Source organism: Perognathus longimembris, chromosome 10 (genome assembly GCF_023159225.1).
Source record: "Perognathus longimembris pacificus isolate PPM17 chromosome 10, ASM2315922v1, whole genome shotgun sequence".
Lineage (NCBI taxonomy): Eukaryota > Metazoa > Chordata > Mammalia > Rodentia > Heteromyidae > Perognathus > Perognathus longimembris.
The window spans coordinates 46,460,562-46,604,740 of NC_063170.1; the positions used below are offsets into that span (position 1 = coordinate 46,460,562).

General features: G+C 38.7%; 2 protein-coding genes and 1 pseudogene across 8 annotated transcripts; 1 reads left to right on the forward strand and 2 right to left on the reverse strand.

The window, feature by feature from the left end:
- Positions 1-1,169: 1,169 nt before the first annotated feature.
- Ngly1 (N-glycanase 1) lies at positions 1,170-46,849 on the reverse strand. 2 transcript variants are annotated; one of them, XM_048355969.1, is made up of 12 exons: positions 46,675-46,845; positions 42,254-42,368; positions 37,765-37,998; positions 26,518-26,683; positions 21,705-21,924; positions 18,721-18,842; positions 17,309-17,454; positions 15,285-15,395; positions 14,223-14,387; positions 9,523-9,708; positions 2,855-3,032; positions 1,170-2,047 (listed from the first exon to the last, which is right to left on the reverse strand). In XM_048355969.1, exons 1-12 carry the CDS (start codon positions 46,791-46,793, stop codon positions 1,872-1,874), a joined length of 1,938 nt encoding a protein of 645 aa, XP_048211926.1. In that variant the 5' UTR covers positions 46,794-46,845; the 3' UTR covers positions 1,170-1,871. The 2 variants fall into 2 exon arrangements, with proteins under 2 accessions (XP_048211926.1, XP_048211927.1); XM_048355970.1 differs by lacking the exon at positions 2,855-3,032 and having other exon boundaries at positions 1,982-2,047; positions 46,675-46,849.
- A 5,513-nt stretch (positions 46,850-52,362) lies between these two features.
- Positions 52,363-56,599, forward strand: Oxsm (3-oxoacyl-ACP synthase, mitochondrial). Of its 6 annotated transcripts, none has more exons than XM_048355971.1 (3): positions 52,363-52,538; positions 53,438-54,445; positions 56,152-56,599. In XM_048355971.1, the coding sequence occupies exons 2-3, from the start codon at positions 53,469-53,471 to the stop codon at positions 56,552-56,554; spliced, it is 1,380 nt and encodes a 459-aa protein (XP_048211928.1). In that variant the 5' UTR covers positions 52,363-52,538; positions 53,438-53,468; the 3' UTR covers positions 56,555-56,599. The 6 variants fall into 6 exon arrangements, with proteins under 6 accessions (XP_048211928.1, XP_048211930.1, XP_048211929.1 ...); XM_048355973.1 differs by having other exon boundaries at positions 52,364-52,606; XM_048355972.1 differs by having other exon boundaries at positions 52,364-52,542.
- Positions 56,600-67,520: 10,921 nt separating this feature from the next.
- Positions 67,521-68,632, reverse strand: LOC125358024 (annotated as a pseudogene).
- Positions 68,633-144,179: the final 75,547 nt, after the last annotated feature.

Sequence of the window (144,179 nt, forward strand, 5' to 3'; positions counted from 1 at the left end):
TAAAAGGATTAAGAGAGCTAGTAGTCCACATAATTATAAAAATACTAGCTGTACCAAACAAGACACCGTAAGACAGCTAAGTGTCAAGTTTCTTCAGTTTTATTACAAACCTCTATGATTATTTCAGTCTGAGAATTCCAGAAAAGCTTCAAGACATTTTTAATAACTTCAGATGCACAATACTTTTGGATGCTAGATGTAGTAGCATATGCCTGTAATCTTCTTGCTAGGGAGCCTAAGGCAGGAGGACTTCTGAGTTCCAGGCCAACCTGAGCTACATATATAAGATCTTGTCTCAAAAAAAAAATAAAAAAAAAAAAAGAAAAAGAAAAAGGAAAAAGGGAAGGAAATGTAAGTCTATAGTTTGGCAGCAATATTATTGTGCCAGTCTTGGGGCTTGAATTCAGGGCCTGGGTGCTGCCTCCAACTAGTTTTGCTCAAGGACAGCACTGCCACTTGAACCACAGCTCCACTTTCAGCATTTTGCTGGTTGATTAGCACTTTGCCACTTGAACCAAAGCTCCACTTCAGCTTTTTTGCTGGTAAATTGGAGATAATCTCATGGACTTTTCTGTCCCAACTGGCTTTGAATTGTGATCCTCAGATCTCAGCCTTTTTTTTTTTTTTTGGCCAGTCCTGGGCCTTGGACTCAGGGCCTGAGCACTGTCCCTGGCTTCTTCCCGCTCAAGGCTAGCACTCTGCCACTTGAGCCACAGCGCCGCTTCTGGCCATTTTCTGTATATGTGGTGCTGGGGAATCGAACCTAGGGCCTTGTGTATCTGAGGCAGGCACTCTTGCCACTAGGCTATATCCCCAGCCCTCAGCCTCTTGATTATAGGGATTATGGGGTTGAGCCATCAGTGCCTGGTGGTAGCTACAATTATAGAAAAGGAAATAATGTCTGTTTCAGGATCTTACTACATGATTTGTAACATCCACCATGCTCTACAGAGTTGCACAGGAAGACAATACTCTTTCCTTAGAAAGAGTTGGGAATGTCTAGAGGCTGGCAGTGTCTTCTTTACTACTTTTCCACAGTGCCGTCACATGCTTTGCACACACATACTGCCTAATAAATGCTCATTAAAGTTGCTGGAGGTAATTTGGAAGCTGGAAAAAAAAATCCCCTCTTGGTATTGTTGATAAAATACTGTGTAACAGAGTGAACATAGGTTCAAAATCATAAATATTTTATTCAATGAGGTAGTTTACAACTTAAATGTAAAGCATTTCAAGTGTTCACAACTATGGAACTTACAATGTATCTTTGAATTAATACTGCCAATATTAAATGTTTTCATAACTTGTTTATTAAATGCTTAGGACATATAACATAGGTTTGTATTTATCCAAAGTAACCACTAAAAAGGTGTAAGGCAAAATAAGTTTTTATTTCTTTAATAACTATATTTACAATCATAAAAATTTTCATGCATTATATAACTTATAAGATACTGCACTAAGCACATTTATTAAAACTTAAAAACCTTAAGAAAATCTAATTCAACTACTTATAAAGACAATGTCTGACAGAAAATGTTAATTTACTGTTAGCCCAAGATTTTACCATAATTATGAACAGCATAGTCATGAACACCATCATTTTCTCAAAAACTATTTGAATTAGAATCATATGGGAACAAGAGACTTTATACTGAATTACAGTCATACATGGCAGGGAGTTTTCAATCCAAGATTCATTATGGTTCACAGTATAGAGATATATTTTAATGAGGGATACATGATGGATAGCTAGCAAAAGAAATACGCGGCACAGGGTGGTAACTTGCCAAATGAGCATGCACTGAATTCAGACAAGTTTGCATGATAAGTCCTTGATTAACGCCTGCTTTTCTAGAATGGTCAGGCTATCAGAGTTCACTGAACTTTATGATTATCTCCAAACCATTCTCTTCTTGTTCATTTAAGCTCTGTCGAAACAGCTGGGTATGTTGCCAAGCAGCACCACCATCTCCTTTGCTCAGCTCTGCTTCCAAAATAACTTCAGTGGCACCAGAAAAATCCTCATAGGAGCGAAGACTTTTATCTGTCGAAAAGAACAGTTTGCACACTGTTTGTGGCAACTTAAAAAGCATAAAGAGATAGTTTGGGAACACATTTGCTATAGACTGACTTGTAAATAAAAACCACTCTGTTAAAAACATATGCATATGGAAGAGATACATCTTTTGAAATAAAAAAATAGCCAAGTGCTGGTAGCTCAAGCCTGAATCCTAACTACTCAGGGGACTGAGATCTGAAAATTGTGGTTTGAAGCCAGCCTGGATAGGAAAGCCTGAAAAATTCCTATCTCCAATTAACTACCAAAAAAAGCCAGAAGTGGAGCTGTGGTTCAAGTGGCAGAATGCTAGCCTTGAGCAAAAAAAACAAAACAAAGCAAACAAAAAAATAACTCAGGGACAGCACTTGGCCCTGAGTTCAAGCCCTAGGACTGGCACAAATAATAATTAATAATAATAAATCATAAGGTTAAGTAGTTAATTATTTAAAAATATTTTTGCCAAATTTACTGGAGTAGTACATTTTCATGAATGATAATAAAACAATAAGCCTGTTAAAATTGTTTTAAGAAGTGGGGGTTAAGAGAGAATGATGGGGACAGTGAGTTTGACTGGGAAACCTTGCATTCATGTTTGGATATATAACAATGAAACTCCTCTCATGCAACTCATGTATGCTAATAAAACAGAGACAGACAGATATTTTTTTAACCAAAATGGTATGAATAACTCTCTGGTATGAAAATGTCAAGAGTTGCATCTCAAATAAGTACAAGCAGTCTCCAGAGTGGTAAATAAATGCTTTAGGATGAATTCTCCAGTCAAATGCTTACCTCCTGTCAGGTCTATTTGTGTAGTGTCAGCTCGCAGCTTCCACCTTATTGCTCCACTCTCAAATGTTTGACTACTTGCTCTGATGGAAATGCTATCTATTTTTAGACCAACTGAGCCACACTCAAACTTCCAGGAAATATAAGCAGAAGGTGATCCTTCCTTCCGAGCCAAATATACCTATAAAATAGGGGGAAGAATTGTCAGAACCATTAAGTAGTGTAGAGAACAGTGAAAAGTTGGTCAGAGGGCACTAGGCAAGGTTAGTAAAGAATAAGTTTCTCTATTAACAATAAGATTACTAACATTAAACATTTCTTTGGCAACTTTTCCTGTAGTATCTTTTTGTCTGGAAAAAAGTTACTAAAATGCAAGTACTCCATTGGTGCAGTCCTAACTTTTAGAATTCCATGCTAATCAAATACTGGTAAATCACAATCTTTTAAATTAAGAAATACAACTACTTAAAATGAGTGTTAAGAGGAATCGTGCTGGAAATGAAGGATCCTTTTGCATCTCTTAAGTTACCTCCTAAGTCTAGATTTTCATATGAGCTTTCCTAGAGTGAGGCAAGCTATAGACTACATCAGAAGACACTCAGCCACCGCTTTATTTAAAAGACAACATCTGTGCCCCTCTCGCTAGTATAGTGCTGGTTTCTTCCTTAACAGCTCTTTCCACTTAAAAAATATATGATTAGAAGGAACCTAAGTATTCTGGCTGCTTCCAGCTTGTCCCCTTCTCCTCCATGTGTTGACATGAAAAGCTCTCTTCAATTACCATCCTAAAAATCTCCAATTTACCATCTTAAAAATCTATGGATATCTTTGAAACATCTTGGCAGAGATTCCTTTCCTCACTTATGCTGTACTTACACCTAGTTAAGATTAACTGCCTAACATTGATCAATTCTAATTTGACCATTTTAACATTTTAAAAATTCTATGTCCTTTAAGATATCTGCCTGTGTAGGATGTCATTCAAGTACCTGGCTCCTGCCTTATGTCTCAACCACTGGTTTTCAAGGTCCTCTATAATTTCATCCTATCCCAACCTGTCAACACTTCCTCATCTAAATGTAACTGTCTCATTTGGGTTATCTAACTTTAACCAAATCATAAGCTCTCTGGGGGGCACAATTTCTGGATTCATAAAGAAGGCTTCAAGAAATAGTAAGTTTTAAAATGTGCCTATTCCAGACTCAATTTTTCAAGGAACTTATTTAACTTCACTCTTAATTCTAGTGCACATCTTTGAAAAGTACCATAATAACACACTTGCTATGAAAATAAGTATTCTATGTTCCAGTCTTTACTCAACAGGTGAGAAACTCAGCAACTGCTATACTTGTTTTCCTCCAAGTTAAATAAATATAAAATATCAAACATTCCTAATTTCCTAACATATGTGGGTTTTTGTTTTTGCCTAGTGGCTTTTAAAACTCCTAAATTTAATGTGTGCATTTTTTTTGATTGGTCATAGAGTGTGAACTCTGGGCCTGGGTGCTATCCCTGAGCTCTTTTGCTTAAAGCTAGGGTTCTATCCCCTTTGAGCCACAGAGCCACTTCTGGTTTTCTGGTGGTTAATTGGAGATAAGAATCGCACGTTCCTGCTTGGGCTGGCTCTGAACTATGATTTTCAGATCTCAGCCTCCTAGGTAGCTAGGATTATAGGCATGAACCAAGCAGCTATTGTGCGCATTTTTATATGCTTAATTTTCCAATCTGTGGGTCTATGTTATAAGTGGGAGTTTCTCTCTTACCTTAGCAAGAAAGCTAGTAAAATCAGAAATCGTGGAGAAGGAAGGAAAAACTACCACCCCTATCACTGGTTCTCACCTCTTGGTGAGAATGAGATTAATGTGTTTCTAACGAAAGGTCTAAACTATTTATAATACATACAGATAAAACTTGCCCTCTGGGTTTTGTCTGTAACTATTCATTTCAAGACAGAACTATTTGCATGTCAGCTTCTTTATTTTACAGAGAAAGTCTTTGAATAGAGTTTTGATTACTACATGTCAGGTAACTAATTTCCTGAAGGTTTGGTTTTTAGTGCTTGTTTGAAGTGCTTCTTTAAATTTAAAGTGGTTCTCTTAAAATTACTCTTCTGCTAAGATTCATTTTAATTAAGTTCACCACATAGAAGGCATCCTGCAGTCACTCATTTCTAGATACCAGGAGAGTGAGGGATTTTAATTCAATACTGGTAAATTGATATTGCTCATGAATATGATTACTTTTGGTTATTTCATTTTATCACTGAAATTCAACATAAATCCATTTTCATTCCTACTGTATTCAGATCGTTCTATGCTTCAATTCTGAGTTACTCCATTATTGTCTTTGGAAGAACTCTCTCTTCAGAGAATCTGTTCCACTATGTCTTTCTGCCGCACAGTCCTGACAATTGTATTTCATTTCCTGTTACCCTTGTCCATATCTCCTCTACTGCTCATTCTTCCATGAAGATACTAGATATTTCTAACCTCAGTGCTTTTGCACACGCTGTTTCTCATGCCTCCATTCTCTCTTCTTCCACATCTGTCTTCAGCTGAGCTGAGGGGAGCGCTCCTCTTATAAAAGCTGAGATACTTTTTCTTCTGCAAGGACTACTGACTCAGGATGGCAGAGGCTCTTCCTTTTCCTCCCTCTTTCTGCATCATATTCATATACGTCATATTGTTTAAAAATGACTCTACTAATCTAAACTTGAACCACAAGTATTTTTCTTATACTCATCATGAGTACTTTGAGGCTTGCCCCTTAGGTCACTCCATCTTGACTGCCAAGCACAATGTTTATAATGTGTGCCTGCTGAATGGTTAAATTACTGACATAATATCATGCATCACAAAGTGCAACAATGGCTCTAAGTGACAAATGCAGCAATAAAACTGAAATCAAAAGATCCAAAGAGTATCCAGGGAATACTGTGGACAAAACAAGGTATCTATAATATTCTCCAAAGCCCTAGGGTGGCACAGAATGATGTCACATACATTCAATTATTGTTTTTACATTTTTACTAAGGATTATACTGTAATACATAATCACTTCTACAGTACTGATTATATATTAGACACTACTAGACACATGAGAAATGAGTGGAGAATGATAAAGTAGGTTTCTGCTTGAGGAGTGTATGCACTCTAGAAGGGAAGAGAGAATCTATTCATACATGTCCATTGAATGTATATCACAAAGCAGAGGAACCTGGGCAATGAAATCTATAGAGGGAGATGGATTCAGTTAGATAGGACTGGAGGGAGAGCAGCTTAAGTTCAGTCTGAGGATAAGTGAGTCTAAGGAAAAGAAAATAGAGGACGCTCTGTGGAAAGGCAGGGGGCAGAGCAACTGCAATGCAGGAAACAAGACAAGCCCAGAGATGACAAGGTCCCTCTGTAAAGACTTAGAGGTGTATTCACAGTAACAAATGAGGTTTTGAAACCATTTCTCTAGCCACAGAATGGAGAATGCCTTTGAAAAGCCCCAGGCAGGGGCAGACAGAGGGAGAAAACAAGTCATGAACCACTTTTATTACGATTTTCACTACACCCCCCAAATGCACAGGTCATCCTGACTTGGCTAGTTGGTTCAAGTAACAATGTATTTGCTGAGCAATATAACAGTAATATAACTCTTTGAGAAGAATCTGTTTTAAGAATCCAAGATCAGGCTGTGCCAGGGGCTCATACCTGTAGTCTTAGCTACTAGAAGGCTGAGACTGAAGGACGGTGGTTCAAAACCAGCTGGGCAGGAAAGTCTGAGACAATCCATGTCCAACTGGCAAAAAGCCAGATTGGAGAGGTATGGCTCAAGTGATAGGGCAGCAGCCTTAAGCAAGAAAACTGAGCAAGAGCCTGAGGCCCTCAGTTAAAGCTCCCAGTTCTAGTACTAAAATGAAAAAAAGAAATTGCTGGCACTGTGGCTCCTGCCTGTAATCCTAGCTACTCAGGAGAGTAAGATATGAGGATCATGGTTTGAAGCCAGCCTGGGCAGGAAAGTTAGTGAGACTTATTTCTTTTTTTTTTTTTTTTGGCCAGTCCTGGGCCTTGGACTCAGGGCCTGAGCACTGTCCTGGCTTCTTCCCGCTCAAGGCTAGCACTCTGCCACTTGAGCCACAGCGCCGCTTCTGGCCGTTTTCTGTATATGTGGTGCTGGGGAATCGAACCTAGGGCCTCGTGTATCCGAGGCAGGCACTCTTGCCACTAGGCTATATCCCCAGCCCGAAGTGAGACTTATTTCTAACCAATAGAAAACTGGAAGTGGAGCTGTGGTTCAAAGAAGGTGAGCGTTAGACTTGAGAGAAAAAGCTCAGGGACAGTGCTCAGGTCCAGAGTTCAAGCCCATGAGGGACCAAAAAATAAAAATAAATTTGAGAGCAGGCTGTATGTGCTCTGTCATGACATAAAGTTGGAGATCACTAAAGAAATAGGAGGTCTACTATTCAACAGAGCTAAAGAATTCTTAATTGGGCTATGCAATAAAGAACTACTAGAAGTAGGGTTTAAATGGAATATACAAGCAAACTGAAACAATTATTACTTTTGGGATATTGCTTTCTACAAGTGCTAAATATTGTAGCTAGAAACAGATACATTCAACTTTTAAAAAATAGTACCTCTCAAAAAGGAGTATCAAGTCACAAGCTTTTCTTGAATAGTGGTTTGTTTTCTATTTAATGGCCTTTGCATCTTATTTACATATTTAACTCCTGCTCATAAAACCACCCTTTGGGCAACAATGTTCTATTTAGAAATATCAAAATATGCCATATACTTCATGCTTTTTTTCCTGCCGCTTCCTTGCCTGGCAAACACCTACTCATACTTCAGTGTCCAGCTCAAATGCTGCCTGCTTTGTGGAGGTTTGCCCAAGTCACACAGCCAAAGCTAATGCCTCCCACTTGAGTGTTGCCATAGCAATGTGGTGATATCTGTATTACAGCACTGTGCATGGCCGCTAATATGGCTGTTTATGTAGCTGTTACATGGTGAGGGCAGGAACCACATCTTCTATCGTTTTATTCAAGCAGCTGAGAATACAACAGGCACTCAGAAAATGTCTGCTTATGAACAAATGACAAAGAAGAAATACACCACAATGTAGCCTTGCTTCTCAGCATGTCACATAATCTGCAACACATCATTATTTCTTCCGCTACTACTGGCTAGGAATATATGCATTTTCTTCAATTCACCAAGTACAGACTAGTTACTGAGTAAATAGTATGTCTAATTCATCCTGCTTTCTTTTAGAGGAATTTTTAGGTTAAGGATAGTTTCTAGAAGATGTTCATGCTTGCTCATGAACTGTAGATTACAGAATCAATTACAGATATATGAACACTAAAATTTAAAATTTTATATTTATGCATTTCTGTAGTTAAATACCCAAACTTACAATTTTAATAATCTTAAAATAATTTTTGGTTTAACATAAGAAGTTTTAAGAGTTATTAATTTTTTTAGATTTAATTTTATTGTTAACGTGATTTAGACTATTAAATTTAATTTAGACATTTATATGGCTCAGTAGAAATATCTAGTTTAAATAATGTCTAATATATGAATTTAATATATTAAGAGCAGAGACATTTTTATGTCTTTTGTAGTGGCAGCATTCAGAAAATGCTCATACACACAGCTGTAAACTAACTGACTCACTTTTCTAATGTGTCCAGTAGTCTTACAAGAACAACCTGACTTACTCCTCAAATAATTATCAAGTTAATTTAAAAGGTCCCTATACATTAATCAACTTCTATGACAAGTGTCTATCATCAATACAGTCCAATTTACTGTGTTCATGAGAAGAGCTCTGAATTTATAATGTTTTTAGGAGTAGGGAAGTTTAAAAGTAACAAGTTATCACTTGTTCTGATAATGTGAACACAACATGCAACTTGGTACTGGTAAAAGTGAACTACTATGGTCTATGGTCCTGGCTTCCATTCACTCATCCATTCATTTCGTTTCTTAGGGCAAAGAGGATTGATTGCTGCTCACTCCTATTAATTAATTAAATTTTTTAGGGCAAAGAGGAGTGATTGCTACTCCTGTCCTTATCATATAAAACTTTTATATGGCTAGTTTTCTAAACCTGGTATACTGAGTCTATTATTTTCCTTAACAGATTACATTTAGTAGTCATTTATCAGTATGTAACTAAATATCAATATATTTTAAAATTAATTACCAAAAAAATCACAGGGATTGGTTATTTGATGTTTGTTCCCAAGAAAGACTTGAATTCTGGCTCTATGATTACAACAGATGTTTCCTTGATATACATGCAACATTTTCTGGTATGCTTTTTTGTATGCTGTTATTGGGCCTAGATGTTGTTCCTTAGTTTTTTCATTTAGAGCTCTCCCACCTGAGCCACAGCTTCACTTCTGGCTTTTTTGGTGTTAACTGAAATAGAGTCTCATGGACTTTTCTGCCTGGGCAGGGTTTGAACCTTCATCCTCAGATTTAGCCTCCTGTGCCTGACTCTAGAGTAGTTTGATTATATATCCTAGGACAGGAGTTTCTTCACCAAGTTGAAGGATAACTAAAACCAGTTTGAATTTATGCTTTCATACTATATACAACTGGCAAATGGAGCCAATCTATGTTTGTTTAAACAAGGACAGAAGTTTTAAACAGTTTCATGAATTAAGTTACCATGTTCCAGTCTGTTTCAACTTTCCTGAATACGGATTCCATTTTCCACAGACCATTCTCCCATCCAGAAATAGTTTGATTATTATTTGAAACTCGGACATAATGGTTTTTCACAATATTGTAGCAAAGATGGAAATGTTTAGATATCTTCTCATTTTCAGAGGGAATGAACAGGATTTCCTTTCTCTTAAAAAGAAAGAAGGATTAGTTTTAGAACATTGTAAATAACACTAGACACAGAGGAACAGCTATAGTTGTAAAAGACACTTTCAATTTGAAACGAAAAACAATTGTGCTAGTGGAAACTCCAGAAAACATTTTGTTTAAGTAAGCTATGATGCCAATATAATGCCAGGCATTACTGGAGAAAAGGTATCAGCACTGACTTAATTTTTATGATTGGGTGATCCTTTTGAATCTGTTCATTTTTCTTTATTTCCACTACTACAACATCCATTTATTTGCACTGCAACAGCCTCTCTTTTGAAAGTTGACTCTCATCTTTTAATTCTTAACTTCTTGTGCCTGTACTCTACTACTCCAGAGATATGGAAATCAACGTCTAAAACAATAAACGAGGATATGTCTTTTTCTTGCTTAACTCAACTGACTTTTATTACCAAAGCTCACAGTCCCTAAATGATCTGGCCCCTGTCTATTTCCAACTAAATGCCATGTCACTCCTCCTTTTCATTTTTATGTTTCCACTATATCACTCTTTCTTTGCTTTCTCAAAAAAGTTCAGCTAGTTCCTGATTCAAGGCCCTGGGCTGCTTTCCTGTCTCGAATGGTATTCTTTTTTATTCCCCCTAGTCCTGGGACTTGAACTCCAGGCCTGAGCATTGTCCCTGGCTTCCTTTTGCTCAAGGCTAGCACTCTGCCACTTGAGCCAAAGTGCCACTTCTGGCCATTTTCTATATATGTGGTGCCGAGGAATTGAACCTAGGGCTTCATGTATACGAGGCAAGCACTCTTGCCACTAGGCCATATTCCCAGCCCTTGAATGGTATTCTTCCTAATGTACATAAACTTCATTCATTCTCATTTCTAATCTACAGCTTTTGCACCAGATTGTACTTTCCTGAATACTCTGAGGTAAGAGAATACCTTAGAGCTTAGGCTTAAAACAGACTTCTCTGTGTGAAAATTACTATGAAAGATCATATTTTACCTTAAAATTCTAGGCAGTTTTTGTATTCTAGTCCAAAATAAATTCATGCTAGATAGATTCATATCTCCCAACTAGAATACCTCCAAACACTGCCAGAGAACCCCTGAAAGGCAAAATCATCTACTTCCAGGAACCATTTATCTGTGTCAGCATCTTGATGTGTAGTATTTACTTACTAATCAGGGTAGAAGGCAAAGTTGTTTTGTTAAATTTTGGGTTGTAGGTATTAAAAATATATAAAAACTTCAAATGTACAAGAACCAATGAAAATAAAAGATCTTAAACACAAGAAAAATTAACGTATATGTCTCTTGACTGTCAGCATTTTCAAATAGTAGCACAAAATATATGAAAGAGAAGGTAATTCTTTAGTAGAATGTGTGAATATTCCTGTCAAAAATGGTAAAAACTTTATTTATTTTATTTTTCTATTTTATTTATTTTAAATATATTAACACATCCTAAGCCCTCCCTCCCCCCTCACTCCCTGCCTGTTTTCCCCTCCCCGTCCCCCCCCCAACCCCTCCTTGTGGTGTTGGATTAAATCCACAGCGTCTGTCTTCCCCCTCCTTAAGTTTTTAATCAATGATATTTCACAAAACAATGCAAAACATAAGGAAACAATACTTAAAGAATTAGCTACCACTTTATAACAGGTAACTATAAAGGGAAAAGCAGTACATTTTAAAGACACTATGTAGCTCAAGCTAGCTTTGAACTCTCAATCTTCCTCTGCTTTAAGGCTCCCAAGTATGGCAGTAGAAGGGTAGGCAATTCTAGGCCTACAAAAAATATTTTTAAACTAAGATTAAGACTAAATTGTTGCTGGAGATAGTATTAACACTTTTTTCTTCTTTTCCCAAATGAGTACAAGATTTAATTTCCACCTTTTTTTTAAAAAGATGAACATTTTTCTATTTACTTTAAAAACATCAATTTCTAAAGGGGGAAAACAATTTCTAAATTCATGGTTCTAAGATGTCCCCAGCAATTGAGAATTTTTAAGCATTTTCAAAAGGGGAAAACAATCTGGGTATATGACCCAATTCATATTTTTAAAGTTTAATCAATTTACATGCCATTTAAAAGGAAGTACAACCACCCATAAAAAGAAAATGAAGACCTAAAAAAATATCCATGCTTTAAATTGAACACAGCTGTGGATTAAATTAGTTCCTTCTAACTGCTTCATTTAGATTTATACTTGTAACTTGTATTGCATCAGCAGTGATTTGAATTATTTGTTGAGTTTAGATTTTTCAATTCTATGGCTGAACCAACACTTCTGCCTGCCTGCTAGAGATGATGGAATCAATTTAAAAAATGTAAAACTTATTGAGGACAATTCAGTCCTTTTGAACATATTTCTTCAGTAGAGAAAAGAGTTGCAACAATAGCAGATTTAGGAAAAGTAGAGGCACAACTTTAATTTGCTTATAAGTGCTTGATACAAATACAAGATGGGTTATTTTCCTTTCACACATTTTTTTATTACCTACTTCAGTAGATATCTACAGTGCTCTCCAGCAATTCACCTTCATGCTCCCTAAGGCAGGAGGTAGGCTTGTATTACATTATAATAAGCCTGGCTTAATAGCACGCTGGCTTTCACCTGTACCCTAACTACAGGGGTAACTACAGAAATTACATTTCTAGTGTTGTAAAGATATACAAACTTTCACAATCTGAATTACTCAAATTCTCTATTATTTCCACAGTACTTCATAAACTATGCAAAGTTCTTATACATTAAAATCTTGTCCAAAAGACCAGAGTGGGTACTTCCCAAAAATAGGATATCCAAAAGTTTAAAGAGGTCCTTATGTTCATTAACCACTACAAAAATGCAGGTCAAAATTGCAACAGCACTGCATACCACCAGAACTGCTAAAAATAAAAAAAGCAAATAATGCCAAGTGTTGGTGGAAAATCATCTTTTCCATAAGCTAGCAGTTTACACTGCTAGTCAGAGTGTGAACTTGACACAATTATTCAGGAAAACCGCTTGACAATACCTACTAAGTCTAAATATACTGGTATTCTATTAAACCTAGAAATTCCAATTCTAGATATTTACTCAACAGAAACATATAATATAGTCAAATATTTACTCAACAGAAATATGTAAGATATTCAGCAGCAAAATTTTAAACAGCTGAAACCTAGAAATAATGCAAATGTCCATTAATGCAAATTGTATAAACTATAATACATTCCACAATGGATTATTACACAACAATAAGGATAAATACATTGTAAATATTAAAACATGTATGAGTCTCACTAATATAACGTGAAAAAAGCAATACACAAAATATAAGCTATGTGGTTTAATTTATAAAAAACTCAGAAATAGGCAAAATTACTGAGATATGATATTAGAAGCCAGCAGGAGATAATGACTGGAAAGGAACTTGTGCTTGTTTCTGGGGTTCTGGTGTTCCATTTCTTATTCTGGTTACTGACTGTATGGTTATTAAAATTTAAAAATTCACTAAAAAGCATGCTAACAAATGTGTGCATTTTCCCATAAATTCTTAAGTAAAAAAATTCCTGTGCTAGAAAGGGCAAATAGAAAAATCCCACAAATGGTGTGGTAAGGCCATGGTCAAAAGAGAGCTCTAATATACTGTTGGTTGTGAATGTAAACTTGTTTAAACACTGAAAAGTAATATGAAAGCTCCCCTAAAAACTAAGCATAGAACTATCCCATGACCCAGCAATCCCACTCACACAGTTACAGTAAAGCCAGCAGTACAACCATGTTCACTACAGCAATAGTTACCATAGTCAAGATATGGAATCAGCCCAGAAGCCCCTGGGAATGGATGAATGGATCAAGAAAATGTATATATGGGGGGGGGGTAGAGAGAGAGAGAGAGAGAGAAAGAGAGAGAGAGAAAATATGGAATTTTATTCATTTATTAAAAATTGTATTGTACCCTTCATAAGGAAATGGAAAGGCTTGGCAAAAATGATATTAAGTGAAGTAAGCCAGACCCAGAGAAACTGGTTGCATGGTTTCCCTCATTTGTGGTACATAGAGTGTATCCATAAGTCTGTAAGTAAACAAGTTGGGTGATATGCAAGTGGTTACAAATGAATTATGAATGAATGGGAGAAAGGGAAAGAATACAGTGAAGACTTCACTGTACATAGTGTAAAATTAAGGAAAGGGAAAGGCGTAGGTGGAAAGAGGGTGCGGAATGTTGGAGGGGTGACACTGATCAATATGCATTGCATTCATAAACTGCTTTGTTAAATGGCACGTCCTTTGTAGAGAACTTTTTTTAAAAAAAGAATAAAAGCAAATGAAATAAAATTACCCTACAAATTAAAAAAATACTTGGCCAAGACTTTTATGTGACTTCAATTTGTCAATCATTTACTGGTACATTCTTCCTGATATCTGTATTTTTAAACAATTGCTCTGTAAAGTTAACTATATTTTCTGTGAGCAATGAGTACAGCATAGGAAGGAGCAAGATAGTAAGAAAAACTACAAGGGTTAGTAAAATAAACCAAATACCTCTAGACCCATTTCTCCTCGAGCTACTCTCCAAGCCACTGATCCAGATACTCTTCCACCAAGCTCTCCAGGCTTAGGGGTTTTGGGGGATATAAATTCAACAAGCTCTACAATTATCCTGTGGAGAAGTTCTTTTCTTCTATTTTCTGACAAAGATAGCTGTCTCTGCAATTAGATAAAGAATATAGAAATGTATAAGTATATGCCTAAGCAAAATATACTTAAAGCATTTGCATTTTAAGAGGTCTTGAAAGAAGCAATTTTACTTCAACAGCATTTAAAAAATAAAAACATTAATTTTATACATTTTATGTTGAGAAATCAATTTATCTATTCTTAATGCTCCAAGCCATTTAGTTCTCTAATTTTAAAGTGAAAGTAGCATCTACACACACACACATGCACGTGCACACACATGTGCGCACACACACACACACACACACACACTCTGCATCTTTTCTCCCCTCTAGACATTGGCCAATTGGAATTAAGTGGTATGAGAATGAAGGCTGAAAGGCAAACCACAAAATGGCAACTGAAGTGCTGAATGAAACAGAGCTAAGTTTTAGGTACCTTGGCTCATGACTTTAGTACTAAATTACACAGAATATTATTGTTTCAAGTCAGTCTGGGCAGAAAAGTCTAAGAGGCTCCATCTCCAATAGCCAGTAAAAAGTCAGACTGAAGGTGTGGCTAAGGTGGTAGACTATCAGCTATGAGCAAGAAAGCTAGCAAGAGTTCAGGTCTTGAGTTCAAGCCTGGCACTACTGGGGGAAAAATAACTAAATGAACAAACAAACAAAACTCTACACGCACAGACTCTTATCATATCAAACAGTAGAGAAGAAAATAAGCTGGAATCTAGAATCTTCTAAGGCAGGGAGATCTAGCAAGTATTCCAGGTTGGGATCTCCAAAGGACAACTTAGAAATAAGGTATGTGCCATCTTACTTAGGTCAAGTACTATAAATATTTGATTTTTATTTCACCCAACTTTAAGAAATATGACATTTCATACTTAAAAAATAAATATTATTTAAATGACAACTAGGCATTTCATACCTGCTTATTAATCCCATTAATAGTTTCTCGAAGCAAGTCTTCTTTGACCTCAGTTCTCCTAGAGATCACCTCTTCGTGTTTACAAGAATATCGCCAAGTGACATCAACTACCTGAAACCAATTACAGAATACAAAATTTAACAAGATTATAACCCTCAACCTTTATATGATAAATATCTACAACATATGCAGTTCTTTAAATGAAATTTTTAAAAGTCTAGATTTTTCTGGTTGTTGTTTTGTGGGATTGTGTGTGTGTGTGTATGTGTGTGTGTGTGTGTGTGCGCGCCAGGGCTGGACCTTGAACTCAGGGCCTCAGATTCTTAGTTTTTTTCTTATAGTTGGTACTCTACCCCTGGAAGCATACTTCTAGTTAGCATTTTTGCTGGTTATTTGAAGATGTAGTTTTAAGTGGATTTTTCTATACAGGCTGGCTTTGAACTGTGATCTTCAGATTTTCAATCTATTAAGTAGCCAGGCTTATAGGCAAGTGTCATAGTGCCCAGCAGAAAAATTATTATTTGAAATTTAATAACTAGGGCAGATGATATAACTCAGTGATACAAGACTTCTTTAGCATGTGGCTTCCATTTGTGGAACTACACAAACACACAAAATGAATAAAAACAAAAATTAGGTATATGTAGTATATGCCAATAATCCTAGCTAGCACTTCAGAGCCTAAGATAGGCCAGTACAGACTATATAGTGGGACTCTTTTAGAAAAAATTTAAAAAAGAAAGTCTTCTGAAAGAAATGAGATTATTTTTCTCATTTTTGAATAGACTTCCAAGAAATGCCATAATAAAGAAATGTAAGAATATTGACTATCTGATTTATCTACAAATCTGATTCCACAAAATTAAAGAATTTCATAGAAAAAGGATTTTTCCAACAAATGATGTTAGAATGCATTATTCATGTTAAAATTAAAATTTTTACAAAATTAACTCAAAATAGACCATAGAATAAATGTAAAACCAAAAACAATATTAGAAGGTACAATCTATAAAGTAGCAAACTAGACTTCAAAGATTTTTTTTCCCCTCTTCAGGTCATTAACAACATGGAAAGTTGCTAGGCTCATTCCTATAAACCTAGCTACTCAGGAAGCTGAGATCTGAGGATCATAGTTCAAAGTCAGACCAGGCAGAGAAATCCAAGATAGTCTCATCTGTATCCAACAAGAAACACAGAAATAGAGGTGTGGCTGAAGTGGTAAAGTGCCAGTCTTGAGTGAAAACTAAGCAAGAGCTTGAGGCCCCAAATTCAAGTCCCAGTATGGCACATGCACACATGTACATGCGTGTGCATGTGCACACACACATATACATAAAAAATATGAAAAGCTACAGATAGAAAAACAATCTTTGCAAAGCAAGTATTTGCTAATTGGCTTATACAGTAACAGTAAAAAACAAAATAAAACACACCATGGGAAAAACGAAAGTCAAAGGGATTATATGGATAGCAAATAAGTACTAAAGAAATGCTTGATATAATTTGTCACTTGGGAAATACAAGTGAAAAAATATGGTATCACTTTACATCTATTAAAAGGGCTAAATTAAAGTTAAACCTTGCTTAATGTTAGCCAGGATGTGGAGAAGCTCACACTCTCAATTACTGCTGGTGACAATGTAAAATAGCACTGTCATTTGGAAAACAGTTTCTTAAAATTTTTGTTGTATGTACACTTACCATATGATCCAGCCATTCCATTCCTAGGTATTAAGCAAAGAAAAGCAAGTATATGCCATATAAAGACTTTGCACCAATGCTCACAGCAGCTTAAATTATTAAAAACTGAAAATAACTTAAATGCTTTTAACAGGTAAAACAGGTAAGCAAAGAGGAATACTGAAGACAATAATGATCTCATAGGTTTATACTCATGGCAAGCTTACTAACCTTTGAATTGAAAATATGTACAGCTTACTTAGTATATGGCAGTTATACTCTCATAACACTGCCAAGACAAATTTCTATTTTATTTTCAGAAAATTATTTCTCTTATGCCCTACCTCGTCTTTAGAAAATGCTATGATATAAGAAAGCTTCTTGCCCCATCCGATTTCATAAAGGAGTGGTTTGTCACAGACATCTTCACATGGATCACAGTGCAGCCACCGCTGCTGAGAAGGAGAATAGACTTCTGTCCAAACATGGTCTACTCACATAAGATGAGAAGGAAAAGGAGGAAATAAAAGTTAAGTCTATAATACTAGACTTCCAGTGACTATATACAAATTCCTAAGAATCATATAAAGTAATTTGTAATGTTTAAATTTTAGTTAACAAGACTAAATACTTAGTGGCATTTACACAACTCTAAAAGATTTGCATTCATTTTTGTCTCTTGGTAACTCTTGAAAATGTAGGTAGTTTTAGTCTTAGTTAAAAACAATGTGTAGGGGCTGGGGATATGGCCTAGTGGCAAGAGTGCTTGCCTCATATACATGAAGCCCTGGGTTCAATTCCCCAGCACCACATATACAGAAAACGGCCAGAAGTGGTGCTGTGGCTCAAGTGGCAGAGTGCTAACCTTGAGCAAAAAGAAGGCAGGGACAGTGCTCAGGCCCTGAGTCCAAGCCCCAGGACTGGCAAAAAAGAAAAACAAACAAACAAACACAAAAATCAATGTGTAAATAACAGCATAAAATATCAGGCTTTGTCTATGTGAAGGAATTAATGCTATTTTTGGAAGCTGAAATATCTCTGTGGACCCTAAGCCCCAGAAACAGCCGGTCTAACAGGATGGTCTAGACTTGAATGCAGGAGACTATTAACTGAGGTTTTACCTGATTCTAACAAGACAATAGGATCACAAATAAAACAACTCTAACAAGGAAAATGACTTTTTAACATATAGATATGCGTTATTTCTTTTTTCTTTCATTTTTTGGAAGGGAGAGAGTCTCTTTCTGTGTAGCTCAGGATGGCCTTGAACACTTGATTCTCCTGCCTCAGCCTCAGAAGTGATGCAATTATAGATATATTAGTCACCATGCCCTGGCATGTCATTCTTAAATAAAGACAACACAGATAGGGCTTTTTAAAAAAAGTTTTTGTATACTGCAATTTAAGTTTACTATATTATAGTAACCCCTCTAGAAATAAGGATATGTATAGCACATTATTATGTATGTTCTTAACTATACAGAAACAACATTATTATAAGTTCTATGGTAAATTGCTAGTAAAACTAAGAAACTAGAGCGCAAAGAACTAGACACAGTGCTTGAGTATATAATAAAAATCTTGCAGTTTCTTTGAAAAAAATCTGTGAAGTTGGTATTACTGACATTTTATAGAAAGCAAATGGGAGCTCAGACTGATAAGGTCAGAATGTAAGGAAAAATGATGGGCTTATAGACTGTAAACCCAAATTGGAATATAAAGCCTTACTCTTCTCTGCTCACACTGCATTATATACCTGTGTAATCCCAAACGTAGCGAGCTTCAAACCCTAAAGCTCGGCAGCACAGTGTAAAGCAATTGGCCCACTCGCCACATCGTCCACATCTTGTTTCCAAAAGTTTCTCAGGGTTGTTATATCTATTTTAAAAAACAAAGACAACACTGATTCATGATCAAAATCCAAGTTTACCTTTATGCTAAACTTCCATCATAATTCATAGCTATTTGTTGTGATGTACCATTTTTGCCACCCATTTTTATTAATTTAGGTCATCTCCCTCCTCCTCTTGGTGAGATGTGCAAGGGGATTATTGATGTTTTTTCAAAGAACCAGGTTTTGTTGTATTGATTCTTTGTATAGTTTTATTTTAGTTTCAATTTTATAAACTGCTGCACTAATCTTAATTCCTTCCTTCTGTTTGCTAATTTTGAGTGTCTTGTTCTTGTTTTGCTGTGATCCAGTGGTGCATCATTAGGATGAGATCTCTCTTTTTTTATGTTAGGCACTCATAGCTGTAACTTTTTCCCTTAGTACACTACCTTCGATATATATGTTCCAAAGGTTCTAGTAGTAGGTTGTATTTCCTTTCCACTAGCTTGTAGGAACTTTTTGATTTTACCCTTATTTCTTCAATGACAAATTGATCATTCAACAGTCTCCATTTTCCACAGGTTTCATTGTTGTTGAGTTCTAACTTTATTCTATTGTGGCCTGATAGAATACAGAAGGTTATTTCAATTTGTTTATATTCACTAAGACTTGCCTGCTTTGTGATTTTAAATATGATCTCTTTTGGGGAATGTTCCCTGGGCTTTGAATGAGAAGAATGTGTATTATGAATCTGCTGGATGAAATACTCTAGGTATCTATGAAGTCATTTGATTTGTACTATCATTTAGTTCTGAAGTTTCTTTGTGGATTTTTGGTTTGAATAATGAACTGCTCTGGGATCTATCATAATTCACCTATCATACTTTAATCATATTTCTTAACTATTTTAAAATATTTTGATGAGAGAACCTAGACTGTAACAAGACATCCTACTAGAATCTTTGATAACAGTGGTACTGCCTTCAATGTGTTTACACAATAATTTTACTATATGGCAGAATGTGATGCAAACCAGATGACAGGTTGGATTTAGTGAGATGAGAGTAAGAAGGCAGCTTATATTTAAACTGGTATTTGTAAAAAAAAAAAAAAAAATCTTGGGAGAGGCAGATTCTCTAGGAAAGGTACTTAAGAAAATAGTATTACTTTAATAAGTGGTAAATTAGTGTGTTTAAATAGTAAACAATTAAAAAAAAAACTACCAGGTAAAGATGTTACCTTAGTTGATTTTAATTCAACATCTATTTGCAATGACCATTCTGAAGCAAGCACTCTTGGCACTAGGCAATATTCCCAGCCCATAATGACCATTTTGATTATAATTTTATTCTGAAGTTAAATTCACTTAACTTGCCAGACAAGTTTAAATAAATTTAGAACTTCAAAAGAGAAGTAATTAAAGAAAGGTATAAATTTACAACATTAATGCATAATAGCTGAGCCCAGGGGGATGATGCCTGTAATTCTGGATACTCAAGAGATGAAGATATGAGAAATAAGTTCAAAGCCAGCCCAAAGCAGAAGAGTCCATTGGAATCTCATTTCTATTTAACTAGGAAAAAGCTGCTGGAAGTATGGGGTTGAGGAGCAAGGAAGACATGAGTTCAAGCCCTAGTACCCCTACTCAAAAAAGCATAAATTATAGCATCCCTTGCCTCTACTTCTTATAAATACTATAGATATCAATTAAAGTGAAATCTATCAGATGAGAGGTTGTGGTTTAGCATGCTCAGACTCTAGCTAGGTTGAACCTCTAGCACCAAGTAACAATTTAAAAAATGAACCACTTTTTGGCTACTAATAAATAGTATCTAGGGCTGGAGGTATTATAGCTCATTGGCTACTATGCATAAGTCCAGCACCACGATAACAAACACAAAAACATCCCCAAATATCTGCATACAGAGAACAGGTAACAGTAAAACAAGAAAATGACAAAAAATAACATTTTATGTTAAGTATCTATGTTAGCCTGTGTCACTTCACGTTGCATTGCCAGTCTAAATCCTACTGCCTAGAAAAACTTTGAATAGGACTAAATTGCATATATACACAATGTTAAAGAAACGCTTCAACTAGTTTTAGATAATTAGTGCATATTATATTCTGCTTGGACTATATTCTGCATAGCATAGGGATAGTTGTAAATCAGGGACAGAACTGAGTCCTTAAACTCAACAAATTAGGGTTTTCAGAAACATTGTATTTCTTTGCTTGATAATATAACCAAATTTTTCTAAGCATTGCCAATTAAGCAACTCTACAGAGGCCTATATAAAAGTAAATTGAAACTGCCTTAGTTTAAAATGCAGAGATGCTAAGTGATGAGAAAATCCTAATTAAAGAAAACTTCTTTTTATAAGAAAACAATATGGCCACATTGCACTGTATTTTTATCTTCCATATTACTTGATAATTACTTTAAATACAGTACGTTATTTACTATCAAAATGATCAGCATTATATACCAGTACTCATTACCATAACATTTAAATAATATGTTTAAACATATTTGCAGAATTTAAAAATTCTATGATTTCACTTAAAATGTACATTTTAGAACAAGAGTGAATACACTTCCTGTAAAAGGATAGACAGTAAATATTTTAGGCTTTACAGATAATATGATCTGCCACCAATATTCACCTCCATTACAACAAACTGAAAACAGATCCTAAATAAACAAACCTACACGGGTGTGTTATAATAAAACATTATTTACAAAACTAGAATGTAGCTGGATTAAGCCTACCAGGCATAGGTTACATACTTCCGTTCTAGAGAAATTGATTTCTAAGAATTAAAATGAAACTAGAAGTTAATTTAATAAAAATTAATTTCCAACCATTCAATTCAGAGATTGCTTTGATTCCTTTCCAGGAACCCACCTTGGAAACCGATTGCTGAACTGGCATGTGTCACAGTAATGATCTTCTACGCTGGTTGCACCCCACTTCAGTTCATCATCATTGGGCAATAATTTCTCTCTAGACCTAGTTTCTCCACCACATTTGCTGCATAAGACGTTATTCACCCAGTGAAAAAATTCCTCTTTAAACCAGTGTAGAAGCTCCAGCAAAAGGAAATCCTCATCACTGATATTAGAACCTGAGGAAGTTAAAAGAGAACCAAAGTGAGACTTAAAGCTAACCAAATCTAAAATTATCTACACATATTTTGTTCTCAAAGTAGGAGCTGATATATCAAAACATAAGGTAGAGAAGTTTTCCCAAACAAAGTTCAACAAAGAACTGCTAATTACTAGATTGTGAACTAGATTGAAACAAATGATCCAAGTATGAACTTGGGGGCACCTATTTCCTGTAAGTGGAAAATCTGCATAATTTATTTAAAATCACCTAGGATTTTTACTTGCAGTCTACTGACTTAAAAAAATTCAATTCTAAACTTGTATTACAAAATGAAGTTCTTAAGAATCACAACTTGACCAAACCGAAAACAATTAAAATTTTTTTAAATGTATACAGAGAAAGAGCTGGCTGACACACACACACACACACACACACACACACACACACACACACACACACACACACACACACACACACACACACACACACACACACACACACACCATTACCAAAAAAAGATGCCTTTAAGTAAAACAAAATTCCTATGCTGCTGATATAACGCAGACAGCTCTAGTTATCTGGTTCATGAGTTAAAAAACAAAACAAAACAAAACCAAGCATTCTAAATCTTCAGCTCCAATCTTTTCTTGATTTGTTGCTGGAGTTCCTTTCTTCCTGTTGGATGATGACTAGAAGATTGGAGAGATGGTAAACTGACATTTACTCAGCCTCAACTGGCTTAGCCCCAATTGGCTTGGTCATCTTGTGGTTTAGCATTTGTTGGGTACTGGGTAGATAAAGCTGCAGCACTACTTCTGCTGAGGTGTCTGCTGACAGTCTCATCTCCTTGACTTTTTTCATCACCTTTAATGCCACCCTCTCTAAGCTGTCTTTGGCAAGATGAGCCCTACAGAACTGTGGTCTATAATCCCAGACATACACTGTCTTATGGGTCCATCCTGTCCTGTACCCTCAGTGTCAGCACCTCCTTCACCTCTTCATGCACAAGAGGATTGAGTTTGTCTGCACTGGCCCAGAAGCTGTCGGGCTTTAATGATATAGCATATTCTAGAGTTGATTTTAGGCAGTTATAATTTAATATTATACCCATGTTTATATGTTTACAGGAGAGTTCGGTTCGTGTGCCAGCAGTTGCTGGACTTGGCTTAAGTATAAAGTATGTTCTACAGTAGATTTTAGGCACTTATAATTTAATAGTACATGTTTATATTTATGTACATTTACATTTTTCTTAACTTAATGGAGTCAATATATGGTTTGTGTTTGTGTGCTGAAGTTCTGAAATTTTTAACTTTAGAAAATGTATTCCTGTATATTTATGGCAGCATGATAATTATCTCATAAGTATATGCATTTAATGTATCCATGAAATATCTTTGCTTGGGCTGGGGATCTAGCCTAGTGGCAAGAGTGCTTGCCTTGTATACATGAGGCCGTGGGTTCAATTCCCCAGCACCACATATACAGAAAACGGCCAGAAGTGGCGCTGTGGCTCAAAAAGAAGCCAGGGACAGTGCTCAGGCCCTGAGTCCGAGCCCCAGGACTGGCCTAAATAAATAAAGAAATAAACAAAAATTTAAAAACCTAAAAAAAAAAAGAAATATCTTTGCTTGCTTGTTTATTTACTGATTTTATGTCAGTCCTGAGGCTTGAACTCAGAGCCTGATGAGCTTGCAGAGCTTTTGTGTGCAAAGCTAGTGCTCTACTACTTGAGCTACAGCTCCCACTTCTAGCTTTTTGGTAGTTAATTGGAGATAATTGGAGATAACTAGAGTTAATTTGGACTTTCCTGCCCAGGATGGATTTGAACCATGATTTTCAGGTCTCAAGACTCCTGAGTAGCTAGTATTATAGGTGTGAATCACTAATGTCCAGCTTTGCTTATTTGATGATATTTTTAAGCCACACAGTTCATCTGAAGAGTTTTTTAAATTGTTACATATCTGTCTAAAAACTTTCCTCTAAGTGGACACATGTAGTTCGAATTCATGTTGTTCAAGAGTCAATTGTACTTTATTTTTATTTTCCTGTATTATATTTCAAAAAATTTTAAATGTAGCCAGGTGCTGGTGGCTTATACCTGTAATACTAGCCACTCAGGAGGCTGAGATATGAGTATCACAGTTAGAAGCCAGCCTGGGCAGGAAAGTCTGAGACTGTTATCACCTATTAACCACCAGAAAACCAGAAGTGGTTTTATGGCTCAAAGTGGCAGAGTGCTAGCCTTGAGTACAAAAGCTCAGGGACAGCACCCAGGCCTTGAGTTCAAGCCCCATGACCAATTAAAAAAATATATATATAACAATAACAAAGAACCAAGGAGGAAGGTCAGAGACATATTAATGACTCTGGATTGAGAAATAGTATTTCTAAAACTGCTGTCTCAAAAAAATTAGTCTGAAATTTAATATAATTCTAATTAAAATTATAAGATAGTTTTAAAATAATATTGACAATCTACCTCCAGAATCTATGTAGTGGAAGTAATTCATAAAATAGTCACTGCACCTTTGAATAAAAACAATGAAGATCTAAAATGGTTGTTTTTTACTCACTGGCCAGATAACTAGAGCAATCTACCTTATTTATACAGCAGTCTAAATTTTATCTAAAGATCACTCTCTTTTTTTTTGGTAATAAAAAGCCTGATTTTTTAAATACAATTTTAAATGGTTTTAAAAGGAAATATGCTTATTGCAAATTGCAAAACATGATCAAATTCATTAAAATACTGTGGTATTGATGAAGAATATACAGATCAATGAAACAAAAAGAGACTATCCTGAAAGATTTCTAAATGAGTATACAGTACATAATAAAATGAACAAACAAAACTTGAAACAAAGGTAGCATTTCAAAGTTGTTCTAAGGTGGTGAACTAAGTTACCTAATAAGACACAAGTAGTTTCCTAGATACGAAATACCTACTGTACCTTATTTTAAAAATCTGTAGAATACTACAAAAGTAGAGAAGATGTTTATGACTGGCTTTCTTAAAAATAGGACACAGACTTTAAAGTCAATAAAAAATCTTAGCAAATTAAAGGTACCTAGAATATGCAGAGCTTCTAGAAATCAGAGTATTAACCTCACTAGAAAAATCCATAAAGTCCATCAACAACTTTAATAATTTCACTAAGTAGAAATACTTCTTTCATAAGTGGATAATGTCAAGACCCACTATGGCCTAATATTGTCACATCACCTTGAAACTAGGTATCTGTCTCAAAGTAGTCCTTGATACACAATCAGTATCCATCCATATAGAACTGTACAAAAAATATGCATATACCATACACCTCAGTTGAGACTTAAAAACATTTCCAAGATATATTGTAAATGAACACTATTAAAGAACTGAATATAAATGAAATTACAGATTGTATGTAAAATGGTACATGTATCATTGGAAAAAGTATAGTAGTTCCTCAAAAATATTAAAAATAGAATTAGTGTAAGATTTAGCAATTCCACTTCTGGATATATAGATATAAACTTCAAATAACTAAAACCAGGATCTCAAAAGCATATCTGTATACCCATAGGCTTTTTTGTTTTTCTGGCAGTAGCAGTGTATGAACTTAAGAGCTCTAATACTTATAGCCATGGCCTAGCCCTTTTTATTTTTAGTTATGAACATGTGTTTTTGCCCTGGGGCCTGTGATCCTTCTACCTCTGTTTCCTTCTCATAACTGGAAACATATCCTCCAGCTTATTTTACTGAAACAAGATCTCAGTAACTTTTTACCCAGGTTGGCTTTTAATTTCAATTCTTCTAATCTTTTTTTTTTGTTGTTTGTTTGTTTTGCCAATCCTGGGCCTTGGACTCAGGGCCCGAGCACTGTCCTTGGCTTCTTTTTGCTCAAGGCTAGCATTCTGCCACTTGAGCCACAGTGCCACTTCTGGCCATCTTCCATCTATGTGGTGCTGGGGAATTGAACCTAGGGTTTTATGTATATGAGGTAAGCACTTTTGCCACTAGGCCATATTCCCAGCCTCAGTTCTTCTAATCTTCACCTATGGAACAGCTGGCATTACAGGAATATATTACTATGCTTAGCTGTTGCATATATGTCCACAGTAGCATATTCTCAACAACTAAAACATGAAAGCAACCGAAGGATACATCAATAGATGACTACAGAAGCAAAATATGGTTTAAACACAAAATGGATTATTCTGCAATCTGGTACAAGGTGAAGAAATCTGAGGAAATCACACTAAAAGTAAAGCTGCGCTTATATTTGCAGTAAGCAAAGTCAGACACAGAAAGAATAGTGAGTTAGTAGATGATTTCATAGAGAGTGGTTGAGTGGGTACAGAGTTTCAGTTTTAGAAGACAAGGGTTATATAACATTAGCAATGCACTAAACTGTACACTTAAAATAGCTAGCACGGTAATTTTTCTGTTATTTATATTTTACTACACTATACCATTTTTGTAAAAAGCCGAGTGTTTGATATATTATACTTCATAAAAATCAATATGTAAATAAATGATTTACAGTATACACAGTAAAAGGCACTATTTTCATATTTGTTTACTAATGGTGCACAGTTAGCAATAAAAATTATGGAAAGCTACTACCTTTATCTAATTTTCTAGCTCTGGATAGCTTTTCTTGTGATTTTCTTTTTAGTTCTTTGACTGGAATACAAGTCAATGCTTTCTCCTGGAGGATAGGATTTTCATAGAGCAGCACATGCTCAATGTTGGACTGCAGAATTTTTAGAATGGCTGAAGCAGCAGTAACCTAATAGAAAAAAAAAGTTGAAGTTAGTTTTTCATTTATGCTACAAAAATAACATAGTTAAAAAAAGAAAAAGAAAACAGGGTTCCTAGATAAGGGGGAACATATGGATTTGATAAAATACAATTATTCCCCAAACTTTCACATTATTAGTATTAAGAGACAGCACACCAGTGCCAAAGATAGATCTATTTTTCCCTCTGCATATATTAGTGAAGATATATTTAAACAGAATTATTGACCATAAACCTTGATCAAAATACTACTTTGAGCAATGCATCTTACTGCCTTTTCTACTTCAAATCTTGGTAATATACAGAATTACAAAGGAGGTATAGTTTTAAGATACAGGAATTTCAACAACTCCTAAGAAAGGAATGATAGATATGAATTTAGTAAGGGGAAAAAATGAAAGCAATATGCCTCCCACAAAGGGAGAAGAAAAAATATAAAAAGGTAAGGCAAATGAGCCATAGGACCCACACAGCAGAAACAGACAGTGAAATAAGTACTAGAGGGACCAGTCTGGTCTCTGCAGGAGTAACTACTAATCATTTTGGTTCCCTCTTTGCAATTTATCAACCAGAAAGCTTGCTTCTGAACAAAGTTCCTACATGGTTAGAATCCCCAATGAAAACATCCACACCCAAGTCCAGAATGAGGGCCTCTTTGGGAGAACATAGCCTGTTCTGCCCTTCTCCAAGGTTGCTGGGAGCAAATGTAGTACTCCCCAAAAAGTTGACACAGGGATCTACAAAAATACATTCATTCAAGTGAAAAATCAGAAAGAAGAATCTATGACAGGAAAAGCAGCAAAGACTAAAAGAATGTATCTTCAGAGATTCAGAGTACAGCACAGTTATGCTCCTTAACTTCAGAATGGGATTATGTCCTCAGAAATCTATCATAACTGGAAATACATTTAACATATCTAACCGACTGACCATCACAGTTTAGCAACATGGTTCTCTGAGGACTAATGGTTGTTTTCTCATGATGGTAAAGCTGACTAGGAGCTGTGGTTGGCTGCTAATGTCCAGTGCCACCAGAGGGTCTTTATTGCATATGACTAGCCTATTCCAAGATCAAAATTCAAACTCTATATACAACGTCTACCAAATGTATATTGCATTTCCTTTACACCAGCATAAAATTGAAAAGTATTTAAGTCAAATTATCATTAAGTTCTCTAATTTATGTTGGGGAACATCTGTATTGAAAGACTCAATTACAGATGGTAGAAATAAACAATGAAGTAGAAAAGAAAGTATAAATGGTTTCAGAGTAGAATAAACATGGCAAAAAAAATAGATCAATGAGAAGACCAAGTTAAGGTATTTTTCTAAGAGTAAGGCACAGAAAAAACAAACATTTAAGAAAATCTGAAGTTTCCAAATCTTGGTAATAGGAACTACAAAAAGAGTACGAACAATGGAAGAAAATAATTCTTCAAAGAAATAACAGAAGCATATTTCATAAGCTACAAAGCCAGTATAACTGCAAAGCAAAACAAAAACTAGGCATGCTATTTATACCAGAGTAAGGTTAAAAACAAAATCCCAGAATTGTTTAAGCAGTAAGATACAAGATAAGATAATCTGACGTCAGATACCTACCTCACTGAAAACAATAAAGTAAAATTCTTGAAATTCAGAGGGAAAATGAGTAACATACAAATCATACTCAGCCAAACTAAGTGTAGTAGGGCAAAATACATATTCTGAAATAAAATTACACGAAAAGTAATCATTCCCAGCTTTCTTGCTAATGGTTTGCATTCTTCACTTGAGCCGTGCCTTCAATTCAGATTTTTGCTGATTAACTGGAGACAGTTGTCTTTTCTACTTGGGCTGGCTTTGAACCACAATCTTCCAGGTCTCAACATCTCAAGTAGCTAGAATTATAGGTATGAGCCACTGGAATAAGGCTAGGCCCTTTTCTTCTTTAGTGCCACTCCTGGGCTTGAACACAAGGTCTGGGTGCTGTACCTGAGCTTCTTTGTTCAAGGGTAATGGCTCTACAACTTGAGCCACAGCTCTACTTCTAGCTTTTTTTGGTGAGTTAATTGGAGGTAAGTGTTATGGACTTTCCTGTCTAGGCTAGTTTCAAACTGAGATCCTCAGATCTCAACTTCCTGAGTAGCTAGGATTATAGGTGTGAACCACTAGCATGTGGAAAGCTAAGCCTTTTTAAAACACGGTGGTACTACATAGCTCATACTGGCTTGGTGAAGGTCATGCTGGCCTTGAAACTTGCAAACCTCCTGCATCTAACTCTAATCTTGCATCTAACGTTGGATTAAGGCCTGTATTAACATGCCCTGCCCAAAGCTCAAGTCTTAGCTGGTAAGAAATAATCATACTTGGAAAACAAAATCTTAATTTTTTATATGTAATGTGACAGATAAAAAAATAAGAAAAGAGGTTTCTGTCTTGTAAAATGTTGTTACAAAAATATAAGACTTTCAGGCCAGTCATTAGAAAACCAAACAAAGTATAGTTAATTTCCTAGTTATCAGGGCAAAGAAACCAACTTGATCAATTAAAATAGAGAAGAAAAAAGCAAGAGAATCAGCAATACAAAGTAAGGTTCAGAAACAAATTCAAACTTATTAGCAATTACAGTAAATGTGAATCTACCTGTTACCTATTAAAGAGAGTGACAGTTTGGTCTTTACCAAATATAGTGTATCTGGCACTGTTATTAAGCAATGGGAAAGATGTACAATAAACAATCACTTTATGGTCTAATGAGAAAATACACTGGATGACAGAATCACCATAGGGATTCATCAAAAATTTGTCTGTATCAATGTATTAAGATACTGGAAAAATATTGGAGAGCAAAACACACAAGGACTTTACCCTCACAAGGCAAAATAATCCATGGGTATGTACAATGTTTATTTACTTAAATATTTACTGATCTTTTGTTTTTCAGATATGAGGGATATAATGGTAATCTAAATAATTTATTCCTAGGTATGCTAAGAATTACAAAGCAAATATGAAGGACAAAATGAGTCTTAACAGTTGGAGTTGTGAATAAAGAAGAAAATGACATTTGTGAAGGAAATTAAACTAGCAAAGAGGAAAGGGAAAAGGCACTCCTGTCTGAAGGAATGGCAGGAAGGATGTTAGTGTGTATAGAAAATATGCGTAGTATATTTTGAAAATCAAAGTATTCAGCACATAGAGAATGAGGGGAAATGGAAAGTTAGAAGCTAAGGATAAAACTGGGTTGATAAACAGCTAAGTCTTTCTGTTTTTGCTCTACTACAATGGGAAGACAGTAAAGAAAGTCAAGCAAGTGAGCAAAATGATAAGCTCAGTTTTTTGAACATCTCTGTAATCCATAGAGAATTATAGGGAGAAAGGAGGAATCAAAGAATTGATGAGGGAACACAGCAGATCTTCAAGAGAGCTGGTTCCTGAATCTCGATGCTTCCAGCACTGGTAGAAAAAAGTGAGTAGATACAGAAAGGTCTTAGGAAGTGAAATCCACACTCTAGATGATGAGTGACTGGCCTGTGGAGTTGAAAGCAATTAGGAATGATCCACAGCTTTTTGCAATGAGCAACTAAGGTTACCACTTATTGTGGAAAATGGTTCAGAAAATGAACAACTGAGCAAAAGACTAATGATTCATCAAGTCAAAACAAACCAAAAAGGACCATTACTACAGAGACTTCTGATCATATAGTAAAAATAGCCATATGATAGTGTTAATGAGGAAAACAAGTTGCAAGAGATTAACCTGAACTTCTGCCAACGTGTGCAAGATACACCAGGAGAACTGTACAAAACAGGATGGGGGCAAAGCAATTGACTTAAAATAATAGTTGTATGATTAATAGTGGCTCCCTCACAGGCTGAAGAAACAACAGTGAAAAACAATGCGATGAAGTAGTGGGGTGAACAGTGGCATGTTCACTCCTGCATTTATAATAGTCATGTTACACAGTCTTATAGTTTAAATGGTGCGTATCGAGAGTGTGTTTTTAAACTAGGAAAACTGTTAGGAAAGGTTCTTAAACATTAACCTGCTGGTTCCCAAGTTCAACCTTTTTCTATTCTGATTTGGCCAGTCTGGGATTATGTTCAGAATTCAGTCTGTGGCACAAGTGGAACAACCATTAACAAAGACTGGCCTAAGTTATAAATGTGACTAGGAAGACCTCCCAGTAAGAAAGGAGGTGAGCGATGGGAGCTGTGCTTGTGAGATTCCACAGTGCACAAAGAAGCAGGCAGATAAGGACAGAAAGGGAACTAACATTTTTTAAGTGCTTATTTTCTCAGTTAATACAAGAGAAGAATGAGTTCTACAATTGAAGGACAAAATATGAGGCAGACTCGAAGATAAGAAATGCAGGGAGTTTGAAATGGAGAATATATTTCCTTTAGCAGAACTGATATAAAAACAGAAAAAAATGAAAAAATTCTTACAAGTGAGATAACAAGGTTATCTTTTTCTTAAATACAGATTTGTATTTACTGAATTAGTAAGAACTTATCCAGAATATTTTTATTTTCAATTTAATCCTTTCCAATCCAGAAATCATCTTATTCATTGCAGTTTTAATGGCATTCAAATGATCTTGAACAATGAAACTTGTTTTCTTGCTTTATTTCTTTACATATTCACTGGCACAACTCTGAAAAAAAACACTCACAAAAATAGAAGGCTGCTGATTGCAAGGAGATTATAGCAGCTGGGTGACCATGTACTAAAGCTACACAAGGCAGGAGTTAATTGCTTGACAGAGGAAAAGTTATTTGGGGTACAAATTGGAAGTTTAAGATGTGAAATCTGTTTTAGATCAAAAAGACTTTTTCTTCATTAATCATACTTCCAATTATTTCTGTTATGTGATATACTTAAGACTCTTTTAGAAAAAAATTGCTCTAATCATGAGATATAACTGGTGGAAGCTGGATTAGCAATAATAAAGGGTCCCAAGCCCACTAAACCTTTATTAATACTTCCATGGCTTGTCTATTTATAGCATATTTCTAAGCATGAAGATGCTATTTAATAATTTAAAATAATAATTTAATCAACTTGGCAATAATCAACTATAAATAAGCTATTTGCTGCAAAAAAGTTTATGAGACACTGAATGGTATAAATATACAAATCACCCATAATTTCACCTGCAGAAAGTATGATTAAAGTGTTTATATACAGCTTTCCAAAACTTTTGAAAAAAGTGTATATATATGAATATATGTGCATATACACATATATGTATGTACATATATATGTACACACGTATACATACACATGCACAAGAGGTACTGAGGTTTGAATTCAGGACCTAGAGCTTATTAGGTAGGTACTCTACCACTTGAGCCATGCCTCCAGATCCCTCTTTTTTCCCATTAGTTATTTTCCAGATAGTCTTTTGTTTTTACTTTGGGCCAACCTCAGGACCTTGATCCCTCTACCTATGCTTCTCCAACAGAGGAGATTACAGGTGCTGTACCATGTCAAGATTATTTGTTGACATGGGGTCTTGTTAACTTTCTGCCCAGACTGTGCTTCAATGCTATACTTTTGATCTCCCATCTCCCATGGCTGGGATGTAAGACACATACAACTCTGCCTGAAAAATTGAAATGCTACACATAGCAAACAAAACTTATGCTATTTAATTTTGCAATTATTATTTCACCATTTTTCCCCATATTTATATACTCTTTATGTCAAAACAGACTACACTTTTTTTTTTTTTTTTTGCCAGTCCTGAGGCTTGAACTCTGGGTCTGGGCCCTGTCCTTGAGCTTCATTTTGCTCAAGGCTAGCACTCCACCATTTGCACCACAGTGCCACTTTTCAGAATAGTTTATTGGAGATGAGTCTCAAGACTTTTCTGCTTGAGGTAGCTTCAACCGTGACTCATGACCTCAGATCTCAGCCTCCCAAAGTAGCTAGGAATACAGGCATGAGCCACCAGTGCTTGACTCAGACCACATTTTTTGTTTTTATGTTTTGAGGCAGGATCTTGCTATGTGCTCTATGCTGATCTGGAATTTTCTAAGTAGCTCACTCAGGTTGGCCTTGAACTTTCAATCCTAATCCCTCAGACTCCCAAGAGCTAGGATTATAGGAGTGGACCACCATGCCTGGTTTCACATCATTTTTCATAGGTGATAAATATTCTGATATAAGGATCAAGTATTAAGGTATTGCTATAAGGATAGTAGATTCAGAAGTAAATGAAATTTAGGTCTGATAATCAAATGGACTTTTTTATCTTAATAAAGATGATACAGAAATCCAAGCTAAGAAGATGCTTCAGTTTTTTACTTATAAAATTTAGCTTAAAAGCTAACTAGCTCAGAAAATTAGGGGCCAGAGGTTGAGTGCTTGCTTAGCAATTGAGGTCATGAATTCAATTCCTAGAACCTCAAAAAAAAAAAAAAAAGAAAAAGAAAATGACCTCATTTTTATGAACTCATAATCACTGAATGAAGCAATCACAAATTATGATAATTCCTTGAGACACATCATCAATATGTATAGCAGGCAATATTTAGAATGACTGAGTTCATGAAATGTTCTTTAAAAATTCAATATACACTATACTGTTACATGAAATAAAAGCATACATTTAAATAGCTGTGTAAAAAGTAGCTATGTACCTATTTTAAGCAAGTCATACTTCAGAATCATGATTTCAATCTAGAAAAATTTCACAAAATCAGAAACACAATGTTAACATTCAGAGGAAACACATCATTGTAAATTGTCCTTGCAATTTCAAATCTGGTTTTGAAAGGGAAAGGGTATACAGAATATGGTTATCAGAAAATCATTTTTATTAGAAATATTGGACAGCATGTAAAGCCAGTAAATTTAAAAATTAGAAGTATCATTAGGAAAATGAAAATTAAAAATCAAAATGAAATACCACTTAGGCACTAAAATAAAAATTATAAAAAACTTATGGTGAATATATTGAACAATTAGAACATTCATATATTGCTAATAAAATGTAAATCTTACTAGGACATGATAAATTATATGGAACTCGAGGCATTCACACACAGTGAGACCAGAGGAGGGTACTCTTAGAGGGGGGGGACACAAAGGCACAATCTCTGTGCCTCTGATCATAAAGAATGAGTTCCAGGACATAGAAACAATAGTGTTTTTTTTTTAAGTGTAAAATGGTGCAGCAAATTTGGAAAATAGCTTACCAATCTGTTAGACTATTAAGGGTACACTTAACTACATGTTCAGTGGTTCCAATTCTAGAAATCTGCCCAAAAGAAACAAAGATGTCTACACAAAGACATGTTTGTGAAGTCAGACCCAGTGGCTCCTATCTGTAATCCTAGCTATCAGGGAGTGGAGATCTGAAGTTCAAGGTCAGCCCAGGCAAAACATCATCAAGACCCCATCTCAAGTAATAAGTTAGGTGTGGTCATATATGCCTGTCATTCCAGCTACTCAGGAGACGCAACCAAGAGAACAGTGCCGCAAAGCTGACTCAGCCAAAAATGCAAAACCCTATAAGAAAAATAAGTAAAAGATAACCAAAGCCTTTGGTGGTGTAGGGAGTATAATAGAGGGGGTGGGGTTAAATGGAATATAGTGTAAACCTGCACAGAGACTGTAACAAAGTAATCTCTCCCTGTATAACTAGTACCAAAAAAAGCCACTTGGGAAATGATATTAAAGTGGTACAGCATCTGTCTATCAAGAATGAGTCCTTGAATTCAAACTCCAGTACCACCAAAAACCAGAGATGTATGTGCAGCTTTTTCTTTTTTTGATGGTGGTCATTGGGCTTGAATTCAGGACCTGGGTACTGTCCCTGAACTCTTTTTGCTCAAGGCTAGCACTCTACCACTTTGAGCTACAGTGCTATTTCTAGTTTTCTGATGCTTAACTGGAGATAATAATTCTCATGGACTTTCCTGCCTAGGCTGGCTCTGAACCGCAATCCTGAGATCTCAGCTCCTGAGTAGCTAGGATTACAGGTACCTGGCTAGACATACATGTGAATGTTAATAGCATCATTATTCATAGCTACCAGGGCAAAAACCCAAATGTCCACCAAGTGATGATTGGATAAGATGTGACATATCCTTACCATGAACACTATACAGTGGAGGGGGAAAAAAACACACCAAAATACTTACATATCCTAAGATACAAATGAACTTCAAATACATTACACAAGGAAAAAGAGCCAAAAACTAAAGACTACACATTACATTATTCCACTTATACGAACTGTCAGAAAAAGCAGCAAAAAACCTTAGTGACAACCAACATCTCTATTTACTGGCCACAAATATATTCCAGTACTTTCTATCTTAAAGGAAAAGCTTAGTGACAAACTTTACTGTCACTATCACAGTGACATACTCTAAAATTTAATTGCTCTGGTTGTAACCAATGAATTGGAATAGTTACAATGTTTGCCAAATTTTATCTAGTTTATACACAGGATAAAATGTTTTTAATCTCTCTCTTGCTCCCTGACTTTGGTTCATTATTAATTTTTAATTAGTATCCCAATTCAAAATGGGAAAGCAGGAGAAAACAACTGTCAAGTTATAGAAGATAGGAATTACTGGTGATTTGAAGCTTAAATAACAAAACACTTTTTAAAAATGGCTTAAAAAGTGGTGGCTTAAACTCATAATCTTAGCTAGTTGAGAGCTGGAAACAGGGTTTGAGGGAATAGACAAGTGAGATTTGAGTCCAGGTGGGCAAAAAGTTCATGAGACTCCATCTCAACCAATGGCTAGGCTTGGTGCATACCCATCATCTAAGTAACAGAGGAAAAATACAATGGATGTGTATAGTGATACATGCTTGTCATTGTCAGTGACATGGGGAAGCACAAATAGGATGATCAAAGCCCAGGCTGGCCCAGGAACAAAGCAAGATCCTGCCTTAGAAATAATCAGTGCAACAAAAGGGCTAGAAGAGTGGTCCGGGTGGTAGAGAACCCCCCTAGCAGTGACACCAATATTTTAAAAATAAATATGTGTATTCCAATAATGCATGAGTAATCATAAAGGACTCATTCAATTCTTTCTCAACTCCTTTAAGGGACATAGTAAAAGATCCATATTTTATTTTTTGGTAGGGTGCTGGGGATTGAACCTAGGGGCCTAAGGCACACTAAACAAGCACTCTATCATTGAACTACATTCTCAGCCTAGGAAATTGATGCTTTTTATCAAGAACTAAAGAAGTTAAGAGTTGATAAACACTAGCCTTCTAATAACATACATATTTGAGAAGGCTTATTTTCTTCTAAAGTGTAAAATTTGTTTTGTCAATAAAATGATGTGTTTTACAGAGTGCAGGCTGACTGGGCCTTAAAGACCTATGCTACAGCTGAATTCAAGTTTAAAAATTAAAAAAGAAAGGAGCTTGATGAAGATTGCAATCACAGTCAAAGCAGCAACACAATACTGTTTAGTTCAGGAAAGAGATATTTTATGAAATAAAGTGTTTTCAAGGTGTTTTTGGTAAGACTGATTACCTCTGTGTACTTGAAACTGTTATAGCACTGTGTAAATGTAAGTTAAAGAAAGAATTGAACTCAAGGCATCATGCTTGCTCAATTTGCTTGCTAGGCTGGGCTTTACCACTTGAGTCATGCTTTCAGGCCTGCTTTTTGCTTGTTATTTGTTATATCTGAAATGTAGTGAGCTTTACTGCCTGGAATGGGATCAAATCACTATTCTAAGGATCTCAGCTTTCTGAGCAGCTATAATTACAGGTGTGAGTCAGTGGTATCCAGAAAGAATTTTTTAAAGTATCACAGCATAATTGGAATTATGAAAAAGGTAGTAACACTCTCCATCTCTTCTCTTGCTAACAGAGACTACTTTCATTCTTTATTTTTATTTTTATTTTTTATTTTTTGGCCAGTCCTGGGCCTTGGACTCAGGGCCTGAGCACTGTCCCTGGCTTCTTCCCGCTCAAGGCTAGCACTCTGCCACTTGAGCCACAGCACCGCTTCTGGCCGTTTTCTGTATATGTGGTGCTGGGGAATTGAACCTAGGGCCTCGTGTATCCGAGGCAGGCACTCTTGCCACTAGGCTATATCCCCAACCCTCATCCTTTATTTTTAAAGGAGAAGTCCAGGGTCTTCCTGGCCTAGACAAAGCAAAATCATCCTCATTTGATTATTAAGGAGAAGACAGAAAAAGCTGCAGAGCTACCTAACTTGAGAAGAATTAAGAGTATATTTAATGATTTCTATATAATATTCTGCTGTATGGAGGACAGTGACTAGGAGTTCTACCAGAATCAAAAGAGGAAATGAGTTTAAACTGGCACTGACAAAGTAATTAGAGAAGTATAACAAAAAGTTTTCTACAGATAAAATTTTGATAAAGACTTCTATCAGAAGGAATTTTTCTAAATAGGGTAGGTTCCTATTAAATGGGATCATTTAGGCTTACAAATAATGCTTTAAGACACCAGAAATCAAATTCCGGTTCTAAAGTATATAACATTTGCTAGCAACCACTATCAACATATTCATGCCTTTTTCTTCTTCTGACCTTAAAGAAGCTGACTTTAAGTTGCAATAGGATGGTGACAATGATTAGGCTACTGAAGTTAATTATCCCTATGGTGAAAAGCAGCAAGTAGAATTTAGAAGTGTTAACGAAGTAGAGAAATCTACTAATTTAGTTATTAATTTGTTTGGTTTAGGTCCATTTGTTAATGGGATATGCTAATTTATGTAACTAATTTAAATACCAAAACCAGGTACATTAAAAAATGTAAATAAAATAGCTGTGTAAGGTAAATTGCCTGTAATCTCAGCACTCAGGAGGCTGAGCTGAAAAATCACTTGAGTATAGATGTTTGAGACCAGAGTAAGCAACACAGTGAAACCCTATTGCAAAAATAAATATAAACAAACAAACAAGTAAATGACAACCATTTCCCCAACATTTGTTATGAAAAGTGCTAAAGAAACTTGGAGATGTAAGACTTTTAAGTACAAACAACAGCATTTAGGGACAATCTCTAAAGCTTTTGCTGTTTTAACACTTGGACAGAAGGACGGTTACATAATGGCTTAATTCATACATTACCTTTGGAACAGAGAGTGAATGTAATGACTGCCCTTGAGGGTTCCCTGGATTCTGGGATCCATTAGGATTCGAAGGCTGTGTTGTAGGAAGCTGCGTACTGGTGGCAGGTTGCTGAGCAAATACTTCTTTATACCTCTTATCCAATCTGCTACTTCTCTCAATGGCAATCAGGTCACGGATTTTCTGCAGCTGCTCCACTGAAGCTTGTTTAGGAAAGATAAGATGTGTTTCTCCCTAGAATTTATAAAATTGGGAAGTTTTAAGCTTTGTTTATGACAGTCATTCACATATATAAATATGAAGTCAATACTATAGAATGTGACATTTTAACTATTTCTCACATTTTGTTCAACAATTAAGAAACCTTGTTAGCATGAGATAATGCTTAGCTTATTTAATGTAATTCAAAGAAGCTCCAGAAAAATATTTGATCGTCTTGAAATAGAAAATCTGAGTGGTAATACACATATCCCTATCTTCTCTGCAATAATATACTATTGCCCTCTGTGACATTCCTTATGAAATAAAGACAGAGACACAGTGATAGAAAGGACTAGGGTCATATAAAGCCAGTAAGAAGTTATCTAATGTATAGAAGAATAACTTTAGTTGGCAATTAACTGAATATTCAAAAACCTTAGTAGAGGTCTTAGAATGTTTTCGGCACAAAAAATGATTAAGGTGGGCTGGGGATATGGCCTAGTGGCAAGAGTGCTTGCCTCCTATACACGAGGCCCTGGGTTCAATTCCCCAGCACCACATATACAGGAAACGGCCAGAAGCGGCGCTGTGGCTCAAGTGGCAGAGTGCTAGCCTTGAGCAAAAAGAAGCCAGGGACAGTGCTCAGGTTCTGAGTCCAAGCCCCAGGACTGGCCAAAAAAAAAAAAAAAAAGAAAAAAAAAAGAAAAAAAATGATTAAGGTAATATACCAATTATCTTGATTTGATCATTACACATTGCATGCATGTACTGAAACTTCACACTATACTCTAACTACGATGTGTTAATGAAACTAAAATATTCTTATTTAAGGTCATAGATAATTTCTCAACTCAAGTCCTTAAAGACCTTGAGCACAAAAGTGCAGAGATAGCACCCAGGCCATGATTTTGAGTCCCAGGACCAGCAGCAAAAAGAAAAAGACAAAGAAAAAGAAAAAGCTAGTCGTATATATATAAACACATCTGCAATCCCAGGTACTGAGGTACTAGGGATGTGGAAACAGGTGGTGTGTGAGTTCAAGGCCTGAGAAGAGTTAGTAAGACCTGATCTGAAGAATAAATAAAAGCAAAATGGTTAGGAACAGAGATCAAGGGGTAGAGTTCTTGCTTAGCAAGAGTGAGGTCCTGGGATGAATCTTCAATAGCATTAAAAAAAGGATCATTGTATTGTGTGTGTGTGTGTGTATTTGTGTATTTATGTATGTGTGTGTGTTTTCTAAGTATTGTTCTAAGTTCTAAGCATTTTGCATTCAATATTTCTCAAGTAATTTCCATAACCAACTTGAAAGGAAGGTATAATAGATTTAGCCTCACTTTTTAAAAATATGAAAATATAAAGGCTCAAAAAGGCTAAATAACCTACCAGATGCTACAGAATGATAGCCAGAACAGAGATTCAAACCACATGACCTCAGGTGTGGTGACTACTTGGGAGGCAGAGCTGGGTGAGATTGCCATTTGAGGCCAGTGAAGGGAAAGACTTAGGAAGATCCCATTCTCAACAAAAAAGTAGGCACAGACATATACACCTGCCATCCAAGTTACAAGAGTGGTAAGTAGAAATATGATCATCTATTACCACCCATGCAAAAAATGTGAAACCCCAACAGACTATTATTTCCAATAAATGAATCAGAAAAAGCCAGCAGTAGCACTGTGGCTCTCATGGTAGAGCACTAGCGTTGAGCACAGAGGCTCAGGGACAGAGTCCAGGCCCCAAGTTCAAGCCCCAGAAATAAGAAGGCTTACAACTGTCCAGGACTGTAACACATACTTGTATATTTCTGCAAAAATCTTAGATCTGCATGTTAACTCAAAGGAGCAAACATATTTCTTTTTGGTAGTAGAATTTAGTCTCAACTCCATTAGTTTACTCAAGAGGGGCTTGAGTTTATTCAAGAAACTGGAAGGATCATGGTTTAATGCTAGCCCAAGCAGAAAGCTAGTAAATCTGCATCTTAAATAAGTGGTCATAGTGGCTCATGGTTATAACCCCGGGGATATGTAGGAGGATCAGGGTCTAAGGCTCACCCTGACAAAAATTGAGACCCTACCTATAAAAATATAAAGTGCTGTGTGCTGGTAGTTCACACCTGTAATCTTAGCTACTCAGGAGGCTAAGATCTGAGGATTAAGGTTCAAAGTCAGCCGAGCCTCTTCTCTCTAATTGACCACCAAAACGCCTAAAATGGAGCTGTGGCTTAAGTGTTCAAGTGCTAGCCTTGAGCTAAAAACCTCAGGAATAGCACCCAGGCACCAAAAAATAAAAATCTAAACTAAACCAAAATCAGCTGGGGCATGGATTAAGTGTAGAGTACAAGCATAATGCCCCAAGTTGAGATTTTCTGAAATTGTGAAAATTTGCGAACTGAATACTGCTCTAAGCCTGAGTAGCCTGTTATGTGGCACTAATTTGATTTACCATCAACTGCCTGAGACTGAGGGGTTTTTTGTAACATGAGAAATTAGAACAGTGGCAAATTCTGGAGTGTACTGGGGTAAACTGGGCAGTTGGCTTATCCTACTTGGCACTCAAGTATTCCTGGAATGAAAGACAAATATAATTCCACTGGATCTGACATTTCAATGTGAAATTGGCATAGTCTCCACTTGTCATTATTCACTTAACCAAATGGAGTTCCTTGAACAAAATCAGCAATGCTGTCATTTTTCTCCCTACAGGTTTCAAATTCTCTCTGTGCAGATGCCTTGTATCATCTAGAATCTGATGATACCATAACTTATATTCCCAGCCTCACCTCTCCTTTTGAATTGTGGACTCGTTTAACCAGTAATATCTCTACTTGAATAGTATTTTAACAGCAAAATAGTCACAATTGCTCAACACACAGGTAGTGGTTTCTTCCCTGAAACCTACTACTGTTCAGTATTTCTCTGTCTTAGTTTCTCAAGCCAAAACCTAGTAAGATCCTGATTACTTCCTTCCCTTTATATTCCATCATTCAACTCATTAGTAAGATCTGTTGACTCATATATGTATATGTAAAATATGTATATATGTGTGTGTGTATTATATATATATAAAACCTATATAATTCTCTCCCTCTTCACTTCTATCATCCTTTAGTCCCATGTTTCCTGACTGCCTAATACCTCTGATACACTAGCATTCTTCTAAAAGCTAGTACTACCTTCAAGAAACGTACAGAACCACTATCAACTCTTAGACTACTACAATAAGGCCTCTAACTGGTCTCTTAGTACCATTCCTTGCCCCAATCCCCAAACATTCAGAACATTCTCTTTACAATGCCAGAATAATCTTTGAAAATATTCTCAAACCCTTCTAATGCTTTGTCATCTCACTTAGAAGAAATTCTAAGTCTTTACTATCACCCTCAAAACCACACGACTGGTCTTTGTCTCTGGGTCAGATTCAGAACTTCATTACCCACATCAATCCTTCTGCTTGAAATGTCAGGTACTGGGCTATTTCTTGTCCCAAAGGCCCCAACCTTGTCTTCCCAGAGATTTTCCCTAAGCGTTCACTGTTAGGCAGCTGCCTACCATTGCAGCTGCTTTTTATTGCACTACTCTTTCTTCTTTGTACTCATTTTTGCTTTTACATCTAGTATCTAACTCATTAGAATATAAACACTATCTAAGATGGGATTATAATTACCTAGTTCACTATCATATCCTGAGGGTCTGTAACAGAATACGAGAAACCTACAGCAGATCAACACAAGTCTTCAACATCTTCTACAACTGTCAATTTAGTACTTAAGACTGCCCCTGACAAGTGTGCCTCCATAGTCTTGTTCAACTTTTTCCAATGCTCCATAAAAGAGAAATAAGATTTTGCTCTGTTGCCCAGGCTGAGCTCTGCTTCATAATTGTCCTGGCCTCAGCTTCCCATGTAGCTGAGGTTGCGGGCATGTACCACCATGCCTAGATAATTCATGACATGAATAACTACTTTCATTGTGTTATAAAAGTAAACTGTCACAAAATTCTCAATGATGGAACCACCAACTTCTTCTTGTGACATAAATACATCAAGACTCCTCTCCTGTCACAGAAGCAAAACCATTTTTTTGTGCCAACTATACTCAGCTTTTCCAGGTTTACTTCAGATTCCATCTATTATGGGTATTCATATACACTCATAAACCAAGCTTTTGCTAAAAGACTGAAGAGGCAAAGAAACAATCAGTTCTATATTTCTAAAGTGGTCAACTGATATAAAATATTATCTTATTCAGAAAATTACCAAGAAGGGAGAAGACACACTTATGCATACTTACCTCTTCAAAACCCATTTCAAATAAACATTCAACAGCACCTCTGACAGGCAAGAGTCTAGTAGAAAAAGTTGCGTTTCCAATACGGATTGATCTGTATTTTTCATCATTAGGGTTTCTGATAAAAAAAAATAGAAGTTAGATTATATGTAGCAAGTTGTGGTTTTCAGAAGTTTTACATCGCTTCATATTTTATATTGGTTACATTTGTACATGTGAGTATGGACAGAAAGTGGGAACAATCTGAAAAAGCCGAATTTTGTGATTCTTACTTCAGTATATGTTTAGTACAACCTCATTATCATTATCTAAGCTGGTATTAATGTTGACATAAGAAAAAAATGTGAGATGTTAATTCTGTACTGTTCCAATTAGTACCTTTGAGTGTTTCAGGTTTCTGAAAGAAAAAAAGAACAATATAGCCTCCAAATGGGACAGAAGATTTTGTGTGTTTTGGTCTACTAGATCTCTACCATCTACAACTGTGCCTGGCATAAATTTGGTTAATAAGTATTTATGAAATGAATGACTAGTACATTTAGCTTTTCATAAAGAAGCTAAAAGCTTTACTTTCAACAAACATGAACCTAGGCAAACCTTCAGTCACTTTACTTTCTTCTCTAGAGCAATTTGCTCTTACCCTAAGTTTTATTTCAGTTCAAAATATATCTTTGGTATGGAAAGTATGGCAATAAAAGAAAAAAATGAACTTCTTTTGCCATAATTAAGATTTTTAGCTGGGTGCCAGTGGCTCATGCCTTTAATCCTAGTTATTCAGGAGGCTGAGATCTGAGGATAGTAGTTCAAAGCCAGCCCAGAAAGGCTCATCTCCAATTAAATACATGCACCCACGCCAGAAATGGAGCTGTGACTCAAGTGTGAGAACAAAAGCTCAGGAATAGCACCCAAACCTTGAGTTCAAGCAACAGAACTGGTGCAAAAACAGAAAAAGAAAAAAAGATTTTCATAGCTAGATTTATATAGAGGTCCTACAAAGGATTACAAATTTTAAATAAAACTTGTTCTTATAAATAACCTGAAAATCACAGATAGTGAATAAAAGTCTAAAACCCATATTTATCAGAGATAATTTAAAACAGTTGGAGCAACTTTTCTTGATACCTAATACAAGCCACCAAGTTATGTCATGTCACCAGGATGATATAATCCTACTGGTTCAAAACTACTTGAGCAATCTATCTCATTTTTCTCCCAATAACTTGTAGATTTCTTCGTGATTATCACATAGTCATTTCTAGTACCGCTAAAATTCACGTCTCTCTGTTGACACAGAATCTACCCTTAAACTAAGTCACATACCCAAGTCCCAAATCCTATCTTTTTCTCATTAAATATGCTGAATAGACATGGTCTTAACCAAAAAATAAAATTAAATTTAAAAAATCTTAAAAAGGCAGAAGTATGCCCCTAAAACATTTACGAAAATTTGGGCACCAGTGGCTCAAGTTTGTATTCCCAGCTACTCTGGAAATAGAGATTTGAGGACCATGGTTCAAAGCCAGCCTTGGCAGGAAAGTTTGTGAGACTCTTACCTCCAATTAACCACAAAAGGCCAGAGGTAGAGCTGTGGCTCAAGTGGTAGAGCACTAACTTTGACAAAAGAAGCTCAGGGACAGCACCCAGGGCCAGAGTTTAGGCCCTAGAAGCTGGGGAGGGAGAAAATTTAGTGGTAGGGCCATAAAACTCAAACCCATGAGGTCCTAGACTTTGCATTGGGAAGGTGCTATATATTAAGCTTTTCAGTACCATCTTCAAAAAGCCACTACTCTTCAATTCATCACTATCTTCCTCATTCTGCAGTAAGGACCTTACCTTAGGATTCATCATGCTTTTGGCTTTTTTCAATTAACTTAATTTTTCGACAGAACTTTCTCATGTTTTTGTTGTAATTTTTTGTTATCATTACAACAAGAACTTGAGAATAAATTGGAATATTTTTACTTGTTAGCAATTACTTTGCAGCTTTGAGACTTTTTTTGGGGGGAGGACGTCTTTCCCATGCTACTGAAATGAATGGGGTCTTAACAGTTACTCTGAAGACTGTGATGGTTCATCTTGTCAGCTTGATGGGATTGAGAAATGCTTAGGTTAAAGCACACTTCAGGGGTGTCTATGAAACTTTCAGTTTCTTTTAGGCTCTTTTTTCCCCTTTCCTTTTATCATGTCATGTCAGTTATATGTTCTCTCTTACTGTGCGTATTGGTCCCATTTTATCAGAAGTATTGTCTATTGTCTAAAGTGTTAGATATCAGGTCTTCCAGCTAGGTCTTCACATAAGCATTTAAATGCTTAAGCATCATCTTCCAATTATTCTTAGTTTTTGTGATGTAGCTGAATTCCATACAAATCTTGCTACCAAACATATGTTCTTTACTACAACTACTTTCTATTTCATTACTCTTCATAATCACACCCAGTGCAGTTCATAAGCAATAGCTATGTGCAATTTGCAAAGTAAATTGGTGAAAGATCAAATACATATTTAAGTGAATGGGATTCCCTCCACAACAAAACATATGTAATGCCAGTGAAAATACTAAAGGATTTTGAGAAAGTATGTATTACTGAGGACAGCTCATCTTTACCTAAAAGTGGCATCTCTGAGTGCAAACGAATCCATATTTCATTCTATATTAACTGGACTATGACTGTTAAGTGAGGGATAGAATAAACATCATCCAAAGCAGAAATTTAAAATTTAACCAACTCCTTTCTCTTGAGATTAAACATTTAGCACTTTTTAAAAGTCTGCTAATGAAATTCTCATTTTAGCATTATAAAATACTGTGCCAGGCTCTGAGGTAGGACCAAGGTATATCAAGAGAATGTGCTTTAAAAAGTGCCTGGCTTCTAATGTTAGATTTCTCAAAACAGCGTAAGGTCAGAATAACTTTGATTTTCTCTCTTCTGAAGTAAGTTAGATGAAGGATGGGGGCGTGGCTCCAGCAATTTAGAATTTTTTAAGCCCAACTTCAGTTATCCCCCCACCCCCATTAAAAGTCTTGTAAAGTAAGTTAAATGGTCACATTTGTAAAGTTGTGTAGTTGGGGACAAACCAAAAAGGGACCTACAGTTTTTTCTGTTATGAGGTTAGGAAGTCATTGGATTTGGACACTGAAAGAGATACCTGTATTTGAAACAAACTAAAAAGGGTAGTTTTTCATATCAACCTCAGTTATTTGTTCCAAACTCCCAATTTCCTTTTTTACGATTAAAAAATAAACAACTATTTCCGATCTGAAATTTGGGCCATAAAGCTGGCAGCACAAACGGTGAGTTTGGCAAACATTCACAAGGATGGTTCTGACCAAAAGCCATTGTTTGTATGTAAAACTGTCAGTTACAACACTCTGATCCCAGTACTTCGGTTTCACTGGACTGAACTCGAAAAGGCTTTCTCCGTTCTTCACAGTGGCTTTCCAGGTGGGAAGGCCCAGCCTTGAATTCTTCCAGAGTCGATCCGCATTATGAAGAGTTTATAAGATTTCTCTGGGTAGGAAAGCAAGTTCAGATGTCACAGAAGGGGAGAGTAATCTCCCCACAGATCACAATTATGTAGCAGCAAACAGGCCACATGTGGCATCTCTTACAGCACCTGGCACAATCAGTGTCCTCGATTTAAAAACTGCCCTTCCATCTGTCTCTACACACCGAGGCACATGAAATGGATAGCCTTGAAGCTTCGAATTTCTTTTTAAACGTCCTGCCAATCTATCCATCTTTTACAAGAGCCAAGATAGCCAGGGGCCTAGCGGGGGGGGGGGGGGGGACGGGGGTGGGAGGAAGAGAGAGAACCTAAGCCCTTGAAGGCCAACTGGATGAGTTCCTTCAATTTCCATTCCATTTCCCTCTCCCACACAACCTTGATCCTGACTCAGCCCGTCCCTGATCTAAGTGGTGCTCAGGGAAGAGTTATTTTACTCACAGGAGAATCGAATGACTTCACCTCTCCCAAATGGATGCCTCCAGGAACTCTTAAAAGTAGACTCTAGATAGTGATATAGACAGTGTCACTTTACCAAAGGCAACGTTTCCATCACGGGCCTGAGAAGTTCTGAACACCCACCACCGGCAGCTGTATTACGCTTTCGTATTATTCACGAAACGGGAGGCGAACATGACTACCGTGAATACCCACGGATGAGCTCGACGTGGAAGCCACGCCGCGGGTGAGGGCCGAGGTGCGGGGCGGAGCCCCGGCCCACCCCGCCCCGCCCGTCCTCAGTGGCCCGGGCACCGCCATCCGGACCCGGTGACTGCAGTGAACTCTCCCGATCCGTGCGGGGTGGGCCCGCCGGCCCCTGGCGCCGCCCCACCGGCCTCCCCACCCTCCAGCCCGGCCGGGCTCTCCAGACCTCGGCCGCCCTGACGCCGCGGCCGCCCGCCCACCAGCCCGCCCGCACCTCAGGATGTTGTCGGCATAGGTGAGCAGCAGCTTGGAGGCCTCCAGAAAGGTCTCCGAGGGGTTCTGACAGAGCTCGGCCACGGCCGGAGACACCGAACCCAGTGCGGCGGCCGCCATGCTGGTACACCCTCTGCCGTCACCGCCCCTCGCACGCCGAGGGCCGCACTGAGCAGGCGCCTCAGCGCCCAAGCTGCAGCAGCGAGGCGGGGGCGGAGGGGGCGAGGGAAGGCGAGGGAGAGAGCGGAACTGCGCGAGAAGGAGCAGGAGGGGCGGGGCCAGGCCGCGTGGGGCGGGGCCAGGCCGCGTGGGGGCGGGGTTTCCCCGGAGGGGTGGGGTTTGGTTGTGGGCGCTGCGGATCCCTGTGGGCTGGCGACGTGGCGTGCTGGTGCTGGAGCTGGAGCTGGAGCTGGAGCTGGTGCATGATGGTGGAATTACGGATTTGCCTCGCCGCTGGGCCAGAAGACCCTGCCACTTCCCTTCCCCACAAATACAGTGTTACAGCTAGTCCTTCATCTGGTATTCAACAACAAAAGCGTGGCAAAAATCCTGCTGGGTTTTTCTGTGGATTCTTTGCCGAATCCCAGTGTTATGCAGACCGTGTTACACTACTACAAAGGAGCGCCCGTTAAACGTCATGTGACAATGTATTAACAGGTTGTATACTCAGTTTACCTTATCATGACTGCACAAAATACACAATAACAAAAGAGAATGAAAGAAGAGTAATCGTATCAAAGTTTGCATCCAATAGTTACAATAAGCATGCTTTTGTGATTCTTGTTTTGCAGCCTCACCTTTCTAATCCATCCTCTGCCTCACCTGTAGCCTTTAAAAATGTTTCCTTGTTTTTGTTGATCTTCTGTTTAAGATACATTATTTAAGTAACTTCGGTATATATTCTTCTAGTGTGAGTGTGTGTGTGTGTGAGAGAGAGAGAGAGAGACAGAGACAGAGACAGAGAGAAAATGAGAATATGTACTGGGACTTGAATTTAGGAGCCTTGAGTTCAGCTTTTTCTGCCAGTTTCTCTGACACAAGTCACCCTCTACTTCCAGCTTTTTGCTGGTTAATTGTAGATATAAGTCTCTGGAATTTGTCTGCCTAGGCTGGCCTCAACCCTTAGATCTCAACCTTCTGAGTAGCTAGGATTATAGACATGAGCCACATCAGCACCTAGCTCTCTTAAACATTCTCCATACCTCATTATCTGTTTGCTTCCAATATCTCTGAACAAGATCAGTAGCTACTTCATCCATTTCAGTTACTAGTCTTCTGCCAAATATAAGTTTTTAGTAATAAGAATTTGGGAGCAATTTAAAGAATATTGTGGAAATAGGACACATGGCGCAAGTGGGAGAGCCTCAACTGTGAGCAAAAAAGCCAAATGGGAATGAAGGGCAAAAGAACACCAGTTAAAGCCTCAATATGGGCACCAGAAAGAGAGAGGGAGAGGTAGAAGGAATAAAGGAGAGGGAGGGAGAGAGAGGAATAGAGAGGAACAAAGGAAGGAAGGAAGGAAGGAGAGAGAAAGGGAGATGAAAGAAAAAAAGAATACCATGTTCATTAGATAATGTGTTAATTCCTACTGAAACCAAAAATTTTCAGTAGTTAAATGTGCAGTAACATTTTTCTGACTCATATAATAGTTTAATAATTCAGGGACCTTATTCAGTGGCTACTTACAGCTGACAGTTAACTATAAAGGATTAGATAATAAATGTTTTAGATTGTATAAGAAAAAACATTTTGAGTACAATCCTTTTGGATACCACTATTTAGCAAAGTATTAAGGAAACTTATGTAATGAGGGATTTTGTTTCAGTTTGCTTAGCCTGCTTACTTCACTTGAGTCAAGTTAAAGCTTTTGATTCTTTGGTTTCCTTTAGAAAACTTAAGAATATTAAGTTAGTCTTGACCTCTTTATACTCATTGATTCAACTAAAGCATGATTTGCTCCTAAATCAGTTGGGAATTTTCTATTCTTTCAATTGATTTTTCCTTGTTCCAACATAATGGTATTTTCCTACAACTCCCCCTTTATTAAGTACATCTTTAACATGGAAACACGATGGCCATATACTTATAAAAGTTGTGAACTACATTTTTACCAGGATCTCTTTTTGTGATTTAAAAAGAAAAAGGAAATGTTGACTTCAATAATGGCCTTAGCAAATAGAAGAAAGGTAGAAGCTATTCAGGAATTGGTGTGGTAATCCACTATTGTCTGGTTACATTAAGTGAGTAATAATATTGTGTCTGCCTTATGTTAAGTGGTCTGAGATGACAAGAGAGACTCTTAATGTGTAGGGAAGACAAAAATAATGATACTAATTTATATCCAGGTAGTCTTCCACTAGCCAAACAAAAGGGTTTTGTAAAAAGAAAAAAAAAAGATAAATTTTTTTTTCAAAGAATCAGTTGGTAAGAAACATTCAAACAAAGTGAATGTACACCAGCCAATGTAATGGCATGAACGTGTGCATGTGTTTATTCATTCATTCCATAATTCATTCTTTCATCGTATATTTATGAAGTGATCATGTCCAGGCCCTATGAGCAAAGAAAGAGATAAGCATGTTCCTCCCTTTCGTGGAAGTCATGATTTTTCCCCCCATTCCTGGGACTTGAACTCAGCTGAGCACTGTCACTGGCTTCCTTTTGCCCAAGGCTAGCACTCTACCACTAGAACCACAGCACTACTTCTGGCTTTTTCTGTATATGTGGTGCTGAGGAAGCGAATCCAAGGCTTCATGTATGCTAGGTAAGCAGTCTAACAGTAGGCCGCATTCCCAGCCCAGAAGTCATGAATTTTTTAGAACAGCTGTATCAGCCTCAAGAGGAATTTTGCCAGCAAAGATTATCAAGCTCCATCTTGAGAGGTGGGGGCCAGCAGTTTGTGTAGTAGCAAGCCCTTCAGATGATTTCAATACACAGTCAAATTTATGAACTTTAGTTTAAAAGGAGGAGTTTATAGAGGTGGGAGAATTTGAACAAAATCCTTCACATGAGAGGTTAAGAAGGTCAAGAAAAAGAGAGACTTCTGTGAGAGAACCAGAAACAATAACAAACTATCCTAGCAGGGTCTCCATTTCTGGCTTCCTGCCTTCTTGTCAATGCCTTAGTTCAGATCATCGTATTTTTTTTCTCAGTTTTAACTCTTCCCTGTGTCCATTTTCACATCTTTCCTATTTACCAAGTATGCTATTAAAGTTAGGATCTATCTAGAGCACCCATCTATCTGAGGATATATTTTCTTTGGCTTCCATGTCCACTTTATAAAGTCAAATGGTGTTAGGATCCAAGAAAGTAACTTAACTCTATGAAATAGCTTGTTTAAGACAAAAAGAAGTAGGAAAGACTGGTGTAGGCAATTTATCAGGTCTTTTCTTGGGAATTTAAAGTTAGTAAAAGAATGTATTCCCCAAATTATGCTGCTAGCATATAGTATTCAGACTACAGGATCAAATCTAAAGGCCTTGGTATGGCACTCAAGTCTTCTACACTTATGCTTTTACTTTTTGGTCCCATATCTCAAATTTGACATTGGTCATATTGACACTTGATGTCTCCAGATCTCCGTTCTCTTCTTAATCCTGGGTGTCCTTCTCCAATTAGTTTACTAAATTAGCAGGCACTCATTTCTAAAATGCAATTCAAGAGTCACTTCCTTGAAACCTTTCCTGACTTAAAGGTAAGGTAAGATGTAAGGCCACACTGACCTCATTGTCACCTTGGTGCTACAATAATATACTAATTTTACTATATTTTTCTTCAGTAGCATTTGTTTCAGTAGTTTGTATATATTATTTTCCATGGCTACCTCCCTTTACTACACTATGATCTTTTTTGTGCTCTACTTTCCAGCATGAAGTGGAAGAAAAATGAATATTTTTGAATATACAAGTATAGAGATGAGAAAAATTACAGTCAGTCAAGATACAGTGAGCCTGGTGTGCAGCTCAGTGTTAGGGTATTTGCCTCTTGTGCTTGAAGAGTGATGTGGGTTTGATTCCTAGAACCACACAAAAAAAGTGAGATCAGTTTGCTGGGTAGGAAGTATCTTTAATAGAAAATGGTAGCTATTTGTGGAAGGCTGGTTTTTAATTCAATTACCCAAGATTTAAGATAAACTTAAGTCTTATTAGGAACCTATGATAAGATGGAACCAATTTAGTGATTGGGGCGCAAGAAAACCCCATGGCACTGTAGCAAGCACTAAGAAATTAACTTATGTACAACTATTAGAATATCATAAAATCCTTGATACCTTTGGAGCTGGAAGTAAGATCAGAGGTAGAAACAAAAAGAATGGCCTTTTTACTATTCCATCAGATATTATCATTTCTTTTGCAATAGAAAAAAAAACACACTAAAACTTTCATGAGTTTAGTTTTGAAGAAAAATTTAGAAGCCTTTGTGGTGTATCGTACAGCAATTTTCAAAAGGGCAAAACATGTACTTTTCACCCATCAAAGTTTATTATGTAACTGTAAGTGTTTAATTGTTAATGGAAGTCTGTTTTTCCTGAGTGAGGTTCATAGGACTAAGTGCCTGGATAGGCTTAGGATCAATGATAACTGAAGGTCAAATTGAGTTTTCCCAAACTGTTTTAGACAAACTAAATTTCCAAACTCTTAAATCCTGGACTAACTAGAAAAAGCCAAGGGAAAATACTTGTACTTAGAAACAATGGTTTAAGAGGTATTACCTAGAAAGAAACATGAATATGACTAGAAGGTCTTGATGTAAGTTACACTGTCAGTCCTTTATCTGAAGATGAAACTCACACCTAAGATAGCTGAAGAACAGCAAGCAGATAGTCTACAAATATGGCTTATTACTTCTTGCCTTTAAATTTGTTATTTTATATTTTCCCTTGATATATCCACAGCCAATACTGAGTAACTGACGTGAGTAAATTCTTCACATAATTGGAAAGATTGTCTTCATTTTCTTGTTTCCATTCCTGACAGTGGGTATGGTATTTTGAGCACGATGCTACATGAGGTAAACATATGAGTAAAACACTTTATTACAAATTTACCTTGTAATAAAAGTGTTAATATAAAGGAGAAAAATCACAATCATTGTATATCCTCGCAGATTTTTAAACCAATTCATATGTATTGTTTTGTGACTTACATCTCCTAACTCCATGTACAAGCACTCCATGTACTTGCGCACTAATGTTCACCTACAAAAATACTTTTTTAAGTCTTAAAAATTTTATTTTAAGTGATTGAATGTTACTTGGAAAACCCACAAAGAATTACACAGCCAATTTCCTGATGTGTGGCATTTTGGTTAGTTCTGCTTTTCGTGCTACCATAAATAAACTTTGCGGCTACAGTAATTTCCTCTGAGGGTTTCGGAATGCCATGCAGCCCCTTTTCCGACAATATAAGAACATCTGGGCATTGTTTTTGCCAAAAGAAAAAAAAACAAATGTACTTTGCGGTGGGCGAAGACGGTGGTTCACCGCATTGCTGGCAGGTCCTCGACCCACCGAAGGTGCGGGCCAAGCGTCCCCGCGTCCTCCGCTCATGTGACCTTGAGCAAGGTCACGCCGCGCAAGGACAACTAGCAGGAGCACCCCTGACGTGGGGAGGTGCGTTCATGACGTGTGCGTGCGTGCGGGGACGTACCCGTCTGTGTGCGCATGCGCACGCCAGCGTCAGCGCGGAGGACTCGGATCGCGCGGCGGCGCTGTCCTAGTTACAGGTTACCCGCTGGTCCACGCTCTCTGGCTTCCACCTCTCCACCCCCAGAGCGGCTCGGGGCTGGATTCCGAAAGGAAGTGTGCGGCCCAGAATCAGTTTCTTGTCGTCGGCCCTTATTTCTAAGCGCACCCCTTGTTTCCTGGTGTGTGAGTTAAGAGGCGGTGCGGGGAAGGGCTCTTCCTTGACTCCCCGCCCCTGCGGGCCCTCAGGGTACCCTGCGGTGAGACCGGTTCCTCTCAGGCCCCGAATCCGGATTACTGGCTTGGAGAAATGGAGAGGCTCCTTCCTTTCCTCCCTTGAAAGCTTGAGTCTCAATCACTGGTCTCCAGACACTCGGCCCGGGGCTTTTCTTAGTCCTGGATGGCCTTTCTCAAAGGTTGTTAATCCTTGATGTGAAATATAAAGCCCATTCACTCCACTTCTAATAAGTAGGCCCCGAAATGTGTTTGCTCTGTCATTGACACTAGAAATACCATTTAGAGTAAATCCTCAGAAATCCTGGGGGGAAAATGCTCCCTGCAGGGCATATCAGGCTATGGAGTACCTGAGTAGTTTTAATTACACAATTCTGTTTTAATAAATGGAGTGAGTTATCAATTCACTTTAACTTTGAATGTTTGAGGGTAATATTTTAAAAAACGGAGTGATTTATAAGGCCGATGGCTGATGATAAAATATAATTTAAGATTATTTCATGTATCTGTTTCTCTTTCCCCCTCCCTCCCTCCCTCCCTCCCTTGTTCTTTTCCTCTCTGCCTCTCCTTTGTATTTTTGCTCAAGGCTAGGGCCTCACCACTTGAACCCACAAGTCCTTAGTTGGAAGAAATAAGGCGGGGACTTTCCTGCTTGGGCTGGCTTCAAACTGCAGTCCTCAGATTTAAGCCTCCTGAGTAGCTAGGATTAAAGACGTAAATCTGGTTCCTGCACATTATTTTCCCTGGTAACAGCTCATTAGTCACCTCCCCAAGAGAACTCCCTTGGTTGGTCTTATACTCTTAGGCTATTTAAACTGAATATTTCCTGTCTTGTTGTCTGTTACAGGAATATATTTCTGGGTATCTGAATCTCAACCATGTTGTCAAGCTGCTTACAAAATCTTCTAAATATTTCAAGCACACACCAATTTTCAAGATCATGCCAACAAATAATAAGAAATAAAAGGTTTCTTGGAACTGTGCCAACATCCAAATTGCGGAGGCGAGTTGTCATTACAGGCATTGGCTTAGTGACTCCCCTTGGTGTGGGGACTCAGTTAGTGTGGGATGCTCTTCTCCATGGAGAAAGTGGAATTGGTTCACTGCTTGGTGAACAGTATAAGAGTATCCCTTGCAGTGTTGCTGCTTGTGTGCCAAGAGGTTTTGATGAAGGTCAGTTCAATGAACAAAATTTTGTATCCAAATCAGATATCAAATCCATGTCTTCTCCCACCATCATGGCCATTGGGGCAGCAGAGTTAGCCCTGAAAGATTCCGGCTGGCATCCTCAATCAGAAGCAGATCAAGTGGCTACTGGTGTTGCAATTGGCATGGGCATGGTTCCTCTTGAAATTGTTTCTGAAACTGCTTTTATGTTTCAGACAAAAGGTTATAATAAAGTCAGCCCATTTTTTGTCCCTAAGATTCTGATCAATATGGCAGCAGGCCAGGTCAGCATTCGATATAAACTCAAGGGCCCCAATCATGCAGTATCCACAGCCTGTACTACAGGTGCTCATGCTGTGGGAGATTCTTACAGATTTATAGCCCATGGGGATGCTGATGTAATGGTGGCAGGAGGTACAGATTCTTGCATTAGTCCTCTATCTCTTGCCGGGTTTTCCAGGGCCCGGGCTCTGAGCACAAACTCAGATCCTAAGTTGGCTTGTCGACCATTTCATCCAAAGAGAGATGGTTTTGTAATGGGAGAAGGTGCTGCTGTGTTGGTGCTGGAAGAACATGAACATGCTGTTCAAAGGAAGGCTCGGATCTATGCAGAAGTTTTGGGCTATGGACTTTCAGGTGATGCTGGTCATATAACTGCCCCTGACCCTGAAGGAGAAGGTGCCTTAAGGTAAAGAATAATTGGTTTGTTCAAAATGATTTTTCCTATGTGACACTTTATTGGAGTCTCAAATTATTAAAGAAAATTGTAATCATTGGTTTGGGGATATAATATTTTTTCTGTTTTAGATTACACAGAATTTTATTTTTTAACTTTTTGCTTGAAATGTTTGAGAACATTTGACTTGTGACTAGTACTAGAGTTTGAGCTCTGGGCTTTGGGGCTCACTTGAGCTGCTTCCCCAGAGAAGATTCTACATTTCTAACAAGTTGGTAGGTGATGGTAATGTGGCTTGTCTAAAGACTACATTTTGAATAGCAACATGAATTATTGTTGTGGAAGAAATAACTAATGAGTTAAGTTTTTAAAAATTCCTTGATAATTTGGTCTGTTAATAGAGTAGCTTTGTCAGATCATATTATGTTTTGTTTTTAGCCAGTCCTAGGGCTTGAGCTCAGGGCCTGAGCACTGTCCCTGGCTTCTTTTTGCTCAGGGCTAGCACTCTACCACTTGAGCCACAGCGCCACTTCCACCTTTTTCTATATATGTGGTGCTGAGGAATTGAACCCAGGGCTTTATGTATATGAGGCGAGCACTTTACCAGTAGGCCATATTCCCAGCCAGTCATATTATGTTTTACCCAGATTAATAAGCCAGGAATTAAACTTTTTCTGTAAAGGGGCAAATAGTAGTGTTTTGGACTTTGTGCTTATAGGATCTTATAATCCTCAACTCAACCATTGTAGTGTAAAGGCAGCCGTGGATACTGGACATTAATAGGGAATGAATGGGTGCAGATATGTTCATAAAAGCAGACATCTGAATAGAACCAAAATTCCTTCTGAATTAGTGAGCACTTGCTGTGCTAGTCATGTCAATCATGGTAACGAGTTATATGCAGAAATAGTTATGTGTAGGAGATACCTTTTTAAGAAAATAATTTTTATTATCTTGAAATAGTTGTACAAAAGAGTTGCCATTCAACAATGCAGTTTATGAATACAGATTGATCAATGTAGGAGAGATCTTTTAGCATACTCTGAGCTGACTATTCAGAGAAAATGAAATAAAGAAAAGATGTTGACATGTACATTTCTAAAAGTTCTTCCAAATTCTTTTTTTTTAGAAAGTTAGATTTGTTTCATTTTTGGCTTCATAACTCTGTATTTAAAATTTGTATAGCTTAACCAAAGAGGACTTTGAAACGCTGTTTAAAGCACTGATGCTAGTAGGTTGTTGGAAAATGTGCCAACTAATTAATAGGGCTGGAGCCTGAGTTGATGGCAGAGTGCCTGTTGAACAAGCTCAAGGTCCTGAATTCAAACCCTAGTTTTGAAAAAAAAAAATTTAAACACAAAAGAAAACACAGAACTAAATATTTCTCTATTTTTCCAATCCCTCCCCAAAGAAATTCCTACAAGGAATATTAGTCACATATATTTCCCCCAAGGAAAAATGCCATTTCAGATGAATGGAATTACATTTGATTTGAGATTATGGTTTCATTAGGTTAGTGTATTTAACCTATGGTGATGAATCAGCCCAAGGCACTAGGTAAGACATTTTCATGCAAATGACATTCTGCCTCCCATAATATCCAAGATGGTATTCACCCAGCATATTTGAGTACTTTTTTTCTTTCACATAAGCCATTCAGATAAGGAATCACTTATACAAAAACGCACATAGTTCTGATAAATTTCTCTTCTTTCTAGATGCATGTCTGCTGCTATAAAAGATGCAGGTGTACAACCTGAAGAGATTTCCTATATTAACGCACATGCTACTTCTACCCCATTGGGAGATGCTGCTGAAAACCAAGCTATTAAGCGTCTCTTTAAAGACCACGCATATGCCCTTGCTGTTTCCTCAACGAAAGGAGCCACAGGACACCTGCTGGGAGCTGCAGGGGCAGTAGAAGCAGCTTTTACCACACTGGCTTGTTACCACCGAAGACTACCACCTACTTTAAACCTGGATTGTACAGAACCAGAATTTGATCTCAATTATGTTCCACTAAAGGCTCAGGAATGGAAAACAGAGAAAAGATGTATTGGACTCACCAATTCCTTTGGTTTTGGCGGTACAAATGCAACACTTTGTATTGCTGGCATATAGGACGAGTCATTTTTAATTAAACATTGGCTTTTGAAATTCTGTAAATGTAGAAGTGATATATACATGTATATATTTATGTATCAGTACCCATATACCCTTTATTAATGTTAGGATTTCTCAGTCTTGGCATAATTGATATTTGATGTAGGATCATTTTTTTTTGTAGGATCATTTTTATTGGGGACAGGACTTATTTTATTTTTGCTAGTTGTGGGTGGGGCTTGAACGCATGACCTGGGCACTGTCCCCCAGCTTTTCTTTGCTCAGGGCTAGCACTCTACTGTTTGGGCCACCAAAATGGAAAGCAAAACAACTGGCTGGTTGCAGTTCCTTTTTGTATTCTAGCTTGTAATTGAAAGTAAACATTGGCCTTCCCTTCCTTTCTTCCCGCCATGTGTACTTCAGACTGCAGCATCAGATAATAGAGGATGCACATAATACCACTGCTGAAACTGTTTAGGTAGGTTTCACAACTGTGTGATGTCTAATCCCTTGAGCAATTATCCATATATCGATATCTGTATCTATCTTTGCTCTTTCTAGTCAAACCAACATATGAAGAATGAGGGTTATTGGGAATGACTCACTTCTTTTTTTTTTTTTTTTAAAGAAATATCACTGCACAGCAAGGAACAGATAAGGAAAACAATTCCCTGAAGGAAATATAGTAAAAAGGAAATTGCAAGGGCTGGGAATGTGGCTTAGTGGTAGAGTGCTTGCCTAGCATGTATGAAGCCCTAGATTCGATTCTTCAGTACCACATAAACAGAAAAAGCCTGAATTTGTGCTGTGGCTCAAGTGGTAGATTGCTAGCCTTGAGTAAAAAGAAGCTCGGTACAGTGCCCAGTCCCTGAGTTCAAGCCCCAGAACTGGCAACAAAACAAAACAAAAGGAAATTGCAAAAACTATAAGAAAAGATGATCACCTAGTTCCCTGGATGAAATAGGATGTTCTAATCCAAATTTCTTATAAAGTTGAAAATTAAGTGCTTTGTTTTAGGGTATGTTTTTGACAGTAGTGGGATTTGAACTCACAGCATTCCCAAAAGTTTCCATGACAAAAAACATGTCTACAGCAGAATCATACAAGGCTTTCCATTCAATTTTTAATTCTTCTTAACTACCACTATTTGTTGATTGTTAACCTAATTACTACCAACACATTGCCTTACTTAATACAATAATGTGAACTTTTCTTAGAGGTACTGGGAATTGAACCAGGGCCTTGCACATAATAGGCAAGTGCCCTACTACTTGAGCCATGTCCTCCAGCCCAGAATGCACCCACATTACGTGTGTAGTCCAGTGACCTTTGACAAATATATACACATATGTATAGCCATGACTTTGGTCAAAGTAAAAACTTTTCATTTCCTAAAGTTCCTTTGTGTACCTTTGCAGTCCGTCCCCCAGCTCTAGAACATCACTGAAGGCCTTTAAGAATTTTCTCTAAAATAAGCAGTCTGTAACATTGACCATCAACAGGGATGTTTGTAAGATTCCTTCTGAAGAGATGAGAGGTTAAAAGGCTGTCTCTTTCAGCTGGTTCAGACCTTCCCTTTCTAGCAGTAGGTAAATTGGCTGACCTCTCCAGGTTTCTTTCAACTGACATCTTGTTTTTTTGATGTCTGTTTAAGTATTATGCTAATGCCCTCCACATGAAATCCTTTGTCCACAGGATAGTTGAAAGCTGTGGCTCATATTCAGAATTTTTGCTTGCCTAGCTTAAATTGTCTACTTGAGATTAACAGGGCATAAATCCTCATGTTTTATACAGGCCATTGTATCTTTTGTTTTTCTCTAAGATTTTAAAGAATTATATTTTGGTTTGAAGCAAGAGGGACATATTTGACTTTTAAAAATGCATTCAGATAAAGAGGGAATTAACTATATTAATAACTAAACACAGGCATCATATTGCAGTTCAGGGGATAAATGAATAATAATGTAGAGTGCAAAGATCCAGGAGGTAATTCCCCAGACAAGGTATTACTAGAGTAGCATATTAAGTAGAAAAGAGCCACTGGTAAAAGAGAATGGAGAGAGATGTCTTCAAATCCACAAGAACTTTGCATTTATTAAATAACTTGCCTAATAGTTTTAGAATAGACTCTGCAGCTGGCTTGTGTAGGTTCAGACATTCATTTCGCCTTTTGTAAGTTCTGAGATCTTCCAATTTATTATATATATATGCAAATAAAATGTACGTGTGTGTGTGTGCACATGCATGCATGCACTACAGTTTGAACTCAGGGCTTTGCGCTTATTAAGTACCCTACCACTTGATCCATGGCTTCCAGCCTTTTTGTTCTTTAGTTCTAATTTTAAGATAAGGTGGCTGGGTCCATCCTCAGACTGAGATCCTTCTAGTTTCTATCCCTAGCATGGCAAAACAACTAAACATAATCAAAACAGAAAACATAAAACACAAAAATGGGGCTGGGAATGTGGCCTAGTTGCCTTGCATACATGAAGCCCTGGGTTCAAGTCTTCCGCACCACATAAACAGAAAAAGCCCGAAATGGTGCTGTGGCTCAAGTGGTAGAGAGCTAGCCTTGAGCAAAAAGAAACCAGGGACAGTGCTCAGGCCCTGAGTCCAAGCCCCAGGACTGGCAAAAACAAACAAACAAAAAACCCCCACAAAAAAGGAGCCAAATGAGGCTCACAAGTTGGAAGGTATAGCTTGAATGTAACAGGCTGAAAAGGCCTCTCACTATTTGTAAGGAAATAAGTCATTTGCCCTGTAGAGTGGTATCTGCACTTTACTGGTTCTAAGTACGTGGTATCACTGGACATGATCCTCCATCTTTGTGTTTTCTATGTATTGGAGACTTAATCCAATTTCACAAGAACACTTTTTAAGGGTAGTGTATACTCCTGCTAAGCAGCATGTAACACCTATCTTTTTGTAATGTTAGCAGTCAGGCAGATTTTTTTTTTAAAGTTAATTTTGACTTAAAATCTCCAGTGAAGTCTTTCTCATCTTCAAGTCTTCACTTAAATTGCTGTCTTGTCAACCACCCTGATCACTTTATTTAAATATTCTATTTACCAACCCCTCCTCCACATTGCTGACCACTCTCACCACAATCCACTTTTTAATTGTTCAAGGCAGTAGTCCCTTCCTAACACACTTCAGTGTTTACTTATGTGGTTATTTTCTATTTGTCCTACCAGAAGATCAGTCTCTCTCTTTCTCCCTTCCCTTTATTCTCCTTCCCATCCCCTTCCCCTTCTCCTTCCCTTCCCTTCCCTCCCCACCCCTTTCCTTTTTTTTTTTTTTTTTGTCAATCCTGGAGTTTGAACTCAAGATCTGAGCACTGACTCTGAACTTTGTCACTCAAGGCTAGTACTATATCACTTGAGCCACAACTCCACTCTTTTTAAAAATTCATATATATATATTATATATATTATCTTTAGGTAGTTGTACAAAAGGGTTTCCATTCACCATGTCAGTTTATAAGTACAATGCATTTTGATCCTTATCTCCCCTTTTGTCTATTCCTCCTAACCTAATCCTACATTCCTAGGTCAGTTTCCTGATAAGCAAATTCTTTATTTGTTCACTAAATCATGTGGCACAAATGAAGTGGAATAAATGATAAATTGTTACACTTATCCTAACAGAGATCACACACATTCTGTGAATGAAAGGGTCCGTGCTATCTTCAAAGGGAGCAGAGAGGACTATAGAGAAAGTTGACCTGATGTGATTCATGGTCTTCCATTTTACCTTGCCTTGGACAGCTGCACCCAGCTGAACTGAATTAGCTACAGGAGTATGGAAAAAACAAGGATTTTGTTTGTTTGCTTACTTTCTTGCCTTTGACACAGAAAGAGACAAGGCTTTGGAGAGTGTAGCTCAAGTGGAAAAACTCCTGCCTAGCAATCACACAGCTTTAGTTCAAACCTCAGGACTTCCACCTCTCAATTCTAGCTCTTTTATTTCATATCCAAGTTATTTAAGTTATCTGAATTCCATTTTTATTATCTGTAAGGAGTTAATTAAATTTATGTACAAGTACACTCCATACAAAGGTTGGGGATGAAACTTTATAAGTGTTTGGCATGTCATAGTTGTTCAAGAAGTAGCAGCTATTATTATTACTATTACTACTACTACTTCTACTACTGTCATTACCAGTGTGCATAAATCAATAACAGTAAGTATAAGTGTCATGTCAGTCAGCTTTCCAACCATGATTTAAGAGGCCACAGTCTGGTATCCCTGTAACAGTCTTCTGATGTGGGGAAGAAAACAGGAAATGCCACATCTTTCTTGGTGGTTTTTCTACTTCTGATGTCCCTGGTCAACTGTATCCAGAAGAAAATTGAGCCGGTTCCACTGAATATCATTCCATTTTTTAAAGGTAGTACAGATTTGTTCCAATTTTGATCTGGTAAGAAATCAGTCAGTAGAAAATTAGAAACTTAATGAAAATTCTTATTAGCTGTTCTTCACAAATAATAAGGCTATAACGGATCTCAAGATGCTTGGCAAAGCAGTTGTCATTTCAATTCTTATAAATATTAGTGTTTATGTATTGTTTTGCATTGTCTAAATGTTTTCATTTTTTTTCTTTTTTTGTGGGAGGTGGGGCAAAGAGACCCAAATCAAAAAACAATATCTTAGAGCTTTTCACATGTTAATTTTCATTTCACAGATGGAAAAATGTGAACTTGCTTTTAAGCGAACAATATATCCTATTATGCTAATAAAAACAACTCAGTTTTCACCTAATGAGTGGTCACTATCAGTACCTGCAACAAGAAACTTACACACACACACACACACACTCACACACACACACACACACACACCCAGAGGTAGAAAAGATGCTGTTGGATCAAAGCTTGTAACGGTCAATGAGGATAAAAGACTCTGTCTGACTTCATTGCAGAAGATTCATGTGTTGAATTAACTCTAATTAGAAACTAATTTCATCTCTTCTCTGCTGGATTTCTGGCTCCAGAATCCCCATTATCTTCCATGGTTTAACCTACTCCTTTAAATCAGTTTATCAATCAACTTTTATATGTAATATGAGTACGAGTTCAGTTACATACAACTAGAGACATTTGTTTCTGGCTCATTTTCCTTTGGGTTGGCTAGGCTGGTTCTGCTCCAAGCTGAAGAAGTGTCTTTTATTTTTAATCATGGGTCAAAGTTTCTAAATGAGGTTTGGAATTTTGAGCTCATAATAGTATAACAACTCATTGTGTTTTGTTTTTTGTCCTCAACTACCTAAGTGCAAGTGCAGAAAAGGTGATTCATAATTATGTTTTCTTTGGGTTAGGAAGATGTTTCAGATACTCTGTGCACATACTTGGGGACTCCCCACTCACATAGAATGTTGGCATTCTCCATGGCTGGCCATGGTGCTGCATACCTATAATTCCAGCTACAGAGAAGGTGGATTTAGGGAGGACTGTGGTTTGGGACTAGTCAGGGCAAAAAAAGTCAGGGAGAAACCATCCGAACAAACAAGCCAGGCAAGGTGGAGCACAATACTCTACCTAAAAAAATAACTAAAGCAAAGAAGGATGGGGGCGTGGTTCAAATGAAAGAGTGTCTGCACAGCTGGTGTGAGGCCTGGAGTTCAAAACACAGGATTGCAAAAATCAATCAATCAACTCAGGACAGAGTATTTGAAGTTTTGTATTAGGAATTTCACTCCCATTTCTAGATGAAAGAGGTATTCATTTTATAAATTTGAATTCAACTTATAGAATTTTTGTTGGGAGCTTTGAACAAAAGGTAAAGAGCAGAGGGTCTCTAGAACTACACTTTCTAATATGATAGATTAGTGTCTGTTGGTCACTTGCATGCTTGATATGCATCTACCCTGAACTACGATAAGCTATAAGTATAAAATACACAAGGGATTTGTTTTTAGTGATAATGAGAGGTCAGTATTTCACAAATCACTTAAAAATAGTGATTGCCTGTCAAAATGATAAAATTTGGCAAACCTTAATCTAAATAATGTACATTGTTAAGATATTTTTGTATTTTATTTTACATTACAGAATATGGCTACTAGAGAATTTAAAAATCACACCTGAGGCACACATAGTATTTGGATAGTGATGCACTAGATTTCTTTCTCTTTTGGATCATTACAGTCATTCTCAATTTCTGTCTGTTATACCCGTCCTTTTTTTTCTAGTGGTGTAGCTAATGCAACTCTTTTCCTTCTATAGGAATTCACATCGCAGCTTACTCATCCTTTTTTTTCCCCTGCTATTGTTTGGACCAGCAATTGAGTTAAATGACTGACTTAACCAGTGAGTATCTGTCAAAAAATCTTCTGAATTGGCAAGTTGTCTGCATGCAGAAGCTAAAAGCTTAACTCGAACCATGAAACTTTTCTTTTCCTTGTAGGTTTGAGTTCCTTCCTTCTCACTGGAGATGAACTTCTCACATACATCGTCAGCCAAAGGATTCTGATTGGCCATACTTGGGTCATACTTGGCCATACTTGCACAGTACTGACCCAATCACTGGGTTCAGGAGGATTAGGCATTTGGTTGACTTCGTTTAGGTTACATGCATGCTTATAACTTGAGGAGTTCGTTAACAGAAAGGGGAGAGGAAAGACTGTGTACTGAGCAGACTCAGTTCAGGCTACAGTACAGTATAGGCTCCAGCCAGCAGGAAATCTTCAAGCTTAAACCTCTGTATAAATGAACTGATTAAGCTGTGCTTCTGTTTGCCCATCTGAAAATCAAGTTCACCAACATAAATATGTACAACAGAGAAGGTCAGATCAGCCTGTATTATAATAAAATACTTAGGGTTTTCCTTAATCATTTTCTTTACTTAACTAAAACATTTGCATGGTTTCATTTGGCAAAGCCATAGAAGTAAAATGCTGAGCAATTATATGCTCCTGTAAGTGACTGGGCCACTATCTACAATAACTTAGTGTGCAGCTTGTAGAAAGAGTCTTTGTTTTTATCCTGTAATTAGTCCATATTTACTGTACTCTAGAAAAATGTCTCAGCTTCCAACCTATTTTAAGGGGAATTAGACCCTTATTATTTAAAATCATGATACACTGTTGCTTGAATATACTAAATTGAGGAGTTTTGTCAAGTGAGGTTTTGCAAAAATGTGAAACTATCTTTAAGTCCAACTTGTATTTAAATTAACTTCTTAGACATTTACCGTCTGCAGTGCTTTTCCATTAGAAAACTGGAGAATCAGACATAAGTTTTTCTAAGGTCACATAGATAGTAAGTTGCTGAGTAACAATCTAGTCCAGGCCTTCTGTATCAGATAAAACACTTTTAGCTATCCATGACAAGAAACTTGGCTAAATAATGCATTAAATAACCAATAATCTCACATAAGCAGAAGGCTTGAGACACATGGTGTGAATTAAGTTCAACAAGAGAGACTAGGGCAGGACATACTTATGCCTTGCTCAGGACCCCTCTTTCCAGTGCCTCAAAACCTTGTTGCAAATAGCACAGACTGCTTCATAGCTCCCAAGTTATAAGCATCCTGGCTACAGTATATCAAAAAAGAATATTCACTAAGGAAAATGAACAAAAAGATGAATGGCAATAGATTAATTTTTGATCAAGTCTACCAAAATAAGACAACTTCAAGAGAATGGTTGACTGTTGAAGAGTCCAATGTGTATCTCTTAATCTCCCCTCTCTCTCTCTTTCTCTCTCTCTCTGTACACAAATTATTACTTGATAGATATTTAGACTGTTTTCTATTTTTTGGCTATCATGTATAGTGCTATTGGGAACATTTGCATGCAAGTATTTGTTTTGAACAACACTTTTTTAGTACTTGTTAAATTTTTTATTAGCACGACTTAGTTTCTCAAATGGATTTTATTATGATATTTGATATATTACTGTTTCTGAGCAATTGGAGTCCTGTTCAGGTAATATGGCATATGCTTAATATCTTAAGGTTTTTTTCCCATAGAAGCTTCTAGATTTCAAGTTTTACATTAAGATTCTTAATTCACTTTGAATTGATATTGGTGTAGGGCAAGAGGAAGCTACATATTAATTTCCTGTAGTTCACATTCTCACCAAAAGTGTATAAGGGTTTTTTTTCCCATGTGTCTTTTTAAAAAAAATTTATTATTGTCTTTAAGTAGTTGTACAAAGGAGTTGCCATTTAACAAAGCAGTTTATGAACACAGTGCATCTTTATCAATGTCACCTCCTTCAACACTCTAACTCATTCCCCATTCCTTCCCTCACTCTTCTTAATTTTGCAAGATATACATTGGATTCTTGTCTGCATATCTCCTCTCTTCTCCCTTTCATTTGTAAACCCATTTCCTCTTGACCCCTGTCCACCCCACCCCTTTGGAGTACCTGTTTTCAGGTGGTTTATTTTTGCTGAGCTTCGATTTTGGAATTGCATCATTTGAGATCTCTCTTAAATCTATCGTATTTTAGTTAACACATCCACATATATTTGCATACCACCCAACTTTTTTTTTTTTTTTTGGTAGGTCCTGGGGGCTTGAACTCTGGGCCTAGGTGCTGTCCCTGAGCTTCCTTTACTTATGGCTAGCACTCTACTACTTGAGCCACAGCACCACATCTTGCTTTTTTGAGAAGTTTATTGGAGATAAGAGTCTCTTGGAGTTTCCTGCACAGGCTGGCTTCAAACCAGAATCCTCAGATCTCAGCTTTCTGAGTAGCTAGGATTCCAGGTGTGAGCCACCTGTGTCCAGCTCCACTCAACTGTACTTACTTATGAGTTTATAAGCTAAATTTTGCTTCCACATATGAGGTAAAACATAGACCCTTTGCCTCACTGGGCCTTACTTAATTCACTTAGCATTATCGTTTCCAAGTCTTTCCATTTCTTTACAAATGGTACAATATCTTCTTTCTAATTTATTAATAAAATTCTGTTGTGTTTATATGCACCACATTTTCTTAATCCATTTGTCCATTGAGGGACATCTGGGCTAGTTCCATATCTTGGTGATGGCGAATGGTGTTGTAATAAACATGGTTGTGCTGCTGGCTTCACTATATCCTGGTTTGTAATCCTTTGAGTAAATGCCCAGAACCTCCACACTGTTTTCCAGAGTGGCTGAACAAGTTTACATTCCTACAGTGTATTAGGGTGCCCTTTTGGCCACATCCCCACTAGCATCTATTATTGTTTGTTTTCCTGGTAATGGGAATTGAGTGTTTTTAATTCTCTGTGTTTTCTGGTTCTTAATCCTTTTTCTTTTTTTCTTTTTTTTTGGCCAGTCCTGGGCCTTGGACTCAGGGCCTGAGCACTGTCCCTGGCTTCTTCCCGCTCAAGGCTAGCACTCTGCCACTTGAGCCACAGCGCCGCTTCTGGCCGTTTTCTGTATATGTGGTGCTGGGGAATCGAACCTAGGGCCTCGTGTATCCGAGGCAGGCACTCTTGCCACTAGGCTATATCCCCAGCCCTTCTTAATCCTTTTTCAGATACACAGTTGACAAAGATTTTCTCTCATTCTGTAGGAAGTCTCTTCATTGTAGTGACTTGTTTCCTTTGTTGCACAGAAGCTTTCAGTTGGAAGCAGTTCCACCTGTCAATCCTTGCTCTGAACTATTGAGATTCTATTCAGGAACTTACTGTCTATGCCAGTATGTTCTAGTGTTTTCCTTAGTCTTTCCTGTAATAGTTTCAAAATTTTAGGCTTTTTTTTTCTTTTTTTTTCCCCAGTCCTGGGCCTTGGACTCAGGGCCTGCGCACTGTCCCTGGCTTCTTTTTTTTTTTTTTTGCTCAAGGTTAGCACTCTGCCACTTGAGCCACAATGCCACTTCTGGCCATTTTCTATAGATGTGGTGCTGGGGAATCGATTGCTTTGATTCTTTGGAGTCCTGTGATTCCATATAAATTTTAGGATTTTTTGGTATTTCTGTGAAGAATGAGATTGGCAGTGTAATAGGAGTTGAATAGAATCTGTAGACTTTTCAGAAGTGTAGCTATTTTTTTTTAACAATATTAATTCTGTCAATCTATGAACTTAGACGTGCTCTCCATTTTCTGGTGACTTTTTCAATGTCTTTCTTTTTTTCTTTGAGTCATGATCACCTTTTATTGAATTTTACAAATAGCTAATGGAATACCTTTATGCTACATGTTTCTTCCCAGTCCACTATGTCACAACTCACAATAGTTCTTTAGCAAGTAGTTATTAAATCATTTTGTGGAGCCATTGGGGCTAAATCTCTTTTGAATGAGATTATTCAGAGACCTAAATATTTGGCAATTATTTCCTTCATGGTAAAGACAACAACACCCATCAGGTCTGTCATTTGGAAATATTTCAAAATTACAGTGCATCGATTTAATTTAAAAATAAGTAATGTAAAATAAACGATATGAGTATCACATTTCCCTAGCTAGGAACACACAGATTCACATTTTTATGCTTCTTAAATAATGATTTTTAAATGATAACTATCAATGTCAAATCATGGCTGAATTGATACCTATTAAAAGATTCCAATTTATTCATCAGTATTCGTTGGGAACCGTGTCCCTTAGAGAATAAGGCGTGTGTGTGTGTGTGTGTGTGTGTGTGTGTGTGTGTACAGGAAGATGGTAATCTTATTCTTCCTGCTGTTTAGTAAGTCACTGCCATGGCAGCTAACAGATCAGATTTGTTTTCAGACTGATGTTCCCATTTAAACAAAGCCCTAAATATAAGCCAGCATTACAGAATGAGTCCCTCGGCAAGCAAGCTGCCATCTTTACATTGTTAGTATTGCTTGGCTATTCCTTGATGCTCAGTGTCGCATGTTAAGCTCGGTGAATTTCTCTGAATGGATATGAACACCGGAAGGCAAAGGAGCCGGTGGAGGCCCGGACACCGCACCCCTTGCACCAGTGTCTGCCATATCTAGTGTGAGGTAAAATCGCGGTGCTCCTGGAATCTTCCATCACGGCCACTCCACCAGCAGTACACACCATGCTGATTCTGAGTACTGATTTTGCTGGGCTGTGTAAGATCTTTAAGAAAAACTGGGCACTCGCCTACTCAGCCTTTGAAGACCCTCCATTGCGTACTCCGTCATGTTCACCCTTGTTTTCCACAGAGCCGCTGCACTTCCCTTCTGCCATCTTCTTCACGTAACTAAGGGGTCCTGACCCCTCAAAGGCGGACTGATTTATGAACGAGCCCCCAATCCTATCCCACAGGGTGAAGTACTGTCCGTAGTTACAGTCAAAGAACAGGTGGTGGTAGGTGTGATGCACCCAGCGAGCCATTAATGAACGGCTTTAAGGCCCGGCGGGGGTCGGGGGGGGGGGGACCCAGAAATCCCCGTCGTGAATGGAGATGGTCCAGATGTTGACCAGGACGCAGAGACTCAGGTAGACCACCTTGTGGAGCGGGAAGACGAAGGGGTAGATGTGGTAGGGCAGGCTCTGGAGGAAGCCGTCCGCGGGGTGGTCACCTTCCAAATGTGGCGCGGTTCATGAATGCTCTCGTGTAACAGTCTGTGGTGCAGGCCTCGGGGCATGAAGTAGATCAGCATGTCGGTGAAGAAGAGGAAGGACATGACGCTACCAACCAGCTCCAACCAGCCGTACGGGAACGCCCTCAGGTGGTCGTAGAGCTTGCTGAACCCTCTGATCTCCAGCAGGAACAGGGAGATGGTGGGAAGGCTCATCCAGGGCAGGGCCCAGATGGTGTACCTGATCTCTCGCGACACTTGATTCTTTTAAAAACGGTGGATGTTTCATTAATGAATGGTCAAACACAAAATAGTAGCTCGGCGTGGCAAAGAAGAAGTAGAGGACATAAGCTCCGAGGTTTGTTACGATCAGGAGGCTGAGGGTCTGCCGGAAGATATCGTCCTTGGGCCAGGGTGCTGGGTAGACATACCCCGTGAAAAAGTAATGGTCCGCGGCTTTGAGAACAAGGTCCATCTCAGCCCTGCACGGTGCACCGAGACTCAAAGGGCAGCCGGTTACTTGCAGTCAGGATGAGTCACCAAATGAGCTCAAGTGCCAAACCTGGAAGGCCCGGAAGGACCGGGAGGAAGGACCGCGGCGCCTCACCTGCTGCCCGCACCGGCATCCGGGAGCGCCGGGCCCGAGGACTCAATGTCTTTCTTAATTATTATTTTTTATTGGCTTCTTTTTATTGTTATTATAAAGGTGATGTACAGAGGAGTTAAAGCTACACAAGTCAGATAATGAATGCATTTCTTTTTGAACAGTGTCACTCCTTCCCTCATTTAATCCCAGTTTTTACCTCCCAATCCACCTCAAGTGCCTGCCTCATATACATGAGGCCCTGGGTTCGATTCCCCAGCACCACATATACGGAAAATGGCCAGAAATGGCGCTGTGGCTCAGGTGGCAGAGTGCTAGCCTTGAGCAAAAAGAAGCCAGGGACAGTGCTCAGGCCCTGAGTCCAAGCCCCAGGACTGGCCAAAAAAAAAAAAATAAATAAAAAAAATCTGATTTTTGTATCTTAATTTCATATTGTGTTACATTTCTAAAAGTATATTTCTTGCATTACATAGTTAAACTGGGTATTAGTTAATGTTAAAAAGAAGTAGAAATAAAAATTAGAAAACAATATTCAGGTAAAAAGTCAAATGTTTGAAATGAAGATATGTAAGTCACAGGGTTCGAATGTTTCCTACAGTTGGCTTAAGGATTGGACTTCCAGGCACCTGACTGGTGTCAATGGCTTTTCTAAGTAGAAATAAAACCCAGAAACAAAATATTCTCACAAACCACAAAACCCAAAGTCTAGGTTTGACTTCGGAACAGTGAAAAATGTTCTGTTCCAGAAAAGGGAAAAGGAGAAAAAAAATGACAAAGATAGCTAGAAAACTGGAAAGATCAATTTTCAGCATTATAACAAAGGTCAACCTCTACAGTGTATCAAAAGTACTTTGTCATTGTTGGCTCTCTACCACTGGAGCCCTGCCTCCAGCACTGTAAATAGTACTGCAAAATCATTTAAACATCCAATGAAATCTACTACAGAAAATATGCTATATACAAGTATGTGTGAGAGCAATATTCAGCACTGATGGGATGAAAGGAAAATGTCAAGGTAAAGTAGCATCAGTGAAAGTTTATGTTGGTAAACTTTACTTGAAGGTCAAACTAATAACACAGTGTTGAAGGAAAGACATAAAGGTGGATGCAGCTCAGTAGATTGGATTCATCGATCCCGATTCAGTAGAGGCAGAACACAGGCCTATACAGGTCTTTGACAGAAGAGAAGGGCAATTCAATAAAGAAAGCAAATCTCCAAGGGGAGAGGAGTAGACAATGAAGTGTGTGTGTGTGTGTGTGTGTGTGTGTGTGTGTGTGTGTGTGTGTGTGAAAGACAGAGAGAGAGAGAGAATGCATTGTATATACCACTGAATTGAGGAATGCAAGGGAAGGGATGGGTCGAAGGGGATGCCATTAGGTAGTTTAAAGAAGAGGTTTATGGGAGGTCCTAGGTCAGCGACCACATCTGACAGGTGGCCATGCTGTTTTACCTCCTGGTGGGATAGCAGAAGAGAGATTGTGCATGAACAAGGTGAGAATACCTGTGAGAGGGAGGGGAAAGTCCCCAGCTTCTTTTCTAACACCTAATTTTGCAGCAGCTGGCTTATTCTTGTAGGAACTCCTTTCCTTCCTTCATGAAGGCTCCACTTTATGACTTCATTACTTCTCATTGGGCCTTGTTTTCCAACATTGTTGACAATAACATTTCAACTTGGTGGGTATGTAGTCCAATAGTAAAATACATGTGTCCAATAGTATGTGTCAGATCCTGGGCTTAGTCCCCAACATTCACCCAATCTTTTCAACATGAGTTTCAAAGGGAACAGATTATATTCAAATTATAACAGGTGTACAATAACCTTTTAAGAAAGAAATGAAGGCAGGGCACGTTGAGGACAAAACAATTAGTTCATTCAGATTTGGTGAAGCTAATTAAGTAATATGAGACTGGATACATATAATTTTCTCATGTGCGTGTATTGTCTTTGCTTCAATTGTGGCAGAGCAGTTATCCAAGATTTTCATAGTCCCTTCTATAGAGCCTCTGGCAGCTGATGTGGTTTACTTTCAAGAAAGGCTTCTGGTCAATACGAGTACCCAGAGCACAACAGCTCCTCCTTCTGCCACCAGACATGATTTGAATAGAAAGCTTTTGCTCACAAAACAACATAGTATAGCAGAGTCGTGTAATCAAAAAGGATAAAGCTATTAGAGATGCAATTTCATCACATGGAAAACATTTGATGCATTATCTCACTCTCTTGCCAAACGCAGTCTTCCAATGAAAATCACCCCACCACAGCCCACCAGATGGAATTTTATGCAAGCACACAGAGATGTGTGCCAGGATAGTGAGAGGAGAAATTTCAAAGCACAGCTGCCAACTCTGCGTAAGACAGAGTTGAAAGACTCAGACAGCAGACTTCGCGGGTTAGCCAATTATGGAAATGGACTTGAAGAATGATTTATACTAGGCACAATTTTGCATGAAAGCCCTGCTTTTGTGAATGCTAGCCCTGGATCTAGACTGATTTGTAATTAAAAAAAATTCTTCCCAGTTTTCAGTTTATCTTATTTTCCTAACTCATGGAGAAATTAGGCAGTCGCAGGTTCACAGAATAAAACCTTCATGAACTTAATAACACTTATGAAGACATAAAATCAGCAGAAGCAATTTAACTTTAATCACATGCTATGGTAAGATGTTCAGCAGCTAAGAATTCTCAAGCATTGATTCAATAAGCATTTTTATTAGCATAAATTAAGTGTCCAGAGAAGTTCAATTGTGATAGCTACATGAAAGCATACAACATACTTGATTAAATCTATCTCCTCTATATACCCTCCCATTTTTTAGGGTAGTGTTGGGGATTTGAACTCAGGGTCTTACACTTGCTAAGCATGTGCTCTATCACTTGAGCCATTTCTCCAGATCTGTATTATTCCCTCTTGGCTTCCTTCCTTTCTCTCCCTCTTTTAAAAGAGTTTTTAGTCAGTTTCATGGTGATGGTGATATTTTCATGCATATGTATAGTTTAAAATAGCCACCCTTTGCTAATGGATGGATCTGGAGATGGCTACAATAAGCAGAGTAAGCAAAGTTCAGAAGATAAAGGTTCTCTCACACGTGCATGCTAGACCTAAAAGATAAATATACAGAGAATGATGTACATCTATATACATTTATATTTGTGTAACATCATTGTAATTGTGGGAATGTCTGAGGGGATTAAAAGGGATGTTAGAGGATGAATAATACTGAGCTATATTGCATCTGTTAATGAAGACAGCAGAAACCCAACTCACTGAGAGTTGTTAAACAATAAGAGGTGGGGATGGGGGAAAATGAGAGAAGGCAATGAGTTCAGTCTGATCAAAGCATGGTCATGCATGTGTGAAATAACATTCTCAAGTTCCTTTGAACAACTTCCACTCACTTTACAAAAAATGAATATTAGGAAAGTGACACATTGGAGTGTGGGTGTCTGTGAGAGGGGAGGGGGCAAATGGGGAGGGTGAAGAAGGGAGAATAGGACCAAAATGCTTTATGTACCTAATTGAAAGGGCAACAAAGCTTGTTGGGATTGGTTTGGGAAGTGAGGAGGAAGCATGGGGAAGAGTTATAGAGGGGGTAAACCTCATCTATGTACTGTGTATGCATATATGGCCATGTCAAAATAAAATCTCTCCATGCAACTAATTGACGCTAATATGATTATTTTTACCTCTCCAATACCCTCTCCTTTCTTTTATATCCTCCTTTGTGGTTTCCCCTCCGTTCTCCTTTTTACAGTCTCAGTAGGCTTAAAGCAAAAAAAAATCATGTGGCTTTGGGGCCTCTAGGTATCTAAATACAGTACTGTTTATGATGGAAGTGGAAAATAGATTCTAGATATGGGTAGGAACTAAGGGAGGAAACACCTTCACTCCGGAATGAAGGCTGAAGGAGAATAGGGGACCACATGAGCTTTCAGACTGGGCAATTTTTGTGTATTGGAAGTAATATTAAAAGAACATTCTCATGCATGTATTTCTAGATGTCTGCACTCATGCTTAATATATTTCTAGAGGTAAGATTCTTGGAAATCTACGGGATAAAATTGTCTGCACATTCATAGTTTGGGCCAATATTATCAAATTGTCTTCCAAGAGTAGTTTGCTAGAGTACTTCTACCAACACTGTCTGATAGCTCCTTTCCTTTCCCTTTGTAGCTCTAGGAACATTGGGTACAATTTGTCTTTCACATTCTTTTCTAAATCCATTAGACTCATCTCAAAATAGAATCCTTTTTGAACTATTTTACCACCCATTAACATACACTGATTGTCTCTTTTATACAACAATAAGTGCAGCTCATACATTATGTACATTGACCTTTTCCTGCTGATGTTGCAAATAGCTCTTTCCACTTTCCTAGTTACCTTGTAAACTATTTATTCTTTTGCTGTACAGGTATTTTCCATTTTTCTGTAGTCACACCTGTGGTTTTTTTTTTAATGTTTCATGGCTTGTGTAAATGTTTTACTCCTAGGTTTCATTAGTCATTTAGAAAAGCCTTTGACAACTTCCAGGTGCCTAGAAGTTAAGTTCTCAATCATGTAATTGCCATATGGAACCTGTGTCTCCTGGTTATGATTCTAGTGTATTCTGTTCCAGGGAATCAGGTCTTGGCTTTGACTTTCTGGATGCACCTGCCTCTCCAGATCTCAGGGCAGTTAGTTGCCTGTCTGCTCCAGTTCCTGAAACTCACTGATTTTCAGTGGTTCAGATTGTGCTTATTGTGAGATGGGAGTGATGGCTTCCAACCTTTGTAGGTATCAAGCAGAACCTAGGAGACTTTGATTAGAAGTTATTTTAGCTAGAGTGTTGAATGGATTTATGTAAATACAATGTGAGGAGAAGTGTGGGTAAGAAGCAGGTCTATGGGTTGCACATAGACCAATGGGTTGCAAGAGTCAGTTTACATACGTAAAATTTGAAAGACCTTTTATAAAGCCATGGAATGATAGCAAGTGCAGGTGTGAATCAGGCAAGAAGTGGGGGCTGGAGATAACAAAATTCTTCCTTTAAAAGTATTTCTATGACACTTAAAAGAAGCTTACGGGGGCTGGGAATATGACCTAGTGGTAAGAGTGCTTGCCTTGTATACATGAAGCCCTGGGTTCGATTCTTCAGCACCACATATATAGAAAAAGCTGGAAGTGGTGCTGTGTCTCAAGTTGGCAGAGTGCTAGCCTTGAGCGGGAAGAAGCCAGGGACAGTGCTCAGGCCCTGAGTCCAAGCCCCAGGACTGGCAAAAAAAAAAAAAAAAAGAAGAAAAGAAGCTTATGATGAGATGGCTTCACAGGTGAATTCTACTGAACATTTCAACAAGAATTAATGCCAAATCTTTTATAATCTTAAAATAATAGAGAAAAGGAGAATACTTCAAACATAATTTTGTGAGGCTGGCATTGTCCCGATCTCGATCCCAATGAAGATGTAGTCTATCCCAGGAAGAGTAAAGTTTAGGCCAATAGCCCTGAAGGATGCAGATAGAAAGCTCCCAATAAAGCACTCATTAACTGAATTCCACAGCACATTGAAAGGGTCCTGTGCTCTAATTTAAATGTATCCCTGGGATGCAAGGGTAGATCAACATATGAAAGCTGATTGATGGGATACACTGTTCTGATTAAATACAGGATAGAAACCACATCACTGCTTCAGTAGGTCTACAAAAATACAATAAGCAGTGGGAGTCCTCATCAGAGCAATTTAACATGGAACAGAAATAAAACACCTACAAACCAGAAAGGAGTATGCTTAAGTGTCTGACGATGACAAAACCCAGTCAACAAACCACTGCAGCTGATAAAGTGACAAGAGATTAAAATTGATTGTGTTTCTAAATACTACCCATGAACCTTCCAAAAAGAAATTAAGAAAAATAATTCTCCCTGGATATGTTGACTCATCCTTGCAGTCATAGAGACTTGGGAGTCAGAGATTAGGAAAATGGCAATTTGAATTCAACATGGGCCAAAATTCATGACTATGTCTTGAGCAATAGAAATTGGGTGTTGGCTGCCTTTTCCTGATACCCTGGCTATAAATAGGGTCAACAATGTCCATGTACTCTTGGACATACATATGAGACCCTATTTGAAAAATATAACTAAAGTAAAAGGGGTTGTGGGCAGGTTTCCGTGATAGAACACTTGCCTGGCAAGTGCAAGGCCCGGAATTACAAACTCAACACCATCTCAAAGGGAAAAAAATGGAAATAACGGTAAGTATCCTAGTATAAAAACGTTATAGGGGGGCTGGGGATATAGCCTAGTGGCAAGAGTGCCTGCCTCAGATACACGAGGCCCTAGGTTCGATTCCCCAGCACCACATATACAGAAAACGGCCAGAAGCGGCGCTGTGACTCAAGTGGCAGAGTGCTAGCCTTGAGCGGGAAGAAGCCAGGGACAGTGCTCAGGCCCTGAGTCCAAGGCCCAGGACTGGCCAAAAAAAACAAAACAAAACAAAACAAAAAAAAAGTTATAGGAATAAGTTCAGCCAAAAAGGTGGAAGATCAGTACACTGAAACACTGGTAAAAAAATGACAAAGGTACTACTAAAGATAACATTTCCTATGTTTATGGGCTGGAAGAATTACTCTTATTAAGATACCCACACTACTCAAAATAATCTACATGTTTAGTGTAATTTGCACCACAATTCCAAAGGCATTCTTCACAGGAGTAGAAAAAAAATAATCCTAAAATTTGTATGGATTCACATACAACCCTGAACAGCCGAGGAAACATTGAGCTAAGGGTAACAAAGTTGGAGGTAGCTCATTTTCCTATTTCAGTATATTACAAAGGTATAGTCATCAAAACAAAATACAGGCCAATGATAGAGGATCCAGATGTGTATGGGTAATTAATCCTCAATAAATGCACAATGAAAAAAGGGCAATATCTTCGAGTGGTAGAAAAAGTAAATTTCTATACACACAGAATGAAATTGGAGCTTTGTCTTATACTATACAAAGAAATCAATTCAAAATGAATTTTAAACATAAGACATAAAACTGTAAAACTCCTAGGAAAAATATTGGTCTTGAGGATGAGTTTTGGATAGGACTTTAAAAGCACATGAAAGAAAACTCAGGGATGACATCTAACAGCTTTCGTGGCTAGTGCCTGGTGGCTCATGTCTATATTCCTTGTTGCCCAAGAGACTGAACTCTAAGGATCATGGTTCAAAGCCAGCCTAGACAAAAAGACTGTGAGACTTTTATCTTCAATTAATTAGCAAAAAGCTGCAAGTGGAGGTTGTGGCTCAAGTGGAAGAAAACTAACTTTGAACAAAAATGCCAAGAGAAAACATCTAATATTACACACACACACACACACACACACACACACACACACACACACGATTAAATGTAAAAAGCTTCTATGTAGCCAAAACATCCTACCCTCCCCCCACAAAAAAACCCCAAGCCAGCAAAGTAAAAAGATAATTTAGGGAGTAAGGAAAAAAATTGTAAGCTATATATGTCCCATATAGAGGTAAATCAAACAAATGTAAGTAATCCGTACAAATCAATAGAAAATATAAATAACTTAATTAAAAATTGGCAAAAGTCCTGAATAGACATTTTCCGAAGAAGTCACATAAATGCCCAACAGATGTAAGTAAGAGTTTTAAAGATTACCAACCATCATGGAAATACAAACAAAAAATAGCTTCACACTTGTGAGAATGGTTATTTTAATTTATTTAAAAAATAGTTAATTTTGAGATAGTCTTGCTGTGTAGCTCAGGCATTCCCTAAGAATCCCTATCCTCCTGGCTCAGATGCTAAGTACTGGGATTACAGGTGTGCGTAACTGTATCTGGCAGCCAGTGGGATTGTTATTATATAAAAAAATAATCAAAAGTGTTGGCAAGGATGTGGGAGGAATATAAATTGGTATAGGCATGATGGAAAAGCATGACAGGGCACTTCAGAAAATTAAAAACAGAATTACTGTATAATCTAACAATCTTATGCTAGGGTTTTTTTCCAGAGAAAATGGAATTAGCATTTCAGGAGCAATTTCACTCTCATCCTGCTAGCATTATTCACAGAAAATGAGAAGTAGGAATACATCAAGCGTCCACTGAAAGATGCAGATTAAGGAAGATATGTGATTCTTTCCCAAGCACACGATGAATAACAGAAGTCAATTCTGACACTAGTGACTGGATTAAACTTGTAGGATGTTATGCCCAGGGAAATAAAGCAGGCAGAAAAAGACAAACAGTAGATGATCTTACTTAATGATGGACTTATGAATTTAAAAACATTGAACTAGAAGAGAAGATGGGGGTGTGGGGAAAATGGCTAGATGTTGGAACATTAGAAAATGTTTCACTTATAGGATGATTGAGATTTGGAGAACTAATGTTTGGCATGATGACTTTAATGTTAATGTTTGGCCGACAAAGTTTGTTAGGAGTAAATCTCGTGTGTTCTTGTCACATTGACACAGTGCTTACATTGAAGACATCAAGGACACAATTAATACGTTAATAATTACCTTTAATGTAGTGACAATTTCGAAACATACACATAACATCAAACTTCATGTCCTGTACCTTAAACACATACAATTTTTGTCTATCACACCTTTATAAACTTGGGAAAAAAACCAAACACAAAACAACGAAGTAAAATAATTTTGATGGCCACAAGATGGCGCTAAAGCATTGATAGTCAACCCAACTTTTTTTTTTTTTTTTTTAAGTTTTTATTATAAAACTGATGTACAGAGAGGTTACAGTTTCACACGTTAGGCATTGGATACATTTCTTGTACTGTTTGTTACCTTGTCCCTTATACCCCCCTCCCCCCTCCCCCTGTCCCCCCCTGAGGTGTTCAGTTCACTTACACCAAACAGTTTTGCAAGTATTGCTTTTGTTGTTGTTTCTCCTATTTTACCCTTTGTCTCTCAATTTTGGTATTCCCTTTGAATTTCCTAATTCTAATACCAGTACACACTGTTTCCCATACACTCAGATAAGATTACAGAGATAGTGTAGATACAATCACAAGAAGGTGATACACGAACATCATCAATAGTAGAAACTACAGATACACATGGGATGTTGAAAGTAGTTTCAACTCTGATATAACAATCATTTTCATAAAATGGAGTTCATTTCACCCAACTTTCAATAACATTTACAGACTTTGTCTTTTACACAAGGATTACCACCTTGATTTATCTATTTTATTTTAAAAACAAAGCCATTATACATAAATGATTCTGTTATGTCTTCAACACAATTTTTTAATCTTGGTCTTAAAGCCAAAAGGTGGGCTTGACTTTGTCCTCATTATTTCAGATGTGTGAAATTGGAATTTCTGAAATCTGCTGTGGCACATTCTCAGTGTTGGGAGGTCAGAGTTCTACTCTTTAGTAAGAATAAGACCAGAAAAATCGCTATAGACTAGCATCCCCATTCTTTTGGAAGCAAAGCAATTCTCTATGATGCTGTTGAAAGATGAACCAAGTTTCAGTAAGAGATGCTTATGACACCAGCAAATCCAACTACACACACACACACACACACACACACACACACACACACACACAAAATGATACGTGTATAAAGGCTCATATACATACATGTGTACATGCATTTATATGTAAACTGGAGGCTAGCTTGAGCTACATAGTACAACTCTGTGTCAAAAACCTAAGGACTGGGGACTTAGTTCGGTGGCAGAGCTCGTGCCTAACATGTAGCATGTGCAAGGACCTGGGTTCAATGTGCAGAACCAAAAGATAAAAAGAGGAAACAAACATATAAACTAACAAGCCCCCTCAAAACGATGTCACCTATTTAGTAATATAATACAATGCAGGGATCTATTTTGTGAAAAACCAGAATGTACAGTTACATCTACATGATACTAGCTCTGCATGAAAAATGCATGGAAGAATAGAGGGGAAAATGTTAGTATTATTTCTTGAGAGGGAAGTATTTCATGTGACTTTTTCTTCTGTTATTGCCATGATGATCTGTACAAATAATGAACAAATTGGAAATGTACTTAAGTCCCTTAGGGACTACACAGGGTTATTGGGAAGATCAAATGAGAAGACGAGTAATGGTAAAAACTTGATATACCATTAAGACATTTTAAATGTTACCAGTCTGCTCAAGGGAGGAATGCTTGTGTTCAGACTGAACCACTCAAAGATAAGTAGATTTGTTTTCGCTTCTCCTTCTTATCTGAGCCAGAAATTGTCAAACTCTGGACTATGCCAAATCTTGTCCACCACTTTTTTGGGGGCTCATAAATTACGAGTGCTTTTTACCTTTTTAAGTGGTTCAAAGAAAAAAATCAGAAGCTATTAAAGTTATATGGACTTCTACTTTGAGTGTATATCCATAAAGTTTTATTGGGATGTGCTAACACTTACATACTTACACTTTGTCCCTGGCTACTTTTGCTAGAGCTGCAGAGGGTAGCAGTTATGGTAGAGACCATGTAGCTTGGAACAATGCCTTTTTTCCTCTTTAAAATTCTAGTGCTAAGCCTATGGTTAGTGTGTAATGATCCTTTATTAGATACATAAATCAATAAATTGCTAGAAAACCTAGATGGGAAGAGGGGAATTGATAGGAAGATAAGTTAATCAAAAGTTAAGACCATCAGTGATTTGCAATTTTGTGGAAGCTTCTCTGTGCTGTAGAATCTGCATTTGCCTGCTCCTCAGACTTTTTTTCCCCCTGTTCTTTGTGTTTTATATCAATCTAACAGATTGACTACAAACAACATCCATCCCCCATAAATAGTGGTTTAAGATACCTTATGCCTAGGATTCTAATGACATAGCAAATTGATGAATATGCAACTTCTAAATTTTCCCTACCTTTCAGAGCATATAGTAATTTAAAGCTTATTGATGGTAGAGGACTAATTAGAGACTTGGCATTTATCTTTCAGCTCATCTGAAACATTTAAATAATACATGGTATGTTTACACAGCCCCATATTCCATGCATCTCATTCCCCTCATTTCTGAATATAAAATATAGAAGAAAAATGTTAAAAATGTCTTATTGGAGAAATTCTTTTAATTTTTCTGTGATGGTACCCTGAAAGAAAAAAACATGGACTTGGCTATGAAGTGAAAAAAGAATGGAGTGAAGAGATTTGAGCTAAGTGGTGGACACTCAGTAAGATTGTTCTTGACTTTTCTTTGTCTGCCCTTCCTTCCTTCCTTCCTTCCTTCCTTCCTTCCTTCCTTCCTTCCTTCCTTCCTTCCTTCCTTCCTTCCTTCCTTCCTTCCTTCCTTTCTTCCTTTCTTTCTCTCTTTCTTCTTTCTTTCTCTTTCTCTCTCTCTCCTCTCTTTCTCTGTCTTTCCCTCTCTCCTCTCTTTCTCTCCTTCTCTCTCTCCTTCTCTCCTTCCTTCCTTTCTCTTTCTTTCTTTCTTTCTCTCTTTCTTTTTCTTTCTTTCTCTCTTTCTTTTTCTTTCTTTCTCTCTTTCTCTCTCTCCTTCTCTCTCTTTCTCTCTCTCCTCCTTTCTCTCCTCCTTTTTCTCCTTCTCTCTCCTCTTTCTCCTTCTCTCTCTTTCTCTCCTTCCTTCCTTTCTTTCTTTTTTTAATTTTAAATTTTTTTTTGCCAGTCCTGGGCCTTGGAGTCAGGGCCTGAGCACTGTCCCTGGCTTCTTTTTGCTCAAGGCTAGCACTCTGCCACTTGAGCCACAGCGCCACTTCTGGACGTTTTCTGTATATGTGATGCTGGGGAATCGAATCCAGGGCCTCATGTATACAAGGCAAGCACTCTTGCCACTAGGCCATATCTCCAGCCCCTCTTTCTTTCTTTCTTTCTTTCTTTCTTTCTTTCTTTCTTTCTTTCTTTCTTTCTTTCTTTCTTTCTTTCTTCCTTCCTTCCTTCCTTCCTTCCTTCCTTTCTTTTCTTTCTTTCTGTCGTCCGAATGGGACTCCAATCAGTTATCTGAAGCTTTTGCTCATTGGCTGTTGTTCTACCAACTGATCCATGCCTCCAAACTCAGGACTTAATTTCTTATCACTGGCTACTTTTGTGGATTTGATCAGGGATGCTGTGGTTAAAATAATAGTAAATACTTTAGTTCATTCAAACAATAAATTAAGAAATAATTGCAGAGGCACGATGTTTGTGTCAGAGTGAGTACCCAGTGCAGAATTTAATCAGCTAAGGCTTATGTTCCACTACGAGCTATGTTTCTTCCCTGGTGAGTGGACAGAGTTAGATAATCCAGGGCAGCCATTGTTTCTGCATGAACCCTCCTTCCTGCCCTCCCTTCTGGTGTCACTCAAAAGGTTGATTTTTGTTTTCATGGTTTCAGGATGGCTTCTTCCCTTCTAGCACTGTGCCTTCATTCCACACCTTCCACCAAGCACGGGGTCTCACTCATGTGGGGCACTCAAATAGTTACCAAAGACATCAGTAAGTGGTGACTTCATGAAAAAAAATAAAGTAGTACGGGCCCATCCTCATCAGGTGATGTGAGCAATTTCATTTTGCATGGTTGTGGGTTGTGTTCTCTGATGGTAGTCAACGAGAAGTAGACAATAATGTTAGTATTTGAACTCTGTTTTTATATAGATCATCATCTGTAAAAAGGCAAAGATTGTAATAATATTGACTAGAGGGACTGGGGTGGGGGAAACATTAGCAAAGTCCAACTGAACCTCTGTAAGTAGCTCTGGAACAACACTGCCTGTTAGAGTTGTCTTATGTGCAGAAGACACATCTGCATGGCCAGATTCTTGCTCCCCACTTCGGTATCCCCCACTATACTCTGCTTGGCTCCCTCCTCATCCTGGCTGCAAGGATGAATGGGAGCCGGGAGGTGGCATCTACAGAGCAGACTATGATGCTGGAGGCTGCCTGGTGATTGTCCTCCCTACACGTGGGCAAGACCTAGATTAAATGCAACCTGGTTGGCTTGTTTCCATGTCTGCTGTAGTGGACATTTTACTTGCCATGATATATAAACAAAATGGTAAGATCCAAGAAATAGGGAGAAAGGAGGAAGGTGGAGAAGGAGAACAGCAAAAAGTTCAGCTCTAGGAAAGGAAATGACAACTTGGGCTACAAGAACAAAAGGCTGTTGGCTGGGTGGCTTACATCATACACTTGTTTCTCTCAGTTCTGGGGACTGAGAAGTTCAAACTCAAGGTGATAGTACATTTGGTGCATGGGGACGGTTGTCTTCCTGGCTGGCAGACAGCAGTCTTCTTCCTGTATTGTGCAAGGCAGAGAGGAACAGAATGTATTCACAGCCTTTGTTGAGACCCATTTTGCTGGGCTTCCTTTAGTCTCAGCTGGTGGTGTTTCTCGGGTATTGTCCTGCCTCTACTCCAGGCTTCTGCAGAGATGACTGAGTAGGCTCGTGGTTCACACCTGCATCAATCTTTTACTTAAGTGGTTGATCAGTCCCACTCTTGTATTCTCTTCTGAACACTCATTTTATTGTGAGAGTCAGGTGGAGAAATTTCCAAACTTTTAGGCACAGATCTTTCCTTAAAAAAATTCTGTCTCCAAGTCATTTTTCTTTTTCACATTTTACTATAAATAGTCAGGAGGAAATAAACCAGACTCTCCATGCTTAGCTAAGAAATATCCTGTGATAAATATCCAACTTCATCACTTGTAAATTCTAGCTTCCATAAAGCGCTAGAACAGGATCACAATTCAGCCCTACTCTTTGCCATTCTCTACCAAAGATGAACTTCTCACTCTCAAGAACACATTCTAGAGTCCATGTGTCTTTGGGTATGGCTCACTTCACTTAGTTTAATTTTTTTTCCAAGTCCTTCCATTTCCTTATGAATGGGGCAATGTCATTCTTTCTGATAGAGGCATAAAATTCCATTGTGTATATGTACCACATTTTCCTGATCCATTTCTCTACTGAGGGGCATCTGGGTTGGTTCCATATTTTAGCAATGACAAATTGTGCTGCGATGAACATTGTTGGGCTGGTGGCTTTAGTGTGTTCTTGTTTGTAATCTTTTGGGTAGATGCCCAAAAGTGGGGCTGCTGGGTCATAGGGGAGCTCTATGTTTACCCTTCTGAGGAATCTATATACCACTTTCCAGAGTGGCTTCCCTCACAGGGAATAATTAACACAGGTTTAGGCTAGTCACAGCAGAGGATCACAATAGCCCAATAGGTATGCCCTTATGAACACATAAGATGATGTTAAGTGAAATGAACTTCATGTTATGGAAATGAGTGTTATATCACTGTTGTAATTACTTTCAATATACCATGTGAAACTGTAGCTTCTTTTATAGATGATCCTCTTGTATCCCCTTCCTGTGGTTGTCCGCGCGCTATCACTATATCTCATCTGAGTACCCTGGATACTGTATATACTGGGATTAGAACTAGGGAAGTGAAAGGGAATATCAAAATAGAGAGACAATGGATAAAAAGGCAAACGACTCCAAAAACAATACTTGGCAAAACCATTTGGTGTAAACCAACTGAACAACTCATGGGGGGAGAAGGAAAGGGGGAGAGGGGAGGGGGGAATGAGGGAGGAAATAACAAATAGTATAAGAAATGTACCCATGACCTTAAGTATGAAACTGTAACCCCTCTGTACATTACCTTGAAAATAAAAAATTATTTTTTTTAAAAAAGAACACATTCTTCCTTTCCATCCAAGCTTTTCTGTAGTCTTTACAGCCTATGTTTCTACCAGTGTTCTGTACACATTTATTTGTGCACTCTCCAAGCTATAAGTGAAGATTTTTTCTTTACTATTCATTTATTTCTGAGCATTCATTAGCATACCTTTCAGCAGTAACTTACTAGTGATTTTGGCTTCTTTCTAAGATTAACCCAAAAATGCTTCCAAGCCACTACCCATGAATGTGCTCCAGTGCTGTTACCCTATTCTCTGTGCCAATTTTCACCCTTGGCACCTTTGGGTTGCTATCACAGATATCACAGATATCACAGATAGACAAGATGCACACACAAGGACATGAATATTTTACCCTATGGAGACTGAGAAGTTCAAGGTCAAGATGGTGGCTACTTCCATCCATTCTTGGTGTGGGCCGTCCTCCTTGTTTGCAGGTAGCCATCTTTCCCCCAATTCGAATGCTATTCCCTGTACCCCACATGCAGGTGGAGGAAGCTCTGGGGCTTCCTTCTCTACTTTGTAGGTCATGTATTCCATTATGGGGTTTTGATCTTGAGACCTCATCTAAACCCAATTCCGTCCTCCCCCAAAGATCCCACCTCTTCATGCCATCATAATTGTGGGGTACATTTGTACCAAAAATTCATTCAGTAAGAGACAATAGCAGCTGAGCACTGGTGGCTTGTGCCTATAAACCTAGCTACTCAGGAAGCTGAGATCTGAGGATCGCAGTTTAAAGCCAGCCTCAGAAAGGAAGTCCATGAGACTAGTATCTCCTATTAACCACCAGAAAACCAGAAGTGGTGCTATGATGGCTCAGGGGTAGAATGCTAGGCTTGAGCTGAAGAGCTCAGGGACATTGGCCAGGCCCAGAGTTGACAAGGCCCCCATGACTGACAAGGAAGAGGAAGAGGAGGAGGAGGAGGAGAAGGAGGAGGAGGAGGAGGAGGAAGAAGAGGAGGAGGAGGAGGAGGAGGAGGAGGAGGAGGAGGAGGAGGAGGAGGAGGAGGAGGAGGAGGAGGAGGAGGAAGAGAAGGAGGAGGAGGAGGAGGAAGAAGAGGAGAAGGAGGAGGAGGAGGAGGAGGAGAAGGAAGAGGAGGAGGAGGAGGAGAAGGAGGAGGAGGAGGAGGAGATTGAGACAATAGCAGCTGTCAAGGATGAAATTTAGTGCTGACTTGGCCCACAGAAACACAGCATCCATAATAAGGTCTGTATCAGACACAAGGCAGTACCTGGGCAAAGCAGCTGCTTAGTAGCAAGTACTATTTTAAACTGATTTGAGCTGGGTGATGATGGCCCCTGCTGGGTAAACCTTGCTACTCAGGAGGCTGAAATCTGGGAATTGCAGCCTAAAGCCAGCCTGGACAGAAAAGTCTGTGAGACTCTTTCTTATCTCCAGTTAAACAGCAAAAAGCTAGAAGTACAAGGACAGCCCTCAGGCCTTGAGTTCAAGTCCCAGTACCAGCACCAAACAACTGACTGGAGAAGTGGGATTTCTACTGTTAGCTGTTGACACTGTAAGCAGACTGTGGCATTGGTGCACAGAGATCCCAAACAGAGCCCCACAATGTGGTTGTTAGAGGAAGTGGCACTGCTTCTCCCACTCCTCAGTACATTCAATTTAGTTCTTCATTTTAAAGCGATAGATTTTTTTTCCCCAGCTTTAATATTTCTAGCCATCATCTGTTGACAGACACGTAGCACTCTGCTTTGGTGTTTGCTTGCCCCTTGTCCTTGGCAGTGTCCCACAGGGTCTCCTCGCCTGTGTGTCATTGCTGTCCTCCTGCCTGCTCTCAGAGGGCTACCACGTCATCAAGCAGAGATCTGAATCCGGCTCCAGGAGTGTTTGCTTTTCAAGAATAAGTTTTTAAATAATGACCCTCGAGGAGCTGCCTCCTTGAGAACATCAGGCAATGATGCAATGGGGGGGAGTAATTTGGCCACTTTTGCCTGAGGTAGGAGAAATGTTTGGGAAGGAGACAGGAGTGGGAAGAGAGGGGACAGATATGTTTAAGTCCAGCTCCCTTTTTAAATCTCTTATGCTTATAGAAAAAAAGTATTAGTTTTGGCTAATCACGAGTGTATAGTTTATCTGGCTTTGTTTCATTTGCACACTCAAAGCAGTACATTTCCTCTCACCAATTACATCCTTCCCAGGGACTGCATGAAAGCTCCAAGGGATAGCCATCAGGCTGAGGAAAGCCACACAAAGATGGAGGTGGCAGTGTCATTAGCAACTCAACTCAATTAACATTGCTAAACAAAATAAGTTCTTTTGATGAGTGCCTAGACATTTCCCACAGCAATCCTCTATTGTTTACGGAGATGGTTTTGTTTTGAATTTGTGTTTTTACCCTTCTATTGTATGCTTTATGCCACTGTTATTGTTTGTATTATTGCTTTTGAAGATTTCCAAATACTGTCTCAATTATTTCATTAGGAACTCATCATCAAAAGTGAATTGTTCTGATTAGAAATGTCTTGGGTTTTGCTTTGGGAAGAAATACACGAAAAGGCTCTGTTAATATGTGAAGAGAATTCTTTTCTTCCAGTCAAGAACTTGTTGGAAGTACTGCCTCTGACAACATTAAACCTGCATGTAGACTCGATAGGTAGAAATAATGCCTTTCTCCTATACAAGCTTGCACTTCAATGTTTTCTGATTATTAAAACATTTCACTTAATATGACGTGTAATCCTGCTACCTCCAAAATTTGGTATGTATGTTGTGTGTGTGAGTTTTGTATTTGTGCATATCAAATTGTACAGGTACATTTAAACAACTAATAATTTACCCCTTTAACTTAATTAATGAGAAAGTTTATACTCTATTACAGAAAACTTCCTTGTGGTTACAAAGAATTTAAATACATGGATAGTTCAACTTAGATTATTCTGTTTTTAAGTAAAACTTATGTTTGTTTCTGAAGTCTAAATTTATCCTAGAATATATCTTGAGAAACACAAGCATTGGACTCAAGAGTAGACAAGTGTTTGAACTTTTTTTTGTCGGTCATGGGGCTTGAACTCAGGGCTTGGGCATTGACCCTGAGCTCTTCTACTCAACGCTAGTGCTCTACCACTTTGCGCCACAGTGCAACTTCCAGTTTTTGAGTGGTTACTTGGAGAGTTGTCCTTTGCTACATAGTGGTTCACTAATTGTGGCTTCACTGTACCTCAGATTTTTAAAAATGATAATCTAATTCTGTATCACGGAGTTTTTGCTATAATGCAAATTTTGTAGTATATAAGTATGTAATATTTATGATTTTAATTATTTTTGTTTAAGAGCATATGAAGTGTTTATAAGAGTGTGGGAAAAGTTAATAAGGGAATGGGAAAGGTTTATAGGAGAGTGGGAAGGATTTATAAAGCATTTGCATATATAATAAAATAAATATAAGTTATTTTGCAGATTTTCACTAATTGCAGGGGTCTCTGGAATATAACTCATGCAATAGGTGAGGGATCACTTTTAAGAGTCTCACAGGGACTTTTCTACCCTGGCTGGCTTCGAACTATGATTCTCAGATCCAGCCTCTTGAGTAATTAAGATTACAGGCGTGAGCCACTGGTGCCTGGCTTGAACTATTTCATAACTTTATTAACTTATTACACTGGGATTTAGGTGTGCACTACCACACCCTGCTTATAAGTATATTTTTTCATAACTCTTTCTTCTTTTCTTTTTCTTTCTCCTTTCCTTTCTGCCTTCCTCCCTCCCCTTTATTTTTTCTCTATCTTTCTCTCCCTCCCTTTCATTTTTTATTTATTTTATTTTATTGTAGACATGATGTACAGAGGGGTTACAGTTATATAAGTAAGGTAATGAGTACATTTCTTTAAGTCCCATTGATTGACTTCAGTGTCTGGGCCCTGTCCCTGAGCTATTTTGCTTAAGGCTAGCTTTCTACCACTTGGGCCACAGCTCTCCCTGATGCTTTTTTGGGGTGGTTAATTGGAGATAACAGTTGCACAGACTACTTTTCTGCCCACACTGGCTTTGAACTGTGATCCTCTGATCTCAGTCTCCTAAGTAGCTAGGATTGCAGGTGTGTGCCACGTGTGTCAGCTTGGATCTTATATCAGAAATAGCTTTTCCTTGTTTGGCAAATGTCTTATTTTTTCTTTTATATTTATTTGGTTTTCAATATCAAATATTCTCCTAGCTTTACTTGCTTTTTATTTGTAGATTGATATAAAAATCTAACCAACTAGCTATCTCATTTACAGACAACTTTGACTTTTTAATTACTGTTTATTCATTGTAAGGGGTTTCATCTCTTACTCTCTCTCCCTCTCTCCATATATACATATACATATATATGTATGTATGTATATATGTATATATACACACATACTTTGATTGTATTCCTCCCCTTTCAAGTTCAATGGTAGAGTCCTTGTCTGGCATGTGGTTGGCCCTGGTTTTAATCTCCAGTACCACAAAACAACAGCAGCAGCAGCAGCAGCAACAACAACAACACACATACACACATACATACACACAGCTTTCCAAATTGCTGGAGTAAAATTTTGATTTCTTTATGCTTTCATTAAATTAAAAGAGGAAGATCTAACATTATATTTCTTCATTTCACCTTACAATTTAGGACTTACATCTATTTGCTAGGGATTTATCTTCTGATCTTTATTATTTCTTCCCCTCTGCCACCTATGATGACATTTATATTATCCTGATCCTCAGGAAATCACGGATAATTTATGCCTTGTATAACTAATGCCTGATGTGATCCAATGCTCTCTGATTTTGAACTGGGCATCTTGGTGTTTCATGTCATGTGCTGCCTGAAAATGCTTTTGTGCCTTCATCATGTGTAAAGCTATAGACTAATTCTTTTATGTAGCTCTCAGTGCTCCTCTAGGATCGCCATGCTGAGAAATGAAATGCCCTGTGTTGTTTAATTCCAGGGGTCCATCCAGAACCAAGCAAATGAGACAATGCTGACAAAGGATTAGAGCCATCTTCCTAGAGGTAAGAGTCTCTCTGTTAAGAGATTCAGTCCTCACAGAGTGTTTTAATAGGCAGTGTTTTAATAGTCATAACACAGACTACATTTTCATCTTGTGTCACATGTGAAATAAGAAGCAAAATTGGTTGTACTATGCACCATGGAAATGGCTATGTTGAGGATATATGGTCCAACTGACACCCCACAGAGCCTTTTATGGCTGGTCCTGTACTTGAGGGCTTACACTCTCTTTGCACACAGAGGGGGCCATGCATACAAAGAAAGAAGCACCCTCAGGATACAATGGCTTGTAGAACTGTAGTTTTAAAAGCAAGGAGTAAATATTGTCAAAACATCCTAGGGGGCTAGGGGTGTAGCTCAGGAAGGTGACCTCATTTTGGTCTCTGACTCTTGGACATGCACTTTCTTGGTTCTGTTACTGCCCACTCTGTTCAGTGCATGCTGCCGTTGCTATTGCCTGCATCACCTCTCCCTCCAATGCCATTTGAGGTTAAAGAGAGGAAAAGTGAGGTTATTTGAGAAAAATACAGTGCTTCTGAAAGTTAAATCATAGACAAACTGCTGTATATAAAAGCAGAGATGAACTGTACTCTAGAAAACCCATTTTAATACCAACAGGATGCTAACGGTGTGTTCGAGTCTAAAATCCCCATGTCCTAAAAATAGTGTTAAACATTGAAGTCAGATAAAGAAGCAACCCTGAATTGCTCTCTCTGAGGCTCAATTTCCTTTTCTGTAAAATAAAAATAATAATGCCTCATATCGTCATCACAAGGGTTGAGTTAAATAATTTATAATAAAGCATAAAAGATGGTCTATAAATGTTTGCTTTTTCCTCCTTCCATAGTTCAAATGCACATGGGAAACAATTGGGTATTTAGATTTCAAGGAACTTGTTTATGATGCCAGACAAATAAAAATTAAATAGATGATAATTCCAAATGTGTTTAAATACCAATGAGGCAGAGCCCTAATGGACTGTGCTGGAACTCCATAACCCCCGGTAAACTGAGAATCATTTAATGTTCTGCATTATGTCCCTGTATTAACAGAGACTGAACAATTGGACATTTGGAAGTAAATGAGAGCTGGCGCCGGCAATATTTCAGGAGGAAATGTAAGCCACATTACAAGTAGCACAGGCGCTGGTGCTAATTGTTTGAGAAAGGTCTCATTTATCTCTCTGGAAAATTTCCCCTTGCAAATGTCAGTTTTCCCAGGAGTATGGATTTGCTAAGGCGTTCAGAGCTGCTGCTAATCTTGCAAGGCTCTCTTTCCATCCTGGCTTTTTAATAAAGTGTTCTACATTTTCACTTGCTTCAGGCTATAGCCAAATCTCAGCTATTTGCAACAATTGGCATTGTAGAGACACAGCAACTCCAAATTCTCAGGTAATCCCAAATCTCATTGACACTTTCTTTTCTTTTCGTTTTTTTTTTTTTTTTTTTTGGCCAGTCCTGGGCCTTGGACTCAGGGCCTGAGCACTGTCCCCGGCTTCCTTTCGCTCAAGGCTAGCACTCTGCCACTTGAGCCACAGCGCCGTTTCTGGCCGTTTTCTGTATATGTGGTGCTGGGGAACCGAACCTAGGGCCTCGTGTATCCGAGGCAGGCACTCTTGCCACTAGGCTATATCCCCAGCCCCACTTTTTTTTCTTTTTGGTGTTAGTCCTGAGACTAGGTTGCTGTCCTGAGCTTTTATATTTAAGGTGAGTGCTACCATTTGAGCCACAGCTCCACTTTTGGTTTTATCTGGTGGTTAATTGGAGATACGTCTCACAGACTTTCTTGACTGGGCTGGATTTTAACACTTACCCTCATATCTCAGCCTCCCGAGTCTCTAAGATTATAGGCGAGTGCCACTGGCACCTTCCTTTTTTTTAACTTTTATATTTATCCATCAGCAAACTTTCCATTAGAATATCAAAGGAGGTTGCCCAGGGGGAACTAAGTGAATTTCTGAGTTTACTAAAGGTGGTAATTATGTATCACAGCTCCAGTATAGCTACTAACAAAGGAAGGTAATTTTCACAACCACTTCTGTCACCTTAGATACTGGATTACCAATTGCTACATCACCTTGAAATATATGGTTTAAAAACCATTCGTTATTATTTCTCAAAATTTTCAGAATTAACTGGGTTCAGTCTGGGGTCTCTCATGCAGTTGGAGTAAAATAGAAGGCAGAGTTTCCTTCTTTGGAAGGTTCGATTGGATTGGATATTTCCCAGTAGCTCCACTCCAGCTACCCAAGTAGCCCTCGCTTGTCCTGTGGTGGATATCTGTCCTCATGCAGAGACTGTCCTCAGGGGAAACGTCCTGGGAGCAACTCTTTTCTTCTTCTTCTTCTTTTTTTTTTGCCAGTCCTGGGCCTTGAACTCAGGGCCTGAGCACTGTCCCTGGCTTCTTTCTGCTCAAGGTTAGCACTCTTGAGCCACAGCACTACTTTTGGCTTTTTCTATATATGTGGTATTGAGGAACCCAATTCAGGGCTTTGTGTATACAAGGCAAGCACTCTACCAATAGGCCATATTCCCAGCCCCAGGAGCAACTCTTAGAAAAGGCACTGATAGAAGCTGTAGCACTTCTTATGATCTAGCTTAGAAATTGAAATTCACTTTCTGTGGGTCAAATAAATCACTGAGACTAAGACCAGAGTTGGGCAATAAGATTCCACTATTTATTTTTCTTGGTAATACTAGGGCCTGAACTCAGGACCTCATGCTTGCTAGGTAGGCACTCTACCGCTTGGCAGGCACTCTACTGCTTGATACACTCTGCCAGCCCTTTTTGCTCTGATTATTCTGATAGTCTTGCTTTATGTTTTGGCCAGCAGGAACTGGGATCCTCTTATTTATGCCTCTCCATATGGCTGGGACAACAGGTGTGTACCGTCACCCTTAGCTATTGTGCCTTCCTGTAGCTAGGATGACAGGTTCCCACACCTAGCCATTGTGCTTCTTCCGGAGATGGGTGGTAGGTGCCCAGTTGTTGGTTGAGGTGGAGTCTTGTGAGCTTTTTGCCTTGTCTGACCTCAAATCACAGTCCTATAGATAGGCAGCTTTTTTTTTTTTAATGGTACTGCATGTTGAACCCAGATTTTTGCTCCTAACAGATAAGCACTCTGCAATTATCCAGCCATTATTCTCTCTAGAGCTTTGCTATTCCTGTATTTGAATAACTTAGGAGGTATATTTGCTCTTGTTTCTATCAGTGTGCTTCTGCAAGGATTCAACAAACTGTCCTGCTACACATTTGAAGGAAATAACGAAATACTTTTAGTAAGGGAAATAGGGGAAGCTCCAAGGGTTTGAATAAGTGTTTTAATGGAGTGAAAATTAGTGATACAAATAGAGCATAATTGGATAAATTGTCAGGATCTGTAAATTGTACTGACTCTTCATGGATCTCCAACCTTGGGTTGGGATGACAGTTAAAACACATGGTAATTGGAGGCTAGATTCTGCCCCACTCCTGCAGGAATTTTCCCTTGGGTGATTTCTTGTTAAATTTCTTTATACTTACGTCAGCTAGACTCACTATTTTATATAACTCATTATTGTATAGACAGTTTTTTCCTATTTGGGGAAGTTGGAAAATTCCAGTTTATGAGGTATCAGTTTTATCAACTTTATTTCAGCTCCTAAATTCAGTGTGAAAGTTTCCTATTGATTACATACAATGTCTTAGGCCAGAGCAGGCAGGTGTGACTATGTAGTTGAGGGATATCATTCAAATAAAGAATCCATGCCCTCAGTAATTTTTCAGCTCAATGGCAAAGACAACACACTCATGCAAATAGCCGGATACAAACACAGCAAGGTTGTTTGTTATTGCAAGCGTACTTTTTAATGTACTACTTGAAATGTCTCTTGAGAAACAAGGCTGTAGTTTTCAAGGATGTACTTAAGAGTGAAAAGAGCATTCTAAGTGGAAAGAACAGCTTGAATAAAGGCATAGGGCAGGTCCCCATGATTCCTTTCTGCGAATGTTGACTAGGTGAGTTTTGACAGGATAGTAGTATAGTTAGGAAATAATAGGCTATCAGACAGATTTAAGCCATTTGGGGCAGACTTTGAAAGCATTTAAGTGGGAGTCTGTATATATTGTTCCGTAGGCAGTAATGACAGCTGAAATCTTTTGTGTCAGACTAGCCTTATTGTCAAATAAACTCAAATGGGGGAACTCAAAATGCATTGTGCACAGTACACTTTTGGTTGGTAGTCTAGAACTTGGAAGCAATTTAGTTTACTTATGTTGGTAGTTCTGGTTAGAGACAAATGATAGTGCCCAAAGAATTGATTGTTAGAATCTTAGGAGTGTTACAATGTACACACACACACACACACACACACACACACACACACATATTTTGTCTTTAAGACTCCTGTGAGCTTGAACTTAGAAGCAAAGGGCAGGGAGTGGGAAGAGTGTAAGCTCAGGTCTATGAACTGTGCAGAAAGAGTAGATCCCAAGAGAAGGGAACATAGTCCAGCATTCAGTGGCCCTAGGAAGGAAGTTAATGCAAGCTTTGGTTATAATATCATGGTCCTAGAAATTTGTTCCTAAAAACTTAGGAAGCAGAAAAAATGGGGCAGGTGGGAGAGATGACCTTGTTTGATTACAGTTTGGAATAGTACCCCTACAAGAGGCTGAGGACTGTAAGGACCAGTCTAGGATGAAAGGATCACCGATTTGATGGGTTCTCATCAGAAGGATGAGTTTCTGGGGGCCTATGTTGTGGTAGCCTTATGTCTATGTGACAACTAATCTATAGAGACACAGTGTAAAGTGTATTAGAAAAATCATATGATTTAGGGATTCATGAGATGAAATTTAGAACCCCCCAAGAGAGGATTTTCTTTTTTTTTTTTTTAAGAGAGGATTTTCTAAGGGCTCTAAAGACTCAGGGTTAGGCAGGGCTAGTTATGAAGAGCCCTTGTATGGGCCTGGCTAGGACATAATAGATCTTAGGCTTTGTGATGCACTGCACAGTTCAATGTTCTGTCTGTGCCCTTTGTGGTAGGCTCCACAGATGGTGGACAGATTTTAATGCACAATGTGATTTCTATTGGAGAAATAGTAAATAGAACCTTGAAGTTAAATAGGGGCACTTGTCCCTTTTGAACATGATTACCTAAACTTGTTGAGGAGTTTCGGATGACAATACTATCTCATTTTGTGTCTCATCTCAGCATGTTCCAGTTTGATGCTCAGAGATTTGTTCTTTCATATTTTTCCCAGAACACCATCTAATGATTTGTTATAAAATGTTGAGGTTTATTCTAAAATGACACTTGTCCAGAAATTCTAACAATTCTTATTGCTACTATTTGTGAGTTAAAAATTTCTACTTTCTTTCAATCAAACTGATTTTCAGCAAATTGGTATTTTTGGAAGCTTTTTGATAAAAATATGACAGAATGTTTTTGTTAGAAAATATTATACATATATTTATGTACACATACACAATATAAAGGTTTACATCAACAACTTAAGATTTCCTTTTAAAGTAGGATTTGATAGGGGTTGAGGCAGCCTCCGTATGTAGCCTAGTCTGGCCTCAAACCTTGGATTTCCTGGCTCTGCCTTTGGGATTGTTAGCATTATAGCTGTGCCCCTCCATGCTCACCAAATAAGAACCCCAGGCTAATAATATCTTCCACATTTGCTGCAGTTATTTCTTTTTAAGAATTACAATGTGACACGAACTCTTCATTCCTATCAGTTTTTCCTCCTTTACACAAAGTATATACTGTGCTGAAGATGATTGTCAGCTTTTGTGAAACTTTTATTTGCAGGTATCCTATCTACACAGAACACTACCATTTTGTTTGTTTCTAGGCATATAAAAAGGTGAAACTGGCCAGGTGCCGGTGACTCATGCCTGAAATTCTAGCTACTCAGGAGGCTGAGATCTGAGTCTAAGCAATTCTTATCTTTTAATTAACCAGCAAAATAGCTGGACTATAGTTGTGACTCAAGTGGTAGAGAGTTTCGGATGAAAAAGTTGAGTTAGATTTGGAGGCCCTCAGTTCAAGCCCCAGTACTGACCACACTACACACACACACACACTACACACACACACACACACACACACACACACACACACACACAATGTGTTTTCCTGCAATTAGAATTTTTCTTCGAATGGTATTTTCCAGATTCATTCATTAAGATATCTTGAGCTTTGCTTATTCATTGAAACTTCTATGTACTATTCCATACTATGATTAAATAGTGGCTTATTTGTCCATTTTCCAAAAATAGATATTGAGATGGTTTCCCTTTTTCTTTTCCTCCTCCTTCCTATGACAGTATATGTTGTGATGGATATCTGTGCATGTATGTTTGGGACAGCAGAACTTCAGAGACCAAGGGCATGCAGGTGCACCCACATATGCACTTCTGTCTACCTTTTTCCTTGTGGATTTGTGTGCATGAGAATTTCAATGCATATACCCAGGAAATCCCTTTACAAAGAAATCTCATTTTCTGTTTCACCAGACGATGTCAAATTCCTTTCAAGTTGCTGCATCGATTCCCTTTGATCAGCAGTGAGCAGGAGAGTCCTGTGTCCCTCTTGTTCTCCAACACCCAATATTTTCCGACTTGTTAGTTTCTGCCAGTTTAATGGATGTGAAATGGTCTCTTGTTGATGTTGCCTACATGATGACTGAGCCCGAGCATCTTTCAAATTTGTGCTTCCTCAAAAAAAAAAAAATAAAGTGTTGGAAACTGGATAATTGAGAATGCTCTTCACCCTACACTTCCAACAGGCAATTGGTCCTGTTAATTTTCTCCAAACATTTCTATAACCTACATAAAATAAAATACATAAGGACAAAATAATTTGTGGTTCTTTGTAAGTGATTTATTCATATCCTTTGCTACTGGATGGCCTGTCTACTTAAAAAAATAGTTTTGGGGACTACCTTTGATATTCTAAATCTTTTTTTTTGTCACTAGTTGAATTTGAACTCTATTCTTGCTAGGCTGGTACAATACTGCTAAGCCATATGTATGTTTTAAAATCAATTATTTTATTATTAATTTGTTTTACATAGGAGTCACAATTTCATAAATCAGGTTTGAGCACAATGTTTCTTGGTCAATGTCACCCTTCCTTTATTCTCCCTGTTTTCCTCACTCCCATCCCTACCCTCATATTACATAGTTCCTTTAGCCACATCTATTTTTTTCCCCTTTGGTAAATATTGGGGTGTGAACCCAGGGCCTCATGCTGGGATTGTAGTTGTGCACTATCATATCTAGCTTTATTCTGCATCAGATATGGGTTGAACTTTTCTGCCCAGGCTTGTCTCGAGCTGTGCTTCTCCCACTTTAGCTTCCCGAGTAGCTAGGATTACAGGTGTGACTGCCAGTAGTATTCTTAATCTTGATCACGTATTAGTCACATGCTATCATCTACCAGTCTATGGTTTATTAATTAATTGTTTTGCTGGAACTCGAACCCAAGGCTTAGACTTCTGGCTCAATTTCTGTACTTACAGCTGGCACTATGCCACTTGAACCATACCTCTACTTCTGACATTTTTGCTGGCTAACTGGAGATAAGTCACTCATAGCTTTATCTGGCTGGGCTAAGTCCGAATCTTGATTCTCAGATCCCAGCCTCCTGAGTAGTTAGGATTACAGGTGTGAGCCATAGTGCTCAGATTCTTGTTTTAAGTTGTTTTTAACGCTGTTGTTTTGTGACTGGGCTGTGATCCTCGTACTTCTGTCCTCTCCATTGACAGCATTGATTATAGGTATACACAACAATAGCTGGTTTATTTGCTGAGGCAGAGTCTTGCCAACTTTTCTTTAGGCTCACATTGAAGCATAATCCTTCTGATCTCTGCCTCCTGAGCAAGTGAGATTGGAAGCCTGAATTACCACATTAGATTTATATATATATTTTTACTCTCTTCATTGATGGCTATCTAGGGTGACTATTTAACCTTGTTATTGTGAATAATGCTGAAATATGCAAACATGTTGAGGTATCTATACATGTCTGGTGATTCTGATTCCTTTGGATATATACCACACTTGAGAGAACCAGATCATATAGTACTTCCAGTTTTAGGGTTTTTGTTTTTCTTCCTTGTCAGTCGTGGGGCTTGAACTCAGGGCCTGGGCACTGTCCTTGAGCAATTTTTGCTCAAGGATAGCACTCTACCACTTGAGGCACAGTGCCACTCCCAACTTTTTCTGTGTATATGGTACCTAGGGATCGAACCCAGGGCTTCGTGCATGCTTGGCAAGCACTCTACCAGTAGGCCAAACTCTAGGCCTAGTTTTAGTTTTTAAAGGACAGTCCATTCTGATTTCCATAGTGATTATATCAACTTACATTCCCACCAATAATATGTAAGGGTTTCTTTTCCTCACATCCTCACCAGAATTTACTATTGTTTGTTTTCTTGATGACTAAAGTGAGATAGATAGAACCTCAATGCCTTTTTTTTTTTTTTTTTTTTTTTTGTCAGTTGTGAGGATTGTACTCTGGGCCTGGGCATTGTCTCTGAGCTCTTCAGCTCAAGGCTAGCACTCTACCACTTGAGCCACAACCACCATCTGGTTTTCTGGTGGTTAGTTAGCGATAAGAGTCTCACAGACTTTCCTGCCTGGGATGGCTTTGAACTACGATCCTCAGATCTCAGCCTCCTGAGTAGGTAGAATTACAGGCATGAGCCACTTGCACCTGGCTTCAATGTCTTTTTGTGTGTGTGTGCTCGTCTCAGGGCTTGAACTCAGGGCATGGGTGTTGTCCCTGAGTGTTTGTGCTCAAGGCTGGAACTCTACCACTTGAGCCACCACTCCACTTCCAGCTTTTCTGATGGTTAATTGGTGGTCAGTCCCATGGCCTTCTCTGCTTGAGCTGACTTTGAACTGTGATTCTCATATCTCAACCTCCTGAATAGCTAGGATCACAAGTATGAGCCACTGGCACCTGGCTTGCATTTTATTTTTAGATAGGATCTTGCTAACTTTTGCCAGACTGGCCATAAACTTATGATCCTTTTGCCTATGCCTCTTGAGCAGGTGGAATTACAAGTGTGTATCACCATACCCAGCTTTGAATCTAGTCATAGTTTTCAATATTATTGTAAAATATTTCATTTATTATTATTATATGTCATAAACCCACAAAATATTCAAAGTACAAATAAAAGGGAAACAAACAAGTTTTTATTTTGGGGCAGTACTGGGGTTTGAACTGAGGTCCTTACACTTGCCAGGTAGGTATTCTAAAATTTGAGCTACACTCCTGGCAAATAATTAACTACTTTAAAAATAGCTTTCCAAATATAGATTATGATTAATTCACATTTGTTTTAAATATCAGTTTTTAAGTACTTCCTTGTTTATCTTTCTATGACAATCGTGAGATTGACTAGGATTATAGGTACTTATTTATATTTGTATTTGGACTGTACTTGTCCATATAATGCAGTGTTATTGAGGGCTTCACACAATTTATGTACAAAAATCATTAAAATATTAGAGTTCTATTCTCAAGGAAATTGTATGTAGGTTTATTAAGGAAGAAAACCTTATGAAGGCTTGTTGTGAAGATTTAAGGTAGTACTTTTTCACTATTAGAATTATTACTGTTTGTGTTATATTTTGGCTTTAGATTATAAAATGGGATATTTGAACATTCCAGCCAATAGCTTACATTACAACATATTAATAAGGACGAAGTGAAGAAAGTTATGGTAAAACAGTTGGTAAATCTTAAAGCCCCCATTGACATAGAAGTTAATATGTTTTATGCAAATTATTCAATTTCATTTTATGCATAAGGGATATTTTAATAGATTTTGTTCTGTACAATAAAAGTTCTGCTTCCAAGTCATAGAAAAGTATATGAATTATCCTGGTTTGCATTTTAATACTATCATTAAAGCTTAATTGACAATTGCTAATGTTCTATTAAATACTGAGGAAGGCACAAATGCATGACTGTGGGTCCTTTTAGTCTCACAATTAATACTCTTTATATTGGAAGAGCTGGATATTTCAACAATTTTTGCAGTAATAAGGTTGAAATATACTAGAACTCCATAGGTTTAGTATTGCTCAACTAAATTGGCTCTGTTTTGATCAGACCAATTAACTAGTGCTAAATCATCAAAATTTACAATGTGGAAATAGGACCTAAGAAACTATAATCTTGTTCTTAGTATTCTGATTATTTCCATTCAGCACAATCCTGATGTTCTTGAAGACAATGCAGCAATAACACCTTGTCTTGTACTGACCTTTTTAATGGCATTTCCTGAGATCCTTTTTGATGAGAGAAGTCTGTGATAGACCAACTTAATGTAGCATTTCCTCCTTAAGTTTTCCTTATAGCAAAATGGTATGTGATTAAATTCACTTTTCTTTTCTATGGAGAGCTTTGTTGGTGCCAACAAGGTTAATGTTACTTGGCGATAAGTGTCAGTCTTTTGTTAGAAGATGGTTCTCAATCAGGCTTGTTGTTTCTGGAACCCAAGGTGGGAAAATGAGTCTGGAGAACTCAAAAGGCAAGATGGAGTCAGATGGAACCAGAAACAAAACAAGTGTTTGTTAGGTCAGGAATTGGGCACTCTGGTAGTATTTTGGGGCTATTCTTCTTCTTAGCCAAAAGCCATGTAAAACACCATTTTTTTTGTAAAATGTGATGTCAGAGATATAGCAATACAATGATGTAGACAGAGGCACTTGAGACAAGCAAATGGGACACAGTTGAAGATAGTGAGTATAATGTTGAAGCCTGTCAAACTATCTGGCTGTCTGAACTTGATCAGTTATTTATCATGCATTTATTTCTATGTCAGGATTTTTTTTCTATCTTTTGTATTCCATCTTGGGGCTTAAACTCAGGGCCTAGGCACTGTCCCTGAGCTTTTGTGTTCAAGGATAATACTCTACTACTTGAGCCACAGCTTCACTTCTGGCTTTTTAGTAGTTAATTGAAGATCAGTTTCACAGACTTTCCTGTTCAGAGTGGCTTCAAAGATCCTCAGATATCAGCCCCCTGACTAGCTAGGTGCAGGTGTGAGCCCTGAATGCTCTCTCTCTCTCTCTCTCTCTCTCTCTCTCTCTTTCTCCTCTCTCTATTGCTTTTTGAGACAGGCATTCATTATGCTTCCTAGGTTGCTTACAAGCTTGTGGGCTCAGGTGCTTCTCTTTTTTCAGTCTTTTGGTCACTGGGATTTCATGTCTGGCTTCTGTCATAAAAAAGGTTTAAATTATATTTAAAGAAATAAAAATGGCATGTAGTTGCTTCTGGTAGTGAACTGTAGATCTAAGGGGTACAATGGAGGTTAAGATTAGAATAAAAGAAACGGTGATTGCCAATTAATAACACATGGCTACCAAATTCAATCAGTGCTACTTAATGAACTAAATCCAAGGACATCAATAGAACATGTGAATTTATTGTTATTCACTCAATTCTGACATTGTGGAAAGATATAACTATGTCTTTTTCTGGGATATGTCACTCATGACAATATTAATTGAATTGTTGATATGAAGGCATTGTATTGATGTAGTTCACTTCAAGTTTAAAAGTGACTTGAGTTTCCAGACTGCTAGTTTACCCTATGGATTTTGCACGTAGACCCCACAATTATGTGAACAAATTCTTTAAACATTAGGTCCCTATTTCCATTTCCCTTCATTCTTCTGAATCTTCTCTTAAGTTTGGAAAGCCTAAATTAGCTGCCCAAATGGTATCTAAGGACAAGTTGCAAAAGAATTTTGAGGAAGTTTTGCGTATGCTTATATAGGTCAGAGTATTATCAGTTAGATCTGAATATTTTTCAGATATGATGGATTTCATGCTTTAAATTTCAAGAAGAATTAGAGTCTGTAATGTTGTGCTCTAGGAAGAGCTTTCTTCTCAAATTAATCTGCCCTTTACTTGGCTTAAACACTATGCCTTGAAACCATCCTCTAATGTCATGACTTTGTTATGCCACTGTTACAAAGACTACTTTTCTTGATTTTCCCAGGGAAATGGCATAATTATTCATGACAAGAACTTCCCCAACATCTCATAAATTCCTTAGTGGAAAGCATTCATACATTGTTTGTACCCTAAAGTTCTTCTAATCCTTAACTTAAAATATCCCCTCATCCATGGTCCCATAAACCCTGGATTGTTGTATTGCAGTTCTTACTCTGCTCTTATCAAGTACCCACCTTAAACAGAGCTCCTACTTTTCAATAAACTCTGACACTGTTGGCCTCTGACCAACTTCAAAACTGGTACTGTCAAAACCCTGTAAAGGTGGTTTCTCTTTTTACCATGGTGAGCCATAAATTTGGGTTGTCTTATTAACCAGTGTGCTAGTTTTATGGAAGGAAGTAATATCCCAGAAGTGAAATGAAATGAGCCAGTTACCCCTGTACATAATTACATAATACATTACATTTACTCTCTGATTTATCCTGTGGTCTTATATAATATAAATTAGAGATTACCACACTTTCATAAGTGCCTTTGGCCCCATTCTTTATTTCTGTCATTACTGCCTTCCAAAAAGTTTCTGGGCATGCATAGCTCAGTCTATTTGAGAGATGCATATGCAATCTCCATTCTTCTTACTGTTTTGTGGGCACATAGACTTGGCAGGGGTTTCTTTGCTCCAGTACTGATAGGTAAATTCATTCAACTCACAGGGTGGTAATAGGGAGCTTCCTTTCTTCCTCAGGTCCAAGAAGTGCTCTCTAATCCAGCTTTACTAGCAATAAAGCTGACATTTGGATGCCACCCTGGCTCCTGTGTCTTTTCCTTAATTGTTTTGGAATCCATAGAGGAAAGAGATGTCATTTGTTCTTGTAGCAATAGATCTAGTCTCCCGGCAATACTCATTCTCTCTGATTTAGCCCAGTGCATGGTACAGAAAAGCTGTAAGTGTCAAGACAGATGCTGATGTTATTTATTTCCAGCTGAAATGGTTGAGAAAATCTTCAGGGAAGAGATGATGGAGGAGATCTGAAGGAATAGTTTGCTTACATTGACAGAAGGATAAGGAGTGTTCAGTGGCAGTTCAGTGAGCACTCCCACGATGGGAGTGAGTGTGATTGTGCAGAAGGCCAGAAACATGTTACTTCAAGGAATAGTAAAATGTCCACACTATGAAATGTTTTCTTTGGGGAAGTAGTGGGAGCTAAGGCAGGAAAAGTAGATGTAGTCACTGCTACACATTTTAGTAATGTAAGACATAATTTCAAAAGGATAGCGAACTGATTAATCAGATTTGAAATGACTCCTCAAGCCTGCAGCTAGGAAACAACTATCAAATTATTATTTCTACAATCTTGAGGTTTTTTTTCTTAAATTTCGGTTGATCACAGATGCATACACATTCAGTAACACACAGACACATGCACACACATTTAGACATACCCACATATATACACACATGCATATACTGTGTGTAAATATATGTTTGCACATGCAAACATTCTCACTCTTGCTGTTTCTGTTCCTTGGAGACTTTCGGGAGCACTGAAAGCTTTTCATCTAACACTTACTCAATGGGATTCACACCCTGTAAAACTGACTTGCTGCTGTCTCCACAGGTACTTGGAAGAGGTGAAAACTAACACAGTAATTATGCTGTGAAACCAAACACCATTGCTGTCAAATCCAGCATCTCATTGAGTTTCTGAGTCATGGTCACATTAATAAAATGAATCAAAAGGATACAGTTATAAAATACTACTAAAGACAGCATTTCAATGTTTCACAAATTAAGTACAAAGTCTCTGTTTTCTTAGTAGGCCATCGACATTTTCTCTCTATGAACTTTTCATATCAAGGTATCTAGTTTTGAATCTTTGGAAGTAAATTATTGCCATGCTAATTATTCCTTACAGGAGCTTCCCCAAAGTTTACAATTTACCAGGGCAAAGATGGGCAAGCTCCTTTAGATTAAAAGTACTTCCTGATAGAGAAGTGACTGAAACTCACAGTCAAAGATAACTCTCAGAAAAAGATAAAATCTTGACTTTCCTATAGATATAAAAATGAACTCATGTTCATGTGACAAAGCCTGGATTCTATTCCTATAATCACAAGAAAAATAGTAACTGTCATAAATGACAATGCCCTGCAGATCTTATATTTAATTCAAAGGAAAAATCAAATCAGAAAGAACACACTTATACAGAGTAAAGGAATTAAATTAAAAGTAAAGAAGGAAACACTGGTGTTCCTGCAGAAAAGGAGCCAATTAAAACTCTACTGAAAGAGACAGCACTTAGATGTCCACTTTTTATCACAGAGATAAAAAGGGCTTTAAAACAACGAAAGACTGATTATTTGAAAGTAAATGCTATATGTAGAATATAATTTTTTTTGTATGCTTCCAAGTCAACCCTGAGAGTTAGCATTTTGAATTGACTATTTTTTTTTTGTAGTACTGGGGATTGAGCTAAGGGCCTTTATCAATGGTACTAAAACCCTAGCCTCAAAGATTAGCATTTGGAGTGGATGTGATTATTTCTCATAGAGGAGTGGAGATAGGGAAGTGTGGGGAATAAAGTATGCAGGTAGAAAGAGACAGTGCCAGTGGGAAAAAAGTGAATGGCTATATGGGGTGATGACTCTTGCCAGTCTTTGGGGACAGGCTTGTGTCTTGTGAAATAGCTATAATAGTTGTGGATCATTCCATCTGACCCTCCAGAGGCATGTGACAATTTTCTCCACTCTGCATGGCATCTATAGGGTCCCTTGCTGCTTCTATCGGGTAGCCAATGGGACACACTACCAGGTTACGGAAGGGAGCCTTTAGTTGGGTATCCCCTTCCTCCAGCTCTCTTCCTATGGGCTGGTTACAGACAGGTTGTGTCCTTGAGTGAAGGGTCACTGAGCCCCCTTTCATTGAGTCTTAACTCTGGATTTCTGGCGGCCTCATTTCTCCAGATCCTCACACTCAGTGGGGGAGCCCACTGAATCTCCACTGTTATTAACTCTAGAGTACTGTATTAACCTTTGGATTTTTTTTTTCTGCATTATGCCTGGGTGTTTTAAAATAATTATCTGTTAAGACTTTTACAGGTAGATTTGAGGAAATTTAATGCTGTGCCACCGGCAGCATAGGCGGGTGGCGAGGAATAGGGCCTAGAGTCAGTCCCAGGACTGATGGCAGCACTGAAGGGAAGGCGGGAGAGTGTGGGAAAGAGCTACCTTCCCTTTAATCTAGAAGAATCTATGGAAGGTTGGCAAGGATCCCAGCAATGATAGTGGAAGGGGCTGGTGCATAGGATGGAGGCTTTCTCTGGTCTACCCAGGTGTTACGTGCAATAGTGTTTTATAGTTTGGCCAATTGTAGCTATTTCTAAAGCAACTTGATTCTGATGGCAGGTGTCCTACCTTCTAGTCTCACAATGATACATCTGAGATACAGCAAAAACAACAGCAACAACTACAAATCGAAAAGAAAGGAGGTGACAGTTGAATTGACATTTTAGTCAGTCGTATTTGTCAAGAGCATTTTGGAGATCTTGACTGGTGTGTTGCCAGAGAGAAGGGGCCACATTGTGTGCAGCAGGTGAGATGAGGGCTTGAGCTATATTATTGGCATTATATTGTCCCTCCCTCTTTCCTTCTTTCTCTCCTTACCTTTCTACCCTTTGTCTTTCCTTCCCTTTCCTTCCCCTCCCTCCCTCCCTCCCTCCCTCCCTCCCTCCCTTCCTCCCTCCCTCCCTCCCTCCCTCCCTCCCTCCCTCCCTCCCTTCCCTCCCTCCCTCCCTCCCTCCCTCCCTCCCTCCCTCCCTCCCTCCCTCCCTCCTTCCCTCCCTCCCTCCCTCCTTCCCTCCCTCCGTTCCTTTCTTTTTCCCTTTCCCCACTTCTCATTCACTTTTACCATTACTATTTGAGTTCAGTAAATATTTTACCATCTTAATTCTTTTGTAGGAGAGAATGGCACCAAAGATAAACAGTAAAATTCCAGTCATCTCCTACTTGGATACACAAGCAGGTGGGTTTTTAAAAAATTAAACTTCCCCTTTGACTGTAAAAGATTCTGAAGGCCTAGTTGGAAGTTTCTTTAGTCCCTAAAGTCATGGAGTGTTCACAGAAACATAAAAATGAGAGTTTATTTCCAGCAAACAATACCTCTGCACTTAGAGCCAATTAACTGTAGCCTAGAGCTAAGCATCTGATTTGGGGATGAAACTATTTTTTTCTTTTGCAACAAACTACACCAAAAGCAATTACAGTATTTTTTTTATTATACCCAGTAAAGTGGTAGAGGAAATAGAACTGTTACTTAGTAATCATCATTCTCTACTGGACTTCCTCCATAACTTAATAGGCATATGATTCATCTAAACCTCAAATTATCCATTAATTTAGCAAATTTGTAACCCAAAAATATTGTCTTTCATTCTACTAGATACACCTGTAAATTAAAATGGTAAAGTAAAAATATACCAGCTATATCTAGAGAGAGTTTTGCCTTACCTCTATTGTATAATGAGTTTTTGAAATGTAAAACAGTCATGTTCAAAATTCAAAACCTCTGACCTTACCTGTGTCACGAGTAAATGCAACGTCTGCTTGGACTATAGAAATTTGCAAATGAAAAGGAAAAGAGTGATTCTGGCCTAAATAGAAAAACAAAGCTGATGTGAGATACAGGTGGCATAATTTTTACACATATGTTAACAGCCACATGTGTAATTGTATTTCTTTCCAGATTTCAAAAACAAAAGTTTATCTCTTTAAACATTGATCAGCTGACCTAGATACTGTTCATACAAATGCAACAGATTTTATTGTGTTTTCACAAAGAAACACTTCCCATAAAAGCAAATCCTGAACTTCTATTTATGACTCACATTGAGAATCATCATATCTCCTTTGGAAGTAGAGATTCACAGGATTGAGGTTGGAGGCTAAACCAGGCAGAATGGTTAGTGAGACAACCCCTTTGTCAACAAAACAAGCTCGGCATAGTGGTGCACATCTGCAATCCCATCTATGGGAGGCATAGTTAGGAGGATCATAATCTGAAATAGTTCCCAGGCAAAAATGTGAGATGTCAACTGAAAAAGTAACAAAACAAGAAGATCTGGGGCATGGCAGAAATGGTAGAGCACTTGCCTAGCAAGCACAAGACCCTGAATTCAAACCTAGTACTACCAAAATAAATGCATAAAAATCCTTTTAACTTTCTTTCTTTCTGTTCTATCAAGGTAAATAAAACCAAATGAGTGGGGCTGGGGATATAGCCTAGTGGCAAGAGTGCCTGCCTCGGATACACGAGGCCCTAGGTTCGATTCCCCAGCACCACATATACAGAAAACTGCCAGAAGCGGCGCTGTGGCTCAAGTGGCAGAGTGCTAGCCTTGAGCGGGAAGAAGCCAGGGACAGTGCTCAGGCCCTGAGTCCAAGGCCCAGGACTGGCCAAAAAAAAAAAAAAAAAAAAAAAACAAAAACAAAAAAAAAACAAATGAGTGATCACAATGGAAATAGGGTGATCATGAGTGTGGTTATGGGTTGAAGGGAGTTGGGTCAACCCTGGCTTCTCACAGCTAGGTAAGCTTGGCAATTTGGCCAAATATGATTTGGATTTCTCTCTGGCACTAGCTTTATACTCTTCCAAAGAGCTTCATATATTGTCACACCTTCCTGGAGGAGACCAATATGGCTGGTAGAATATAGTCATTGGCACCTATGACCCCCAGGATCAGAAAAGTAGGAAAGAAACATATAGATATTTCTAAACTGACATGTTTCCCCTTAAGAACTATTTCTGGTGGTTCCACATGACATTTCCAAATGCTTCTCCTTTGTCAGACTTCAGCAGGCTGGATTTAATTAGTTGTAAGGAATGACAGAAAATATAATCTTCTGGGTAACGCAGTCTATGATAAAAATAAAAATAGTGGATCTCTTATTAAGGAAGAAAGAGGAAGAGACAGAATGGTCATTGAACAAATTGTTTTTGCCATGTACATTTTCCTTCTGTCCTTACATTTCAACATCTTCTCTGTATACCACTACGATTTTATTTCCTCAAGAAAAAGAGTAGGAAGAGAATATTTTCATACTTCTACCAGCATATAATAAAATCATTTTCTTTCAATTCCATACCCTCCTTTAGTTATCATTCTGCTTTTCTGCTCACTTTCAAAGTCTACTTCTCATAACCATTGCTACTGTCTTTTCTACTCCTTTGCCTCTTACTTATTCTTGGATCTTCTCCCATCAGGAAGAGCGTATATCATTATGGCTACCAATATGCGGTTGACCCGAAGGTCTTGGTCATCTTACTGGATGAAGTCCTTATCTTACTTGGTTCTTTTCTTACTGGGCATCATTCATGGCACCCTCATCCTTGAGGCTCTTTGATCTCTTGCCACACACCACATCACAGGCTCTTGGTTCTCTGCTCATCTTTGGCTACTCTTCCCTCATTTTCTTAGTACACAAACTCTTACCTCCTACACTTGGATATCTAATAGACTTCTTGAATTTCATGTATCCTATGCTTATACCTTCATCTCAATGTTTCCATCATCCAGTCTTCCTCCAGCCCAGTTGCTGGCAAATCTGTTATTACTGTTGCTCTGCTCAAAAACTTTGATGTCATCATAGTCCATTCTCTTTGTTTCACATCCCACATCTATCAGCAAAATCCTCCTGGCTCCTCTTTCAAAAGTGGAGCTTTTGTATCCAAAACTGTATCTGTAGCTAAATGCATTTCACTGTCTCTGCTGAGAAGAGCCTAGATCATCTTTTTTTTTCACGGGGACCAACATCATTTTACTCACTATGTTCTTGCTTTTGTCCTACAGTTTTCTTCTTGACATAGTGGTTAGAGTAACCCTTCAGAAATACAAGTCAGAGACCTTTATTCACTGGCTAAAATTTCTCTAACGAGTTCCAAATTTTCTTAGAATAGAGCCCAAATGTCTTAGCCTTTGAAGATGACATGACATGGCCCCTGCTGCCCTTCCAGTGTCACCTCCCATTCCTGTTGCTGGGTCTCACTATGTTCCAGTCACACAGACTTACTTGCTATTTTAAACATGGCAAGGACTTTTTCACTCCAGGGCTTATGTACCTTCTCAATTTGTGTTCTGGACCAATCTTCTTTCATATATTCAGGATCTGATGTCATCTTAGAGAACATAAAATAAGATCACATAAAATAATATCTTTTAGTCACTTTTAACTGCTTTTGCATGCCCCTTAACATCAATTGAAAGATTTATTTGTTGATTAAAAACTTTTTTTTCTGACTTGTCGGGTGCTGGTGGCTCATGCCTATAATCCTAGCTAATCAGGAGGCTGAGATCTGAGGATCACAGTTCATAGCTATCCCAGACAGAAAAGTCCTCACGAGACTCTTACCTCCAATTAAACACTCAAAAACCATAAATAGAGCTGTGGCTCAAAGTTGTAGAGAACTAGCCTTGAGCAAAAGAGCTCGGGGTCAGCTCTCAGGTACCGAGTTCAAGCCCTATGACTGACAAAAAATTTTTTTTTTCTGGATTTCTCCATTAGATGTAAAACCCAATAGAGAAATGATCTCCTTTTCCTATTTCTAATATGCAGAAGAGTACCTTTCACAAACATTCTGTTGAACAATTGGTTTCTCTGAGAGACCCATCTATAGCAATGCTGCTCATCCCATGGATGTCTGAACACTGAACAGTGTGCTTGGTCATAAATGAACTGCTTCTCAAACATAGGCCCCGCACTCAGTGGACTTCCTGGCCTCAAGATTGCCAAATTCATGATGGGGAAAAAGGAAGAATATTAAAAAAAAAATGACGCTGGTTTGTAGTTCCCAGTTGGAATCTCTTTGGAGTTCCCTTGCTGTCTCCAGAACTTTTTTTTTTCTTCAGAAAAGAGGACACATATAAAACAGAGGAAACTATTTAGGGAGACTTGGTTCTTTTGGATTCAATATTACCCAATGTTGAATTGTATTTATTCTTCTTTCCTTTGACTACAACTGTTCAGATACTCTTCTCCTTTTCTTGGAATTCACCAGGGAATGAATCCTGTTATCTCATGCCATGGAAGCCAAAAAGCTTCAGGATTCTTCCTCCCTGGAGTGAAGGCTGGACAGAGGGTATGTGACTCAGGCTTGGGCCTTCCAGTTTCTCTGTGACTTGCAGCCTTTGTTGAATGTCACAAAGGTGGTGGCACTAATAATGTCCAATGTGGCAACAGCGTGTACCATTGGGGTGGCGGTGACATCTAGTGGTGGTGTGCCTGCAATAACTGTGATGTCCTTGGCTATATAACTTTCTTAACCATCTGGGGTCTTTTCCATTTTGCTAGTTTAGTCTCCTTGGCTTTTGTTGATTCTTAATCTCTTCATGTCTTCCAGTAATTTCACTTTTGACTCAGGCAACCAAAGGCAGTTTCTGTCACTTGTGTTCAAGAAGACTAGGTGGCTAAACACATCCCCAAACCAAAACAAACTAACTTTGTCTGGCAATAACATAATATTTTTGTGTGTGTGTGCTGGTCCTGGAGCTTGAATTTAGTTACTTCATTTCTGGCTTTTTTTGGTAGTTATTTGGAGAGAGTGCTATGGACTTTTCTGCCTGGCTGGCTTTGAATCACAGTTCTCAGATTTCAGCTTCCTGAGTAGCTAAGATAACAAACGTGAGCCACCGACACCCAATATAACATAACTTTTATGTTAGTTTTCTATGACATGAAAATTAATGTATGAAGAATAAGTGAGACCAGTTGGTGTGCTTATTTTTTGTGCATCAGTAATCATCATGATTTTATTTAATTTGGTTAGGTCATACTACCCAGATAGTTCCTCTGAGATACATGTTTCAGTGAAAGTTTTTTTTTCCTTAGATGACACTAATATGTTTTTACATGTAGATTTTTTTCTTTATTGTCAATGAAGTACAGAGGGTTACAGTTTCATATGTAAGGCAGTGGGTACATTTCTTATCCAACTTGTTATCTCCTCCCTCATTTCCTTCCCCCCTCCTCCTTTTCCCTCTCTGCCACCGCGCCCTGCCATGAGTTGTACAGTTGTTTACACCAAATGGTTTTGTAAGTATTGCTTTTGGAATGGTTTGTCTTTTTATCCTTTGTCTCTCGATTTTGGTATTCCCTTTTCCTTCCCTAGTTCTAAAACATGTATATACAGTATCAAGGGTACTAAGATCAGATACAGTGATAGCAGGGGTAAAACCACGGGAAGGGAATATGAGATTAAAAAAAAAAGAAAAAGGGACTGTTCCACATGGCGTGTTGAAAATAGTTACAACAACAATATTCCACTTGTTTCCATAATATGGAGTTCATTTCACTTAGCATTACCTTATGTGTTCATATGGGTATAGCTATTGGGCTATTGTGATCTTTTTTTTTTTTTGGCCAGTCCTGGGCCTTGGACTCAGGGCCTGAGCACTGTCCCTGGCTTCTTCCCGCTCAAGGCTAGCACTCTGCACTTGAGCCACAGCGCCGCTTCTGGCCGTTTTCTGTATATGTGGTGCTAGGGAATCGAACCTAGGGCCTCGTGTATCCGAGGCAGGCACTCTTGCCACTAGGCTATAGCCCCAGCCCTATTGTGATCTTTTGCTATGAATAATCTAAACATGTATTAATTATTCCCTATGAGGGAAACCATAGCATCAGTGTTTCTTTGGATCTAGCTCACTTCACTTAGTATGATTTTTTTCCCCAAGTCCTTTCATTTCCTTATGAACGGGGCAGTGTCATTCTTTCTGATAGAGGCATAAAATTCCACTGTGTATATGTACCACATTTGCCTGATCTACTCATCTACCGAGGGGCATCTAGGTTGGGAAGTAGAGTGAGTAATGTGAAATGCCTTTTGGAGAAGACTGACCTCCCAGTGGTGGGATAGTCTGCCAGCAGACATCCTTACAACTACAGGTGAGCACTTCCCTAGGCCTGCGGGATATTGACTTGCCTCCTGACTTTGGACTTGCCAGTACCAACAACCACAGGGGTTGTCGGGGTCTGACTATACATAAGAGACAGGCCCCTTCTCCTGCCCTGGGGCTGCTTGGCTGTTAGTCACTCCTACCTTCTCCCGGGGTCTGGAACTTCCCCCGGAAGAAGGAGCTAAGCCAGCCCCGCCCTCCGTCTGTAAGCACATGTGCCACCATGGCACCACCTGAGCCCAGGGGAGGCGGTTCTGTGGACCATGATCTCCGCCCATAGAGGAAGTTTTGTGACATCACTATGATGGACAGCCCAGATCAGCCAATTGCTAATGTCCAGCTAGCTGCCCCAAGTCCCTCTCCTTCCTGCCCTCACGGTTGCTTTAAATGTAGTTTTCCACCCCCAAAATAAATGGAAGTGGGAAGTCCATCAGACGGCTCCCCGAAATCTCCGTGTCCAGTGTCTGCTCTTAAACGTAAAGGGGGCTTGGGACGGGTGGTTTCGACAGCTCTACCCCATCTCAGCTTGTCTCAATTGGGACATGCTCTGCCCTCCCACTGGCGGGAGTAGCGCGTAGAGCAGAGTGTCCCCCACAACCAGTGTAGCGCGACAAAGGCTCAGTTCCTAAAGTAAAAGTTTTTTTTTCTTGCCTTCTTGCTATCTACATAAACACATGTTTTGTTGATCCCATCTCTTTTGGGAAACCTGATATGATCGTGAAATAACCCATGCTATGACAGGCACAGATCTCTGTTCTGCATGCCAGAGTTCTGAAAATAATCTTTGGTGCAATTGTGTACTCCTGATCTCTATTGAATTTAGGCAAACATTATTTCGGGAAAAGAAACTTCTAGTACTACAAGGAATAGACCTATTTTCTACCCATTACCACTTCCCAGAGGGTCCAAAGATGGATTGATTGTGGTCAGGTCAAAGGATGCCAATTTATATGTAGCTATGCATAGTATATCTCCTAGCACAGCCTTTTCAATGGTGCAAGGTAGGCGTTGCACTCCTACACCAAGGATGGGGGAAGTCTGCTGACTGACGTTTCAGGGTGGTCTATATAAAAGAGATTTAGCCCATCCATAAAATTCCAGTAGGGTCACTGAATATTCCTGGAAAATATAGAAATGGAGTTGGGAAGTGTTAAAAAAAAAAGAAATAAAACTTAAGGCAAGAAATAGGGCCATGTCCCATCTTCACACCTGCCTGATGATATGGGATTAGAAAGTTTAGAGAAGATTAGAGAGAAGAGAAGGAGGAGTGCTAATTAATCACAGGGAAGATGGTCCCTGGCAGAAGAGGTGAAAGGAGGGCCTGGGTCTGAGGACAGTGAGACTCCTCTTAGGGAACATGTACAGGAGAATCAGATGGTACTCTGGTCGGGTCCCTTGCAGATCAGAGCAGCAATCCAACGCAATCAGACTTATTTTGGTGACAAGGTAGTTATGTGGATTTGCTGTGAGAGTGAAACAATGAGATGATGTGGGCGATGGGTGAACCACTGACAGTGCAATTCAGTCAAGGGCGTGGATGTGAGAAAGCAAAGTGGTCATAGAGACTCTCCATTTCACCAGCGTGCTCCATCTCTGCCTACTTTTTCCTGACTTCACCTATTAAAACATAAGGTCAAGGAGAAGGAAAGGAGTAGCAACCCTATCAGCTATCATCAAGGCTACTACAAGGATCTTTCCTCTCTAGTAGTTCCTGGGGTCATCCTAAAGCCAGTGTGTTCAGGTCACATGCCACTTATGGAAGACCTGAGATCTCTTTCAAGAGGATGGCTCTACCCTGGGCAGCAGAGAGGATGTGCAGCAAAGGGCCTCAGCCCTTTGTTTCTTTCCAGTGTAACTCAGCTGGCCTTTCCTCCCCCTGCATCCCTACTTCCCACTTATTGCATACAGGTCTCAGCCTGTGGGAGTGCGATTTCATACAGGATAACTGTGAGAGGCCCTTCTTATTTGTGAGCTTCCTACTGGGTGGGTGAAGCCTTATTGGGTCTTCATTCTGTATTAACTGTTCATTCTTGTTTGTGCTCCCTCTTCCCTTTTTTCTTCTCTCATAAACATCTTTCACACCAAACTGTATTTTGGTAACTGGAGAAGCCAGCTTGCAATACTGTCTGTAAGCCTTCATATGGCTGCTCATTTTGGTCTCACAAAGCTCAACAGGAGAATTCTCTTTGCCTGGAACATGGTAGGGGCTCCATAAATATTTGGTAATATGTAAAGCCAAAAGATGAATAGGAGAAAACCTTTCTGTCTCCAACTCTTCTCTCTTATGGATTTCAAGTGTTCATTTCTCAATGGAAATAAGAAACATTGGGAAATATAAACACAAACATGGATATCTTACAGACTAGAGAATAAATTTGCATGAATTTTAAAGTTAAGGCATATGAATTTCAAATAATTTTGGCCTAACCAGGAAGTTGCTTTAATCTTTAGCTTCAAACCTTGGGGGAAATTGCTGGTTCTTCTATGTTGGAAGAAAGATATTCATGAATAATCTGATAAGTTATGATAGTTTGACCCACATAGTGTAGCATAAAACTTTTGGCATTGTCTATGTCTACCATCTTTGCAGACTGATTTATTCTCTGCTCTCCTGAACCCATGTGCTTCATCTTGATCATGTGGAGCCATCAAAGGTATTTGAGCATCTTTGGCATGATTATATGCTTTTTGGTGTTTTTTGTTTTGGTGGTACTGGGAATTAAATGGAGAGACTCATACTAGGTAGACGCTGTACTACTGAGTCATGCCCAGGCCCACTGACCCATATTTTTGATACAGGTCTCATTATCCTCCTTCCTCAGCCTCTCTAGTGTTGGGATTATAGACATTCACCACCACATACAGCCATTCACTAGTTATTGCATGTGTGTTTTTGAATATTTTTGTTGAAGGGCCCCTCCTCCTCCTCTCTTTTTCCTCTTCCTCTTTTTCCTTTTCCTCCTCCTTCTCTTCCTTCATCCCTTGTTCCCCCCCCCTGTGTATGTCTCTGTCTGTGTATGTGTCTATGTTCACAGTACTGTGGATCAAACCCAGGAGCTTTTCATGCTAGGCACAAATTCTACCAGAGTTGTACCCCCAACCTTCTCCATGTGGTTTGAGTGACAATGATTTTTCTACCTTAGCTCTCAAAGTGGACTTGTTCAGTTATCATGCCTTTTCACCATACTAGTGAGATTGCACATTCAATTGGATATGAGACTGAATTCCATAATTTTCTTATAGAACTGTGATAAAACAAGAATGACTTCTTTCCAACTGGAGTTCTTGAGAGGCCAATGTGCATGTCCAGCATTGTTCTCAGTTATCTGGTCTCCACAGTGGTGAAGCCTGCCTCAGTTTTGCATCTTCAGAGAGGAAAGTGGAGTCATCAAGTGGTGAGAGGTTAGTGCCTAATCTGTGAGGGCCTTGATGTGAGTGTACTTGAAGGCTGTAAATCCCTGGGTATTTTACCTATATGAGATGATATATTTCTGTGGCTTTTGTCACAGATATATATTTCTCACAGATGTATTTCTATGATATTGTACAAAGTATACTTCCCAGCTAGAATACATGGCTTTAAGATAATGTCTTGTGGTTCCATGCAGAAAACAGTAAGGCATTCCTGCTATTATGCTTCCCAGAGGAAACTATGCATCTTTGTTTTTGCAACTATTAAAAAAATCATAGTTGTTTTTTTCTTTCACTGTGAAAAGTGATGGATTCTCAGTTTCAGGATTGGAAGCTTCCTTATCTCAGAAGGATTTCAGGTAGACCAGATGATCCAGATCTGTAATCTTTGAAGATTTGTGAAATGTTTATTTTTTATGCATATTGTGAGAGGAAAAATAACAGTTTGACATTAAATGAGTTTCAAATAAAACTAGTTAGCCTCTTTAACATTTTTATCAGTTATTTTCTTGGTTGCTTTGGTAGAATGTTTCTCTTCAGTGAAGAAAGTATATTAGAGGCATGTGTGAATGTGTCAGATTTGGTGTGTTGACTTTCTAAAAAACTTTGTTATCAATAATTTCTTTATAAGCAGCCTTATAACCCTCCTGGTTTTAGAGACTGAATCTTTCTAATATCAAAGGGTGAACAGAGAGACAAGTAAACTCTGTAAACACCAAGAGGAAGTTGTAGGAGTTTCTCTAGCCTTGATGTAGTTTGCAAAATACATCAAAGGGAGCAATAGGAAATAATCATTAAAAGCCAGGAATTGAAATTTGTGGCATGGGTGCATTTTATTCTCTCTCTGTCTCTCTCTCTGTGTGTGTGTGTGTGTGTGTGTGTGTGTGTGTGTGTGTGTATGTGTGTGTGTCCTGGGGCTTAACTCTAGGGCCTGGGTGGTGTTCCTATACTTCTTTGCTCAAGGCTAAAGAGCCACAGCTCCACTTCTGGCTTTTTTTTTTTTTTTTTTTTAGTACTTTATTGGAGATAAGTGTCTCCTGGACTTTTCAGTCTTGGCTGGTTTTAGACCATGAGCCTCAGATCTCAGCCTCCTGAATAGCTAGGAGTTTAGGTGTGAGTCACCAGTGCCTGATACATTTCTCTTTTGATGAGAATTTTCTGCCAAGACACCATTTGATCAAAAAATAGTTGGGCAAAATAAGAGACATTTTATTGTTAAGAAGAACTGGGAATAGTTGTGTCTTCCTTATGATATACTGGCAGACCTATATAGATTGTATGTTAACCCCTCTTTTGAGAAAGTGTTAAGATTTTACTGCTCTTTGCAATAAATTCATATTCTCTAGGCTAATTTATCTGAGTACAGGTGCACATTTGCCAATAGGAAAAGCAAAGCAATTTCTGGTTGTGCTGTATTGGGGCAAAGTATAAATTTGCTGAATAAGACTTGATACAGATAGGAAGAGGGATAGAAATAAATCTCATTTAAAATCTTTCTAAATACACAGTGACATTTCAGAAGAAATTGATTTTGCTGCTTACCTTTTTGAAAGAACAACAATCAAAGAATGGAACAGAGCAATGCTATTAATGTTCCTGGTGGATTTTCCCATATTCTTTTTTTGTTTTTGTGTGCCAGTCTTGGGACTTGAACTCAGGGCCTGAGAGCTGTTCCTAAGCTTTTGTGCTCAAGGCTAGTTCTCTACTACCTGGCCACAGCTCATTATCCTGCTTTTAGATGGTTACGTGGAGATAAGAGTCTCATGGACTTTTCCTGCCTTGGCTGGCTTTGAACTATGATCCTTAGATTTCAGCCTCTTTATTTGTTATGATTACAAGTGTGAGCCACCAGTGACAGCTGGTTGTTCTATTTTCTTAAAATCTCAATCTCCTCTCAGATACACATATTTGTAATTGCATAAAGGCAGAGAAAACAGCAATTTATTATGATGACTGGATTAAGTGCCCTGGCAAGAAACAGAGAAAAGCAAGCCTCTCTACAGATGGGAATGTGGTTCCAGAACGTTCCCAGCAACAGATTTCTGTGGAGGATTTTTGGCATGAAGGATAAACATGCTGTTGCTAGAATTGTCATATGAGTTTACTGGGAGCTATTTTAAGACAAACTGGAACTTGTTAATTATCTTTTGGACTTGCATTTCTAATTTATATGTTGGGAGGAAAGAAAAATATCAGTTGTGGATGGCCTTTATATCCCCCTCCCTCCGAGCAGCTGTTTGTGGGGCTGAAATAATTAGAAAAGTAAGGAATTCTGTTTGTCACTTCCAAGTCAGAAGATGTAGGATCTCTTGGTAATTCAGATGAAGATGTTCTGATGAAGACAGTTTCAAGTGGCGGAAGGAAACTGGGGCTCTGAATAAGATGGGCCACTTGTACCCTTTCTGACTTCTCAGAACCTCAGAACTTTATGAGGAACCTGTCATAATAATAATCCCAGTCCCAGCATACCTGCTGTGATAAATAAATGAAATGCATGTTGAACTCTTTGTCAGTTACAAGCTGCTAAACAGCCTCTGCCACTCTTATTTTGTCAGTCACCGGTGTTCCTTATAAGCAGATGTTTCTGATGTGCTGAGCTAGCACACCTGACTTTATTGAACCTGAGATGCATAGCCACATGGCTTTCTCCAGCATCCCCCATCACAGGTAAGGTGGGGGTATCTTTCTCCTTTGATGCCTGAAAGGGCTGTTTTGTGAAGCCACAAATGTCTGATTAGCCAATCACAGACACAACCTGGAAGTTCTGGGAAGGCAATGTCTTTTTTTTTTTTCTTTTTTTGGCCAGTCCTGGGCCTTGGACTCAGGGCCTGAGCACTGTCCTTGGCTTCTTCCCGCTCAAGGCTAGCACTCTGCCACCTGAGCCACAGCGCCTCTGCTGGCCGTTTTCCATATATGTGGTGCTGGGGAATCGAACCGAGAGCTTCATGTGTAGGAGGCAAGCGCTCTTGCCACTAGGCCATATTCCCAGCCCCGGAAGGCAATGTCTTATCTGCCTCAAGGGCTGACGAGAATAGGTATGTGAGTACCTCATGTTTTGAGTCTTAGTGTGGTCCACATAGGTCCCCAGAGCCTCCTTAGCAAAGTGAGCAAAGTAGATGCTAGATCAACTGTGTGGGCTAGAACCCTGTGTGTTGGTCCCACTGTGTTTCCTTACACATCACCTGGAACATTCCAACTGTTCAGCAATAACCAGCACATCAGCGTGCCACCTTATTGTCCTTTCTTGCTCTCTCATTTCTGCTTTCTGGGGTCACCTCCCACAAATCCATGTGTGTGAAGCTTTTGTCTCAAGCTTTGTGTTACTTACAGTTATTTACTCCCGCCTCTTCCTCTAGATGTATTATCACAGTGCAAAAGCAGAGAGGAAAGAAAGGCATCAAGCTACAGTAAAAGGAGGTATTTCAGTAAGCACCCCATGGAGAAAATTCCTGGCGGCAAGTTTTACTACCATACTTAAGGGATTAAGAGAACCACTGTAATAATAGTCAATGTTCTCAGGATTTCAAAGCCCCCAGAGCTGTTGTTTTCTGTGATTTTCCATCCTTTGCTTATAGAAGAAAGTCTCTGGTGGGGAAGCTGGAGCTCAGATTGGTTTTGTTTGACTCATCGACGAGTCCTGGGTAAAACATTCCTGTTTTAAAGCACTGTGAGTGCAGTAAGGGAAGGAAGAAAAGACACTAAAGAAGTGAGAGAAGGAAAAGGAGAAATCACACGGATGTGGAAGCCCTCAGACCTCACTTTGCCTTATTTGAAGCTTCCTCTCAGCATCTATCTTGTGGGTGCAAGTCCCACAGGCGCTAAAGCCCCGTGTGCTGGTCCTGCTGTGCTTCCTTCCACAGCAATTGAAACATACTAGTTGCTCTGTTGGCCAGTTTGGGATGAATAAATGATATGAGGGAGGGCCTCACACTAGACTTCTAGTGGCACTGTGGACTCAAGTCTGGGATTGGACACTGTCTTGGGCATCATCCTGGCACTTCAACCTACCCTGTTGGTGCTGGGCATTAGGCACCCAAGAGAGGCTTTCAGTGGCTTTAAAATTCTAGGGAGTCCTATGACACAACCAGACCTTGAGGTCAGGCAGAAATGGATGGGAACTCAGAACACATGTAAGGTCTCTGGTAAATGAACTATCTACCTAAATGGAAACTCCTGAATTTGGCAAAGGGATAGATCCATACCTTTTTTTCTGAGTTGTGAGGATGCAAAAATTGGATGTGTGTAAGGTTTCTGGGGTATGATGGGTAATGATTTTTTACTATCCCCTACTAGCCTCTATCCTCATCTATTATTTATTTATTTATTTATTTGTGAATATCCATCTCCTTGACAAAGTACCCTTGGCTAAAGAAAATAGAGGAAAAAGAAGAAGACTGGATAATTGCAGCTTGGGAATGAGCTCTTTAAATATGACAGTTATTTACTTTTGTTGCTACTAAGGAAAGTGGCATATATACTAATCATTTATTTTAAGAAACAATAATCATTGTGAATGGGATGAGAGGCAATCGATGATGATGATGGTGGTGATGATGATGCAGAAGTAGTAATGAGACATAAATGTAAAGGAGAACTACCCAGAGAGGATCGAGTGGTAGGGGGAAAGGAGAGGATATTGATTGGTGAAGAGGACTGAAGATTGTTACATATATTATGTAGGCATGTGAGGGTACATAGCCACACACATACAGCATCACCAAATGTTGTTTGAAAAGAAGAGAGCCATGGAGAACAGGAATGGGGAATATGGTAGAGGGATCAATTTGTCCAAAAACACTGAGTAAAACCACCTCATATTATTACAAATGTATGTTAATTAAAAAAAAAGAAAGAGTAGTATTTTTGAACTTCTTAAAACTCAAGGCATTTGGTGTTTGGCTTTCCAGATTTGTTGTGTCACTGAGCTTTCATTTCCTCTGTGTTTGCTTTCACAGGTAGCTTGCTGCCTTCTGCCAGGGCCTCCTTTTGCCGTGCGGGCTGTGTTGGGAGCAGGCCCTGGTGGGGACACCTGGGATGGATGCTGTCACTGGCATTTCCTGCCAGTCCTCTTCCCCTGCCCACTCCATTAGAAGGCGCCAAGCATTCATTTGTCCGTCAAGCGTTTTATTTTTGTAGTTGCTGAATCTTCCAGTTCAGTGGATACATTCCAGACCAGAGGCGGCCTAAATTACTTTTTCAACAAATGCTGTCCTCTAAACTCTCCTTCCTGGGTGTGAGCTGAGCTGAAAGACTGTCTGAGGAGGGCGGGGAGTCTGGACTGGCAGCCCGGTGCAGGGGGGAAAGCAGGTGCCTCTTGTGTTGTGGAATGCTGGCTTTACCACGAATGTGCTTAGATTTGTGTTGGAAAGAATGCTCCTCATTCCAAATTAAACTCCCTACTAAGAAATAACTTTTTTTTTTTGGCTGGGAAAGGGCTTTATTTCCACAGTATATTGCAAAAATATCCAGTGTTTTGCACTTCTTATATTCCTTCCCTTTACATTGGGAAGCTTTGTAGCTAAATCTCTCTCTCTCCAAACCTTGAACAGGGCTGGACTTGAACCAGGGATGGGAAAACCTCACACTGCAAAGGGAGGAGGTATGAGTTCCTGTGGCCCTGTGAAAGTTCCCAGTGGCCCTGTGTGCTTCGGCTCTGTTTGGGAACTTGGCCTGTGGTGACTGGAACAGGCCTGACTGGGCAGCTTATGAAGAAGACTCACCAGGGGGACCTCAGTGGGACCATCCATGTTTCCTAGGCCAGGCCAGGTCAGCAGAACCCTCTTGACGACCTGTGGATTTGAGAGTCCTAATAAAGAGTTGTTTTAAATCACTTGATTTTAATATGGCTTGTTACACAGGAAAAATCCAACCATTTGTGTGTGTGTGTGTGTGTGTGTGTGTGTGTGTGTGTATGTTGTTCCTAGTGCTTGAACTCTGTTCCTGAGTGCTATCCTTGAGATTTTTGTTGTTGTTTGTTTTTGTTTTTACTCAAGGCCAATGCTCTTCCACTTGAGCTACAGTTCTGCTTCCAGCTTTCCAGTGGTTAAATGAAGATGAGTCTCACAGACTTCCTGCCTGGAATGGCTATGAATCACAATCCTCACATCTCAGACTCCTGAGTAGCTAGGATCACAGGCATGAGCCACCAGTGCCTGGCTAATAATTTGGGTTTTATACTCACCAAAACACATTACATTAGAGTGGTTACTTTCATGGTAGAGAGGCAATGGCAAGCCTGGGTGACAATACATTGAAGAGCAGGCATGAGAAGGGAAGGTGAAATGCCAGTATGCAGAGATGATGTTGCCAATGCTGTTTTTGTCTGTTCTCATCTACAGGTAACTTGTTAACTGGTTTGTAGGATTGATTTATTTATGCTTGATTGTGTATGTGTGTGTAGTTAACTGGTTTGTAGGATTGATTTATTTATGTTTGATTGTGTGTGTGTGTATGTGTGTGTGCGCACATGTGTGCACACACATGCTGGTACAGGGGCCTGAACTTTGGGCATCACACTTTTCATTGACTTTCATTTAAGGCTGGTGCTCTACCACTAGAGCTCCCCCTCTACTATGTAACTCTAGGAATTCATGATTTTTTTCAGTCATTTTCATAGCATAAAGTTTTCCTAATGTTGTCATAAGGTCATTTACTGCTGTTGAAGCTCAGGAGGTTTCAACTCCAGGGTTCTGCATTTCCTTTTTAGGCCCTCTGTGCTCTGTGCTTGTGTTGCTGTGCCGATGAGCAACAGGGAGACACAGTGAGCGCTGAGCAGTCTGGGATGAGCAGAGTGGATGGGGATTACTGGAAATGTCTGCAGTGGGCTCTGTGTATTACATTCAATGGTAGGCCTTTAAGAAATGATTTTTCCACATGTCACCTTTTGTTTACAAACAACAGAAAGGCATAAGTCAAAGATGAAAATGTATAATTTAGTTCTTTCATTAACATCATTCAGTCTTGTGATCACTGGAACATTTATGACAGCAAATGTTCGTGAACGCGGAGTCTGAAAAGAATTCAAACACATTTAGTGTAGTAATTTTTTACCTGAGATTTATTTTTGTGTTCAGCAAGTTGATTTCTCTCCAGGCAACAAACATCCAGATTTTCTTGACTATCTAAAAGAAAAAATTCCTCTTCCTGAGCCAAACTCAGAGGATTTGGTAAACATCAGAAATGGGTTTTAGGTATATGAAGGTAATTCTGTGTTGATATGTTTCTCTTTGCATGTAATTTTAGAACCAAATGAGCAAAAACATTATTTTTTATCAGTAGCTTTCCACATTTAAAACAGAATTATGAAACAGTTCTTACTTTAAAATGATATGGGAGGGGGTGGGGATTTAGCTCAGTGAAGAAAACATTGTCTAGCAAGTAAGTGCAAGGCCTTGAGTTCGGTCCTCAGCTCTGCAAAAGAAAAAAAAAAGACTAAAACGGTTTGGGAGAGTTAACAGGGCTAAGAGCTGGGTGGTGGAAGATGTGTGTGTCTCACTGGCCTTTGGAAAGGAAGTGTTGACATTGTCCTGTTTGGCATGGACTCACGGGTGGCTCTGCTAGAGAGGATTGGACCTCTGCCTATCAGTTTCCTTTACTTCACTGACCAGAAACTTGCTTATATGGACACTGCAGCAAAATTCATGCTGTTCACTTAAAATCAATATAGAAGTATACATCCTGGGCTTAGAGAGCCAGAGTGAAACATAGCCACGATAGGGATTTGTCATACTAGAGGTGTTTACTTGGAAGCCCAAATTAAAGACTCTTTCCAGATAGAGACACATAGAGACATCACCCAGTGGTTAGTGTTTATGAAAATTCTCGGTCACTGTTTTTGAGTTTGGTACCCTGTGTCTTGTATATACATTTATCTGATTTGAAGAAGGGAAGGGAAATAACGAAATGGTGAGACAAAGGGCAAAAGGTAAGCCAATGCAACAGTGATACTCACAGGCACTACGTTGGAAATGAACCTTACAACTTGTGGGAGGGGAGTGGAGTTAGGGGAGGGAGGGAAAATGGGAGAAAATGAGGGGGTTACAATGTTCAACAGGAAAGGTACTCATTACCTTACTTATGTAACTGTAACCCCTCTGTATATCACCCTTACAATTAAAAAAATTAAATTAAAAAGAAAAGTTTTGAGCCGATGACTCATGCCTGGAACCCCACCTATGCTTAAGGCATAGGTAGGAAGCTGTGGTCCCAGGCTGTCCCCAGACAAAAATACATGACCTTATTGAAAATAACTGAAGCACAAAGTGAATAAAAGGGCTAGGAGTTGGCTCAAAGTAGTAGAGTGCCTACCTAGCAAGTGTGAAGGCATGAGTTCAAGTCTAGTACCACCAAAAAAGCAATGAAAAAAAAAAGATCAGAGCCTTCTCACTCCTCTGCCTTCTCTGCTGAGTGCCATTTCAAGCTGGGCCATCACTGTCCAAGCTGTGCTATTTTATACTAACAATGCAGTGAAGAAGCTCTGGTAACTAGGATTTAGCCCTCAGCCCCATGGAAAAAATATGCTGTTTTTTAAACCTGAGTGTAATCAGCACCCATGGTGATGTTCATTACTGTGGCGATGGAAATTGTTCTACTCTACATAGCTTATGAAGTATATTATCTTTAACAATACAGACACTTTCTCCATCTTGGGTGATATGTACGTTACGTTTCTTTTGTTTAGCAACATCTGTTCCCTCCTTCCTTCCTTCCTTCCTTCCTTCACAATTCCACTCATGAGATGCTTGGTTCCCTTTCCTCAGTGTCTGATGTAGCGATGGTTCCCTCTGCTATTTTATTGTTGTTGTTATTAGTAAATTTTTTTTTGAGACAAAGTCTTGCCATGCCTCAAACTTAAGATATTCTTGCTTTCTGAGTGCCAGGATTGCAGGCATGTACCACTGCATTAAGCAGTTCACTTATGCTTTGTCTTTAGGATACCAGAACCTCCAGACTTCACCATTCAGAATGTCCTGGTATTACCAATATTTCTTCACTTTTGAAAACCTAGAATATGCACAGATGTTTTCAAGTGCTTATGAACAAAAGTTCACATGTATTTATCAAATTGATTATGCTCATGAAGAAACAAAGACCTCTGTAACTATTGCTTCTATCAGTTGTCTCCTCTTGAGAGTCCTCTAATTTGTGCACATTAACTTTTCTTTTTTGGTGACTCTTCCAGGCCTTGAATTCAGAAATTTTCTCTCTTATTTGGCTTACTTGCTTATGGTTTGTAGTCTATCACTTGAGTCACACTGCTAGCCCAGCTTTGTGCTGATTAATTGAAAATAGAGTCTTGTGGACATTTTTGATAGGGCTTGTTTTGAACTGGTAACTTCCTGATACCAGCCTCCTGAATAGCTAGGATTACAGGAGTGAGTTGCTGGCCTTTGGCATGCCCATTATATCTTATCTCACCTGTTCAGCTAATGTTTAACTTATCCCAGCTTCTCCCTCTTTCATCACTGTCTAACTCCTTCCACTCCAGAAAGAGTAATGTCTTTACTATTTTAGGCATCTAATCACTATATTCTTCCTTATTCTATCTCACTGTATTGTTTGTCTTCAACGACAATTGTTCCAAACTCCACTTCTGTCCAAATCACATATAATTTTCAAGGCCCAACTGAAGGCTTGACCTTCCCCTAGTAGCTTACCTCATCTTTGACATCATTAATAATCATTTTCATTGAATTGCAATACTCTACAGCCTTGTGGAGAACATTATTGCTCTGGAAATAGGGATGATGTGCTCATCAAGGACAAAGAACATTCTATGTTTTTTGTAGCCTTCTCTTCCCCATCACAGTTCTTAGTACAGACTAGGGAGTCAAATGTGGCTGGTGAATAAAACATCGCTGACATCTTCCAGTAAAGTTCAGCATTTCCTTTCTTCTTATCCAGCAGAAGCAGCATTAAGAGCTCCATTAGAGCAATGGGCTGTGAATACCTGTTTACAAAGTGCTCCCATTGTAGGCAGTGAGTCCTTGGTGATCTAAAGCTATATTCTCTTCAACCTCAAACCTCTAGTGTCTTCATATTACTCAGTACCTTAATAGACTCTTAATAAATGTTCCTTAAGCAAATGCACACAGAATACTTTTCTGATTACAGTAAGTAGAACACTAAAAGTAATTTCAGTTAATAGAGTGATCCCTGTTCTGGATGCTGAGGATACAGAAATGTTCATGGGACTGATAATTCTTCCCTTTTCTTTTTTCTCCCTCCCTCCCTCCCTTCCTTCCTTTCCTCCCCCGCTCTCTCCCTCTACTTCCTTCCCTCCCTCCCCCCTCCCTCTCCTTCCTTCCATTCTTCCATCCTTCTTCCTTCTCTCTTTCTCTTCCTTCCTTCCTTCCTTCCTTCCTTCCTTCCTTCCTTCCTTCCTTCCTTCCTTCCTTCCTTCCTTCTTTCCTTCCTTCCTTCCTTCCTTCCCTCCCTCCCTCCCTCCCCCCTCTCTCTTTCTTTCTTTCTTTCTTTCTTTCTTTCTTTCTTTCTTTCTTTCTTTCTTTCTTTCTTTCTTCCTTTCTTTCTTTCTTTTTCACTTCCTTCCTTCCTCCCTTCCTTCCATTCTTTCTTTCTAGTAATGGGTGTTGAACTCAGGGCTTCATACTTGGTTTTATTGCTTGTAGCTGGTTCTCTACCATTTGAGCCATGCCTCCACTTCCAGCTTTTTTTTTCCTGGCTAATTGGTTGTTAGTGCCTCACAAACTTTTCTGCAAGGACTGGCTGGCTTTGAGCCTTGATTCTCAGTTCTTAGTCTCCTGGGTGAAGGTACTAATCCTGTAGTTAAGATTATAGGCATGAGCCACCAAGTCCTGGGGACTAACAATTCTAATCAGGGAAGAAAATTATAGTATTGCAAAGGGAAGAAAATTATAGTATTGCAAAAGGAAGAAACCATTAGGGTAAGTTGGTATTTCAAAAAAAAAAAGTTGTGTGTTAAGAATTTTCAGGTGTAATCTTGTCAGATAGGGATGACCTTGAAGATTAAGCTCTGTTTATAGAGCTTAATTAGCTCTATAAAATTAGACATCCAATGGGCTGGGGATATGGCCTAGTGGCAAGAGAGCTTGCCTTGTATACATGAGGCCCTGGGTTCACTTCCCCAGCACCACATATACAGAAAACGGCCAGAAGTGGCGCTGTGGCTCAAGTGGCAGAGTGCTAGCCTTGAGCAAAAGGAAGCCAGGGACAGTGCTCAGGTCCTGAGTTCAAGGCTCAGGACTGGCCAAAAAAAAAATTAGACATCCAAGACTTTCCCCAAGTTAGGGAAAGCCACAATCTTGGTAGAAGGTTTGTGAAATTTTGGCCTTTTTATAACCACGAAGGAGAAGGTAGAACTAGGGAGAGTTTGAGAGAAGTTTATGTAGGAGAAAATAGCTGAAGCTGTAAGAGAAAAGGAAAAGTAATGTAGAAGCAGGAGCCAAAAAGGAGGCACTGAGCCTAATGGTATTTATTTTGTCTCCCAACAAGCAGAGAAGCCAGAAATGGTAGAGTCCACTAGGTATCAACTGACATCCACTCTCTTTTTATACAACAATTGGATTTTGGCAGAGTGTAATGGTAGCCCACATTTTCCAGCGTGCCTGTGTTAAGTGGGTCTGTAGGACTAATATTTGTCATCTGGTGGTCCTCTGGGTCAGGCCTTTAAGAATACTGCAGCTCCCCCCTACTCTGTTTTTCTTTGGCATCTGGTTGTAGGAGATCGCAAAGCTTGAATGGATTCTACAGCTATGAGATTGAAGAAGCCTGGGCCTTGAATCATTATAGAGAATAGAGTCATGGCTAATCAAAAAAATTCTTACCTCAGATTGTTTAATGGCAACAAAAAACAAGCTTTAATATTTTTCATACCACTCAACATTTTTGGATCTATTTGTTTCAGAATTCAAGCTTAAAACCTGACTAATGTATTACGTGTGCATTGATTGTGAACAGTCTTATCTATCTTTTATAGTGGCATTGCCACAAGAGAGAGAAAATTCTAGGTTGCCTTCTTGGTTTAGTTGGGATAAACTGTGACTAGAAGAGGTATCTGCCATGACTCACAAACCAAGAAACATAAAATCTCTCAAGTAATATAGGTAGATACAGAGAAGTATGTGTTTATCACCAAAGACATTGGTCCTGCTAGTAAATGGCCCAAGGGTTAGTGATATGAGAAGTTTATCATAGTTAAATATTATTTCACAAGTATAAGAAAAATGAATAGACTGCAAACACATGGCAAATGAATGAACAGTACATGCTTTAGGGTCATACATGTTTTCCCAATCTAGGCTGCTACAGTAGGAATTGGAGGGGCATATGTGGAAGTAGGAACCTGAATGAAGAGGTGACTAATAGTTATCCTCTGGGGCCCATAGAACTTTACAGGAGGGCTTTAAACTCCCATAGTCCCTAGAACAGGACTTGAATGTTTTATTCTTCCTAACAATAAAAAGTAATCTAGAGTGATACATGGAACAAAATCACAATTAATTTGTTGAGTAGCTGTTGAATATTTTTACTTCCTATGTTCTCAATATTGTTAAACTATGTTCCAAAGAGCTGCAAGATCTCAGAACTTGTTTCAAACTAGTTTTTGAAGCATAGCAATGACTTCCACATCCAAAATTACATCCTTAGGCTCTTCTCAGGTTGTCAGGCTTTCAAGCTTGTAAATCCAACTGCCTGCTGTCAGCCACCCACAGGAAGTCCCATGCCCTCTCAAATTCTTCATAGGCAGATGGCCCAAGCTTCTTTCTTCACGCTGTAAACAGCCAAGGGGAAGAGTGGCGCTCTTGTGTTCAGCAGCCATGACAAGTCTCTTCTGGTTTGGCGAATTCTGTGTTGGGAAAAAAAGGATAATTGGATTGGCTCACTAGGGTCATGTGAAGCACAAGCAAGTGAGGCAAGCCCCTTGATAGACCCCTTAGAGCCTGACATGAATTAGGGGAAATGCAGTTCACTGAAGACAGTGGGACAGATAGAGGAACAGAGGCCACCCCTGATAGGAACTCAATAGATATTTGTTACATTTGATTGTGCCCAAATCTTTTCAACCATTTTGGATTTAAAAAGATTACTTTTTGGCCTACCTTTTGGTTGGAACTTAATTTTGTTGAGCTAACTTGCTATCCTTGAGAAGAGTTGTGGTCTAGAAGCTGTGATGCCAAGTTTTAGTTTAGTATCTTAAGCAGATTTATAACCTCTTGAGATGTTGGCATTCTAATGAAAATGCTGACAGTCCTTGAGTTTTGCTGACAGGAATGGCACAGCTGTGATAAACTCGAAGATGAATGGAAATGTGGTTCTCTCTCCTTGTGGACTTGTCTTGAGTTTAGGTTAGCGAAGCAAGTCCTTAATTGGCCCAGGGATAGAAGAAGGGCTCTTCAACATCTGAGCCCCAAATTGGTTTGGATTTGATTGTCTGAATATTTTCATCGGCCATTTAAAAACTAGTGTTGAAAAGTTGGTTGAAATCTTATTTTTTCTATGACCATGTTTTTTTAAATTGTTGTTTTAGAAGTGAAAGTGGGGTTACCTTTACATATATCAGGTGGTAAGTATATTTCTTTCCTTTTGCTTAGTATCAGCTGTTCCTTCCTTTCTCATTTCCTTCTCATTCCCCCCATCGCTGCCCTTGAAACCTTATTTTTTTTTTTTTTTTTTTTTTCTCAAATTTTTATTTTCAAACTGACGTACAGAGAGGTTACAGTATCATACGTTGGGCGTTGGATACATTTCTTGTACTGTTTGTTGCCTTGTCCCTCATGTCCCCCTCCCTCCCCCCCTTCCCTCCCCCCCGCCCAGTTGTTCAGTTCACTTACACCAAACAGTTTTGCAAGTATTGCTTTTGTAGTTATTTCTCTTTTTTTTACCCCGTGTCTCTCGAATTTGGTATTCCCTTTGAATTTCCTACAACCTTATTTTTTAAGAAAGCATTTCACTTCAACTTTATAGTATTAATAAGGGGTCAGAAAACGAGGGCTTGTGGAGCAATTGTTATCTAGCATAGGTGCTTGTTACTACAGATTTATTAGAAGACAATGGTGTCCATTCACATTGTGTTGTTTTGCTCTATGCAGAGTTGATCATGATGAAGCCAACATGGCCTGCAAAGCCTAAACATTTTGCTATCTGAGAACTGGCATAGGCACCCAATAACAAATGTTTGGATAAAGGATATGTGGTATATATGTACAATGGAGTATAAGTCAGTGGTAAAGAAGAATGAATATGCTGTTTGCAGGAAAAAAATGCAACTGGAAATCATTGTGTTAAATTAGATAAGCACAAATAAAAAAGTCGTTGCTCATATGCAGAATCCAGACAAAAAGAATTTAATCATAAGACATAGTTGCAAAAAAGGAATGTTTGGGGGAGGGCAGAACTGGTGTGAAGGGAAAAGAAGAGAATGATGGGGTGAATATGATAGAAGTGTGTTATATATATTCATACATATGTATAGAATATATGTATATATCTATACATATACATATATGCATATCACACACACATATATAGCATCTTAAAACCACTAACATTGTTAAAAAGAACAGGCCCACACCTGTAATCCTAGCTATTCATGATACCGAAATTTCAGGAGTGTGATTTGAAGCTAGCCTCAGCAGGGATGACTGCTCTTATCTCCAATATACACCAAAAGCCAGAAACTGAGCTGGAGCCATTGTGGTAGAGCACTAGTCTTGAACACCAAAGCTTACATGGAAGTTTTTTGATGACAACAGGAAGTGTGGTGACACCATCCATTTGAGGACTAGCGTTTGTATACTCTAACATCATTATTATTTTTTGTTTTAATGTTAGTATTGAGAATATAGATAAACATAACCCATATAAACTTGGGTTTGAGCTCTGGTTCTTGAGCTTGCTAGGCAACTACTGTAACTATTGATGCATATGACAAGCTGTATTCTTTAATGGTAATTTTTGGAATAGGGTTTCTCTTCTTGCTTGAGTGCATGCCCAGAAACCATTCACTTATGTAAGATATCTGGTATCTAGGATAAGAAGTGTATGCCACTACATCCGGCTCTTCATTAACAAGGCATTTAGCCAACTTTTTTTGGCTGGAGCAGGCCTTGAACTATGATCCCAACCATCTCATTCTCCCAAGTAGCAAGGATTACAGGCTTAAGATGCTGGCTCCTGGGTTATATAGTTCATGTTAATTTTTAGGAGTGTAAAAAGGTTCTTGCCAAATTTGGAAAACAGTGGAGAAGTGAATAAGACAATGCCTCTCACTCATTTTTTCAGAGTGTCTGGATTTAAAGCTATATCTACACCCAAGTTCTTGTACAATTATCTCACCCATAGAGTCCTCAGTTTCTTTTCTTCAGTGTAAGGAAAACCCTACTTACCGACTTTCCAGAGTTGTCTAAACATCAACAAGATTTAGTTAAAATAACAAGAACTTCAGTTTCATTGGTCTTGAGGAAGTGTTTAACTTATTAAGTCTAATCACCTCTCCTCCCCACTTCTGAAACAAAAATTAATTTGATTTTAGTAATTACTCGCAGTTATGGAATAAACTTTCCTAAACTTGTTAAAATGAACTTACTTTGGTAGACTAATATATGGACAGTATTAACCATGCATATGTATACCAATTAGCACAGGATGGATTCATCTATACGATAATCTCAAGAAATTCCCCTCAACTATTCTCCAGGGTCAGGCAATATTTCAGCTAACAGTTCTGCAGAGTAGTTTCATCTACTTTGAACTCCATATTTAAAATCACACAGTATTCAGACATTTGTAATCTGGTTTCTTCATTCATTCTTCTCTCTGTAAGAGTTATGCATATTGGTGTATGAGTTTGTAGCTGGTTCTTTATCATTGGTGATAAACAGTGGGGTTAGGAACATTATTTCTCATGCCTGGGCAAAATTTCTCTAGGGGGAAGCCCAGGAGAATGATTGTTTGCTTACAGGGATGGTATCTGGTTGTGACAGGGTTGCACATCGCAGGTCATAGAGAGTAATATCAGATTCCCAACTGTTGTCCAAGGTGGTTGTACCAATTTCCGTCTCCTCCACCACCAGCAGCCTATGACTACACCAATGTTGCCAATGTTTAGCATTCTCTGTGTGTGCAGATCATGGAGGTTTCTGCTTTATAAGATAACAGAGGTTTGAATGTTCATTTCTGGTGTGATTAGAGAAATAGAGAATGCTTTCATGTAATTGGACAACCTTTCCTGTGGATAGAGTACCTGTTCAAAGTGTTCGTGCTTTTTTTTCTCTTTTGGTTGTCACTTTTTATTGATTTAAAGAACATTGAACAGATGGCCCTTGATAGTTCTAGTATACTTTGTCCTCTAGAGAGCCCTCTTAGGATTCTGAAGCCTAAGTTATGTTAAGTGAAGTAAGTAAGGTTCAGAGAGATAGAGAGTGTCTTTCATATGTGGAAGCTATATCTAAATTACAAACATACATGAAAATAGGTACATATGCATACACAAAAACACATTAATTAAAATATGATATATGCAGGGGAAAACTCCAATAATACAACTCCTTTGTTACATTGTAATAAAATGAATATTCAGAATTTATTTAATTTATTCAGAATGGGTGGGATTTAAAGGGATGGGGACAGATGAAGGGGGAGAGGAAGACTTGGCATTTACATACAGTTATAATATTCAATGTTTATATGTGAAAATGGAACCAGGTAACTAGAGATGGTTGAAGTTTGGACAGATGGGTGTGTGGCGGGGAGAATGATGGAAGAGGTGACACATATCAAGATGCATTGCACTGCGTAATTGAAATATTGAACTGAAAAAATAAAATTCAACTCTATCATAGAAACAGAAAAAAGTTGAAATGGCAGAAGAGCTTTATTAGTACAGCAGCTAATTTCAGATCTGTTCTCATAAGCTTTGATGTTACTACAGATGTTTAAGTACCAGTGTTGAGAGAAGGAAAACAAAAGGTATTTCTGTAGTAAGTCACAGTTTACATTTCAGCTGCTTTGTTTATATACCATCAAATGCACACTCCACTATAGGGTAGGACGAGAGAGAGAAAATACTGTACTCAGAGCTCGTTAATAAACCTTGCTCCATAGCATGTTGCAGATGAGTAATGATCAACTCTGAGCAGGTAGACTCAGGGAGTAGGCACAAGTGGCTATAATTTGCAGATATGAATCCACCATGCAACTGATGGAGGCAAAGCTTTTAAAAAATTTTTTATTTATTAATTAAATTTTTTTGACAAGGTGTTGTGCAACAGGGGTACAGTTACATAATAGGGCAGTGTGTACATTTCCTGTGATATCTTACACTCTGCTTTTCTTTCTCTTCCCTAGATCAGGTAGACATATATACAATACACAGTGTACCAAAAACATATACAGTAGCCACATGGCATATGCCAAAGGAAATTCACCTAGGACTTTAAATATAACGTCAACAATACAGTTTGCTTATCCTTGTCTTATATGAATGTACATACATAGATTTTGGGCTATTGTGATCCACTGAGAGGTCTATTTTTGACCTTTATATGTTGAGTAGTTGTTTGGTTTTAGTTACATAATGTAAGGTCGCTGATCCAAACCTGTGGGAAATACCATTTGACAAGAAGTTTTTTGTTTCGCAGGCCTGGTCTCTACTGTCTCCCCCTCCCCCCACCTTAACAGTCATATATCAAGGAGATCATGCCCTTTTGTTTTCTGTGTTCTAGGCTTGTCTCGCTCAACATTATTTGTTCAAGTTCTGGTATTCTGCGAATACCAATATTTCCCCATTTCTAATCGCAATGTACTATTCCATTGTGTATAGGTACCATATTTTTTGGATCCATTCATCTGTAGAGGGGCATCTGGGTTGTTTCCATATTTTGGCTATTGTGAATTGTGCAGCGATAAACATGGAAGTGCAGATGACTTTTTGATATCTTGAGACCTGTTGTTCAGGATAGATGCCTACGAGTGGTATGGTTGGGTCATAGGGTAGGTCTATGTTGAGCTTTTTGAGAAACCTCCATACTGTTCTTCAAAGTGGTTTTACTAATTTGCACTCCCACCAACAATGGAGAAGGGTTCCTCTTTCCCCGCACCCCCTCCAGCATTTGTTGTTGCCTGAGTTCAGAGTATAGGCCATTCTAACTGGGGTGAGGTGGTAGCTCAGGGTTGTTTTTTTTTTTTTTTTTGGCCAGTCCTGGGCCTTGGACTCAGGGCCTGAGCACTGTCCCTGGCTTCCTTTTGCTCAAGGCTAGCATTCTGCCACTTGAGCCACAGCGCCACTTCTGGCCGTTTTCTGTATATGTGGTGCTGGGGAATCGAACCTAGGGCCTCATGTATACGAGGCAAGCTCTCTTGCCACTAGGCCATATCCCCAGCCCCAGGGTTGTTTTTATTTGCATTCCCTTTACTGCCAGGGATGTTGAACATTTCCTCATATGTTTCTTTGGGATTTTTATCTCTTCTCTTGTGAAGTCTCTCTTTAACTCCTTTGCCCATTTCATAATTGGTTAACTGGGCTTGGAGGGGCTTAGTTTTTTGAGCTCTCTGCAGATGACGGATATTAGGCCTTTGTCTGTTGCTGTGCTGGTAAAGATCCTTTTCCATATGGTGGCTGTCTTTCTAGTTTGGTGGCTATGTCTTTAGCTGTGCAGAAACTTTTTATTTTGTAGTACCCCATTTGTCGAGTCTCTCCCCTATTTGTTGTGCCCCTGGGACTCTATCATATGAAATTCCTTCCTGTGGGAGGCAAAGCTTTATTGAGGAATGCGCAATCTTGCTTCCAGCCCTGCTCCCTGTGTGCTAGAAGGCAGTGGTTCAATGCATGCCCATTGTGCTTTCCACTCACTAAGTCAGACACTTAAACAGAATAACCACAGTGTTTTCATTTTGGTTTTTTTTTTTTTTTTTTTGGCCAGTCCTGGGCCTTGGACTCAGGGCCTGAGCACTGTCCCTGGCTTCTTCCCGCTCAAGGCTAGCACTCTGCCACTTGAGCCACAGCGCCGCTTCTGGCCGTTTTCTGTATATGTGGTGCTGGGGAATCGAACCTAGGGCCTCGTGTATCCCAGGCAGGCACTCTTGCCACTAGGCTATATCCCCAGCCCTGGTTTGTTTTACACATTAGAATTGAGTGGGCTTCCCCAATCTTCTCAGCATTAGTTCTAATTCATGATGTCACACTGACATCATCTGGGGGTAATAGCATTGTCAGTAGTTAGCATTGTGGTCACTGTTATCCAATTTGGTTTATAAGCTCCTTTGATGATTCTAATTGCACCTAGCAACGAGAAGCCGTGTTCCTCAGTGTCCTATGAAGTACTTCGTGTGTTTTAGGAAAGAAGAATTTAAGTAGAGCATTTTCTAGCTCTTCTAAGAAGTCTTCCTGGGATTGAAGTTTCCTGTCTGAGGGCCTAGAATCATCCTCTTCCCCAAGAACAACTAAGGATTTGTCACTTTTGGTTCTCTGCAGGTTATTTCCTTATTCTCCAAGTTTAAGTCTCTAAAATTTTCTTTCTACCTTCTTTTTTTCTCCTCTTCTACAGTCCCTGTCCTTTCCTGTCTTCAGCACCAACTAAACGTTTTGTTTATTATGTAAGAATTAGTTCTTTGATGGGAAGGCTCATAGGATTTTGATTACTGAAGGCGGATTGGAAGTGGGCAGAGAAAATTAGGTTTGTAGCATGACCTCTTCTTAAGGTGTGCATAACTGTCAAAATTAGCCCACAGTAATGATGAAAGTTGTTTTGGTCCTTTCTGGTATTATGACCACTTCTGGTATTCTAGCCCTGGTGTGTGTCTTGTCCCAAGCCTCCATTATTTAGGTACCACGTAATAACAGTAATAGACAAGAGAAATCTGAAAAAAGCCAAACAATAATGAGATGCCACTCATCTTTTCTCTCCATTATATCAGCACCATAGCGACTCCCCTCAACACTGAGTCCCCCTCCATGAAATATCCTTTGTAGATTCCCATGACATACCTTTGAGGAGTTAGTCTGACAATTTGTATCTGTATCCATGAAGGGGCTATGGAATTATTGCTTTCCGATTCTACTAGGGAAATAATCAACAAATACATTAATGCCTCCATTTATGAAGGTGCTAATAAAGGAAAACTGGTGATAGCCTTAGAGTACAACATTGGGAGAATTATGAAGTGATTATAGAACTTCCATCTGAAGGAATAGTATGTTATCTTAAAATATGATGATGACGAACTCTGATTTAGAATGGTTTGTGGCTATCATTCCTCAAAACATTCTTTCTTTCTTTCTTTCTTTCTTTTTTTTTTTTTGGCCAGTCCTGGGCCTTGGACTCAGGGCCTGAGCACTGTCCTGGCTTCTTCCCGCTCAAGGCTAGCACTCTGCCACTTGAGCCACAGCGCCGCTTCTGGCCGTTTTCTGTATATGTGGTGCTGGGGAATCGAACCTAGGGCCTCGCAGGCACTCTTGCCACTAGGCTATATCCCCAGCCCCCAAAACATTCTTTCTTACTAAAGATGCATAGGGAACACTTCTAATTGCCAGAATCAACAGAGAAACTGATGCTAGAGGATTTAAAAAATCTCTTCCATTTAGAGAAAAACCTGTTCAAGCTTTTCTGCAGGATGTAAAGCCTATGACAACCAGACAGACAGACAGACAGACAGGCAGGCAGAGGCAGGCAGACAGGCAGGCAGGCAGGTAGGCAGATGGACAAACAAAGGTACTTTTCAGTCTTGCAATCTTCTGCTTTGCAGAGTACACAGTCATGACTTCAGGAGGCTCTGTGTGTGGCTCAGAATGGCAGCACTCATAACTTGGGAACTTGTTAGAAAGGAAAACAGTGAATCTTTCCTGTGACTCACCGAATCAGAATCCTTAGGAATGAGGTCCAGAATCACAGTTCTAATATACCTTTAGTTTCAGAACCATTGCTCTAGTGCAAGGTGCTGATTTCAGATACAGTCCCATCACCCTTCTCATGGACCCGTTCACCTGCCAACTTAGTTAGAGATCTAGAGAGTCATCTTTGATAATAAACCAGGAGAATCTTGTATGCATGACCATAATTTGCTTGTGCAAGGATGAAGAAAGGGGGGGTGACTCAAACTCATGCCCAAATGGAGCTGATAGGAAAAAGGCATGGACTAGGAGGAGAAGAGAGATAAAATATTTGAAGACCATATTTCTCCACAAGGAATTTACTTTGAGATTTAGAATAAAGGGCTGGGAATATGGCCTAGTGGTAGAATGCTTGCCTCGTAGAATGAACTATGAAAGAATAGTGTGAAAGGAAGCACAGCCACTATGGAACAGTAGACGAACATTGTTAAAAGCAAAGGATCTAGTGAAAAAAATTAAAGCAAAATAAACTCCAAGATATGGAAAAAAGAGGTTTTTCCATTGCTGCTATTTTTAATGTACTATGTAAAATTATTTCTTTTTTCTTTCCTATGGTTTATCCCTTGTTGTCACTGCATTTGGTTCTGGTACTCTGGTTAATGTACAAACATTTATCTGAATTAGGGAAGGAAAAGAGAACATCAAAATGGTGAGACAAAGGATAAAGGGTGAACCAATGCAACAGGGATACTCACAAGACAATACATTAGAAATTAACTGTATAATGGGGGGGAGAGGGAAGATGGGAAAAATGGGGAAGAGGTGACAAGTTTGACAAGAAATGTACTCATTACATAACTGTAACCCCTCTGTACATCACCTTGACAATAAATTAAATTAAAAAAAAAGACTAAAGAGTAAAATTTTAAAAAAGAGGTAAGCAATATTTAAAAAGATTTCATGTTAGGTGCCAGTGGCTTGTGCTTGTAATCCTAGTTACTCAGAAGGTTGAGATCTGAGGATCATGGTTTGACGCCAGCTTGGGCAGAAAAGTCCATGAGACTCCTATCTCAAATTAACCACCGAAACATGTATAAGTGGAGCTGTGGCTCAAGTGGTAGAGCACTAGCCTTAAGCACAAACGCACAAACGTTCAGGAACAGTGCGCAGACCCTGATTTCAAGGCCCAGGATGTACACACACACACACACACACACACACACACACACACACACACACACACACAATTACATACAAGCACATAAAACATAAAATAGTAGAACTGAAATCTACATTGTACTCAAAAAGCAATGATTTAACATTATAGGAACTCCACTCAATAATGGCACATTTTCTCAGTGTAGAAACGAAGGATCAATAAAAATAACAAGAAAGCACATGATATAATCAAAAGAGAGAATACGTAGTATATTCATGAGAAGAATACTAATAAAACAAAAGAAGCAAACATAAATGTAATAAATGAACTGAAAAGGCAAGCAGGCATCTTGAAAGATTCTATTAAGATACTACAAAAATAATTGAAAAGGTACCAAACTCAAACTTACCCAGACAAAAAATATTGAACTAAACAACGAAGGAAAACAATCTTTACACTTTTTTTTCTTTATTGTCAAAGTGTGATATAGAGGGATTACAGATTCATATGAAAGGCAGTGAATACATTTCTTGTTCTACTTGTTACCTCCTCTCTCATTTCACCCCCTCCCCCCTGCCCATCCCTCTCTGCCCTGGAGAGTTGTGCAGTTGGTTTATACAAAATGGTTTCTAGGTGTTGCTTTTTGAATGGTTTGTCTTTTTGTTCTTTGTCTCTCAATTTTGGTTTTCGTCTCCCTTCCCCAGGTCTATATAGACAATATCCAGGGTACTCGGATGTAATACAGTGGTAGCGAGGGTACAGCCACAAGAAGGGACTACAAGAGAAACAAAACTAGACAAACCACTCAGTCAAACAAACAGACAAAGAAAAAGAAAAAAAAGGTAGTACAAGTTCACATGGCATGTTGAGAATAATTACAATAGTGGTATACCTCTTGTTTCCATAACGTGGAGTTCATTTCACTTGGCATTATCTTATGTGATCGTATGGTTGTAGCTATTCGGTATTTTGGTCTTCTACCATGTCTAGCCTATTCCTATATACTAGCTATTCCTTATGAGGGATACCATAGGGTTTATGTTTCTTTGGGTCTGGGTCACTTCACTTAGTATGATTTTTTCCAAGTGCTTCCATTTCCTTATGAATTGGGCAATGCCATTCTTTCTGATAGAGGCATAAAATTTCATTGTGTATATGTACCACATTTTACTGATCCACTAGTCTACTGAGGAGCATCTAGGTTGGTTCCATGTTTTAGAAATGACAAGTAGTTCTGTGATGAACATAGTTGTGCTGGTGGCTTTAGTGTGGTCTTGCTTGTAGTCTTTTGGGTAGATGTCCAAAAGTGAGGCTGCTGGGTCGTAGGGAGCTCTATGTTTAGCCTTCTTAGGAACCTCCACACTGCTTTCCAGAGGGGTTGAACCAGTTTGCATTCCCACCAACAATGTAGTAGAGTTCCCTTTTGGCCACATTCTCTCCAGCATTTGTTATTATAAGATTTCCTGATAATAGACATTCTTACTGGTGTAAGGTGGAATCTCAACGTTGTTTTGATTTGCATTTCTTTTATGGCCAGTGATGTAGAGCACTTTTTCATGTGACTCTTGGCCCTTCTCATTTCTTCTTCAGAGAATTCTCTTTTTAGGTCTTTGGCCCATTTGTTGAGAGGGCTGTTGGTTCTTTGATTGTTTGGAAAACAATCTTATATAAGCATCAAACAAGAGAGGAAAAAGTGTAAGAATGAAGTGGCCCCAAACTGGAGCTGCAACCTGACTATTCAAGACAAATGCAGGTCTGAATTTATTACTAGATTATAGTCACAAAATTGAAAAGAAGTTAGGAGGTAAAGAGTTATCCCAATGTCTAAAAGAGGAAATTACACAGATACCTTATTCTGTTGATTTTGAGAAGTTGAGGAGTGTAAGTCTAGGCAGTTTAAGAAAAAAATTGATGAAACAATTAGTAAAATTTAAAACTACTGGGAATAGTGGAGCATGCCTGTAATTCCAGCAGGAGGATCAATAGTTTGAGGCCAGGATGAGCTATATAGCAAGACCTTGTCTCCAGAAAAATATATCTCTTGTGACCTAGTATATGGAAAAGCAAAGAAAACACAAGAAAAGAGAATAAATGAAATCAGAGTGCTTGAAAAATAAAATAACCAAATAACTCCACTGACAAATCCATTGGCAAAATCAATTAAAAATCAGCTAAACTTATGAACAAAATATATTAGATTGTTTGAAATAGCTGACAAATGTGGAATTCTGTCTCATCATTTGCCAACTTTAGTTTCTTAGCATTATTACTTAACTTTGTTAAGCGTCAACTTCCTTATTTGCTCAGCAGGAATAATGAGACTACTTGTAAGCACTCCTGTGGGACTGAGGATGACAGAAGTGACTGCATGTATTACCTGGTGTGTTGGAAGTGTGTGTGTGTATCACTGTTGGGGACACAATAACATTTTCCTGGTTTCTGATGTTTGATGAGAGTCAAACCTGGGTCTCTGACTTACCCATCATATGATATGAAACAAGTAACTAGGTTTCCATGCTTAATTTTCTCATCTGTAACATGGAGATAAAATAATCTCACATTTGCAATGGGGCTGGAGGTGTGGCTCAAGTGCTAGAACACTGTGAGGCCCCAGATTAAACTAATATTGAAAAAAAAAGGTCATAGGATTAAATATCACGCAGATTAAATGAAAAAAAAAAATAGATGCATAGAGTTTAGGACAGTACTGCCTAGAACAGAGCACTTAGTTATAATCAGTATAATATAATAGCATATTAATATCTTTAAATATGTTATGCTAAAGTGAATTTATAAAGCAAGGATGGTTAATTAAAGGTTAATGGTAACATTCAAAAATATCTTCTAGATTATAAACCTAAGGGTGTAACAATTAAAGGACTATGCACATGTATTTGGTAGTTTCCTATGATAAAATAATACAAAGCAATGAAATAATACAGGCAGCCATTACTTGATATTAAACAATGTAATAGTGGGATATTGATATCCAACACCAACAGGAATTAATGCTTTAGAAAAGAAAATTTGTCAGGTTCCAGTGGCTCATGTCTGTCATTCTAGCTACTTAGAGTCTAAGATCTGAGGATCATGATTCAAAGAGAGTCTGGGCAGAAAAGTCCAAGAGACTCATCTCTCCGATTAGCCACTAAAAAGCTGGAAGTGGAGCTGCGGTTCAAGTGATAAAATGCTAACTTTATACAGAAAAGCTAAAGGATCTCCTTGAGTTCAAATCCTAGGACATGTGCAAAGAAAAAGAAAAGAAAGTTTTATTCTTTATAGTTTTTTTTTTTTTTTTTTTTTTGCCAGTCCTGGGCCTTGGACTCAGGGCCTGAGTACTGTCCCTGGCTTCTTTTTGCTCAAGGCTAGCACTCTGCCACTTGAGTCACAGCGCCACTTCTGACCATTTTCTGTATATGTGGTGCTGGGGAATCGAACCCAGGGCTTCAAGTATACAAGGCAAGTGCTCTTGCCACTAGGCCATATCCCCAGCCCTATTCTTTATAGTTTTAATGACATCTTTCCAAACATTCTGTAATAACAAAATTGAAATTAACAAAACAAGGCAGGTGGGAGAAAAATGAGGGAGGGGTGACAAGTTGGACAAATGTACTCACTACTTAATGTGTGTAATTATAACACTTCTGTGCTTCACCTTGACAATAAAAATTTAAAAGAAGTTAATAAAACATTGTATTCTAAAATATGTATCTGGAAAATGTTTTATTAGACAGGAATGTAGCGTGTTTGTGTGTGTGTGTGTGTGTGTGTGTGTGTGTGTGTGTGTGTGTGTGTGTGTGTATTGATGCTGGGCTTAAACTCAGGGCCTTATGTTGTCAGTTTTCTTGCTCATGACTGTTGCCTTTACTGCTTAGGTTACACTTCCATGCATTTTGCTGCTTAATTAGAGATGGAGTTTTAAAGACTTTTCTGCCTCAGTTGGCTTTAAAGCAAAAACATACAAGATCTTAATTTCCTGAGTAGCTAGAATTACAGGCATGTGCCACTGGTGCCAAAAGGAAAAATTCTTAATATGCCATGATGAGAAAAAAATACAAAAAAATTGTGCCACATTTTATAAACCAAGTAGAAATACACTTGGAAAAATATTAGCAATCTTGTTAGCACTAGTATTTTAAGTGGTATAATTATTATTTTTTCCTCTTCATATTTTGTATTTCCCCAAATTTTCTTATATATCATTATCATGAAGTAGTTGTACAAAGGAGTTCCCATTCAAAAAAGCAGTTTATGAATCTAGTGCATCTAGATCAATATCATGACTTTCAACATTCTCACCCATTGCTCCCCAACCACCCCTTCCCTCACTTTTCTTAATTGTGTAGCATATATATTGAATCCTTCCCACCACTTCTCTTCATGTGTCTACCCTCCTCTCCTTGGTCCCACCCCACCCCTTTACAGTACCTATTTCTTGGCGTCTCTCTTGTTGAACTGTGATTTAGCCTTTCAATGCCATTGCACTGTTTGAGACCCCCCCTCCTGAGTCTACCATATTCCAGTCCATACATTTGTGTACACTCCAATACTACCTGAAATGTTTACTTATATATTTATAAACCAATTCTAACTTTCACATATAAGAGAAAATGTGCAACCCTTGTCTCTCTGGACCTCCTTCAAGAAAAGTATGCTGGAGTAAGGAAACTAAAAGTTAGAAGAATGAAACATTGAATATTGTCTTCAAAGTCATCATTAAGGTCAAAGGCCATTTTTAACTAACCAGGACACAAATATTACACTGGACAGTCTATTCTCTAAATAAGAGCCAGTTAATGGAGAACAAATAGTTTCCAGCTGGGGAAAATCCACCTGGGCTGGGAATATGGCCTAGTGGCAAGAGTGCTTGCTTCCTATACACTAAGCCCTGGGTTCAATTTCTCAGCACCACATATATAAAAAACGGCCAGAAATGGGGCTGTGGCTCAAGTGGCAGAGTGCTAGCCTTGAGCAAAAAGAAGCCACGGACACTGCTCAGGCCCTGAATCCAAGGCACAGGACGGGGAAAAAAAAAATCCAGCTGGGATATGAGCTGGCAGTAAGTAGACAGTTAGACCATGGGTCCAGGGAATGCTTGACTATTGGGAGAAGGGTGCTTTGGAGAATGTTTGAGAGTAGGCTGTGAAATGAGAAATGAGAATAGGAAAGGCTGGAGAATTGATCATTATATTACATTAAGCCCCAACAATGTGTGAGGCATACTAGTGTATCTTTGTCTCTTGGATGCCTTCTGGATGGGTTATTGTGTAGAGGCAGAAAAAATGTACAAATGGTTGAAGAATTATGAGGAATTCTATACTGACATCTTAATCCATGCCATATTTTGCCATATTTTGATCCAAATTTTTGGGCTCATTGTTCTGCGCCAGTTTGGTTGAACAATATCTTTCCTGATTCTTTATTTTATTTTGTTTTGTTTTAATTAGGTTGTTTTTTTTTTAATTCTCACAACTGATACTTTTGGCTCATTGTTAGTTTTCTTGTTTGGATGTTTTAGGAAGCCTGATAAATCACTTTTGTTTTTTTCCCACTAACACAAGTCTGAAACTTCTGTCTCTAGGTGCCTTGTGAAACTTAGCAGTTCTGGGGTCCACTGGCACACTGTGATGCAGCCAATGGACAAATCCCAGGATACCAGTGGGCATTGCATGGTAATTCATTCTCCACCAGGTGGTCTAGTGCTGGACCACGTGGATACCACCAATCCTAGGTGCCCAAACTGAAGAGCTGAACTGTATTATTTTCCTCCAATTTAGGAAAGCAATTTGTCCAATCCCAGCAGCCTTTGGACTTTGAGATGCATATGCCGAGAGAGCCAGTTATTTGAAATGAAGGTGGTTGGCACAGGGAGGCTAAGGGCCCAGCAGGGTGTGGAGAAAAGAAGCAGAAAGCCTTCCAGGAAGAGCTGAAAATTGACCTAGTTATTTTGATGGCATGCTCTGTCACATCTCGCCTTCAGGCCAAACCCAGGACCCCTGGCATGCAATTGAAGCACTCACAGCCAAGGGTAGAGTTTGGGTATTTTTTTCAGTGGTTTATTTCTTTTTACCCTATACTTTTTTTTTCTCTCTCCAGTAAGAATGCCCTTTTTGATCAAGAAATGTCTGTCCTCCAGCTGAAAATAGCCATGGTGATCAGGATTATTTGTGTTGAGTCAACAAGTCCAGAGAGGGATGGACAGGCAGAGGGTTGAGAGGCAAAGCCATCTGGCTCTTGCAGCCACTCCCCACAGGATCCGGACAGCCTATGGGGGACATATGGAAGGAGTGTGGGCGGAGTGTGGGGGCTGGAGAAATGGAGGCAGGTGCAGCTCTGCCCTTTAATTCTCTTGGGCCCTCAGCCCAAACAGTACCACTCCTTTCCTTTACTGGGAAGAAATGCCTTTTCAAACTCTATCTGCATTTTGTGGGACTAGTTCTTGGGCTTGTAGGCCCTAAAGCACAAGCTTTACCAATAGTAACACTGTTGATATTTTGGGGCAGGTAATCCTTCATAGAGTATCTTTGATTATTCAGTAGTATCTTTGACTCCTATCCATTAAATGGGTAGAAACGTACCCTGTCCCCTTTCCTGATTTGTAACACCCCAAGTTGCCTCAGAAATTAGCAAATATTTCTGGGGGGTGGGCAGGAATCATGCTTTGTAGGGCTGCAGGGCTATCTAGACACAAACCTTTCTCAGAACCTCAATGTACTTTTCTGAATTGGCAGCAGATTTCTTCAGATCTATATGAAGAAATGTTCTCAATGCAACAGTGATCTACACCATTACTTAGTATTGTTATGTTTCAATAGGAAGCACACCCTGAAGTTGAGGGTGACGTTCTTAGGAGCTCATTGACTAAATAATTTGCCAGACTATTTATTTACACTCTCTCTCTCTCTCTCTCTCTCTCTCTCTCTCTCTCTCACACACACACACACACACGCACACACACTGATCCTTTGGTGTCCACAGGAGGTTAGCCTCATGAATAGCTATATGTTTGGAGATACTTGAGTCCTTCATATAAAATAGCATAGCATTTGCATATAACTTATTCATGTCCTTCTGGACCCTTTAAATCACTCCTAGATGCCACAGTACCTATTACTATGCAAATACTATATAAGTTGATATGCTCTATTGTTCAATGTATCTTATCAAGACAAAAATAGTATCTATGTGCTCAGTCAAGATGAAAATTTCCCCCCAGAATGTCTTTAGATCATGTGGTTGGTCGAATATGCAAAATTAGGATTCATAGAGGACCAAGTATAACTAATCTGACTCCAATGTTAACCTTCAAAGTGACTTATTTGCTTTTTCAAATGCAACAATTTATAGCTGCTTTTCCTTTATTCTTACTATCATCAGCAAAATGACTTTTAAGTTAAATTTAATAAAATTTAAGTTAAATTTGATGAAACTTTGAAGAGAAAAGGCAGATTTTGTGTTATAATATCAATTATTGACACTATTAGCTAACAGTTACTAAAAAAGTATTGCATGCTAGGTTCCTCCAAGATTTTCTTGATATTATCTCATACTACTCTTCATATTTTTGGGAAAACAGAGTAATATTACATATATTTTATGACTAAATACTCACAATATATGTTATTACTTGTAATCTTTCTATTTTACAGGTAAGAAATGGTCTCAGAGACATGAAGGTATTTACCCACAGATACACAGAATGCAAGTGGCAGGCTAAGGTCCGAACCTAGGCATTCTACTCTGGAATTGAAGACTTTTAACTCAGGCACAGATTTATTACATGGATTTTAGCTCCAAGACAGCTCTAGAGAAGATGCTGAAAAGTTTTGGCTGAAATGTATGATAATATCTCATTTGGGTTGTTACAACCTTAGAAAAGTGCTTTGTAAAACTTGGTTATGTTTACTGATAGGCTGATGGACTAGATAAAGCACTATTATCAAAACCCCATGCCCCATAAACAGGTCCCACTAGTAGGAGGCAGACAGCCTTGGTCCTCCAACACTGTCTTCATGGCCATGCCTGCTACTGCTGCACTTCACTGCTTGTATGTGGAGGAACTGACCTTCCTTCCTTCTCTTTTTCCTTCCTTCTTTCATTTTTCCTTCCTTCTTCCCTCCCTCCATCCTTACCTCCCTCCTTCCTTCTCTCTCAGCATCTTGTCTTGTGCATGTTGGGCATGGACTCTACCACTTTGACATTACTCATTCTTCTTTCTTCTGGGAAATTAGGAAAAGGATGCTCCTATCATTTTTCCTGGTAGGTCACCTCACCTTTCTACTTCCTTTTAGAGAACTGTCCTCAAGTTGGAAGGAGTAATTTGCCAGCCTTTGTCTGGTTGTTTGACCAAGAGAACGGAGTATTAGTAACCAGTTGATAGGCCCATGTCTTAAGGTTGCTAGCTATAACTCCCTATCTCTCAGAAACTTGCTTTTTATTTTTTAAATTTTATTTTATTATCTTTAAGTAGTTATACAAAGGAGTTGACATTTAACAAAGCAGTTTATGAATGCAGTGCATCTAGATCAATGTCACCCCTTTCAATATTCTTACCCATCCCTTCCCGACACACCTTTTTCCTCTTCTTAATTTCCTAGAATATACATTGAATTCTTGACTGCATTCTCTGTCTTCTCCTTTTCATTCATCTA

Bases quoted from the DNA above. Each gene is read 5' to 3' on its own strand.
- Oxsm (XM_048355971.1), top strand. From the start codon at position 53,469: ATGTTGTCAAGCTGCTTACAAAATCTTCTAAATATTTCAAGCACACAC. The intron at 54,446-56,151 runs GTAAAGAATAAT...TCTTCTTTCTAG, and splicing joins GAAGGAGAAGGTGCCTTAAG to ATGCATGTCTGCTGCTATAA.
- Ngly1 (XM_048355969.1), bottom strand. From the start codon at position 46,793: ATGGCGGCCGCCGCACTGGGTTCGGTGTCTCCGGCCGTGGCCGAGCTC. The intron at 26,684-37,764 runs GTAATGTATGAA...TTTTTCTATTAG, and splicing joins ATTCACTCTCTGTTCCAAAG to GTTACTGCTGCTTCAGCCAT. The intron at 21,925-26,517 runs GTAGTAGCTTTC...TAACTTCCTCAG, and splicing joins AGCTAGAAAATTAGATAAAG to GTTCTAATATCAGTGATGAG.